Here is a 104,166-nt window from a genome sequence, read left to right as displayed (position 1 = left end):
AACATTTACTATTTGTATTAGTTATGAATAAATTGTATACATTACTAAGCATATTGATTTCTATTACAGATGACATGGCAGCCTTACACAGCGGCTAAGATGGAAGCTCTACCGCACATATGTACATCGGGCCACGAGATTTGGAGATCGCGTTGTCCTCTTATTTGCTTTGACATCGTCGAGCTACATCTCCCGGATCGTTTCATGCGTCAATTCGGTTTGAAGCAGGTAATTCCGCAAGCCTGTGACACCCAACCTCAACTACATGCGATCGATCGGAGGACTGGGGACAAGAACTACCTCGTACGACATAGATCGCATGTAGATGCGTGGAACGACCGAGCATCTACATTGGTTGGAGGAGATAACTTCACAGGTCATAGCTCTGTTATGTACATGAGTTGGTACAGGCGTATCTCCATACTACGCCTAACGAACACCGCATTTGCGCAGCCAGGATCACATTACCATCCTACATCTACGTTACTGGTACGTTTTCTTTCAACACTCATAACAAATAGTAATAGTTTTAAGTAACTCTTTTAACAATATAATGATAACAAACAGGCTGAGCGCATCCGATCGGTACTCATACAATGTAATGACACGATTCAAGGGGCCGCTACATCGCCAGTTGACGTGGGGTATCGGCTATGTTCTCAGACCTTAGGCTCCATTAACGCGTCGTTGACCGATGCATTGAGTCAGGCGGGTTATGAGTACCTCAAACCGACTCCACCCGTCATTGGCGAGGTAGATGACACATTCCACACTCCTTCTCCAAGGAGTTCAGCCCATAGAGGTAGCTCTTCCGGAGGATCCAGTTCTCGGTCCACAAGAGGCCGCCAGCGTTCATCTACTCGAGGTCGGTCTTCCAGATCGCCATCGACATCCGCTACTATGTCGCCGTTCGTTCCCCCGTCTTCCATCAACACTCCTCCGCCACATCCATCGCCTCCGCAAAGGATTATCACATATCAGCGTACTAGTCAACGACGAGCTCCTGCTCTTAATGTCATTGCGGAGGTTGACGAGTTCACACCATCATCATCCACCGGTGCGCAAAACAAAAGGGGCCGGGGGTTGTAGTTTAACAAACTTTGTATATTCTTATATGACTTGAACTTCTTGTATGAGTTTCCATAATTGTAATATATCTTTGTATTATTTTCATAACGGATATTTCATGATATACCACTGAGTTTCTTCGAAATTCACCATATACCACACAAAATTTTCTAATTCACCATATACCATTGAGTTTACGTCCGTTAGCACAGAATACCATTAATGACACTTGCCGTTAGTGTGCCGTTTGTGGTAAATTAATAATTCACCATATACCATTTACTTTTTTTTATTTTCATCAAATACCATTTTTCTAAAAAATATACCACATGGAATTATGATAAACAAAAGAAGTGTCATACAAACCGAGCCATGATTCAGCTATTCATCACTTGAAATCAATCAAACCCAGACAAATGGAAGGTGGGAATTGCATGAAAAGTAAGGATAAAAGTTCTGATTGTGATAAACAACGAGTTATTCATGAAGCCATGATGAAGATGAAAGGGATTGAATTGTTGATTTTTAGGCTTTAGTTGTGTGGATTAAGTGAAGTTTTGGGGATTTGGGTTTGGGAAATTGTATTAAATTGGAATGTTTTGATTTTGTATTTGATGAAAAGTTAATAGTAAAGGAAATTGAAGTAGGAAAAGAGATTAAAGATGGTTTAGTTGAAGGAAGTGAGAGCAAAAGAAGTGAAACAGTAGCACAAGAATCGAAGAAAATGTGCATGAAAAACCCAAAAGTCGTTGGCCAAACCGAAAAGTTAATGCATCAACCTGTAGGTTTTGGGCATTAATGGAAGTGACGCCATTGATGGAGATCGGAGGGTATGAACAGAGTTCTGGGTTTGTGTTTGTGGGCTGCTATGGAAGGGTTTAGGAAAAAGGATGGGCTGATGGTGGCTACTGTGCATGGGCTGATGTGGATAGGAGGAGGGACGGGCCGGTTAAGGGTGGTGGCTGCTTGGGAAGGGAGGGTGAGGGGGGAGGTAGTTGTCTGGGAAGGCCTGAAGGGAAAGATTGTTGTTTGAACTTTAACTACTTATTAAAAATCTAATTTGTACTAAAAGTAACTAATTAAAGACTAAAAGATTTAAATGGTATTTGATGAAAATAAAAAAAAGTAAAAGGTATATGGTGAATTATTAATTTACCACAAACGGCACACTAACGACAAGTGTCATTAATGGTATTTTGTGCTAACGGACGTAAACTCAATGGTATATGGTGAATTAGAAAATTTTGTGTGGTATATGGTGAATTTCGAAGAAACTCAGTGGTATATCATGAAATATCCGTTTTCATAATTATTTTTTCCAAAACAAGCTGGTTCGTAATTGATTATTATGGAATAGATGGTATTGAACTACTTTAATGCATGTTGCGTTCACTATTTTAAAATGAAAGAAAAAAAAAATAAAAAAATAAAATGCCATAAGCAAACCGCCACATGAATGTGGCGGTTTGCCAGGGACCAAACCGCCACATGAGATGGCGGTTTGCCTTGACCAAACCGCCACTTCATGTGGCATTTATCTGCTTAAGGCAAACTGCCATCTCAAGTGGCGGTTTTGTCTGAAAAAATTTAAAAAAAAAAAAAAAAAAAACACTTTTCCACGTGGACGGTATTGTGGGAAATACTTTCCCAAATTATGTAAAGTGGGAATTTTTTTTTTTTACGCAATATTCTGGGAATTAGATCGCATTTTCTTAATCACTCTAAAATACTTTTTAGCTTTTATTTTTTATTTTTCATTGTCTTACCTGACAAATCACTTAACTTTTCAAAACAATCATCTCCTTCTCTGAATTTCACTCTTACAATCTTCATTTTCAATCTTCAAGCTTTACATTCTCGTGCTTCAATTTCTCTTTTTCATCTTCACCATATGCGGCTCTCATCAAAGGTATGTATTTTATATTTTTTCTTTTCCAATTGCGTTTTCATTTTCGATCTTCAACATTTACAATTCCATCAAAGGTATCTATTTATGCTTTATCTTCACCATTTTCGTTTTTAAAGCTTCTATTTTATTTTTTTTGATTAAATTTGTTTGTTTTTCGATTTTACTTGTTCTTGATTTAGGGTCTAAAAAATGAAAAAAGATAAGTGATGATGTTGTCTTGGCTTTTGTATTCGCAAAGAAGATCAAAATATTCCTTCTAAGAATCAAAATGACAACCCTCAACAGTCAATGGTGGCTCCTAAAGTACTCAAATAAAGGACTTATAGTAATTGAAATTATAATATTGTGTATTTGGATTTATAATATTGTGTATTTGGATTTATAATAGTGTGTATTTGTCGTATTATTATGCATTCATATTTGGGATTATATAGGAATTATAATACTGTGTATTTGGATTTATAATTGTATTTGGGTTTATAATAGTTTGTATTTGTTGTATTGGTATGTATTCATATTTGGGGTTATGTTGGAATTATAATAATGTATATTTGGATTTATAATATTGTATATTTGGGTTTATAATAGTATGTATTTGTGTTTATAATTGTTTGTAATTTATAATATTTGAATTTATAAAGTAATATTATAATCCCAACTAAATAATGTTTTACCCCCAACTAAACAATGTTATAATCACAACTAAACTATATTATAAACCCTTCTAAACTATATGTTATAGCTCCAATTAAACTATGTTATAATTTCAACTAAACAATGTTACACTCCCAACTACATTATGTTATTACCCCAACTAAAAATAATATAATCCACACTACACAATGTTATACTCCCAACTACATTAACTTATGTCAAATGTTCACAGTTATAATACCAATTATATTAAGGTATAACCCCACACAAAATATATTATGTTATAACCCTAAATATATATTGTTCTAACCTCACATATATTATGTTATAACCCCAAATATATTAAGTTACTATGCAATGTTATACTCCTAACTACATCAACCTATGTCAAACGTTCACAGTTATAATACCAATTATATTTGGTTATATACCAATATAACCAAATACATGGATTTATAACCACAATTGCTTTAATTACCCTTCCCCAAAAATTAGCCATTGTTGTATTTTTCTACATCACTGTTTCCCGCCATTCATGAAGCTTAGTGTTTTTTAAAAAAAATCAGAACCACAAATTCGTTTTATTACATTCCCCAAACAGTAGACATTGTTATCTTCTTCAACATCATTGTTTTTCACCATTGATGAAGCTTAATTTTTTTAAAAAAAAAAGAATCACAAACGAATTCAAGCATTAAATCTTCCATTGTAGTATGAAAAACTGATTTCTTTATTTTTGAGGGATAAGTTAATGTGGGGAAGAGAAAGTTAGGAAGTTATCATTGGGATATTTCGCCTTCCATACCACGTGCGCATGAATTTAAAATTCTGAAGCAGTTTTTTTTTTTTATTTTTTTTAATTATGTTTGGTATTAAGTTGGGCTCTGAAGAGCAGTCTCTAGAAAAGACGGTCTCTCAGGAGATGAGCCGTTTTAAAATATATTTGACGATTTAATATTTATCAGAACTTGTAATTGAATTTCACTTGATTTGACTTTAAAAAGAATTTCAAATTATACAGAGCATAAGATCTTATTTTGAATCGACCTGAAACACCTAATCGTTAATCGACACGATAACTTGAATGAACACCTATAGATATGAGTTTATGACTTGGTTTTATACATTAAAATAGTACCTCATGGCTTAAAGTTCCAAATATTCATGAGAATTAAGAAATATAAAACTTTTGAAATGGTGGATATGTAGGAAAGTTAACATATTTAGGATACGTAGAAATATTCTTTAACATATTTAGGATATTCAGTAATATTCTTATTCTGTATTTATTTTCTTACCTTTCTTAGTTTCATAGCTGTGTATATATTTTGACATTGGCCATTGATCAAATTCAATACAAGAAGTATTCAAACCCTAATTCCTGTTTTACTACCTTGTTTCATGGTATCAGAGCCGAAAGGTGTTCCAGGGCTGTCGAACATTTTTTGGCCTCATCATTTACCTTTATTATTCTAAACCTTACCTTACCTATGGCTGATTCCGAAATTACAGAAAACCAAACTTTAACCATGGCACAGATGGAGCATGTGCTTCGCCTGTTTCAACAGATAAACAAAACCAACAAACTTGAACCAGAACCAGAACCAGAACACTCAATACCAGATCTAAAAATATCCGAAAAATTAACCTACCACAACTATACAAAATGGTGCAAACTAATGCACATAGCCTTAGACAGCAGAGGACGGCTCAAACACATCATTGCCGCCCCCCCCACACCTGCAGATCCAAGTTACAGACAATGGAGACAAAGAGATCCGATAGTTCTTTCATGGATTATCACAAATATTGACTCTGATCTAGTTAATCAATTTTTAGATTACAATACAGCATGGGATTTATGGAAGGGTATTGAAACTCTTCTTGGCAGTGGAAGACACGAGCTCCAAATTTTTGATCTCAGTACAAAGGCAAGTACAATAAAATAGAATAATGATACTATTGAGATTTACTTTAGTAAACTAAATACCATTTGGAAAGAAATAGATCGGAGACAACCGAATCCTATGAAAAGTGATGAGGACATTACCATTTTCAATAAATTTATTCAAACTCAGAGATTGTACCAGTTTTTGGCCGGTCTAGATGAAACTCTTGATAAGGAGAGACGAGATTTGATAAATCAAGTGCCTCTCCCAACTTTAGACATGGCTTATGCGGCGGTTCGAAGGGAGATTTCAAGGCGTGGAATTATGGTCCACACATCATCATTGGGGCATTACCCCTCAGAAATTGGTTGTGGCCTCATCGCACATCACCGGTCGGAAAAAACGTCACTCCGGCGAGAGGATAGAACAAACCTGAAGTGTACTTACTGTGGTGGTTCGAGACACACCAAGGACACTTGTTTCAAGCTCGTAGGCTATCCGGATTGGTGGGAAGATCTACAGAAGAAGAAGGCTGCCACCAAGGCACCGGTACACCGGGCCGGCGGCAAAGCCCTCCTCAGTACAGCAGAGGTTACCGGCGAAGAGGATCCCAACCATGGAGGTTTGTATAAGGAAGAAATAATGGAGGATGCTCATGAAAAAGGAACCAGAAATGAGTAAGGAGAGAGAGACGCATGGTTTAGAGAGAGAAAGGAAAAACCGGCCACAAGTGAAGGAGGGAGTGAAAATGAAAACTTGCCTTTTTTGGCTTTTTATAGCAGCACCAACACAAACCCTAAGCATCCCACAAACCCACGACCCATTTATAAAAAAAATCAAAATAATTCCTTTTCCCCTTTAAACCATAAAAACCGGCCCACTTATACCCCACAAACCCAAATACATAGCTCCATAATTAATAATTCACCTTGGATTTTTGATTGTGGAGCCACCGACACCATGACCTTCGACCCACAATATTTGACCCATCATAAACCCATCCATCGATCTCATATTAAAACTGCTAATGGAGAGTGTGTCAAAGTTCAAAGTGCCGGTTCTATTCATGTGTCTCCCTCTATGCATTTAAAAAATTGTTTATTGGTTCCGAGTTTATCACATAAGTTACTTTCTGTTAGTCAGCTTACTCGAGAACTTGATTGTACTATTCTTATGACTTCCACTGGTTGTGTTGTGCAGGATGCTCAGACCGGGACCGTCATTGGACATGGTACTGAACGAGGAGGATTATACTATGTTGATGAGACGACTCAAAAAGGTCAAGCTTTGCTTGCTCATGGTTCATCTGATCAATTGTTCTGGTTATGGCATCGACGTCTTGGTCATCCTTCCCTAGCTTATTTAAATTTTTTGTTCCCTTCAGTTAAGAATAAAATGTTGACTCTTGATTGTGAAAATTGTGTTTTGGCTAAGGGCCGTAGACATTCTTACTTATCAAGTGTTTCTCGTACTAGTACACCTTTTTCTTTGATACATTCGGATGTTTGGGGACCAGCCCCTGTTTTTGCTACTAGTACTTATTCTTATTATGTTCTGTTTGTTGATGATTGCACTCGTATGAGCTGGGTTTATTTTCTTAAACACAAATCTGAAGTTTTTTCTGTGTTTGTTACTTTTTATAATATGCTTCATACCCAATTTCAAGCCACCCCGAAAATTATACGTTCTGATAATGGAGGAGAATTTGTTAACTCTTCTATGAAACGTTTTTTTTCTGATCATGGCATGATACATCAAACCTCTTGCCCATATACTCCTCAACAAAATGGAGTGGCCGAGCGAAAAAATCGTACTCTTCTCGATATTACTCGGGCTATACTCCTTGAGTCTAATACACCTGCCTCTTTCTGGCCTGAAGCCGTTGCCACTGCCACCTATCTTACTAACCGTCTACCCTCCAAACCTCTCCACTATAAAACCCCCCTTGCAACCCTAGCCTCTTTTGTTTCTATACCTCCCTCCCATTCTCTTCAACCTCGTGTCTTTGGATGTGTGGTTTATGTACATCTTCCTCCACACACCTGAACCAAACTTGAACCCCGGGCTCTTAAGTGTGTATTTGTGGGATATGGGATACATCAGAAGGGATACAGGTGTTATGATCCAGTACATAATCGGATGTATACTACCATGGACTGTGATTTCTTTGAACAGTCTTATTATTATACCCAGCCTCGTCCTCAGGGGGAAAATACTAGTGATGACTTGAGCTGGTTATTATATCCAGTTACTATTGATCAGGAACCAAAAGAACAAGTAGGTGAAACCACTGATGTTGTCACTAAAAACATAGTATCTCCTCTTCAGATTGATTATGCTGTCCAACCCACTAAGCATCCGGAGGAGTTACAGGAGGTAAATTCTAATGTTCCTGAAATTGTTGAAAGCATTTCTGATAACAATATTGCAGATGTGGAGTTGCCACACAGGTATGAGTTACCACCTAGGAGTACGAGAGGTATACCTCCTAAGAGATATGATCCAGAGTTCGAAGCACAAAGATCGAGATATCCTCTTAAAGAAAATAATGACAATCTCTCTCTCTCAGCTGTTGCCTTTAATGCTGCTCTCTACTCCAATAACATACCTAGAAATATTGAAGAAGCCCTACAGAATCCTAGATGGAAGGAAGCAATGGAAGAAGAAATTTCTGCCCTAAACAAGAATGAAACTTGGGAAAAATGTAAACTACCAGAAGGAAAGAGAACGGTAGGTTGCAAATGGGTGTACACTATAAAATATCAAGCAGATGGTACGATTGAAAGGTTTAAAGCCAGACTTGTAGCTCAGGGGTACACACAAACTTATGGAGTTGATTACTCAGAAACCTTCTCTCCGGTTGCAAAACTTAATACTATTCGTGTCCTTCTTTCTGTTGCTGCAAATAAAGACTGGCCCTTGCATCAATTCGATGTGAAGAATGCATTTCTCCATGGGAAAATAGAGGAAGAAGTATACATGAAAGCTCCTCCAGGGTTCTCAAGTGACTATAAGCCAGGAGAAGGATGTAAGCTAAAAAGGGCTCTCTATGGGTTGAAGCAGTCTCCTAGGGCGTGGTTTGGAAGGAAAGATCACATGTCTAATCATTTATGTAGATGATATGATTATTATTGGAAATGACAAACATGAGATTGATACTTTGAAGAAGCAACTCTTCAGAGAATTCGAAATGAAAGATTTGGGGCAGCTAAAATATTTCCTTGGCATTGAGGTTCTGAGGTCAAAAGGAGGTATCTTTATAAGCCAACGGAAATATATTTTGGATTTACTTACAGAGACTGGTATGATTGATTGTAAACCAGCAGAGAATCCTATTGTGACTCATCACGGGTTACAGATGATTGAAGGGGAGAAACTTACAGATAGGGGACAATACCAGAGGTTGGTCGGGAAACTTATTTATCTTGCTCACACGAGACCAGATATTGCATATGCAGTTAGTGTTGTAAGCAGATTTATGCACCTACCCCAAACTCACCATATGGCAGCTGTTATGAGGATTCTAAGGTATCTTAAAGGTACCAGTGGCAGAGGGATATTTTATAAGAAGAATGGACACTTAGATCTTATTGCCTACACAGATGCTGATTGGGCAGGAGACAGAGATGATAGGAGGTCTACATCTGGATACTTTACTCTTATTGGAGGCAATCTAGTTACATGGAAGAGTAAGAAACAGAAAGTAGTTGCTCTTTCAAGTGCAGAAGCAGAATTCCGGGGCATTGCAAAGGGAATAGCTGAAGTTATGTGATTAAAGAAGCTCCTAAGTGAATTAGACTTTCCGAGAAGACGAACTTGCAGACTTTTTTGTGATAACAAAGCTGCTATTAGTATCTCCGAGAATCCAGTTCAGCATGATAGAACCAAACATGTGGAGATTGACAGACATTTTATTAAGGAGAAATTGGAAAATAATATTATCAGCGTTCCTTTTATCAGATCAAAGGACCAGCTTGCTGATATCCTTACAAAGGCTGTTAGTTCTGAGGTGTTCGAACAGACACTATGCAAGTTAGGTATCGGTGACCCGAAGACCTAACTTGAGGGGGAGTGTAGGAAAGTTAACATATTTAGGATACGTAGAAATATTCTTTAACATATTTAGGATATTCAGTAATATTCTTATTCTGTATTTATTTTCTTACCTTTCTTAGTTTCATAGCTGTGTATATATTTTGACATTGGCCATTGATCAAATTCAATACAAGAAGTATTCAAACCCTAATTCTTGTTTTACTACCTTGTTTCAGGATATATTATTTGATTGAATAATAAATCTGATGGAGTAAAAGTCGCAACCATAAGCATTAAAAAATATTAAATTAAAGATACTGAAAATAATTTGTGGACCACAACTATTAAAAAAAATATTTTAATGAAGTTGGTAGAAAATATATGAATTTCATAAGTAATATAAAAATATTAAATGAAGTTAATAAAAAATATGTGAGGACTATAAGTATTATTAAAATATTAAAATGGGAATGTTTTAGGTTAAGTATAATTTTTGTCTTAAAATTTTGATATAAATAGAAAAATTATTTATAAGAATAACAAATGAAATAATTAAAAATAACAAATGGGAATAACTTTAAGAAATAGAGAAAGTATATACTGATCTCAAATTTAAGGAGAGGAGAGTAAGTTAGAGGGTGTAATTAGACTTATGAATGAAATATTAGGAACGGGTGCAACATATAAACAACGTGAATTAAATTCATTTTAAACTTACACAATTATTTACTTTATGTGTCCTAACAAAAAGCCTCAGATACAAACAAGTAAAAATTAAAAAAAAAGAAAGAGTAAAAGTGGTAAAAACTATATTTTATAGCAAAATATTAGAAATGTGTGGATAAAATCAAATGATAAAAAATTTTAAAGATAATTTTTTTAAAAAAAAGGGTCATGATCAAAAATAAACTTAAAAATAAGTTAATGGAACACTGAAGAAATAAAACAAAATTCATATACCAACAAGGCAACGAGTAACTAATGGTCAAGTAATTGTGGCGAAAGAAGGGACTTGTTAGTTGTTAGGAGATTTCTTTAGGATAAGAAATAATGTAAAATCGTGGAGAGTTAAATTGACAATTAACAAAGACTAGAAATGGTGAAGTAAAAGATGACGAGTAATTGAGTAGTCTTTTTATGGTAAGTAAAGACTCATTACAAGACTAGTTTTTTTTTTTTTCTATTTCTATGTTTGTTAACATTAGATTTTTAATTATCAGAGCAAGTTTTTTCTTAGGAAATTATTTCTTTACAAAATTTTTTGAGTAGATTTTTCTGGTTAGTTAAGACTTAAGACCAAAATTACAATATAACGGACATATGAATATTTTTAATAACTAAGGGGTGTATGATGATAAAATTACTATAAATTATGAGAATCAACTTTGACTTTTAATTTATTTTTTTTGTCAATCAATCATAACCTATTTTGGATCAACAATAACATGTCAACTCATCATTTAGACATATTTTATTCTTTAGTCCAATGAAATTGAATTTGAAGTGAGTTAGGAATAAAATGTATAACTAGAGAGAGTTTTGAATGAATCTAAATAATAAAAAAATAAATAAAAGTTAATGAAAATCTAATGTGACACAGTTTAAAGATTGAAATTTAAGTTTTGGGATATTCAAGCAAAATTTATTTTGTTTTGTTTAGAGGTGAGTATGGGTCGGCTAAAAGCTGTTTTGAGTCGATTTAAGTGACCGAAACCTTAAACTAACTCATTTTCAAAGATCAAGTCAAATCGAGTTAGTTAAAGTAAGGTCTAAGCTTGTTCACTTATTCTTCACACGAGAAAGCGCAATAGGAAGGGGAGGGTTGAGAGCAACAAAAGGGGAGAGTTAGAGTGAATCAAATATAAGAAGTCCTTGGGATTTTGTGAGTAAGATTAGTGAGAAGTTCTCACTTGTATTCTCTTATATTCAAGCATCTTAATATAATTGACTTCTCTTTATTTGGGCGGGTTTTATTGTTTCTAAATAGGTTGTTCGTAGGATTTTTCTGCACTCCCAAATTGATGTGTTCTTTCGTATTTCTTTACTTCTCTTTGTTCTTCAATTTCTTGCATACTTATCAATTGTTTTTGCTTTGGGATTGTGCACTTGTTTGTTGACAACAAAATCCTAGGTTAATTAGTCTCTTAACCCTAACAAAATGGATAGAAAGTCGGCAATTCTTCACCGAGTAAGAACCGCTTACAATATTTACAATTTCCTATGTATTTAAATTTTTTGATTTTGCACAAAAATAGGTGGAAATGTGGAATGGACTTTCTCAACGGTTCTAAAACAATAAATACTCTTAAAACCGTTAACGATGTCTAATCTACTTATTCTAGTATAAAATTTGATTTATAACACAAAGAAAATGGTGACATTGTCTACGATTCTATTTTTTTTAGTGGATGAAAATAAAATTTTTCTAGTAATATAAAATTATTGTTAATAATGTAAGTGATTTTAGACCCAAATAAAATAAAGTGTGAATGTCAATAAACTTAAACATTATTTTGGGTAAAAATTCTTTAAATGAAGGGTACCTTGAGGAACAAGAACTTATGAGAAGTGACACGTGCCTAGGATGGCCTAATCATGGAGGTGGATCTTCATTGATTATGGTTGAAGAAGATGCCGTTGTGTGATTCGAATCTAATTGATTTATACTACTAATTTCTTTGACATGTACAATGTTGCTTGTCAACTTGAGTGAATTTGTGGCAATTAATGTATCCTTAAAAGTATAATATGACAATACCTCTACTCTTGCTTTAATAATTATAGTCCCTTTTATGAGAACACTCATGGATTCGAAAACTTTGATGTCTTTAGAAAAAGTATAAGCGAATTGATTTGGTGGCAAATATTTGTTTATAAAAATTATTTATTACTTTTTCTGTTTATTTCATACGAGTGAAAAAATAAAATTTTAAATATGATTTTTTATAAATATTAAATATTAAATATCATGTGATATTTTTTAGATTTGTCTTTATATATATATATATATATATATATATATATATATATATATATATATATATATATATATATATATATATATATATATATATATATATATATATATATATATATATACACACCTATACACACACACATATATATAGGATCAAGCTCCAATGAGATTCAAACTTATATGAAAACCATAAAAACCAATCTACATGATAAAAAACTGTTACTTTTTTTTTTATAGAAAATGTGTTACTTTTGGGCAAAAAAATATTACATTTTTTTTTAAAAAAGTTGCTTTTTAGCAAAAAAAGTGTTACTGTCGAAAAAATTTTCAAAAATTAAATTATACAAAGTAACACGTTTTTTCCAAAAAGTAACAGCTTTTTATATAAAAAGTAACACCTTGTTGTGAGTTTTGTTCAGAATTGTTTTATTGAAAGTTACCTTTTTGTCGAAAAGTATCATCTTTTTTTAACAAAAATAATAACACTTTTTTGCCTAAAAGTAATACCTTTGTAATAGAAAAGTAACATTTTTTTGTTAGGCAGATTGGTTCTTACGGTTCTCATATAAAGATGATTCTCACTGGAACTTCTTCATATATATAAAGTCGGAATTATCAAACGTGTATTTTGTCAATCATATCATTAACTATTTCCTTTGTTCATTAATGAAGTTTCCACAAGGAATATTTATAGGACTTAAGAAAAAATAAAATCTTATAAATAGTAGATATATTTTTTATTAAATAATAAATTTGATTGAGAAAAAGTGAAGATCATAAGCATTATAAAAGTATTAAAAGAAAGTTAGTGGAAAAAATATAAAAACCATAACTAATTAAAAAATATATTTATAAAGTTAGTGGGAAACATGTGGGGACCATAAGAAATATAAAAATGTTAAAATGAAGTTGATGAAAGATATATGGAAACCAAAAGCTTTATTAAGATACTAAAATAACGATAAACAGAGTTATTTTTGTCCAAAATTTGAGATGTAAATACAAAGATTCTTTGGGGGACAACAAATAAAACACCCAAAATGATAAATATGTACTTCTTTAAGAAACGGAGACAATAAATAACTATTCTAGTAGGGTTATCCTTTTAACCTCCTCATCTTTTTTTTCTCTAAAACTTTCATTTTACACAAATTTTTAATAGTACTCTTCTAAAAGTCTCCATTAAAAGGATTCAACTCTTATTTTAAAATAATTAATTATGTCATTTGAAAAGTACACAATTAAGTACTCACAATAACCATTCATCTTATTTTCGTTAATCAAGAATAATCTAAATGCTTTTTAATTAATCGGTTATTTAATAATAATTCGCTTTTTAGTGAATAAAATGACATAATTAAAGAAAAACAAGCATAACCATCAAAGCTATCAAGAGGTTTTCCGTATTAAATTACACTCTTTTCACTATCGTTCCCAATATTTAATAACAACCATCAAACGTGTTGTTACTACTTTATTTTTGTGATTCATCATTTAGCACTTGAACAAAGACTTGAAGGCCGAGCCTCTCGCGCCCCACATCTCTCACCCTTGACTCTCAAGCAAACCAACCTAGCCTAACTGAAAATAATTACTACTTTCTGTCTCATTAAATCTACTTCACTTTTCATTTTTATCTGTTTTATTAGTTATTATATTTGTCATACTTTTTTTCGGTCGTGACTCACACTCTTTTAATACAAATTTATAAATTAACTTATATTTTCATCTCATTCACACATTTTTCTCAATTTTTTTATTTTCCCATAAAATTTTACTTTACGTCATTTTTTAAATTTTCCCATGGATTACCGTTCTACGCAAAATTGGTGATGGAAATTGGTGGAAAATAGGGAGTAGTTTTTTGTACTATTATTTCTTGTGTGTTTCAAACGAAACACTTCCTCCACTTCACATCAATTGTTTTATTAAGTTTTTTGACATTATTTATCAATTATTTTTAATTTGTATTTTATTTTTAATCTAGATGTCAAAATAAAGTGGAATCTTATTTAATTCATCTCAATGTAAATTTTACTAATATCAAATTTTTATAATTTTTATTTATACACAATTAGATATATTTAGAATTAAATTAGTGTATAGTATGCCAAAATTAAATAGGACAATTGATGTAAATTGAAAAAAGTATCAAATAGTCAAATGAGAGTTTCTTAATAATACCTTCATTCTGAAATACTCACAACTATTTATAACATATTATATGAAAAGATATCTCTATCAGGTATAATATAATAAAATGGACAAAATAAAAGATGATTGATCGGGAATACTCAAGTCTCCTACGGCTACTTAAAAAAAAAAAAGAAAAAAACCATAAATGGCCCCACCATAAGCAGTACAAAAAAGTGAAAAACAGTGCATAATAATCAGGAGGTATTACTAGTAGAGTAAACTGTCCCTCAGTTCATTTGCAGAATTTTCTATTTAAATTTGTCTCACTTTATTGGTATTATTTTTATTTTTAGACTATGGCTTGTCATTTTCTTTTAATCTGATTTATACATTTTAACTCTCTTTTATTTTTATCCATATAATTTATTCTCTCTTTTTATTTATTACCATTATCCATTTTTTTCTTAAAAACAACAATTTTATCTTTAATACAAATTATAAGGGACAGAGAGAGTGAGGATGTTTGGTAAACGGCTGATAGCTGATTATAGTTGGCTGATTTGGCCAGTTGATTTTATTAACTGGTTTGACTAGCCGATTTTATTAACTGGTTTGACCAGCTGATTTTGAACCCGCTGTTATGAGCAGGTTGTTCAAAAACAACTTATTCATATCAATAAGCTGTTTCAACCAGATAATTCATCAAATATTAGCACTAGCTAGTTTGACCATTCAACTTTTTATTTACATTTAATATAAGCTAAAATCATTCAATAAGCATGTCCAAACATCTAAGTATTTTTTTTATAAAAATGGCCAGCTACCCTTACAGAAAAACCAGCTGTCAGTAAGAAATGGCAATGGAATATCCTAAAAGAAATTGGACATTGTAAGGAATGTGCTGTCTATTAGTCTATATGATGCAATACTTTACATTTTGACCATTTAATTATCAAGTATATCACCTATACTCTTACATGTAAGACTGTAACTACGCGATATTGTTCCGCTTTTTATTTCGTGTGTCTCTTTTATGTTCCTATAATTCATTTTATGAAAATAATTATATCTGTTTTATTTTTAATTTTAAGCCTATATTTTAACTTTTTTTTAATATTATTCAAACAATTCAAATTATTTCATAATTGTTTAATCTTTGTGCAGAATCTCATTGACGCAATTAGTTTGGGACGGAGGAAGTAATGTTTTTGTCAACTTGTTTGGTTGAATTTTTTTTTTTGGCAAATAAAAGTTTTTCATTCACTAGAAAAAATCATAATACATCAAGGCAATTGAAAACTCAACTTTTCTTATTTGCATCAGTTTGCGTAAAATTTTTTTTTTTTAATTTGTTATATACTTCCTCCGTTTCATAATACCCGCTATATTTTCTATTTTTGGCAATTTCATATTACTTGCTACATTTCCGTTTTTAGTAATAAAACAATCATTTAAAGTTCTACCTGCCCCTATTTTTATTCTACTCTATACTCTATACTTTATAATAAAATACTATACTATACTATATAAAGTAACCTAACAACCTATTTTTCCTTTTTCTTTTTCAATTAACAATAATAAAATACTATACTCTATAAAGTAAACAATCAGCTACAATGTAAGTCAATTACTTTTCTTAATTCTTGTGCCCATGCAAATGTAGCGACTAAAACGGAACGGAGGAAGTAGATTGACTATTGATTCAAAATGAAAAAAATATATTAATTTTTAATATGATTTTTAGCTTGTTGACTTATTTTATCTTAGTAAAATAGCTTATAACTTACGATTAGGTTTATTAAATATTTTCAGTAACATTTTACTAATACAATAATTAATACTACCATATGTTAAACAAGTCGATCAACTAAATCAGCCAACAAGTATATTTTTAGAGCTGATAGATATCATAAAAATAAGAAAAATTGACATTTTATGTTTACAAAAGACAAAATGGTAGAAATAGGGCCAAAATAATAGTAGGTGAAATGGATGAATATAAATTATGATGCTCAGAACATAAAAGTAATCGAAATGGAGTTAGTGTTATTATGAATGAACAAACATCAAATGATGTAGTTGAGGTATGCAGGAAGAACGATAGGATCAATTATTAGCGTTAATTATATATATGGTAAAGAGATTTGAATGTCTTAAGTACCAATGCACCAAAAGTGAAGATAGTGGAATTAATTAAAAAGAATTTTTGGAAGGATCTCAATAATATGGTGCAAAATATACCAAGGAATTAAAAGCCTTATATCGAAGGTGGTTTGAATGGGCACTTAGGTGTGTGTCGTAGTGACTATGAAACCGCTCATGGAGGTTTTGGCTATAGGACTTGGAATAAAGGAGAGTTCATTTTGAATTTTACACTCTCATACGATCTTTTGTTTGCTAACAAATGGTTAAAAAAAAGTCACCTGGTGACTTTTAGAAAAAGAGTAAATACAACCCAAATTCATTGACAAGAATGATAGATAAAGGTAGTTGTCCAAACAGTAAGTTAACCCAAGAGAGCGTGTAGTAACCCAACACAAAATCTTTATCCTAGATGTTCGTATTTAAGAAAGACTAAAGGTAAAGAAAGCCAAAGAAGAACATAGGATTGAATGGTGGAATAGCACATGGTTCATTAGTATGTGAAGTACTAAGAGAATAGGAATGTTTATGACTCATGGCCACAATACAAGTTTCACCATCTAAGGAAAAATTCAACAATTTTAAAGGAGGATGTAAATGTTGTAGGTAGCCTAAAGAGGGGTGACATAGACGATGATGTCACATCTAAAGTATCTGTTCATGAGACCCATGAAAAAGCATAGCATGACGTGGGTGAGTTACATCATGACAATTCGACATAGTATAATGCATCTATCTCAGTACCATGCCCAATGAAGTTTATGAGATAAGTTTGAGACCATAAGACCATTCTCAAGTTCAAGACTAGGAATGACTTTAATTGTCCTCCACTGTCAATTTTAACAAGCTTCCCATTACCAGTCTGAATATGACTTTTAATAGAAAAATTAGTTTTTTCTTAATCTTTATAATCAAATTTCATAGTGTCTGTAGCACAATAACTCCCAGAATGGAGAGAGAATTATTCTAATATACTAAAAAAGATATATGCCAAAAATAATTATATCAACATATTTCAATATGTTAAATAGAAAATGAACAATGGTAGATACTTTCAATGGAGTTATTGTTTTCTATGTGTTTTACAAAAGTAAGAATACTACCTTTTTATAGTACTAATTCTACCTAAATATGGTCACACAAAAATATAAGCAATATTTACATAACTTAATTAACTTGTAGAATTAAAGGAGAACATTTTAATATACTTTAAAAGATATATATATATATATATATATATATATATATATATATATATATATATATATATATATATATATATATATATATATATATATATATGCAAAAGATACTTGTATCTTAATATTCCAATTTGTTAACAAAAAAATATGAGCAATATTTACATAACTAAATTAATTGCTAGAATCAAGGGATAATTATTCTAATATACTACAAAAGATATATGCCAAAAATACTTATATCAGAATATTCCAATATGTTAAATAGAATATTAACAATGGTAGATGTTTTCAATGGAGTTATTTATTTTCTGTGTTTTTTACAAAAGCAAGAATATTACCTATTTATACTACTAATTCTACCTAAATATGGTTACAAAAAGATATAAGCAATATTACATAACTAAATTAACTCTAAGAATCGAGGGAGAATTACTTATATCAGAATATTCCAATATTCAACACGGAAGCACAAAAATGATACCTTTGCAAACATCTGCAAGGTAGGATTCAAGGATTGTCTTGACTTGTTTAATGACATCATCCAAAGTGCCATGATCCATATACTAACGAATAAGAAATTGATCTGTTGTGATAAATGAAAGCCCTTTGTGCAAATATTTAGACATCTTTTGATCATTACATGTAGTTAACCTACAGTGCATTATCTTTATCTCCTTAAAAATTAGTCGAACCCTTAATTACATAACCTAGACTTATATGCAGGCCACCATATCCAAATAAATCCGATATTTTCGGCAACCATAACTAATATTTAATAAACTTATCAGTGATCAAAAGACACAGCACGCAACCAATTAAAGAATAATGCAAAAGAAATTATGTGCCACTAATGTGTACTATATACAGAAGTACCTCAAGTTTCCCAACTAGAATTGAGTTGTACTAACAGCACAAACAAAATTCAAGCGCAAATGAAGTAAAGAACAGTTTAACAAACCAAAACAACTAGGATTTGCTCAACACACACACACATACACACAGTTAAGAATACAACTAAAACAAGACAGAATATAAGGAAAATGAATTTACAATGCATTAGAGATTGGTGTCGAAGAGTCAAAACTTGGGATCCCATTTGCAGCTTCCTGCTCCTCTTACACTCCAATCCTCAATCTTTGGCTACCCCATAAACCACTGTAATCACCACCTCCTATGAAAGAATACCCCAAAAACAAAGATTATGGTTTAAACAAAAATGAGAATACAAAGAGAACAAAATTCAGTCGGTTGATTAACACATAATCACACAAAAATCAGACAAAAAATAAATCAGACAAAAACTTTCATTTTAAAGAATGGCGATTCAAACTCTTATCACACAATTCGCAAAAGACTTGGAACATTGTTTAGAATGAGCCATTTTAACAAACAACGATTGAGAAAAATTTCCTAACAAAATCCTGATTTTCAACTAAAACCAAGAGAGGAAGAAGACGAAAACTTACCCAAAATCCAGAAATTTTTGAGATTCAACCATAGAGAACTTGGAAGATTGAAACATAAAGAAAACCTTAACTTTAGATGAAAATCAGAGGGGAGAAGTGGAGAGGGTGCGTAGTAGTAACGTAGCAGCACAAAGAACAGTGAAATGGAATTTTTAGAGCATCCTTACTCATGAAAAAATATATATATATATATATTTTACTATTTCACATTCCTCTCTTATAACTTTTTTTAAAAGCTATCATTCTCTTTTTTTACTTTTTTTCTAACCCATTATAATTTATCTCTCTTAATTTATCTAACATTTATCTTTATTTTTTTATAATAATATTTTCATGTACAAAGTTAATATAACTTTTTATTTGATTAAAATAGATTTACTTTTTATTAATTAAAAAAATTATTCTTTTAATAAAACTAATATTTTTTAATGAATATAAATGTAAAAATTAATAATAATTAAGAAAAATTCGTTAACTTCAAATAAAGATTACTCAAATTATTTGAATCCATATATTTTTTTGGGATTTTTGAAATGATTATTTTGGTTTAACAAAAAAAATGAGGAAAATAAGAAGAAAATATGTAAATTTATTATGTCAAAAAATATCAATATGGGTCTCATTTTATAGATCTCGAAAACATATAACCGTTGGTATTAAATACGAAAATAACCGTTAATTAAAAAACAGCTATTTTTGGCAGCCAATCAGAAAGCGCCAAGTGGCATGTGGGCAGGTGGTGTGTCAGGAAGCAGCAGGGTGCCATTTTTCCACAGCCAATCAAAGAGCGACACGTGGCAATTTTCTTTTTTAAAAAAAGGAGTAACTGTTTACATGAACGGGTCACATGTTGACCCATTTGGCCAACCTTTTTCCCAACCCACCTAATATTAGGTCACCATTAATTGGGTTTTTACTTAATTTGGTCATATAATCTCTCAATAAGTCACCAAAATAGATGCTCTAGTGTCGTGCGTCTGTTTTCAAAATACTCAAATAAAAGTAAGACTGGGTGGCACATTATTTGTTTCGTTTGTAAGACAAAAAATACAAATAACATTTATTTGTATCGTTTGTTTTGACAAGCGATATAAATAATACTTATTTGTTTTGTTTGTCAATGACAAACAATACAAATAATACTGTATTTGTATTTTTTGTTTGATTAAAATAAACAAATAAAATTTATTTGTATCTTTTATTAGAATGAAAGATACAATTATCTTATTTATATGTTATATTTGGATAGAAGATACAAATACAAATTGCATGAGAGACTTTTTCTACTAGCGGTTTTAATGGGAAGGGAATTTTAGGGATATGGTAGTCTTTAACGGGTTTAGGGTTAGAAGGAATGAAAGACTCGTTTGACCAAGTACCTCCTTCCCTATCATGCGGCGCTCCATCTGCTCCATTTCATTTTCCCTCTCTTTCGTCTAGTCCTCCATTAATGGTGATTTTGAGTTTTTTTCTTTAATAATGTTAAAGGTAGGCTGAGGACAGGGTTTAAGTGTCTCTCTCCCTCCCTATTCGACACTTTTTTGCTCCCGTTTTCTTGTTATTTCTGCCATTAATAGGGATTTAACTTCCTCTGATCTTTTTTACTATTCATACCTGAAATGATCATAATGACTTCACCATTGTTGTCTTCAGGTAGCTCTTTTACTATTTCACTTATTTGAGTGTTTCCCTTTTTTTTTCTTGAGTTTCGACTTTCACATTATCTTGTGAACCACTATTTTTGTTGCGTTTTCTTGCCTCTATCCATCATTCTAGATATCTAATGATTTTGAAACAACTCTATTTATAGTGCAAGTTTACTAAAATATCTTAGATATTTTTATTTTTTTAATTACTTTTCTAGGATCTTCTATTATATTATCTTAGATATTTTTAGTTTTTAATTCTTTAGTTTAGATATTTTTATAATTAATTAAAATCCTAGATTTTTCTAGATTATTTTAACACTCCCCTAATCTGAAAAATCTTGAATTCTAAGTTTTCTTCTGAACTCGATAAATTTATCAGTTGATATGGATTTTGTGAAAATGTCTGCGAGCTGCTCCCCCGTCTTGCAGAATTGTAGTTCGATCTCTTTCTTGTCTTCTAACTCACGAATGCAGTGATGTCGTATCTCGATGTGTTTTGATCTACTATGAAACACTGGATTCTTCGTCATTGCTATTGTTGACATGTTGTCGCAGAACATTGTAGTTGGTGTCTCTTGCTTATGTTGTAGATTGATTAATATCCTTCTGAGCCAAACTGCTTCACGTGCTGCACTTGTTGCTGCAATGTACTCTGCTTCTGCTGATGATAAAGCTACTGTCGCCTGTTTTTTTGATGACCATGAGACATCCTTGTTTCCAAGCTGAAATACGTACCCGCTTGTACTTTTTCTATCATCCACGCTTCAATATTCTAAGCTTTGTTGAGATAGTTCGAATCTATTTGCCATGACTGTGAAGGAGGACCGTTTCATTGGTATTCTCAATATTCTCAAGTTTAATTTTGATAATTGTTCTGGTATAAAATCATTCAATGTTAACATCCTACAACAATTATTCACAAATCTAGTTAATTTATCATACAAACAATTTCATAATACATTTATTATATTTTGTTGATGTTTTGTTTAATTTTTGCAATTTACCAATTTTTTACATTTCACAAATTTCTTAAGTTAAATCATTCACAATAAGTTGGCATGCAACATCATTTGATGGCATTCTTCAATAACTTAAGCTACAAGGACCTAAATATTAATGGAGGGAAGGTAATTTATAGTCTACAATAAATAGAAAAAAGGACAAAAATTACAATTTCAACAAGTACCATATAAATAATCTTTAAAAATTAAAATGATAAAAAGTTAGAACTTTTAAAAGAAAATTAAAATTAAAACCTTTAAAAGACATTAAAAGTTTATACCCTTAAAATCAAATTATCCTAATATAAATTACGTTACTATGATAATGAAAACTATTGAGATTTTCAACAATTCTTTACGTTAGAGAACCACTAAGGTTCTCAACGATTGCGCTTGTTTTAATAGAAAAATAACAAAATATTTTGAGAAATTTCATATGACAACTCTAAGATTTTAGCTTTTTTATTAATAATTTTTAAATTTAATTTTTAAATTTACGTGGTGATTTTGAACTTTTTAAGTTTTTCATGTGCTAGACAAAGTACTATTATATTGGATAAAAAAATAGCTCAAAGTTAACAAAAAACTTCTTTTTTATCTATCATATGAAAATTAAAAGGTCAAGATCACCACATAGATTAAAAAATATTTGTCTATCACGAGAAAAATTAGAAAGTTCTCCCATGAAATTTCCCCAAAATTTTCTAATAAGGATAATGGTTGAGGTTTTCAAGGGTTAAAATAGAATTATTAAGACAACAGTTCTAAGTTGCAATGCAAAATATATATATATATATATATATATATATATATATATATATATATATATATATATATATATATATATATATATATATATATATATATATATATATATATATATATATAAACTAAAATATCATTTTACTTGATATAAAATATCTTATTTACTTTGAATTTTTGATAAAAATATGCTCAAGTTTACTAAAAATTGAACTCTAGGGTCAACTATTTCACTATTAAGGGCACTATTATTGGTGACCTAATATTGGGTCACATGACTAAACAATAAGAAAAATGATAGCAATGGTGATCTATTTTTAGGTTGGTTATGGAAAAGATTGGGTGAAAATGTTATAGGGTGCTCGTTCTTTTGAACGGTCACCCCATTTTTTTTCAAAATTTTGCGCCACGTGTCGTGCTGTGATTGGGCAGCGAAAATTTACTACATCACCCTCTGACACGCGTGCACAGTTGCAGTCCACTTGGCCGCTTCTGATTGGCTTTGAAAAAATAGTCGTTTTTCCCTTTAACAGCTATTTTCGTATTAAAATAATTAAAAAAAAATTATACCAACGGTCATATTTTTTCGAGATCTATAAAATGAGACCCGTATTGATATTTTTTGACATAATTTTTTTTGACATAATTTTTTTGACATATTTTGTTCATATTTTCGGTATTTTTTTGGTTAAAAAATACCAAAGTAATCATTTCAAAAATCCCAAAAAAAATATGGATTCAAATAACCCAAATTATGAAAGAAATCCATGAAAAAAAAAAACCAAGGAAAAAATCTTCTTACAATCAAAGTTCTCAAATTTAGTATCAAAATCCTCCGTTCAATCCTCCATTTTCTCAAAATACTCCAAATTCTTCTTACTATATTCCTGAAAATATCCCAAATTCATCTTATTATGTTCCTCAAAATACCCAAAATTCTCAAACTATGTTTCACCACCATCATCAATCTCACAATGTCAACTCTAATATTGATATGTATTCAACTCCAATAAGGGGTGAAAGTTTAGACGAAAATGAGATGGAGTATGATGATGATGATGATGATGATGATGATGATGTTGATGAAAATCAAGGAAATGATCAAGATGATCAATATGGTGAAGATGGAGAAAATTCTGTTCATCATGTTGATGCTAGTCTTTACACCCAACCATCATTTCAAGATCTATTTTCACAATTTGGTTCACCACCGAGCTTCACTCAATTGGTTCAACCATCTCAACAGCTACCTAATAATAATGATGAAACCCCTATACGTTCAAAGAAAAGTTAGAATTTGATTGAAGATATTGCTCTCATATGTTCAGTCATGAACACAAGTACAGATCTAATTGTGAGCACCAACCAAAAGATAAGAGTGGGGTGGCAGAAAGTTAAGGAAGCTTATGAAGCAGCGAGGATGGAACGACCCCATCTGATCCCACGAAGAACCGCCGACATGCTTAAATGTCGTTGGGGTAGAGTTGCTCCAGCATATTTGAAATGGTTTGGAAGTTATGATGAGGCTTTTAGGAGGACGAAGAGTGGCACGACAGACGAAGATGTGCTTAAAGAAGCGCATTTAATCCATCAAAGAAAACACGGTAACTTTAACTTGATTGAGCAATGGAAAATTTTAAGAAAGTATAACAAGTGGAAGCAAGTGGTAAAAACTAATCAAAAAAAACAATTGGATCAACAACCAACTGGTGATGTTAGTAGTAAAAGTAGTGGGAAAAGATCAAGGACGGAAGAAGATTCTGAAACTCCAACAAGTGAACCTCAAGGAGGATCATCCACGCGCCCCGAGGGTGTGAAGAAGGCTAAGGCTCGCGTGACGGGGAAGATGGTTGCAGATCAATCAATTCAAGCTTTAAGTGCATTTGGAGAGAGTCTTCGACTTAATTCAGAAATAATGAAAGAGAAGACAGAACTTCAAAAACAAAAAGAAGCCCGAAAACAAAAACAACTTCAACTGGAAGAATATCGAATGAATTGGGAGATCTATGAATCATTAAGCAAAAAGGAGACTCTTCAGGCATGGGAAGCTGATATGATGGTTCAACTTGGACAATACCTTCAGAATTACAATAGTCAGTAGATATTTTAATTATGTAATGTCTTAATTATGTTTTAATTATGTATTGTTTTTAATGATGGTTTAATTGTGTAATGTTTAAAAATGATGTTTTAATTATGTAATGTTTAAATATGATGTTTTAATTATGTAAGGTTTTCATGCAATAGTCTTCTCATTTCTATCACCTTTTAGCATGCATTAGTCTTTTCCTTTCCATCACCTTTTGGCATGCATTAGTTTTCTCATTTCCATCACCTTTTTGGCATGCATTAGTCTTCTTATTTCCATCACCTTTTTGGCATGCATTAGTCTTTTCCTTTCCATCACCTTTTGGCATGCATAATATTATATATATGCACATCCGAATTCAATTGGATGTTTAACTTCAAAATGAGCTTTTCTAAGTCCAATTTTGCCTCATCCACTTCAAGTTCTTACGAGGAGAATGAACTAATACATAATATGATTGATTATGCCTTTCAATACGCAATTCCTCCCATTGTTTCAACACTACAACCAAGGGTGAGAACAAAAAAAAATGTCGAATTCAAAGAGACCATTCAAAAGGTCATTCCCAACTATTTTATGATTATTTTGCTGAAAATCCTACATATTCTTCTCGATTGTTTCGACGTAGGTTTAGGATGAGGAAACATGTATTTTTACGGATAATGGAAGCTGTCTCCAACAACGATCCATGGTTCACCATCAACATTGATGCAACTGGTAGAAAAGGTCTAAGTGCTTTACAAAAGTGTACTGCAGCTCTTCGTATGCTAGCATACGGGATGACTGCTGATCAAGTTGATGAGTACCTCCGAATTAGCGAAAGCACAGCACGAAAAGCACTCACTCATTTCACAAAGGGAATAATCAACCAATTTGGGCAACATTATTTGAGAAAACCAACACCACAAGATTTGACGAGATTATTAGCCTTTAGTGAAGAACGAGGATTCCCTGGCATGATTGGTAGTGTTGATTGCATGCATTGGGAGTGGAAGAATGCCCAGCAGCATGGAAAGGGCAATATCAAGGGCGAGCTGGTGTTGCAACATTAATTCTTGAAGCTGTCGCTGATCATGACCTATGGATATGACATGCCTTTTTTGGGATGCCAGGTTCATATAATGATCTCAACGTGCTATATCGATTACCTCTTTTAATTGATTTGTTTGAAGGAAGGGCACCACCTGTCAATTTCACAGTGAATGGAAATCAATACGGCATGGCTTACTATCTCACTGATGACATTTATCCTAAATGGGCTACTTTTATTCAGTCTATTACTGAACGGCAAACAGCAAAAGCAAGGTTATTTGCCTAACATCAAGAAGCAACAAGAAAGGATGTGGAGCGAGCATTTGGGGTGTTGCAAGCTCGATTTGCAATAATTAAAAAACCCTCACTTGCTTGGGATGAAGAACGACTCTCTGATATAATTACTTCTTGTATAATTATGCATAATATGATAGTGGAAGATAAAAGAGATACATATACACACTATGCTGATGGTAGAGAGTTCATGGGAGATCGCCCAAAAGGTCAATCAGAAGGTACAAGTGGATTAAATGATGACTTTGAGTATTACACAGATAGAATTGTTGATATCAATCGATACTTGGCAAATAAGGATGATGTTGAAGATCGACAAACACATTTATCCTTAAAAAATGACTTGGTTGAAAATATCTGGCAAAAGTTTGGAGAGAACCGCAATTAATGTATCATTTAAAATTTTAGTTTTTTAATTTGTGTATTTTTTTTATGTACGTGCATTGTAATATTTATTTGAAGTTAACGAATTTTTCTTAAATATTAAAAAATATTTATTAAAAATTATATTTATATTTTTATTTATTAAAAAATATTATTTTTATTAAAAGAATAATTTTTTTAATTATAAAATAGTAGATCCATTTTAATCAAATAAAAAATTATATTAGCTTTGTACATGAAAATATTATTATAAAAAAATAAAGATAAATGTTAGATAAATTAAGGGAGAGAAATTATGGTGGGATAGAAAAAAGTAAGAAAGAGAGAATGATAAGCTGAGGTCATTGTTAATAAAATTAAGTTGAAAAATGAAATTTTAGGAGAGAAAAAAATTGGGAAATAGTAACATGACTTTTTTTTAGGTCATGAGTAAGGATGGCCTAAGATTTTCCCTCGGTGGTTTCTGTTCATCTCCTTGAAACCTCAAACCTGTACCGCCATTGATACTTCATCAGCATTCAGCAAGCTCTACCACCAATTATCCATCTTCTACAATAGTATTGAAGTTATACTTATTCTCTACTGCCAAATCGTGGTTCTGGACATCAGTGAGTTCTTTTACTAAAATTTTGATTGTATTTTTCTGGATTAATTTCTCTCACATATGGTGTATTCGATTTTTCAATTGAGATTTTACTGGAAGGATAAACTTACCTGCTTTTTATTCTGTACTGTTTATCTCTAAACTTGGCATTAGTGAGGATACTCGTTGCCCAGTGGTTAACGGATACCACCATGCCCAAACTCACAAATTTCTGCTGGTATTTCTAAGCATGTTTGTGTTAGTTATAGTTGAAGGACTCAACATTTTCGGTAGTTATAATTGAAGGACTCAACATATTGTATTGGAAATTTTCACAAAATTCCCTTTGATAAGAAGCGTTTTTCAAAAATTTATCCTTTTTTTTCTTCGATTTTTTTTTATTTAATAAATCTTAAGATGACAACAATAACTTTGAAGTTTTTACAATTGACTTGCATGTCTTAGTCATAATTTTTGAAAAAATTCTTCTCCCACCATTTGTGATGCTAGAGACTTTGAGTTGATTAGGGTTCATTCCTTCAAATGTCACATGACTACCCTTTGGAAGTTTTTTTTTTGATTATTGGGTAGGCTGATGAAAGGGAGGGCTAGGTGAGATTTGATCGCAGGACCTCGTTTGGAAAGACGCTACTTGCTCCAACCAAGACCGTTAATAGTGGAGTTAATTGTCTAAAATTAATTGCAAGGTAGTATTCTCTGAAACAAATTTGTTACAAGACACATGAAAAGTTTCTTGAAATGTTATTTTCGAAAAACATTTCTTATACAAGATAATTTTTCGAATATTTTCCTATCTATTGAGCTATTGCAATTTTATACAAGTAGATCAATTGTTACTTGATTATAATGCTCCAAAATTATGTAGGAGTAGAACAGAAATGGTTTTGTTGGTGGTTGATATTATTCTGAATTTCTCATTGTTGGTGGGATTTGAGCTAGTGGTGGTTCTGGTTTTTAATTAGTGTTTGTGGTCATTGTTGAATATGTCGGGGGTTATCGATGTTGTTGATTACTCTTTAGAGCAAATTGTAGTAAACTTGGTTGTTAATTACTCGTTGTGATGGTTCTTGTTAACAAATTTTTACCATTGACATTGAAGGAGTGAAATTTTGAATATTAGTTAAGTTAGTATCATGAATTGATTCCAAAATATGAGATCCCATTAAGAGCAAGTATATTTTGCTTAAATGTTTTTGTTTTACTGTTGGAAACTTTGTTTTAAGAGATGTGAGGTGTACCAAGGCGAAAAATGTCAATTTTTTTGAGGCGCAAGGCGCTTAATGATGGTGCGAACTTTTTTTATGCGAGGTGCACATTTTGCTAAAAAGCTCCGGAATCAATTTTTAAACATATTTAATACTTAAAAGTTTTAAACAACATGAAATTTATAATATAATAATAACATATAAGTAAGCTAAACACTATTATAACATAAAAAATCATATAATAACTCGATAAGTCAATAACAGTCTTGAATTAACAAAAGAAATAAAAACTAAAACAAAGACAAAGTAAAGAAAGCAAACCGTGGTTCTTGATGCTTGAAATGTTTTACGACACACTTAAAATCTAATTTGGAATCATACGTTGACTAGTGAAGATGGTGGCACTTTAATGTTAGTTTTGTTCTTTTGTTTCTCACTTCATATTTTTGCTTTAACCTTTAGGGCAAGAAACAGGGCATATTCTATGCTTTTCATTCAATAAACAACTAAAAATTGAGAGTTATTTCAGTAATAATTAGCAAAGGCATTTTTTTATAAAAAATCATATCTGGTATACACGAGGCGTGCGAGGTGCAAAAAAGGTGTACCTTTGAAGAGCCTCATGTATGCCACAACACCTAGACTCAAGGAGGCGTCTGAGTGGTAGCCTCTTAGCGCCTCACGCTGAGGGGCGCTTTTCAAAACACTGGTTGTAGAAGTTTGTAACTGTAAAAACTATAATAGTGCTATCATTTGACCTTATGAGTTCCATTTCTGTTCATTTGCATCCCCTTGGTGTGTTCATGGCCCAAACTAATTTCCTAAAGCTACCACTTGATGGTGGTTTTTAAAAAAGTTGTATGGATGTGTCTCAATTTATGAGTGCTTATAAATAAGGAAATGGCAATTATATACTTAAGTAAAATAATCCCAAGCCAATTTCTGATGCAATCTGATCTTTGGTATTTTTGGTAGTTCATTTTTTTTGATTTCATATGGTTCCTGATTTGTAGGATTGTGAATTTGTCTTTGATTTGAGTTTGGTGAAGCAATTGCTATGGAGTGTGTTGTTCAGGGAATTATTGAGACCCAGGTGAACTTTGTGGCAACGTTTTCTTGATCTATATTTTTTTTTCTTCCTAGTTTTCTAGGTTGAATTTGCTTCTATTGTGCACTATTTTTTCTAAAGGTAGCTTAATCTAGAATATTGTACGTGATAAAAATTATAGCTTCTCAGGAGCACACAAAATATGTTCACCCTTAGACACTATATATAATAGGGAGTGGACAATGGAAAAAAACACGTTCACAGATGTGCTTGCGAAAAATAGCTAAAATGGAATAATAACGCGAATCGTGGTCATGCGGTGTGGATTTTTGAAATAAAATCACATAATGAGAGTTTTGAACTTATAACAGTATTTTTGCCGGTGGAATATTTTTATTATGCAATAATATGCCTATAGTTATTTTATTTGCACTATATGAAGTACTTTTAGTAGATAACTAATTAATTTATTAGCTAATTATATTGTTTAACAATTATTATTATTATAGGTAACTATAGTTGACTGGTATTAATGAAATTTTAACGAGATATTATAATAACTTTTTCAACATTTTAGAAAGATGTTGGAAGAAATTATTCTATAACCTCTTCGGGACAAATAACGTTTTAACGATGAAATATCGTTGTATCGTTGAAATATCGGGCGTTACACGTTATGTAACGGTCAATATGGCGTTTTGACCGTGAAAATTATGTATCGTTATATATTGAGATTTAATGTCGGGACAACTCTTAAATAGGTTACATAATGACTGTTATATAACGTAACGTGCAGTTTTCCATTCCATGGAGGGGACGCACAATTGTACTGCTATGAAGTGTTTGTTATTTTGTAACTCTTCAGGAATAATGTTTACAACCTTTTGAGAAGACTAGCATTTTGCAACTCAAGGATTCGAATATCATTCGTAGTATTCTATGAATACTCTTTGTAAGTTAGGAATGTGTAAATCTCTAAGAAATCCCATAATACTTTTTAAGTGAAGTGAAGGAAATGCTCAAAATAAAAAATTCTCTAGAGCTGTCGTGGGTAAACATGAGTGGAGAAATCTGGGATAAAGTGGCTTGTGTTAAAGGTAGTAACTTTAATGAATTTAATAATTTAAGAACAATGCTTACTTTAAGAGGCATCTTTTCATGTGGACATTTAGACAAAATCTTCTAGCTTATAGCCACATGTTATTGGTCAATTTCTGCCCTTTTTTAGAGCACTCTGTTCTCTATTTCTTCTTTCTTTCTGTGAGAAGCGCCCCAATTAATAGCAGTTCAATTTACCCTCTCTCGCCATGTGATTTCTTGTATCCAAAATTTATTCCACAATTACAATCTATGTACTCATTTTCTTCCATGATTCTTCCTAGGTACTTTTTTTTATCTCTCTTTCCCTAAGTTTGGATTCTCATCTTCTTAGTAATTATGATTCTTCCTAGCTACTTGCAGGGTTGTGGTGGTTTAGTTTATATAGGGGCTCAAAATAAGAGAAAGGATAGTAGCTGGTTCCAAGTAAGGAGCAAATTATGATGACCAGCTGCAAAATACTTCATCATCTACCCATCCCAGTATCCAAAACGTCTATGTACCGAGAATGATACGGGGTGCTTCAATTAATAATAAGTCGTACTCATCTATTCTAGTTTTTAAATTTTTTTTTGTCCCCGTGTCATTTGTTTTCATTCCCGTATGCGACTCGTTTCAATCTAGGTGGCCTATGCATGATGAACAATGAAGTTTCGGGTGAGATTTGGGTATTGCTTGAGAAAGTGTTGGGGATAATATTTTTTGTGGAATAATTATATACAAGTGTTGTCATACATTTCTACTATGGGAATATTTGGAAAATGGGGTATGATTATGCAAATCAAAGAATGTGAAAATTATTAGTAGTGGTGCATAATGCATGGTAAATGTCGAGCATTGTTCTAGGAAATTATTTTGCATCATAAAATTGTGCTAAGTCATGGAATGCTAAATTTTGAAATGGAACTTATTTTGCTTCCTGCTTTTGGAAGCTTTTTGAATTATGTTTTCATTTTTTGAGACATTGTATTTGCCACATTATATGATAGAAGGACTTTGATATCTCCATTTGTACCTTTCTCTCATCCATTGGATTGAACTCCTTTACTCTTTCAAAATTCTAAAAAAATGGTGCACTTTTTACTGGTGTGAATTGTGATTGTGATGTTAGGCATGGAACATTGTGCAAAAACAAGGCCGTATCATATCAAATCGTCCGAATTGTCAAATTTACCAAACCGGTATTACCCCTATCGTAAAGGTGTAAATAAACCCTGCTTTTTAGGCTGTTTTTAGCGATATTTCATTGTTTAGGCCATTATTTGGCGATATAATAATCGAATCACCCGCGTGACCGTATCACTGTATCTGTTATGCAACTGTGACCATTACCGTAATTTTGCACTATGGCATGTTTAAAGAGGAAATCAACGAGGTTTATTTTGGAGAGATAATGGTGTGATGTAAAGTGGTATCTTGGGTTGAAGCAGAAGTGGTTGTGACTGGTTCAAGGGAAAAAAACTGATGGTGGTGATTGAGGGAGTGCAGCATATATGGCATAGGTAGGGATAGTGAATTGGTGGTTAGCCTGGAGGCTATTGAAGGTAGTGTTAAGGGTAAGGGAGGGATAAGTCACAAGGTCAAGCTCACTATTTTAACAGAAATTTCTTGGTATTTTAGGCTAGTGGTCACCAGGACTATTCTAAGGTGATTTTATATAAGTTCAGGCTCTATAACGCAAAGGTAATCGGTAAATGATCTCAAATTCAGAGTGGATCTTTCTCTTCTTGCTTTACAACTATCTATTACCAACACTAACCACTCCCTTGCTTATCACCCTCCCTTACAGAACGTTACACTAATTGCTTCTAGAACTATTCTCCTCACAAGCTCTCCTATCTACTCTTAATTTGTTTAAATTTTTCCGTGGCTCCTTATAACATAAATAGGTGACAATGGCAGGGTTTTTTAACACCTGGCATGATTCCTTGAGTTTGGAAAATTTTAAAAATATATGAGCTTATCTAAAAATTATTGTTGATATAAGGTTATTATTTTTTCTCTAGGTAAAAGGATATTCTCTTTGGACCAAAGAAATCATAAAGATATAATTTTTCAATTGAAGGATATTGTTTTACTATGTTGATATTTAACTAACTCCTTTTGAGCAATAGTGACATAATTTGCTTGGTAAATGGTTCTGGATTATAGTGACATAATTGGCTTGGTATATGGTATAAAGAGTTTTCACATTTTGCTCTCAATGTGGATTTTATATCATTATCTTTCCTTACATTTACTAATGCTCCAGTAATCAAGTATCATTTCTTTCTACACTATTAAAATTATAGTTTAGGTTTTTTGATTGGTTAGTGGGGAATTTTTGAAAGGGAATCAAGCACATTGAAGTTTTTGGCTGTGATAGATGCAAAGTGTGCTTTGGCAAACTTAGGGGTTATATATGTAGTCTAGTGTTAAGTTTGGTGTTTTATAGTCAGGCATCATGTATCATATAATATCTATTAATAATGTTTTGTTAGATATGGGTTGGGATGACGACAAGGCAAGTATGAAGGGGGATTGTGTGGGTATAATGTGGATGTTAGGCATATATGACCATGATCTAGCTAGATCGTGGATGGCGATGATTTTGGATATGTATTCATGCGGGTACCAGGGGGGTCTTTGAGGGTGTGCTAGGTGATCGACCGCACAGAGCCCCTTTTTTCAACAGTATATGAAAAAGTTAATCAAAAAAAGAAATATGTAAAGTTTATAGATAAATATATTTACTATAAATAAGGCGTAAAATAAAAATTTTGCACTAGGCCCCCAAAATTTTCAAGACGGCTCTGGCGGGTACCCTCCATGGTGGTGGGTAGGTGATGGATATATTCACATGATATATTCACATGATATAGCTGCATAGAGGGAGAAAGGAAGGAGGGAAATAAGTCATGAAGCGGGTAAACTTCTACTTATTAGCGTCCATGTGCTGATGGGCCTGAACAATGTGCTTTATACACATGTAATACTTGCTTTATGAAGTTGAGCTTCCATTACAAGTTCAAGGGGTGTTATTGTATCCATAATGTAAAAATAAGGTTATATCGCATCGCATCAGACGTGTTGTAAAGAATTTTCGGCCACAACCTAGTAAAGGTGTAAAAAGCAACATTTTGTGCCGTATCAAGATATCTTGTGGTTTTTAGGCTTTAAGATAATCATAACACTTTCGTTAACGCATCATCGTCCGTTACCGCAATCGCAACCATAACTACATTTTTACACTATGATTGCATCCGGTAATGTATAGAAAAAGGTAGGAGAAGGATAAAGTTAGAGGCAAGGGAGGAAGGGGGGAGGGTTGACTTAGTAGCCAATGAGGAGGAAAGTAAGAAGATGGTTGAGTTCATTAACCTTATTTTTTGACACTTTTGACCAAAAATAATGACTAGATAACTTATTCAATGTCCATGTAGAACCTACATACCTTTGAATGTGCGTTGAAGCATTTGCAGACTTGCATTTCTCCTTCTCCCCTCTCAAATTTAGATTAAATTTATCTTTATATAATTGGGATTGTCATGATGATTTACACAACCTCTGCATTGCTTGAATCATTTCTCACTACAACTTTTGTGTTGCAGCATGTGGAAGCGCTTGAGATTCTTCTTCAGGGGCTTTGTGGAGTCAATAAGGAGCAATTAAGGATCCATGAATTATGCTTAAAAAGCAGCCCAAACCTTGGTAATTTGTTAACTTTTAGATTTTTGGTTATTTTTATTGTAGCATTTTCTTATTTGTTCTTGTATATTATGCCCTAATAATTCTCTTGGTACCTCTGTAACTCTGTTAGCAACTCAATTAGGTTACTTGTAGAATGAATAATATATACTCCCTCTGTCTCACTCAATTTGCATCAATTCCTATCAATTTGCATTTTGAGTTTGTCTCTCTCATTTTGCATTATTCCCTTATTTGAAAATGGAGCCCACCACCTTCTTTTAATCTCAATCACACATTTAAAATCTCTTTTAATATCATTTGCACAATTTTGTTATGTCTCTTCCTTTAACATCACATCTTCACAACCTCCCATACTTACCGTAAGAATCACTCCCTTTCTCTTTGATTCACTCTTTGAGACGAACGGAGTAGTATCTTATGAACAAGTTTTCGTGTGGTTCGCAAAACCGTTTTCTATGCTTTTATACGTTTGCTTGTAGGTGAAAGAAGCGACTGTGCCTCAATACTATTTCTCTTTGATTCAATCTCTTTGGAGGTTGAAATAATAAGATTGATAGCTTTTGTTGCAAAATCATTACGTATATAATTATGTTTGATTGAAGCTAAGCTACTCAAACAAAACAGTTGAGTTCATTGTGGTCAAAGCAGTAGGGAGACGAGGATAATTTGGGCCAAAATTCTAGGTAAGGATTTCTGTTTAATCAATTCATCAACATTGTGACTCACACCTAAAGCACCATAGATAGAGTTAACAAGTAGGCAAAAGCTAGCTACAAATTACAATGAAGAAGAGTTTCTCTTGGAAGAATCCTTGAATGTTGTTGTCCTTATGATGAACCTTTTTAATCCGATTTTTTAATCAAGGTTAACGATCCTGTTAATATTGCTGATGTCTGGAAACTCTATTATCTCTCTAATTCTCTACATGCTCCGAATTTCTTTTACCATACAAATGCCTTGATTATTCACTTGGGATAAAGATTGTGATTTTAAGCTACAGTCCCCAGGCCATTACTTATAATATTCGCTGATTGAAAGCTCATCCCAGGGAGTCAAGCTTCATTAAATATGTCAGTCTCTTTTTGTATGCCTACATGGATACATTACTGTAGTTCATGAATTCTATGAAGATGATGTAATAATGTGTTACCCAATTGGGGGTTTGCTTTCATATGGGGAAATGTTTTAGTCTGCAATTCTTAACTTGCTTTTAAATTTCCTGGCAGTGTTTGATTCTTATGATTTTAAGGATCATAATTTGTGCTAGTATGTTAGTTCAAACATAGCTTTTATATAAAATGGAGTTTCTTGTAGAATATTACCTTGAGATTTTTCTTTTACGTTTTTGTTGGGTTTCAGTCTTTTGAGATCAAGGCTCTGTTGTTCAATCTATTTATAGGAAAAGTCAAGACTCAAGAAGCATTAGGATAGCAAGTGAATGAAAGTTCTCTGAATATTCAATAGAAAAAAAAATACACTACAAAAAGTCATTTCTAAATCCAAATTTGGTATAGCTGTTTCCAAATGATCACTAACACAAAACACTATAGTAAATTATATTTTGTTTTGCTTATAATAGCATCCACTTGTTTTGTTTTGCTTATAATAAGCAAGTTCACCAAGTAAGAAATCACACCAATGAGTAAAAACATTCTATCTTCTATCGTTTACTCATCCTACTTTCTCTTCATTCTCTCTAAGTTTTAACACATTATCATCACTAGCTTTACCCTTAATACTTAAGAAGGTAAATGTTTTTTTAAACCTAATTAAGCATTTTTTTCTTTTATCGGTACCCACAAATGGACCAACAATCAAATGGTATTAACATTGTCATCCAAGGTGTTTCCAACTCATTTTTATATTTTATTATTGAGCATAATTCCATACCCTTCACTACAAACCTAGCAAGGACTGATTTAAATCAGCTCCGACATAATAATCCTAATAATACTAATGGTCCACCAGTACCACCAACTCGTAATTCACATATACAACCAACTTATTATCCACTAGTACCACCAACTAATATTCAACCAGTACCACCTACAAATAATTCGTCAACACAACCAACTAATAAAAATCCAACAACAGCAACTGAAAATAAACACACATCAAGTAATAAAAGAATTAAAAATGATGAAGGAGAACTTGATAATGAACATTGCAAGACAAATAACCAACTTTTGTTATTATTTTCTTCTATACCGCCTATATGGTTGGTTAATTATCTTTTTTACCACCTAAACGGATGATTAGTATTATTTATTTCTTTTGTTATTATTTTCTTTTAAATCGCCTATATGGCTGGCTAATTTTTTTCTTTTACCGCCTAAATGGACGTTTAGTATTATTTATTTTTCATTCTCGTATATTTTATATGTGCATATTTATTTTTTTACGTATTGCATTTATATCTTATGTGCATTTATTCGTTTACTTTTTTACTTTACATATTTTTTAAAGTATACCAAAATAATACGGTATATTTTACAGTTTGGGATAACCCTCTATAAAAGACAGATTACCCAATTTTTTTTACCACATACCTCTTATCCCTCCATCCTTACCCTTTATATCAAAAACCCTCCTTCTCCTTCCTCCATCCACCGACAATGTACTCTCATCATAAAAACAACCCTTCTCTTCCTCTTCCAATACTTTTGGATTTGAAGACAAATTTTTCGAACTCAAATTATATATCTCCTTAATCATGGCTTTGGTGATCCTTTTTGTTGCATTAGGACTTATAATAATTATGAACAAGTGATTTATTTTAAAGAAGAAGCAACAAGATGCACATGATTTTCTTTGTCATTTTTTTTGTTCATTAGTGCATTTTGTTTGTTAAATTGTACTATTATATTGTGTGTATGCTTTTTTACTTTTACTCTCTCTAGCATTTATTGTCTCTAATTGTATCTATTTTTTCTTCTTCATGTTGATTTTTTCTCTTGTTTGTAATTTATATCTACCTTATTATCTACAACTAATTCATAATAATAAACCAAAAGGGAGAATATCATAAAATTAAAATATCATCATTTTTCTTATGGTTTATTATTATGAAAAAATATGAATTATTATATTGTCATATACTTACAAAATAATTATATATTATGTAGCAAGTATGGCAAAGGTTACCAAAGGACTATTCAACATATTAGAATTCATTGGACAAAAATTCTTAGTATGGAATGAAGATGCCATCATGAATTTAGAAATTCAAGGACTTGACATACTGTATTGAAAGTAAAAGAATAGGATCAAACAAATGGAACTCAAGCTACCAAAAGGGTAGCCACAAATCAAGAAAAGGCGAAAGCCTTAGTCCTCAAGGCATCACATACATGATAGCCACAAATCGGAATATTTATTCATAAAAGATCACAAAACTTTGTGGGACTCCCTTGTTAAAAGATTTTATCACCATCAAAGGGTGTTTCTTCCACAAGCTAGCCATGAGAGGAGAAATTTAAGATTTTTAGATTAAAAAACTCTCTGCGAGTATGATTCAACATTATACAAAATTACATCAATGTTGAAATATTTTGAGCACCCAATGACTGATGCAGAAATGAATGAACTCACTTTATCTACTTTTCATCCATCAAATATTATTCTGTAACAACAATATAGGGAAAGAAATTTTAAAAGATATTCAGATCTGAGTGTAGTACTTTCACTAGCTGAACAACATAATGATCTTGTTTGAAAAAATCATAATATGAGACCTCTTGGATCTTTGGCTGTCCGTAACACACATTCTACGAAAACACATGTGCCTAAATCACATGTTGAAAATAAAGCTCGTGGAAATTATAATAACCGTGGTGAGGACGTGGAAATTTCTGAGGAAGAAGAAGAGGACGAGGACAAGGTCGTGGAAATTTTAATGGCATGGTAAAAAGTTTCAAGGATACAGTGGAGACCATTTTCCCAAAATTATCAAAATGGTTATTACAATAATAATTTTCGATGCAGAAAAAAATCGGATATCACGACAAAAATAACCATCAAGAAGGAAAAAAAAGTATTTGTTAATGTGCATGACAGGGCATTGCGCTCGTACATGTCGTACTGCCAAACATTTAGTAGAGTTGTATCTAGCTTCTCAAAAGAACAAAGGAACAGGTGTAGAAGCAAACTTTAATGAAGCAAGCACCTCAATGCCTAACGTTGATCTTTTCAGTAAAACATGCACTTCAATGCCTAATCTTGATCTCGCAGACTTCTATTTGGATAGTGATGAAAATGAAAAAGACTATGAAAAAGATATATGAATTATTCTTATTAACAATGCTCCTATACTTAGTGAATTGTATTTCCTTTTTCTTATGATGCAATATTACTTTATGTATTGATATTATCTTATGTTAATGAAATTTTCTTTTAACTCATTATCCATTTATTTAATATGAAAATATGGATCAAAATTTTGAAATGGATTCAAATATCAATCAGGATTTCTATACTTGCAGTTTATTGTGATAATTTAAATATCATTAGAACTCACAAAGAGCTTGAATAAACTGCAAAATATCTGATGAAAGAATTTGAAATGAAAGATCCTGAGAAAACAAAGTTTTGCCTTGGATTACAAATAAAGCACTTAAGGGGTGGAATCTTTGTGCACCAGTCCAACTATACAGGTTCTTAAAAGATCTTATATGGACAAAGCTCATCCACTAAGCTCTCCAATGATAGTGTAATCTTGAGAACTCCCCCTTGAATGCATTCTAACTATGAAAAAGAGTAAAATATTATTATAGTATATCTATTTAATACTGCCTCATTAAAAACCTTGTCAGGAAAAGCCCAATGGGATAAAAAACTGAACGAAGGAAAAAAGAGTGCAGTGAGTATGATTCTCCCCCTGATTTCAACATATATCTCGTAGATAACACATTCCAATTTTATATACAAGTTGCCCTAACCTCTTGATGAAAGGGACTTTGTGAACAAATTTACAAGATATTCGCTTGATTGAATTTGTTTGACATCTACTATTTTATCCTTCTAAAGGTCATGTGCGAAGAAAAGTTTAGGTGCTAGGTGTTTGGTTCTATCCTCTTTTATGAAGCCTTCACTAACTTGTTCAATACAAGCGGTATTATCTTCGTAAATTATAGTTGGAGAATTTGTTATCGTGCTTATTCTACATTCTTCTTGAATATGACCAATTACTGACCTTAACCAAATGCATTCTCTACTTGTTTCATAAAGGGCGATCAATTCTGCATGGTTTGATAATGTAGCAGCCAATGTTTGATTTGTGGATCTCCAAGATATTGCGGTACCTCCATATGTGAATACATATCCATTTAGTGATTTAGCCTTATGTGGATCTGATAAGTATCCAACATCTGCGTATCCAACAAGAGTGGTATCTTGTTTTGATTGATAAAATCCGAGATTTTTAGTTCTTCGAAGGTAACGCAACAAATTTTTTATCCCACTCCAATGTCTCTTTGTTGGTTAAATTGCTATACCTAGCTAATAAATTAACATCGAAAGCAATATCAGGTCTTGTATTATTAGCTAGATACATCAGGGCTCCAATTGCGCTTATGTATGGCACTTCAGGGCCAAGAACCTCCTCGTCTTCTTCACAAGGTTGAAATGGATAATCTTTTGCATGTAATCATCAGACTATCATTTGATAGCTTAGCAAATGAGCTTTGTCCATAAAATATTTTTTTATAGAACCTCTTTTGTATAGTTGTACTGGTGCACAAAAATTTCACCCCTTAAGTGCTCTATTTGTAATCCAAGGCAAAATTTTGTTTTCCCATAATCTTTCATTTCAATTTCTTTCATCAGATATTTTGCAGTTTGATCAAGCTCTTTGGGAGTTTCAATGATGTTTAAATCATCAACATAAACTACAATTATAGAAAATCCTGATTGATATTTAAGTCCATTTTCAAATTGATTTATATCTTCATATTAAATAAATAGATAATTAGAAAAAAAAATTCATTAACATTAGATAATATCGATACATGAAGAAAAATCGCATCATAAAAAAAAAGAAAATACAGTTAAATAAACATCAAAGCATTGTTAATAAGGATAATTCAAATATCTTTTTTGTAGTCTTTTTCATTTTCATCACCATCCAAATAGAAATTCGACAGATTAAGATTAGGCATTGATGTGCTTGTTTTATGGAAAAGATCAACATTAGCCATTGAGGTGCTTGCTTCATTAAAGTTTGCTTCTACACCTTTTTCTTTTTTTTTCCGGAAAGCTAGATACAGCTCCACCAAATGTTTGGCAGTACGACATGTACGTGTCCAATGCCCTGTCATGCCACATTTGTAACAAATACTTTCTTTTCTTTCTTGATGGTTATTTTTGTTGTGATATCCAATTTTTTTCCTTTCGAATATTATTGTAATAACTATTTTGATAATTTTGGGGAAAGTGGCCTCTACCATATCCTTGAAACTTTCAACCATGCCCATTAAAATTTCCACGACCTTGTCCTTGTCCTTGTCCTCATCCTCTTCCTCTTTCTCGGAAATTTTCATCCTCTACCACGGTTATTATAATTTCCACTAACTTTATTTTCAATAGCATGTGCTTCAGGCACATGTGTTTTTGTAGAATGTGTCTCACAGACAGCCAAAGATCCGAAAGGTCTTATATTATGATTTTTCCAGACAAGATCACTATGTTGTTCAGCCAGTGAAATTACTACACTCAGAATTGAATATCTTTTAAAATTTCTTTCCTTATATTGTTGTTGCGGAATAATATTTGATGGATGAAAAGTAGATAAAGTGAGTTCATTCATTTTTACATAGTCACTGGATGCTCACAATATTTCATCATTGATGTGATTCTGTATAATGTTGAATTATACTCATTGAGAGTTTTAAAATTAGAAAATCTTAAATTCTTCCACTCATGGCTGGCTTGTGGAAAAACACCCTTTTATGATGATCAAATCTTTAACAAGGGAGTCCCACAAAGTTTTGGGATCTTTTATGAATAAATATTCAGATTTGAGGCTATCATGTATTTGATGCCTTAAGGGGACTAAGACTTTGGCCTTTTCTTGATTTGTGGCTACCCTTATTTTGGTAGCTTGAGTTCTATCCGTTGGATCTACAATGTGTTCAAGTTATTGAGCTTTTAAATTCATGACATCGTCTTTTTATTCTAAGAGTTTTTGTCCACTTAAGTCTAATGTGTTGAATAATCTTTTGGTAATCTTTGCCATACTTGCTACATAATTATTTTGTAATTATATGACAATATAATAATTCCGATTTTCTTCATAATAATAAACCATAAGAGAAATTATAATATTTTAATTTTATGATATTCTCCCCCTTGGTTTATTATTATAAATTAATTGTAGATAATAAAGGTAGAAATAAATCAAGAATAAGAGAAAAAAAAGCATGAAGAAGAAAAAATAGATAAAATTAAAGAGAATAAATGCTTAAGAGAGTAAAAAAAAAAATAGCATACACACAATATAATAGTACAATTTATCATACAAAATGACAAAGAAAATCATGTGTATCTTGTTTCTTATTCTTCAAAATTAATTACTTGTTCTTAATTATTAATACTACAAAAAATATCACTAAAGCCATGATAAAAGAGATATATAATTTGAGTTGTTTTGATGTAAAAAGTAAAGTTGAAAGGATAAGAAGTTTTTTTATAGAGGGTTATTCCAAACTGTACAATATTTACATTATTTTGGTATACTTCAAAACTTGCATAAAGTAAATGAAAAAATGCACATAAGATATATATGCAATATGTAAAAAAAATAAAAATGCACATATAAAGTATACGAGAATGAAAAATAAATAATACTAACCGTCCATTTAGGCGGTAAAAGAAAAAAATAGCTAGCCATATTGGTGGTTTAAAAGAAAATAATGGGGGTGTTTGGTTAACAGCTGATAGCTGGTAGCTAATTTGAAGAGTTGATTTGACTAGCTGATTGTATAAAATGATTTGACCAACTAAATTTGTTAGCTGATTATCTGATAGTGTTTGATAAAATTAAGCTGATAGCTGCAAGCTAATTAGTGTGTAAAGACATATAAGGACATAGCTAATTTATTGATAGTTTATAATAGCATAATTCTATTAAGTAAATATCAAAAAATTATTAATATTATATAGCTGTAAATTATATTTTTAATCAAAATTATATAAATAGTATTTTTAAAGTATTATTCATGAAATCTAAAATAACAATAAGAAAGAAAGCAAAAAAAGATGAACTTACAGAATGTAATACAACGTCACAAAACAAAAAATGGATGGTAAGTTTGCCTTAAGTAAGTACTTAATGTTAGAATGCATTGCACATGTGACATGCAGATAATTAAAGGAGCAGCTGAAATGATATGAGGATATATGGGTATTACTATTATTAAGAGGAGGGAATCACTTGAAATGAATCAACACGTTGCTTCTTAGCGTGTAGCTTTTTAGCTGATTGATGATAATAAGCTCTTGAAACAAGGTCATTTACCAAACACTATTTTAGCTTATTTGACTCGACCAACCATCTAAATTGATACAATCAGCTAATTTTGCTTCAATAAGTTGTTTACCAAACACTCCTAATAACAAAAGAAATAAATAATACTAACTGTCCATTTAGGCGGTAAAAAGATAATTAACCAACCATATAGGCGGTATAAAAGAAAATAATCAAAAAAAACAATAGTGTCCTTGCCATCCATAAAGATGGCGTATTGTCTAATAAATTATTTTATGGGTTATTTGTCTTGCAACGTTTATTGCTTGTTTCTCCTTCATCATTTTTAGTTCTTTTATTACTTGATGTGTGTTTATCTTCAGTTGATGTTGGAGTGTTATTAGTTGGTTTTGTTGACGAATTATTTGTAGGTTATACTGTTGGAATATTATTTGGTGGTACTAGTGGATTATTAGTTGGTCGTATATGTGAATTGCGAGTTGGTCCTTTTGTGGGTACCGATGAAAGGAAAAAGATGCTTAATTAGGTTTAAAAAAATATTTACCTTCTTGGATATTAAGGGTAAAGTTAGTGTTGATAACGTGTTAAAACTTAGAATGTGGAGAAAGTAGAATGACTAAAAGTTAGAAAATAGAAAGTTTTTACTCATTGGTGTGATTTCTTACTTGGTAATCTTGCATATTTATAAGCAAGTTCTACTTACAATATAATGAATGCATTTCATATTAGGGTAAATCTATTAATTATCTTTGACATTATATTTTAACAACTAAAAAATTATCAATGAAAACCTTATTTGGGTTTGCTATAAGCATTGTATGTTGGTAGTTTTATGGACATTATTTCCTTTGTAATTTTCTGAATAACTAGCTGCTGCTGTGAGTGATGATTCACCTTCAAGATCGCGTTGAGGGTTTTTTTGAGGGGATAGGTCTCAATAGCATCCACTTGTTTTATTTTTACTTCAGGAACATGAAACTGCTTTTTAAATTCAAGGATGACTTTGAGTAAAGAGGAACATCTTGATAATTCGTGTTGATGCTGACATAAGGAAGAGTGCCAATATGCAACAATGACCTCTTTATGGGTGTCGGCCTGTTAGGTACTACAAAACATGTTTTTTCTGATATACCCATTGTTAGGTCTATGGATTTTTCTAATAAACCCATGCTAAAACACTGAAGATGAACAGGGGAAGACCATGAGAGTTGAAAAAGATATGTTTTGTAAGCCATACTGGAAGATCTGCAATTGTAGTTGAAGAAGTGCTAGGTTCTTGCATTTAAGTAAATCATAGAAAGAGAGATGCACATGAGCAAACATGTGTAGTTTTAAGAGCTGAGATATAGTATCCCAATATAAAATTATCCTTCAAAATAAGAAACTCATAAATCTTAAAAATTTCAATTTAGTATCAAACAAATACAATGTAAAAATGGTAGGAGAACCTAGAGAGCGAAGTAGTAACAAAATCAAACAATAGTCAATGAACAAAACCTAGAAATTTAGGAATCAAAACTTCAATATTTAGAGATCAAAATACAAGTTTGAGAAGAGAGAAACCTTTATAAAAGTTTCATCAAGGAAATGTTAAGATGAAGTTATGATCCAACAAGTTAGCCTTTTTTTTATTTTGCGGCTTAATATTGTTGGCTTCTTGGCTTCACTCAATTTTTTTTCTCTCTCCAAAATGAAATAGAAATTTGGGAGAAGTATTTTTGTATCAATGTTTTATGTCTTTTTTGTGCTTATGGAAAATTGAGAAGAAAAGGGGAGAAGGAAGGGTATATGGTGTGGACAAGTATATGAGTTTGGTTTGTAAAGAGGATAACCTACTCTACAACTTGGAATTGTTTTGAACAAGGAAAAAAATTATGGGCCTCCTCATTAGCGGGGATCTGAGCCATGATCGGTGTTTCCTAGGTTGCTCAAGGTCGCAACTAATTAAACAAAATTTATACTCCTAATCAGTTTCCTATAACAAGCATAGATGACAAGAAAGGAACTCTATCGGAGGGACGAAAGTGAGCTATGAGCTTTTAGCTAGGTTTTGGTCGGTGACAATAAGTTAGGTTGAGGTAAAATATGATGACAAGAATTGATATAAAGACAATGGTGATAGACAACTAACTAGGTGGATATGGGTGAGCATGCATTTCAAGGGGTAAGCAATATAACCTATCAATAGTTGTTGCTCTTTAGGGAGTTAATCTAAGGAACTCTCATGGTCCCAACCGTTGTTAGGCTTAGGGAGTGTGTAACGGGTTAGAGCTATCAAGGCCTTTACCTCCTCCTAAACCAATAACTTCCAATTAATACAACTTGCAAACTACCAAGTCAAGTGCTAGATCATCTAACTCAAACATACACTCCAAATCCATCTATACACCTTCTAGGGTATCAAGAAGTATTTAATGGTGTTGGCTTCTAGGCTACTCCACCACTAGAGTAAGAGGTTAATCAACCAATGTTCTAAATATAGAATGGGATTACTCATGGATTATGAACAAGGCTAGATTGAGACTTTGTCTTCTAGGACACAAGCTCATCCTAGAATGGGATTACTCATGCATACCCGCCTATGTTCCTTGTTCAAAATCCTTCATTGCTGACCAAATCATAACTAAGAGCCTTGTTCTTTTAGTTGTAACCAAGAGCCACATTTGTAACTCTACTTTGGTCTAAAGCCATTTGTTTCCAATGGGTTCCATTTCCTTATGTTGAAAGGTTTTGCCCTTTACTTTCTAACAAAAGTTAAATAAAAATCAAAGCTACTTTTGAAGGAAAAAATTCCCAAGTACGGAGAATAAATCAAAGAGAATAATCTCTATTATGGCAAGTGTATCTTCTACCCTTTTGCATGTTGCTGCCATATTGGTTTCCGGTTATTTTTTTCCCAGAAGTTTGACAATGAAAGCATATCACAGATTTATCTCATTTCGCTTGGAAAACACGGATTTCTCCTCTCTAAGGCCTTAAGGAGCTGTTAGTAGCTCATATTTTACTCAGGTTCATCTCCAGGTTTCTCTTTGTGTTTTGTCAACATCTTCATTGCCTCTGGTAGCTTTTTGTTCGCAATCCATTTTTTCAACTGCACCCCTTATGTGCATTGAAAGTTAGGAATCTGAGTATCATCAAGATTAAATTTTAACTTAGCTCAGTTTTTTGTAGTAGGATTTTTCCTTGACTCTTCTTGATTGGTCGAGTCCATACTCAACCAACTCCAGATCTTTGTTTCTTTCATGGTCCATTTATTAGCTTAAGACCATTGTGTCCTGTACTCCTGTCTAGCTCAGTTTAACATAATTCGCCAGTTAATTTGCTTTTTTAATTCGCAATGCTCTAAATGACCCTAAAATAGCCCAAAATCAACCATAGATCGCTTTTATTGATTTGCGATTTGTAAGGAGATTAGTGAATCATGTGATAGTTGTCCAACTACTATTGTCTAATTTTTCATATGACATGGATATTCTAGTGAAGTTTTTGATTTGATTTTATTCCATTTTTTTCGACGAATTCAAATAGTGTTTCAATTATTGCAACTTGCTTGCAGGATTTGTTTCTTCTGAGGTTCGACTTATCTGTGATCTGGAGCAGCAGCCTGAGCCTGCATGGTATGCTATTTTTTTCTATTAAGTTATTTACTTTTTGATATACTTTGAAGAACAAAAGGATTTGTGCATGCAGGACTGTTCGTCATATTGGTGGTGCAATGAGAGGTTCTGGCGCTGAACAGATCTCTGTTCTTGTCCGGACAATGGTAGAAAGCAAAGCTGGCAAGAACGTCATCCGCTTGTTTTATTCACTAGGCTATAAATTGGATCATGAGCTTTTACGGGTGGGTTTTTCCTTTAGCTTCCATAGGGGCGCTCCGATCACTGTTACTGTCTCATCTGTCAATAAGTTGCCAAAATTGCATGCAATTGATGAAGCTGAGCCAGTCACATTGGGCATACAACTTGTCGAAATCACAGCTCCTGCTACAGCCGATAACTATGCTGAAGTTGTGACAGCTGTCTCGTCCTTCTGCGAATACCTTGCTCCGTAAGCCTGGCATTCTTTATGAAATTTATTTGTACATTTATCCTGCTCGGTAAAGACAATAATGCGAGTTCTATTACAAGGCTGAATATTCTTTTTTGGTGGAGCAATTGCAGGCTGTTGCATTTGTCAAAACCTGGTGTATCAACAGGGGTAGTCCCAACTGCTGCTGCCGCTGCTGCGTCTCTGATGTCTGATGGTGGTGGCACTACTCTTTAGCTTCTCATGAGCTGACAGGTTATGCATGTTTTTTTTGTACTTCATCTCTTCAGTTTTCCATGTCATATCTAGTACACGTGTTCAAAAGAAATAACACTAATACAGACGTGGAAGCGTGGCTACAAGACCAGCCGTAGCTGCGAGTAATATATCGTCACCCCTGTGAAGTTCTCGATGAATGCTCTTGGCTTCACTGCAGCTTCTTGTAATGTAAAATTTTGCATCAACTTGTTATGGACCGACATATCCGAAGGATTAATATGAATCTAAGCAAAACAGAAATGTATTAAGAATATATCAATTTGTATGAAAGTGTGGGTGAGTGATTGTATGAATTGAAATGTAATATGTAACTGTATAACGTTGATTGAACGTAACGGAAAGAATGATTACAGGCTCATTCTCTCCAAAAGAGTATCTCCAAAAGAGTATAAACTCCTCTAAAATCTATTACACAATTCTATGAATACTTTCCTTCCCCTTTTTCTCTATTTATACTATTTATCCCTGCATTTTATTTCCTTAACTAACTAATTACTAAGATATTATTTACTATATCACCCCTAGTTCCCTACTAAACCCTTCAAGACACTAATCTATCATGGCAGTGCGTACTGCCAAGATAAACATAACTATGCCTTTCAATAAGAGAAGTTGTAATTTAATGCACATACTTGTAGTAGCAGTTTACATGCAGGCCATACAGACATGGTATTTATACCAACCAGGACTGGAATGTATATATATGTGGTATTGCTAGCTCTTGATGAAACTTGAATACTACATATACTCAGCAGGGTCGTTTTCGAATTCTCAAAGGCTCTTTGGTGAAAATTAAATGAGCTTTTTGATAGAAATAATAACACTATTTAGTTACTTAGATTGAATAAATATCAATGAATAATTAGATGACATATATATATATATATAGAGGAAGGAGTTTCAGTGAGAATCTTTCTTATATGAGAACCGTGAGAACCTATATGTTTAACAAAAAAATATTACGTTTTGACTAAAAAAGTAACACTTTTTTATGAAAAAAAAGATGATACTTTTAGACAAATAAGTGTTTAAAAAAAAATTTGAAAAAAACTCACGAAAACGGTGTTATTTTTCGGAAAAAACATGTTATTTTGTATTTATATTTTTTTTTGAAAGTAACACTTTTTACATAAAAATTTGTGTTACTTTCTCTGAAATTGTCAATATGATGCTTGGTGTTGTCATTCTAAGGTTTAGATTAGGCTATTAAACTTAAGTATTGGAGTAATTTGAGATTTAAAAATGACATTTTAAGGCTTAAAATTGGTAATTTATGGCTTAAAGTTAACTTTTTAAGATTTGGAGAAGATATTAAACTTAAATATTGGAGTAAGCATTTTAAGCTTTAAAATTGACATTTAAATCTTAGAATTGACAATTTAAAGTCGGTAATCTATGGCATCAAGTTAACATTGTATGGTTTATAGAGATGATATCAAACTTAAGTATTGGAGTAGGATGTTAAACTTAAATTTTGAAGAAAGAAGGTTAAGATTGGGAATGTGCATTTTAATCTCTGAAAAATGACATTTTTAATACTTGAAATAGACATTTAAAACTTTAAAGTAGGATATTAATATTTTATTGTTCTTAAATAAAGTAATCATTTTATCAAACACTCATAGTGCAAACATTTTTGAGTATAATACCTCAATGTATTTAACTAACAAACTATGCTTGAAAAAACTAAATAAGGATTTTGAATAAAAATATATACATATTCATAATACATATAAACACACACCATTTTATTAATTCATTGAATTTGAAGCACTATTTCAGTAAAACTCAATCAATAAAAAGAACTCATTTTTAATTGGTTGGATACAATTAGCTAACTTAAAGTGCTTTAAATTATTGATTATAAAGTTTAAATACGATTAACACTAAACTTAAGAATAAGACAATAATTTTCTAGACCGTTTGGCAAGCTACAATACATCAGATTAAAACTTCATTGGAGATGACGATGATAGTTGCAATGGAGAATACGACGATGGTGGTGCTAGAGTTGGAGGCGCAAGTAGGTGTGGAGAAGAGGATGTCTGGTGGTCGTGAATTTAGCTAATAGTGGCGACAAAGGGGTACACGATTGGGATTGTGGTGGTGCATAGAGAAGGAGTGTTCACATAGAAAGCCATTAATATGGATGAAGAAAGCTTAAATATTATGAGAGAGGAATAATTTAATGTTTTGTAATAATGGACTAATAAACCCATACAAATGTGATCGCATGAAAACAACCGCCGCATACAAGATTTTCTGCTAGCTAAATAACTAACAAAAATAACACATGCTACTAATTAAAGACCCATTCATTATAGTTATGCATTTTCAGTTTTCAATTTTTTTGAAAACTAAATCAAATATAGAAAATTTGAAAAATATTTTCTTGTTAATTTTTCAAAATAATTATGATCTCAATAATTTGACTAAATTTATTCTTTATATGACATAAATTATATGTTGTTAATTTTTCAAAATAATTATGTTCTCAATAAATCGACTAAATTTATTCTTTATATGACATAAATTATATGACTTATAAATCAAAAAACAAAAAAAATCAAAACTAAAGTAATGCCAAACAAGCCATAATCAAATAAGTAAACTTAACATCCAACAAACAATATTTAATTGTTAAACAACCACATAGCCATATCAATATTTCACGTGACAACAAAACGGTTGAAATTTGGCTTAGTGGTCCACCCAATATAGAACGTGTTTGCCATACAATTCCAAACACGATGATTTGGTTTGAAAACAAAATTGATGATGATTTTGGGCAGAAAAAAATTATTCCATACACTTAAAAGTTAGAATCTTTAATAGATAAATTAAACTTAGAATCTTTAGAAGTAGATGAGAGAAAGTTCGTACTTTTAGAATCAAAATTTCCTTTTTTACGTACATAAAAGCTACCAAGTAGCCAATACATTATATCACATAAATCACCAATACAACAAACGCCCATGCTAAACATCAATTATTCAACTAGCTTTCTTTTATTTCTTTTAGGAGTGAATTTTCTTTACAATCATTGTAGAAAAAAGTATTCATTTGCCCCATTACTATAGCTCATAGGCCTTCCACCCTTTTCAAATGGGCCAGACCGGCATTTCATATCATCAATTAACCCATAAACGGAGCCCGAAAGGTTCTCTCTCACTCCTCCATCTGCTTATTGGGGCAGAGGGTGCTATATCTTGTCTTCAGGATGAAAAAAAGTCGATCATCTCCTAGGAAAGTCTGCTTCATATGACCACATCATAAAGACAACATCATCTTCTAGGAAAGTCTGTTATAAAGGTAAAAGGTATAATTACATACATGACCTTCAATTGGATTAGTAACAAGACAAATATTATCCAGACATTTCTGAGCGTGTTGGTATCACAGGAATCAGAAAGTTGCCGAATGGAGAATGGAAAATCCGGAAATTTGCAGTGCAGCCCTCTTGTTGAGCTTGCGCCACAGCATGATTTCTTGACTGTTGAATGCTGGGAGGGTTTTTGGCAGCCTACACAAACAAATTCAGAATAAATGTAAAGGTTGGAGCAAATAAAAGGGTTAAGTTAATTAATTACCATCCAAGGAAATTGCTAGATAATTTTAGTATCTGATTTAACTCAAACATGATACATATTTAGTGATAGACGTTTGGTGTCTTTAAAGCATGTAAAGCAAATGGTCCACATACCATTGAACTATCATTGACTTTGGAATATGCTTCTTTCGCTGTACTTAATGAAGGAACAACCCTGCAGCCAAATATCAAGCAAAATTAAATTTTGAAGGGAAATGAATATCAAGCAAAAGCCAACAGCAGGTAGTGAAGTATTCTAAATGAGAGGATCTTGATTCCATGATCATACAGCAAAAGGGAATAAGACATGAATTCCTATCAAAAGAAAGCCATATTAAAACTCATGTCGCTAACAAAGACAGATGTCCATGCCTAATCGTTGCGCCAGCTTTAGATACACAGAGCATCCAGCAGGCAGTCTAGAGGTTATACAAGGTGAATCAATTTGGATATTTTCTATCCCTTTAGATGTGCAGGAATCAATTCTTATCCCCCTCCCCCTCCCAAATATAGATTCAACTTTCAAGCTTCACAAATTAATGTCAGAATAGGCTCAAGTCCAGGTCTTGATTAAAAATTGATCAATACTTCAGTCTTCAAGCAATGCGTTCATTAGCTTACAAAGTAGATTATGCATATCTTTTCATTAGATCTTGAAGTTCAAATTGTATAAAAGACTGCAGCGCTAGTTCTATCAGGATTCTAGAAGAAGGAATTCACAGCTAAAATTTTTGCTAGTTCATTATGGATCTCACGTGTGAAATTTCTGAGAGCTAATGCTCAATGTTGAGCAGAATTATTACTGTTCTTTTATTCATTCTTCCTTGTCCCAACAAATTTTAAAATTGACATTTACATATAATTTGTGAGAACGACTGAAGCTTGATAAGGAAAAGTTAAAATAAATAGTTGAACTATTTGTGCCAATTAACAATGTGATTTCTTCACTTCTTGTCCAGAAAAACTATTTTGTCAAAACAGTTTTCAGAGATCCAGTTCGCGTTATTTACCACCCCTTCAGTAACCAACCAGAATTCTCAGCAATCCTCAAATATTTAGTTCAGGAAATGAAAAATATAATAAAAAGTTAAGAGATAGCAGCATGTACAGGATAAGAGAACAAGCTCTCCTCAATCCTCAGAAGAAATGGCCACGATTCAACCACACATGAACCGGGACATTTTGACCGGCCTGTTGGTTTCGGACCAATTCAAGCTTATATTAATGAAAAAAACTATATGAAACATCAAACCCTACCCTTCCCCATTTCATTCTCAAAAGTGAGCAGCCACCATCCTCCAAATTGATGAGCTAAAATGGGATTGCAACCTTGCATGTCAATGCTGCTCCCTTGACAAAGTTTTAGTTCTAAAGCTGGTCTTGCGAATGAATGTGATGGAGTTTTAGAGGCAAAACACTATATATGTTGGATTAAGGGGGGTTTGATATAGTAGTAGTAATGGTAATGAAATGGTAACGAATGAGACGGGCTAAGGGTAATAGTAAATGTTATTTTTATTAGTTGTTTAGTGTATAAATGAAAGAGTAATAGTAAATGTTACTTTAGTAACAAGGAGTATTAATACTGTAAAAAGAAGGGGCACATTCAAATAATGTGCAAAGAGATGAAAGAAGACCTCAAGAGGATGAGAAAAAAGAGGGTGATAAATGGGAAAATGCCGCTCTAGGCTTTGTGGGTGATGAAGATGACTATGATAGGGTTCTTCTTGTTGATGGGGGAATGATTCATATTAAGGAATGAGTTATTCACTCCGATTGCTCATTTCACATTTGTTGTGAAAAAGAGCATGATCCTTCCTTGCTCGAGCAAACAGTTCCGAAGGCAAAATGTCGTTTTCAAGTTTTTGGTTTTTCCTTTAGCTGCAAGGTGCCTACATGCTAGGGTTGTTTTAATAGGTTGTAAGCATTATACAAGGGCTTTGAACTTCATTAGAAAGCAAGTGAAGGGGCTAATACATTGAGATGAGGCTAGGGTTAATACCAAAAGAGTTTTTCATCTTCATTGTATTATTGTTGAGGGTGATCTCCAATAAAGGTGGGATCTATAAATTTGAGAGCATGTTTTCAAGTGTAAGAGGTTTATTCATTGATGTATTCTTAAATCCATTAATGAGAGTAAACATAGTTTGAGGGGAAGGTATGTAAAATACCTCATTATATTGTTGTGTATTTGATCCATTAATGTTGTTCAATTTTTCTTGTGTTTTTCTTCTTTTTCTTCACGTGTTAGAGTCCTAATCACTTTCATTTCACACTTTGTTTATGAAAGTTACATGAGAGGTGGCTATGGTTCTCTGGAGAGGGATAGAAGACGTTCGACCATTAGTGTACGACCGTATAGCTTTAAATTAAGGACCCTCGAGGTAAAACTTTCAAAATACATAGGATCTAAAAAATTGGTAATTCATTTTGCATCACTCATTAAATACTAAACTTATCACAATAATAGCATTGTTAAAGCAAGAGCCAACTCTCATGGTGTTGATAATGGGTTTGATCACCTCATTGCTCATGCACTATCTTGCACACTTGAGAACGAAGATGTGAGTGACATGAGTTATGAAGGATTGAAAGTTTAGATACTTGATGTGTTTATGAATTTGAGAGCTTTTGGGAAGACATGGCATGACTTGAATAAGGCAAGAGAGCATTCAAAGAGGGCCTTGAGGTGTGCCTTAAACGATGCAAGACATGGCAGCAACGCGCAAAGATCAGTAGCTGCTGCCAACCTGCCGCTCGTTCGGGCAGTTCATCAACTCGTTCGAGCAGGCAGCAGGTCATCCAAAATGGGGTGCGGGATTTTGGCTTGTAGAGCAAGGAATTTCTAATATGTTATAGGCTACATAAGAGAGTCTTAGAATATCACTAGAAAGCATTGAGAGAGTCTAATACACTAGAAGCAACTAGGGTTCATTCCAATAGAGTTCTTGTATTAGTCGTTTGTGAGAGACCACCATTAAAAGTGAGGTCCTCTTTGCAAGAGTGTTCTCAAAGGTTGTGTGAGGTTTATCATTAATGTATTATTGGGTAAACTAATAAAACTAAACTTGTTTTGAGGGGAGGTATCCATAGATACCTCATAATCATCTTTGTGTGTTGTTCTTCTCTTGTGTTGCTCTGTTTTTGTGTCTTCTTTAACCCATTTGTTCTTCATCAAAACCCACAAACCCTTGCATTTCGAGCATGAAATACCAGATTTCTTTTAGTGTATGATGAATTCATGTCCATGCTCATTACTATAAGAACTCAGGTGCTAGAGTTAGTGTTCGACGTTGGACCCAATTTCTAAGTCACAATTTATGATGCAATAAACAGGTTTATCATAATAATGGTACAGGAATGTGTGACAAGAAACCCTAAATGACAACGAATGAATTGAAAACAGTAAGAGATAGACAAATTACCTTCGAGGTGGTGGGTTGATCTTCCTTTTCTTCAAATCAGACTCCAATACGTTTCTTCTATCTCTTGCTGTAGAAGACATTTTTCACCGGGCAAAGTTCGGTAGCTTTCAATTTGGGTCGATTTACGCACGACTTTTCTTTAACACACGAAGACACGATTTATAGAGAGGACAACCATGACATACACCACACGATACTATGCGGAGGTCTATCTTATGCACCATAAAATAATTACTTTGGATCGGATTCGTGTTTAGGTTTAATACTTCTAAAATGTACGGAATAAAAAGTTCAAAGAACACTAAAATATATAAGATTGAGATTGAGAGATTAGATAATGTAATCTGGCACTTAAAGAGATTGAAAGAATGAGAACTTAAAGACTAAGAGGGTAATAAAAAATCGAAAAATGAAAATGATATATATCCAATTGAAACTCAAATAGTATATGCTTTTTTAGGTGTTTCATTTCTCGTCTTCTAAATTTTTCAATATGGGAAGCAACTCAAATTTTTTAAGCTCGATTTCAGAATTTAAGCTTTTGGCTTACATACATTGTACATTACTAAAGCAAATAAGTAAATATTAAATAACTTAAATTCAGGCTACATGTTTATCGGAATTGAAAATAAGTAACTTATTTAATTAATAGAGTTATAAAATGTTTTTTCAAATTTAAATATTGTAGCTTAACATAATGTTTAAAATAAAAAATTGCATTGTCGTCTAAAATAAATTGTAGTAAAATTAAAAGACACACCAAACTAAATAAATAAATAGACTCCCTCCGTTTTCAATTGATTTATCCGATCCGAACCCCGACCGCAAACACCCAAATTTTTTTGAAAATTTGAAACAAATAATTATGTTTAACAAAAGAAATTAAAAATAAGCTTCGGGTAAACTTAATTTCAAAAATAAGCGTCTCTATGTCCGAGGCTAAGGTCAGATATGTTCACAGTTATCAACAGCGAACAAAAAGTTGGTCAAAAAAAGTCAAAAATGTTTGTTCGCAGTTATTAACTGCGAACAAAAGAGAGACAATGTCATAAAGTTAGATGAGACAAAATAGGGAAGCAACGTTTGTTGTCAATTACTAACTGCGAACAAACATGATTTTCATTTTTTTGTCCCATCTAACGTTCTGACATTGCCTCTCTTTTCTTCACAGTTAATAACTGCGAATAAACAATTTTGACTAATTTTTTTGTTCGCTATTAGTAACTGCGAACATACTGACCTTAGGCTCGGACATAAAGACGCTTATTTTTGGAATTAAGTTTACCCAAAATATTTTTTTATTTCTTTTGTTAAAAATACTTATTTGTTTTATATTTTCAATTTTTCTAATATTGTTTGTATAGATGAGTCTATATAATTGGTCAACTTGTGAAATTAATGGGAGACGATTGCAAAACACAGAATTTATGCAATAATTGGATTATTCTTTAAAAAAAAAATATTAATTGGTTTATTCAATCAATATAAGAACATACGCCGGTGAGACCACGCGAATTTATGTTTTCCCGTTGTACCTTGATTTCATTCGTTCTTCTCTTGCCCTGGTTAGAACCAGAGACCACTAGCAGTCCAGCCCCCGAAGTTTTCTTGGCCATCCACCGTCATCATCCTCCTCCTTCGCGGCACCGCCGCTACCATCATCTTCATTTCCATTTTCAACCTTCTTTACCACCATTCTCCACTTTCGCTACTGTCTCAATGAAAAAACTTGATCCTTAATTTTACTGTTAATGTACTTTTGCTTCATGTGCTATTGTTTCATGAACCTCTAATTTCTTTCACTGGATTTTCTCGAAGTCGATTTCTGTTATTAATGATGTTGCGATCAGTGGTTCGGCATGTGGTAAGAGTATAACAATCCCTAATTACTAATTAGTAATCAATTTATCTTTTTGGAGAGTTTGATATTTATAATTGTAAATTTGCGCGGTTTTCTAGTTACGTCGTAGCTCGGAGATCAGCGTGGTTAGATGCCAATCCCCGAAACTATATTTCTGTACAATGCCCCAAGCTGAGGTACATTGCAATATCTCTCATTTTTCAAAGGACACTTTTTTTTCTTTTTCTTTTTTTTTATAATTTTTTTATTTTTGGCATAAACGCTGAGCAATTTCTTTGTTTTCTGTAAAATTATTGCCTTGCTTTTTTAGGGTCGAAACAAGGTGACATCTAATGAACATGGGAGGGGAAATGGCAATGAACAAAAATTTCTTATAGGACAACATATTACAAGGAAAGAGAAGACCAAATTTCTTATCAAGACGGTAAGTTTGCTACGTTACTGCATTTTATTGGCAATATGTGTGAATTGCTAGTAAAGTGAATTGTAGGAATCATAAAGTTCAATGGTAAATGTAGTAAAGTTTTCTTATTTCCTCATAATATTCTTATACTTTTCCAATAACTTAAACATTCTTTGTGATAGAGGCATAGAGTTACTAGACCTGAAGTTCCTTTTGGGAAATATGTTGCCAAAATCTAAAATGGTGAAAAATGTTAACATTTCTGGAGTGCTGTCAGATACCTTTTTTCGCGTCCATTTTTTCTGACTTTCTGTATTATAAGGGTATTAAATACCTGTATTGATGATACTAAGATGAAGAAACACGGAGTATTATAACAAGTGCTCATTATACTAGGATTCTAGATTATTATACCTTGGGATGTTATTGTAGAAGAGTGACTGCCTATTGAAGTGACCGGCAGAACACCAGGTTTGAAACTCTAGATTGTGAAAAAAAGAAATAAATAATGCAATTGTTACCTAGTTCGTGGTTCAGCTTAATATGGGGAACAAATATGGGAAATCATTTTCTGCCTTGTGTGGTTAATTATCCTTAAAGTGTGTCCTTCTACCAATTTGCATTTCACACATTTCCAATTGTAGTCGAGCATATGGAGAGTGACACCCCTTAAATTTCATCCTACTCAACTATATGACGCCACTGGTTTTTCTTTAATGTTAAAATGAGGGTATTGGAGATTGTTTCTAATAAATACTTAATCGATTATTAGACACTTAATCGGTTAAGTGTCAAAATCGGTCAAGTCTCCAAAGAATAATATGTTAAAATGTTGTTAATTTTCTCTAATAAACACTTAATCGGTTATTAGACTAGATCATGCTTGCCGTCATTTGACATGAGTTGTTAGGAGCCTCACAACTCTACAGGTGGAGAATTTGGCAAAATTTGACACTCATTTAAGTTGAGCTAAAATTATCAATTATGATAAATTAGTGCATCGTTGAAGATAAGCTTTTCATGATTCAACCAATTAGTTTGTCAAAAACAGAGAAGTTTAAGGCTTTAGACAATTGAAAAATGATTAGTACTGCAAATTTAAGCTTGGGATTGCAAGTGATTGCAACTGATTGCTCATATTCCCTAGGCAATCATTTATTGAGGAATTTGTTTAGTTGATGTGCCTTGAGATTTGACCTTTTTTGGAATGTGGATTACATAGATTGCTATGAGAAAAATGATTTGGAAGCCACTGCCTATAAACATGGGTATTCTCTACCTGAAACAATACCTTGAATGCTACAAATGACACATTGGTCTAAAGATTGTGAAGGCCAATCAAATTTAGACTTGGGTGAGGTTGTTTTATAAGTTAATTTTCTTGTTAGTTTATCAGTTGTTTTTGATGATAAATGAGTTTTGGGAGGTTGAAACTCAATCATTTGAAGTTGTAGGCTTGCAACAATATTTCTCTTCATATTGAGGTTCACCTTTCTCAATTTTTTTTATCTTTTAGTATTAGCTTCCATGTATTCCTTCCTTAGTTTATTCGATTCAATTTGCTCAACATAGATGCAAATTTTATCACTTGGTGTAATAGATAAAGGCAGTAGGATGTTGTTACAACTAATGGAAACATAGGAACTTCTCCCCCCTTGTTTGTCCACTAATGAGGGATTGCAATATTTTCTAGCTTGGAATTTCTTTAAGGGTCTTTAACATGGTCATTGTTCTTATCGTGGGGTCTTGAGTGCCCATATTGTCATAGTAATGACTTTTAAGCATTGGTTACTTTATTGTTGAACTAACTGTGTAAAATGGACGAAGGCTATTTCTGGTGATGCAATATGAGATTGATCTAGCTTACTATGTAAAGTGTTTGGTCAGAGCTAATTTTGAGTTTGTCACTTCAAGTACTTATGTTTGATAGTTTATATTTAGACATTGTTCTTTATTTGTTTGACTAGCAATAGAGCTTTTTGTAATTAAATTAGAAAAGGTGCTAAAAGATTCATTCAACAATATTCCAACATTCTATTAACCCAAAGGCCTTTAAGTGGCTCCCACCTAAGTGGGGTTTAAGGGGGTCAAATATACGCAACCTTGCTCGTGTTATAATCTTGTTAGTGACAACAAAGAGGTGGTTTTTGATTGACTCTTGATAACAAACATTATATGCAACTTCTGAGCACATAAATAAGAATTGCACATAATTTGATGAGTCGTTTTACTATATTCTATTATGATTCGAGACCACGAACTATAGATCTTTGAAAAAACTCGAAATTAAGGGACAAAAGATCAATCGTATACCATATACAGCGGAGGGCTAGGGTCGAAAGAGCTCAAAATTTTGATTCACTCAAAACCTTAATCAGGAGAAGCTACTAGGACGTTTTTTTGGAGTATCAACACTTCATATTGGACCAACAATATGGAAAATTTTCAAAAAGTTGATAGTCAAAAATTTGAATCATACATGCTTGCCCCTAGTGGTTGATATTAAGTAGTGGTAAGGAGATGAAGAAAATTAATAAATTGATTGAGCTCCTCATAATCTTTGGTTCAACTATGGTGCCGATTGCCAAAGGATTCACATATTATTCCTTTCCAATTTTCATTCTCTATTTTTCCCTTTTTGATGGAAACTTAAACTCAATTATTCTTAACTAAAAATCATGAAAATAGTAAAATAACAATAAACTAGTGTTGGCCTTTGCTTAATTTGAAGGTAGAAGCTAAGCTTGCTAGAAGGATCATGTTATATCATTTAGTGCTAGCTATAGGTGAGCCTTTGAAGTATTTGGGTTGATTTTTAGAGGATGGACATATAAATTTAGAGAGGTTGGGTGGCTCAAATGAATGTGGTGGGCAGGTTTTGTGGATGTATCATACCTCTATAGTTGAAGGCAAATTTTTTAGACATCTATCAAAAACTAACACTTTTATGTTGGTCCAAATGGAGAGCCTTTGATAAGGATCGTAGCCATGCATATGTTAGATATGGATTTATGGGAAATACTCCAAGGGATAGATTCATTGTGTAAACATTGGGGGGGGTAGGGGGGCACAAAATTTACGTATCAAGGTGGCGTAGTTGATTTGGCTTTGCAAAGTGTACTGTTGACCACCAAATGCATCGGCAAGGAAAGTGGAGAGTTGGGAACACAAATTTTGAGGAGGTTGTATATGACTAAAATGATGTTAGAAAAGTGGGCTTACAAGACCTGTTGGCTATGGATAAAACTAATTATGTATAATGTTAGTGGATGACGGCATGTAGTAGAATTTGGATGCATGCAGCTGATCCGTTCCCAATGGCATCAAAATTTGGCATGGTTCTTTTTTGTAGCAGTAGTTGGAGGATTATACCGCTTATAGATTTTTTTTTTTCTCATAATGGAAGACAAATACCTATGTAAATTTGGGCATTGCACTAGAATGTGTACTAGATTGAGAACTTAAGATCAGTAATCTGTAGTTTTGTTTGTTTTTGGTGGGGCAGAATTACATGTAAGGTGTAGCTGTTCATACCGTGCATCTTGGGTGTGACGGGATTGCAAAAACTTGGAATATGTTGTTATTTTTTTGTGCTGTTTTTTCACCTTATTTGTTGTTCTAATAATAATTTCAGTCATTAAAAATTATTTATTAAATACAATAGAGTTATGAAAGTTATAACCAAGGTTGTTAGAATCAGAATTCTACGTAGGATCGAAATCAACTGGTGGGGATCAGGATTGTAGGATCGGACGATCTTACAAATTTGCAAAAATAACAAGTTGTATTATGTCTATGTTTATTGTTTGATCGTTTTCAAAATAATAAAGCGTTAAGAACCCATACTTTTTCTTAAGATATATATAAGATATACTGTAACATCCGTCTTTTTTTAAAAATAATAATAATAATAATAATAAATAAATAAATAAATAAATTTTAGAAATTTTAAAAATAAAAAAAAATAAAATAAAATAACTCCCCATTAACAAATAACTTCCCACTTCTCCCTCTAAATCTTATAACTAACTTCAATTACCGACTATAAATTAAACCATTCACCCTTAATTCATTCACATTATTACTCACACTTTCTTTATCTCCTACAAACTACTTCCTTCATCCTCTAATTGCTTAAAATTTAGTCAAGAAAACGCAAAATTTCGATATTAAAGACAGCGAATTCGTAGACAGAGATTATTAGGAGCGTACGTTGTCTAGGATCGCGTGACAAGGTAATTCTCAATGTCCATCTAATTAGGACTATCCCGTTAGTATTATGTGCTAAGTGATAATTAATGTGTTTAAATAGAATGCATGATTTAATATGACATTATTTTGTATGATATTATGTTTTATATATTCTCAAAATATATCTACTATTATTTTTGTCAAACTTGAATTTATAATTACTATTTTGATAAAATTTATATTATTATTTTGATAACGAAATTAGATACGGTTTAATTTGAAAGAGAAATACTTATAATATTATTATTTTGATGAAAGTTATATTATTATTTTAATAATGATTTTAAATGCGATTGAATTTGGGAGAAAAATATTATGATATTAATATTGCAATTGAATATTCTTGAGATATATTTTTCTTGGGAAAACCTATGATCATAAAATAAAATGTATAATGTATGTTTGATTATATGTTTGTGTGTACGCGACTAATTATTAAAATATATTAAATCACGTAAAGTGTAACACGAGGGAAATGAAGCTCTTATATTTGTTGTGATCCAAGTATAAGGGTGATGAACCGGTTGTCCTGTTTGGTTAGTATAGCTGCCGACAGGAATTATTATTATTTCTGATACTTGATACGATGTTTGGTCTTCCTTCTATTTGTTGTGATCCAAGTAGAAGGGGTGTGCACACTAGGGTTCCCTGAGACTACTTTGCTGGCCTTGAATTATTTGGGGTGACGACCTCTTGATGAAGTAGGTATAGGGGTAAAGCCTCGGCCTACTGGCGTTCCCGTTCCCTCAAATTAAAAATTGATTATGTGTTTGCCATTATTAAATATCAAATTAATAAATTGGTTTATGTGATATTATATATATTGTTTTCTCAAATTGTTTTTTTTAAACTCAGCTATATGTTATTTTGTAAAATTATTTTCAATTTGATTATATTTTATTTTCTTAAATCATTTTCAAACTTAATCGTTTTACGAGATGGAGTTGGAATTACTCAATTTCCTGATTTTGAGAGTTTTTCCCTTGTTTTTTTTCTTGCATTCTTATGTTGCAGATTATTGATTGCGTGGGAATCGTGGACTGAGGATCACCTAGAAACATAGCTTTTATTAGAGTCGTATTTCAGTTTAAATTTTACCTGAAGTTGTTTAAATTTTATATGGACATAGATAGCGTTCCGTCTTTTCTTATGTTGTAAGACCCTCTGTTGGATTTAAAGTTATGAAGTTATTTCTTAGTCGTTAAGCCTTACATTTATTTTATTAGAAATAGATGTGGCGGTAACACTCCCATGAGTAGGTTTTGGCTCATGTTTTCCATTAAAGGTGTTTTCAAAAGTTCAACCTATTCTGAGGGTGTTACATATACACTACACATAATATATTTAGAGCATATACATACAAGGATATAATAATAAACCATAGTAAGCAAAAAAGAACAAAGATACTAGCAAAAAATTCAAATTAGTAGTTTTGAACTAACGATCCTAGTCGATCCTAACAACGATTCTAGCCTATCCTACCGATTCTAACAATTGCGCCAATGATCCCATTTGATTGTAGTCGATCCTAGCTGATTCAACGATCCCACTTCGAAGGTTTTTTGGAGAGTAGAATTGTTGGGATCATCATAGAATCGCGATTCCGGCCGATCATAGCCGATTCTAACGATCCCACCAATGATCCCACTTGATTCTGATTCCACTAACGATCCTAGTCGTTAGGTCTGATCTGGGTTGTAGAATCGTACGATTCTATGATCCAAATCGCGATTTTAACAACAATAAAACTAATTGTTACTAACTAAAACTTGTACTCACTGATCAAAAGTATTTTTTAAGGCTTAAAACAAATTTTACTGAAAATTAATTTTGGTAAATTGAGCAGAACAGGAGCTTAGTTGTTACATCTGTCTAGGACATTGTTGGTCAGTGTTTGTGAAGTAGGGTTTGATGTTTATTTCGTTGTTTGTTTTCCTTGTCTTATGTCTTCCTATGCCAAAAGTGCTGGTTTCCCCGACCAACGGCCGTCACTTCTAAATTTCAAAGAGGTCTTTAGACTGTATTTTTATGTTGTTGATGGTGTTAATCATATCTTGACAAGACAAATGTCGTGGCAATATTTTCTTTTGAGAATGTTATATGTTTGTCAAAGTAAATTTGATTAATCAATTATCGTTTATTTAGGGTTTTTACTTTTTACCTAAGGAAGACAAGGATGGAGATAGTAATTTAAATATTTCTTGATTGTTTCCAGTACTGGGACAAGTTTTAGCAATTAGATTTTACTTTCTATCATTCTTGATTGTTTCTTGATTCAAATGGAGATAGTAATTTGATTGGCTTAAAACCATTGTTTGCTATAACTTATCCACTTTATCGTGTTACGGTTGAAGTTCACCCACTTTGTAGTGAGGACCTTGTGATTGATTGTACCCGATGCTTCATTTAACGTTCTGATTACCCACACTATTTCATGATATCTCAATGTCGTGTACTGCATATGTGTTTTTACTTCCTGTGGAATACATTACGTTTCAATGAGTAGATATATGATTGATCACTCTTATTTCTATACTCTTTGAATTTGGCTGTTCTTGCAGCTTTTTGATCTGGAAGATAGTAAAGAAGCTATCTATGGCACACTTGACGCTTGGGTGGCTTGGGAGCAGGATTTTCCAATCGCTGCACTCAAGAATGTAATGCTGGTTCTTGAAAAAAACCAACAGTGGCACAGAGTTATACAGGTACTAGCTAATATTTTCATTTCCTTGTGTGTGTGTGTGTGCTTATATTAAGTGAGGAAGAGGAGTGAAATGGAAGGATATGCTTATGTGTGTCATTGTGTGAAACCATAAAATCAGAATTATTCTATTGTTTACAATCACACTATTATGAAATAATGTAGTGATGTTCAGAATTTTCCGCATGCATTTTCTTATCAACTGGTGATTTTCACATGAAAATCAAGTGTTATGGAACTTTTGTGGATGCAATACCACATGGTAGACACTTGACCATTGTGAACATGGAATTAGGTGGTTCTTTTACTAGGTTTGGGAATAGTCTGTTTTTGTACTCATATTATGAACCGAGGTCATTGCGCTTTGCTTTTTTATGTCCTATATCACTTGATGTAACATTGGCGATGACAGTCTCTTTTGTTTTCATTGCAAGAAACTGTTTGCTTATAAATAACATCATTAGCTAGCAAAATTTTTTGTTTCATGAGACTCAGATAGTTTCTGAGGCAAGTGTTTGATGTCAGTGCTATCATGGGTTAAAAATATCGCAATTGTATTTGGTATCTTTTTTATTTTGAAGTTTTCTGTGTTGTGGCCTTTTAAGGTAATAAAATGGATGCTAAGCAAAGGTCAAGGCAACACAATAGGAACATACAAGCAGCTGATACGAGCTTTAGATATGGACCACCGAGCCGAGGAAGCTCATAATTTTTGGATGAGAAAGATTGGTAATGATCTTCATTCAGTGCCATGGCAAGCATGCCATCTCATGATTTCAATCTATCATCGAAACAATATGTTGGATCGTCTAGTCAAGGTACATCCTTTTTATCTCTCTCTTTCATCCTTCCTCTTTCAGTGTGATTTAATATGTGATCAATTGTTATGGTCCATTGCATGGTAATGGGGGTTAAGGTATGAGACTTAAATCCTTAGACGGATGAAGGGTTAATGCGTGAACCCCACATCGGTAGTTTGGGACATTTACGTGGAATTTACATTGGGCAAGGGGCTCTCCTGTCCTTAAGATATCTTTTGGGGAAGTGCACTCCAATTGTCCTATGTCAATGGTATCAACAGCCTCGCCTCTCTTCTGTGCCACATGCGACCGATAGAGGTGACGCTACTGCTCTTCCAGGGTCATGAACCTTATTTCTCTTCTTTCCTGTAATGGAGTTTAAGGTATGGACCTTAAGAATGTCATAAGTCTTATGGTATGGAATGGAACCATGCAGTGGACTGCAACTATATGTTTGTCATTTATCACTGTACGATTGGTGTTTTAAATTACTCCATTGGAAATTGCAAATAGTAAAGTTGCCAAGTTAGCCATTTGGATTTTGTTTACAATCCAGTATTTATCAGCTGGAAATTTTGTTTGATATTGAGATATTTGATGCTATTACTTGCATTTGTTAACCGTTGATTGTTTCATTTTTATAATTGCTGTGATATACTTGGAATGGAAGAAAAACTAATGTTATAATGGACATTTTACAAGCTTGTTTTGTAGACAAAAATTAGAAAGTGATGAGGGCGAAACATAACCTGTGTCATACCGTTATCTTTCGATTTTGTAGCTCTTGTTATCTTTTGTAAACTTTGGTGGTATATGTTTTGTTATGAGGCCTTGTGTCCTCCCTTGTACATTTGTATTTCCGCTGCGTAGTTTATATGTAACACCCTTGAATTTCCGACCCCTTTTACGAAACCGAAAATCGTGAAGGACGGGAGTTAATTCTGGTGTTACATAAAAGAAAAGAAAAAGAATTTAAATAAACGTTACATATTAATTTAAAAAAGGTGAGTGAAAATTTCGGCAGCATCTCTACTAAAACTTGAACATGTGATAGAGCAATTAGCACAATAAAAACATTAAACTAATCTAAGGCATCATTGCCTTTAAAATCTCACACCACGGCGGGATGATTCATCGCCGGTTTCTCAAATCAACATGCCAAGCATGGATCGTGGTTCCAATGTCGACGCTTGCGTTTTAAAATGACTTAACTCCTTAAAACCATACAAAGTTATAATGTAACATCCGAATTTCCTCCCGTCCTTCACGATTAGTGTCAAATGATCTAAAGGTTTTTCGTCCAAAAAATTGAAAGCAATTGATTATGGGCTTTCAATGGTTCTTAAGTCCTTGGGGCAAGATCCATCTTCACCATACCTTTGACAATTTATCGATGTATGTGGTAATCATAATGGGAATATGAGAGATTCCCTGAAGTCACATAAGAAAAATGGTCAACGAGGGTTCATTCACACTATGTTTGGATAAGAACTTTGGAAGGAAAGGAAAAGAAGGGAACGGGAAGGGAGGGAAAGGAAAGGGAAGGAAATGGAGGGAATGATAAAAAAATTTTCCCTTGTCTTTTTAAAAGGGAAAGGAAAGGAGAGGAAGGACAAATCCATTTTCCTTCCGAATCATTCCACTTATGGAGAGATTTTTTTATCAACAAAATTAAGGAAACTAATCCCTTCCTTTTAAATCCCTCTCCAAATTTTGTATCCAAACAAAGGAATTTGTACCCTTCCAAATCCCTCCCTACCTTTCCTCTCCCATCCAAACAAACCTTAAGCTTTTTGAGTTGCCTATGCACTGCTAAAACCATGCTCTTTAGGATATAGATGTACACAGATATGTCATGTCACTCAGAAGTCATGATTATAGATTGTGGAATCACGGTAATGGTATCTTAAAAGGATTTGTAAGGTACAAACTGGAATTCCATTTAATTGAAATATGGAACTATTTGCTATGTCCTACAGGTAAAACTTCAAAATATAATCTTCTTTGCCCTATCTCGTCGTTTTAAGGCATAAAAAGTTCTGAACTTTTCTATTAACTTAACTTAAGTACAAGTCTTAAGTTATGTTATACTATGCTTCAAAAGTATAAATACAGAGAGGTACAACAGATTGTAAAGGCTAATGTGTGCATCATAATTGTTATATAACATCCTGTATGACTACATTCATTCGAAGCAAGATCATTTATTAGCTAATTGTAACCTTTCCAGGAGCATTTATTGTCTAAACAGAAATAAAAGGTATAAAGCATTGGTTTGGTGTCTTAACTTATCTAAACATAGGCAAATGTATTAGTCCTTATCTGGACTTTATTGATTATTCTGAACTTAACCCTTATATGAACTTATTTGCTTTGAAATGAGTAGAGTGTGTGAGAAAGATTCACCTTATTGATCATGATTAGTGATTAACCTTCATGTCAGCTTATCTGAACCTATAGGCCTTTTATATTTACTACAATGGACTTATATGATCTTACCGAAAGTTATTTTCCTGGAATAAGCTACATAGTACAGGGCGCCTAAGTCGACAAGCCTGTGCTGTCCTTGGTAATTTTCTGCATTTTTTTAGGGTGATGTTCTCGACTTGTGGAATTACTTTCAATCTGTTGCGAGTTTCAGTCGGATAACATATCTAAAAATTCTATTACTTCCACAGATATTTACACTTGCTTTTGAATTTGGATATTTTAGTGCATTATTAATGTTGTTATCATATTATACCCACTGTATCTAAAACTATTTACAAAGTATGGGAAATTATTTCACTACATTTGGCTTCTCTTTGTTCTCTTGAATGCCTTTTGTTTAGGGTGAATTTGCTGTTTATCCAGAATACAGCTGTCTAAATCTTTATATCCCTAGAGGCACACACCAGTCCTTAGTAGGACCTTCATGTACACCTTGTTTGGAGGGATAGAAAGGGGAGGGATCTAAAAGGATGTAATTTCTTTGTTTGGATACAAATTTTGAAGGGAGGGAGTTGGAAGGAAGGGATTTGAAAGGATTTAGTTCCTTTATTTTGTTAATGATCAAATCTCCCTAAAAGCATAAAGATTTGAAAGAAAAATGATATTTTTATCTTCCTCTAATCCTCTCCCTTCCTTTCCGTTCCTTTCCTTTCTCTGAAACAAACAATATAACTTCCTATACTATTCCCTATCCTTTCTTTCCTTCCCTCTCTTTTCCTTTCGTTCCTTTCTTTCCCTCTTAAATTCTTGTCCAAACATAGTCTTAAACATAGTCTTGTTCTTGTTGTATCTTGCTGGCCTAATTTATAACTTTTTGCCATGAAGCTTTTCAAAAGCCTGGAGGCTTTTGATCGTAAACCTCCAGAGAAGTCAATAGTGCAGAAAGTGGCAGATGCATATGAATTGTTGGGCATGGTGGATGACAAAGAGAAATTATTGGACAAGTATGCTGATCTTCTGAGTAGAACTTGTGAAGAATCCAGAAGGAAATCAAATACGGTTCCATTCAAAAAGAAAGTCGGGGCGAAAGGGAAAATCGGGTCCAAACAGAAGGAAACTTCATCAGGTGATCTCTCTCACGTCTTAGCCCTCTTTACTCTATGGATGATTAATTGTCAATAATAAGGAGGCTACTCCAATGCATTAGGCGAAGGAAAAAGAAGGCAAATGAAAGATCATTGAAAAAGATGCCCAAACGTTTTTGAGAACTCACAATATTGGTTTTAAACAATACAATGATGCTTAATATGTCGATGAAATTTCAGAAACAAAAAATTTTACGTTTTTGCTACCTTAGTATTATATATTTCTCAAATTGATTATGGAGAATAACAAATCTATGAATTCGGTCTTAACGAGGAAGCTTTCTTGTCATGTAGTAATAAATGTAGTTAGGTTAAAGAGTTTACATAGCTGCTAGCCTACTATGAGGTAGAGGATAAGTAGTCCTCTGGAGAAAGTTAGGTTAAATGACAGGACAGTGGACTTAAAGATGTATGCTTTGATTATGGTGGCTGAGATTATGCAGCTATTAGGATGTGAGCATGTTGCATCTTAATAATCTTAATATCAAGCAATATGTACTACCATGTTACTTGATGAGTTATGATTAGAATTGAAAGTATGAAATGTCTGAAGTCGAACGAAGGAAAGAACGATAACTCTTCAATTGTCTATGTTATGTTTGCAGAGAGGAAAAGAAATCTCAGTGATGGTGTGAAAGAATGAATGATATAGGTTACTGTTGTTAGTGCTGTTCAAGTTTTTAGCGTTGCAGGGTGCGAGCTTTATGTTAATCAATCCAAGATGGTTAGTTTTGCTGATTATTTACCTGTAATCCCAATGGTTTTTCGAGGTATTAAGAAGGAAAAGCTAACTCCTCTGTTCTTTTGTTTGTGGAATATGCCCTGCATACCATCCGACAATGATGTTGCCATTTTGGAACAACCACCCCAGCACCAACAACGCCAGCCGAGGATATATTTTTATTTTTTTTTCCGGAAGTTATCAAATAAATTAATGTGTCAATTGTTATTAATGTTTGTGAATACATTTAAGTTTCATTTTAATTTAATTTGGTACCTTATTTTTTCACTTTGTATAAGACGGTTTCATTGAGAGATGCATCTCATATATGGGTTAAATTGTTCATCTAATAATATTGCTTGTTGAAGGTGTCTCATCGAGAGATGTTTTCTCACAAGAGTAACTCTTTTTTTTTTCTTAGAAAATTACGACAAAGTAGGATTGAAATTATGAACCTGAAAAAATGTTTAGAAAAACTGTCAGATAATAGTATAGTTGAGCAAAACAAACAATTAACCTAAGATTTTCGTATTTAAGTCACATTCTCTTTCAAGTTGTTTGTGATCTTCATTTATATTACAGTTTACTAATTACATGATACTGACTAAGATATAGCCTAGAGCTGTTTGGAGTTTATGTACTTGTGTGTTTACACCAATTTTCTATTTTCGTATACACTAACCTTAGATTAAGGAAACTTTTCGAAGTTACCAGAGCCAAGGTGAGTTGTGTGTATACACTAATGAAGTAAAATCTCAAGCAAGCTCAAAGCTACGCAATATTCTAATATATGCAATAGGAGATTACATTATTTATACTTCTACTTTTTCAAGTATTAATGGATTCCAAAATTAAATATTACCAAAATTAAATATTACCTATTAACAGGGTCCGCGAGTAATTAGGGTGTTGCAAAAACGATCAAATAATTTATTTACAGTAGAAGAAAATCATCATACATATTACAGAAAAGGATAGATTAAAATAAAAAGTCATTGGAAGAAAAGTTATACTTTGTCTCCATTCTTTTTTGGAAAATTTGCTCAAAATAATCTCAACTATCACTCGTTAGTCAGAAATAATTCTAACTATTAATTATTTTTAAATAATCTCAACTTTCACCTGAATTTGTTTATAGTATACCTTACGACTTAGTAACCTGGGATAGCAGGTTACCTTCATTTAAAAAAAAATAAAAAAACTAAATAAGGGGAAAAGAAAAGAAAAAACACTTCACACCCTAAGCCCCTCCTCCTCCACCAGCCAGCAATGACCGCCAACAACACTGGTCACTTTGTTCGAATATCAATCGATCACCGTCATTGACCCTCCTCTCCCACCAATCGAACATCATCAGCTCACCACCTATGCAACGAGTCTTACCCCCTCCCCTTTCGACCTCCATCCATGTAACACCCCAAGATTTTTATAACGTTATTAATTAATATTTTAAATAAATTTTCGAGATTTTATAATTATACATTAAATCATTTGAATTAATTTTAATAAATTTCTTTCATACACGAATATAAATATTAACACATTTATTTTAAAAATAGAATTGCATGTACTAAAATAAAGAGGTTCGAATATATGATTATAATCGTATTAAAAGTGTATGAACAAAACAAATGTGATTTTTTCTTAGTGGGCTTTTGTGAGAAAGTTAATTAGAAAATAAATATATAAAATAACAAAATGAGTTAGGGTTTTTAAGTGAGACACTCCTCCCTGCCCTGCGTGTCACCGCCACCACATCAAACACTCCTTGTCTCTTCTCGATTTTTTATAGTCCACCCTTGTAAGCCATCTTCCTCCCTTATTTGATTTTCTTTTTTGTTTTGGTTTTTTTTTATTTTTTATTTTTTTATTTTTTTATTTTTTATTTTTTTATTTTTTTATTTTTTTATTTTTTTTTATCATTGTTCTAATTAGAATCTTATTTTAGTTGATGAGTTTTGTAGTGATTTTTGTCATTCTTTATTAAATCTTGTTATGGGTAAGAATTGGATTGATGATTTGAATGTACTTATGAATTAGGTTTTTGAAATATGAATGAAAAGTGTTAAATTTTGTATTATTTTCTTTGAATTTTGTTATGGGTAAGAATTGGATTGATGATTTGAATGTACTTATGAATTAGGTTTTTGAAATATGAATGAAATTAATAGTTGGGTGCTATTTTTGATGGTGTTGTATTACTAGAACAACTCTATTTGTATTGAATGTGAGAGTTTTATTAGGCATTGTAATTGTAATTGACCTTGTTGAAGCAAAAACAATTGTTAGTGTTAATTACAAGTACCCTTGTTAGGTTATTAAAGTTATAAATAAATAGTTTTAGTAAATCTATGAGCATAATGTCAATTTATTGCTAAAAGTTGCGAAAAAGTTACTTGTTATGGTGTTTGATTATAGTTATTTCTAACTTCGGAGAATGTAATAAATGATGTTGCGACTCGATAACCTTAAGAATTGTCATTATTGTCACATTAGTGCTATATTAACACCGTAAGATTTAAGTGTGACGCGTTATTTTATTTAATGGTAACGTATATTGTTGTGACTCAAATTTAGTTGATGTAATGGAACGATTCACATAATTCTTTTTATTTTATTTTATTTTTTTTATCACATTAGTGAATGAGATGTGTGTATGTTGAAGTAATTAGAAACTTATCTTATATGGATGATAGTGGTTACTTTGACATTTAGTTGGTATGACAAAGTAGATAAGTGGACTTATTACTTCTACTCATAACTTATATAGGTGCCCATTTCATAAGAGCAAAGTAGAACCTTAGTTGGGTGATTTTGTGACTTTTGATCATGCAGTGACGCTTACAGGTACGTACACTTAGTAACTAACTATCATATTCATTGTTTCAAAGTATTATCAATATTTCGTGGTTATATGCATCGTATTAGAATTATCGAGCACTGAAAAGTAAACTATGGTATCGGATAGTCATAATAATGGTATAGGCAAGTAGAATGAAAGCATTAGGAGACTATGAGAACAAATTCTTAAATAGTAGAGAACGCTCTATGGTTGTATATGGTATCGAAGTGATTCCTTATTATTGAGCCTTGAATTTGATTAGTCGGCATGACTCAACTGGATTTATGTCCAGTTGATTTAGTAGTCCCCTAGGTGAGATCCGACGGGATCACCGTAAGGGGGGTATGAGCATACTTTTGTTATTGGGCGCTGGGTGGCCGATACCGCCCCTTGATCGAGGTGTTACCATGCGGGCCTTGCAAACCCCAATATGGTGGCCTCTTCACTGGATTGGTATCCCAGTGTGTTAGTTTTTCCTAAAGGTAGGTCCCAAGAGGGTCAGCTGGAGGGGGTATGAGCTCATACTTTGCCATGGGTGTCGTGTGGCCGATAATGCCCTTGGCCGTGTCACTATGCCATAAATAGAGAAAAGATCCATTACTTCTGAATATACTTCGAGGGATTAGTAGTTTGAAAGAGAAATTTGAGTAAATAGAAGTGTTTAGACAAATGAGTAGATTCGTTATTGCTGTGCTATGTCGTTGTTTATCCCCTTGTTCTATGATTCTAATTATTATAAGTTCATTGATTACTGATGTGTATGTGTTTGTTGTTGTTTGTTTATGACTTTCTATGATGTTCCTGCTATCTGGAATACACGGACACGTCTCTGGATTGGCGTGTCCCGTGTCGGACACGTGTCGGACACGGACACGCGACGGACACGCGAAAATCCGTGTCCGACACGTCAAATGAAGTTTCCAATATTTTAATATTTTTTCGGACACGCGGACACGGCAAGGACACGGAAGGGACACAGCAAGGGACACGGCAAGCAGTCAAGGACACGTTTTTTTTTAAAAAAAAATAAAAATAAAAAAATTGAAATCATAATTGTAGCGGAGGATGATGATGGATGTCATATGGATGATGTGTGATGATCAAACTTAAATTTACCTATTTATTTGGTTTTCTTTGATTTGGTTTGTATGATTATTTTTAAACACTCATGTTATTTATTTGGTACTTATTTGCATTTTATGTGAGTTTTATGTTTTTAAAGTGTTTATTTATATATATCAAATGAAAGATTGTAAAATTATCTTTAATTTGATATATTTATTATATTACCATTTTCGTATCCCTGTGTCCGCCATTTTTAAGTTGGCGTTTTCCCGTACCCGTGTCGTGACCGTGTCCGTTTTAGTGCAACCTAGCCTGCTATGAGACATTTGGTTATGGTCATTATGCTGAGCACCAGGAGGATCATAATTTGACATAACATGTATAACGCTTCTTTTGCATTGCATTGGGGGAAAGAGTGGAGTACGATCGTAGCAATTGTTATACAAGTTGCCTAATGCTTTGTAGCTTTTACATTTTACTTGTAAATTTTCCTTTTGGGGTTGTATAATTCTTTTGTATGGAGCCATGTGACTCCCTGTATGATCCATAGTTCCGCTGCATAGTTTTTGGATGTATGGCAGTAAATTTCAATCTATTTTGGGGTTGAGGTGGTGTTTGAGGTGATTTATCAATTAAGACTATGGTAGTGCAGACGGAGGTGGGTGCTGGATTTTGGTGGTGATAAAATTTGAAGGATGGCCGACGTAGATGGTGGTCGAATGGGATGCTGTTGTGTTTGCAGGCCGCGCGAAGATGGTGGTCGCTTGGGTGATGATTGCTTTTTCTTTTTTCCTTTACTGGTAGGAGATTGGGGGGAGAGGAGGGTCAATGATGGGGATCGATTGAGGTTCGAGTAAGGTGGTCGATGTTGTTGGCAATTGTTGCTGACATGGCTGGGGGAGGCTGGCTGATGGTTGGTGGTGGAGAGGGTTGGGGTGTTAAGTGTTTTATCTTTTTTTTCCTTTATTAATTTAAAAGTTTTTTTAAATGAAGGTAACCTCCTACCCCAGGTTATCTAGTTGTAGGGTATGACATAAACAAATTCAGGTCAAAGTTGGAATTATTTAAAAATAATCAATAGTTGGAATTATTTCCGGCTAACGGGTGATAGTTGGAATTATTTTGAGCAAATTTTCCTAATTTCTTTTGTCCAATTTATTGTTTTCATTGTTTTTAAAGTAAATATTAATTTGAATATTTCTAAATATGCATTATAAAAAATTATAAAAAGTGCGTGATAAAAAAAATTTTACAACTAGACAAATCTAACAAGATCTGAAATGAGTATATTTTATATTTAATACATGCCTTAAAAATCTTACTTACAAGTCTCCCTTTTAAAGTGGAAAAATTCTAAAGTTGACAAATAAAAGAAAAAGTAAAGAGTATATTAACAACCTAACATTTTACTTCATTAAAATAAATTTGTTTTGTTTTACTTTAAAATAAATAAATTTGATACTCAAAGTTAAAGCTAGTTTCTAATTATTTTTAAAAATTAAAAACTGAAAATCAAATTTTAATTTATTTGGAGCGAATACCATTTTTCCAAAATCAACTCTTATTTGTTCACTTTACTTTTTACACTGCTTTAAAAGTAAATTTTAAATCTCAATATGTCTAAATATGTATTACAAAAAAATATGAAAAGTGTGTAAAAAATTATATATCAAAACGAATCTAATAAGATTTCACACAAGTATATTTTATCTTTGATACATGTCGTAAAAATCTTATTTACAATTCTCTCTTCTAAAGTAGAAAAGTTCTAAAGTTGACAAAAAAAAAAAAAAAGAATATAACAATCAACGTTTTACTTTATTAAAATAAATTTGTTTTGTTTTAGTTTAAAATAAATAACTTTGATACTCAAAGCTAAAGCTTGTTTTTGATTATTCTTAAAAATTTAATACTAGGAATCAAATCTTATTTCAATTGAAATAAATACAATTTCTTTCAAATAAAATTTTAAGTTTGATTTCATATAATTCTTTCTTTTTTTAAAAAAAATTTACTCATTAAAAAGACTAAAAATAAAATATAACCTACCTTTTGAGAATCAAGTAATGACTCTACCATACCCCATCACTTAAAATCAAATAAAATATTAGTCATTTTATCAATTAAGGAATTAGTAATTAATCATTAATTAAATATTAATTGTAAATATGTAGAAGTCATGTTTGGCTGGCAGAAACCAAACAATGTACTCCTTGTCAGCTGGTGCACATTCGGGAATTTAGTTTTATGGCATCTTTTAAAAAAGTTTCTTTCTACTTTGTGATTGATTTTTGACACTATTTTTGGTAAATCCCTGTCAGCTGTGATTGGGCACATTACCATACTTGACATTACACCAATCAGCCAGCTAACAATAGAGACTTAGAGAGATGCCCTTAATTACTCCCTAACATCGCCTATCAAATTCCACTCATTCAACTCCATAAATAACTACATTTGGACATAGTGTTTAAAAAATATTTAAAATTTAAGCACCTGAGTCCTTCGATTTTAAATTAATGGTTGGACGATAAACTACTGAAAAAAAAAACTATTTGCTGGTAAAAGCTCACTTATACTCTTATGTGTTCGAGTACGATGTTTCATTTATGTAAGAATCACATATTATTTTTTTAATAAAATTTTACAATTTTTTTTATATGAACATTTATGACGTCTTTTTCTTTAAATAACCCATGTTTTAGAAGCATATATTATTCTTGTTCCACATCTTAATTATAGATTCATAATCCTATATTGTATGCACTAATGTAATAGTTGAATTAAAATTAATATCTTCTCTAACATAGGAGGTATGGTATGGTCCCAATGATTATGATAATTAACCTTTTTTTGATATGTTATGATAATTAACTTAGGTTAAGCAAAAGTAACTTTTTCTAATATTAATTTTTTATTAATAAAGGAAAATATAAAAATAATAATTTTTTCCTCTTTATTTAAAAAAATATTATAGATTAGCTCAAATTTCTAAATATATTCTATCTAATGTTAATTAAATTCTTTTGGTTATTGCAAAGGTCAAGCTCATCGATTCATGACTTTCAAGTGCTTCATGCAAACACAAACTGCCCATCGGGACGTATCAAAAGTGTTCAATACCAAAAAAAATTAGAATTAAATTAGTTTAATAATTGAAGGCTTTTTCGTTTACGCTTATAATAGAGGTTTAGTTCGGAAGATTTACAAAATCAGCTAATCTCTTGAGAGACCGTCTCTTTGAGAGACGTTTCTTAACCCCGGTTCATTAAAGATTAATGCCTACTTACTGTATTCTTAATGCCTACTTACATTATCCTTAATGCTTACTTATCGTATTCTTAATGCTTATTTCCAATATCTAAAAAATATATAATGGGCCGGCCTAATTAGCTAGAGATGATCTCTCAAAGAAACTGTCTCTCACAAAAATTTGTGTTACAAAATAGCTTAATTCTCTCTCCCCATGTGTGTAGAAATTATCTACCCTTACTCCCGAATAGAGGAGTTCAAAACAAACCCCATAACTTCATATTTGTCAGACTTTATAACTAAACTGACTTGACCCGATTTTAAAATGAATTTAAAATTATATGAAAATCAATATCGATACATGAGTTGATTTTAAATCGATCCAAAACATCAAACCTAAAATTAACCCCATAAACCGAATAAGCACCTTTATCCCAAAGCACAATAAAATTTGACTGTACCATCCTACTCTGAAACATTCCATTTCATTGACCATTTCCTTCCAACTTTTCTTAAATAATAATAATAATAGTAATAATATATAAAGTTAATGACAATAATAAATAATTTAATTTGATGCGAATGTACAAAAAATTATTACTTCTCCATTGTATGGTTTCATCGTACGAATGTGAACAAATTTTATATAACAAAAGGGTGTCCTTTGATTATTATCAAAAGCCCAACAATAAAAGATATAATTAATAATATAGGAGTAAAGGAATTTAAAGAAAATTCAAACACCAATATAATTAAATAATTAAATATGATAATTGGTGCGTACATATTAGCTAGCTAATCCTATGTTTGATGTCATTCAAAAAGGTTTACGAGTGTCGTCTAAGCAGTAAATCAGGGAAAAAGAGTATTAAAAGTACTAATTTAATTAGTTGGTTTATGATAACATCACATATAATGTAATAATCAACTACGCAAGTTGAAATATAGTTTTATGTTGGTACATGCGCAATCAACCAAAGATTTGGCATAAAGTAAAATGTTGAAGGTGCAAGATTTAGACAACATAGAAATTATATAAAAAAAGTGTAATTATATTAGATATTTGATTCTCACACTTTTGATTTTGATTTAAATAAATTTGTTGGTACACCACCATCATGTGCAAGTAATATATATATATATATATATATATATATATATATATATATATATATATATATATATATATATATATATATATATATATATATATATATATATATATAAACCTAGGGTTAGTAAGGTAAATTTACGAACAAGATAAAATATTACATATTTTAATCTACTATCACATCCCCACAATCAAATTGGAAGGTTTACATACGCTTAGACTAGCTCGAAAATCCTCCAATTAAATCTTAGGAAGTCCCTTAGTAAAAGTATCTGCAATATGATACCGGGAAGGAATATGAAGAATACGAACTTCACCCTTTTCACCTTTTCTCGAAAAAATGAGTATTCATATATGTTTGGTGCGTTGGTGTGAACAGGGTTGCCATAAAGATAAACAACACTCACATTATCAAAGATAAACCAAGGTGGCCTTTGTAATAGGGTAACACAACTCAAGAAATAAATTACGAAGCCAACATGTCTCAAAAACAACATTATCAACACCGCGATACTCTACTTTATCACTAAACTTAGACTAGGTGCAGTGGGTCTCCGTTTGGAGGACCAAGAGATTAGATCATTCTCAAGAAAAACACAATAATCACTGGTAGTGGAGCGATGAGTTTTAGGACAATTACCACCCTAATTAGCAGCTGTATAAGATAGTAAGGAAGAATGGGAGACCTATACAACTAAAGACCATGATCAAGAGTATCTTTGAGGTACCGAAGAATGCCTTTAAGAGCAACCATATGTTCAACTCTCGGAGCATGGTGAATATGCGATACTGAAGAGCACCGGTCAAGCATATATACAATGTGAGGTTCTTATAAGGAGCACCAGAATTAGCACTAAGGTTGCTAGTGGTAGCCACAAGAGTAGGGGTAGACTTGCAACTAGACATGTCGTCACGTTCAAGAATTTCAGTAGCATACTTAGTTTGAGAAAGGAAGAGACCTTTTGTGTTCATGGTAACTACAATCCTCAAAAAGTAACCTAGAGACCCCAGATCCTTCTTGGAAAATTCAGAGCTTAACTTTTCTATAATAGACATGCACAAAGTGTTAGAGGATGCAGTGAGAACAGTATCTTACACGAAAAGTAGTAAGTAGGCAATGTCAAATCCATAATAATAGATATAAATATGTAAATGTTTTATCTTGTTTGTAAATTTACCTTACTAACCCAAGTTTAGATTAAACATTGTATATATGTATATTTTCATTTATGAGAATTAACTTAGAAGCCAAATATTCTATTATGATATCATGAGCTTAGGTTTTAATTCCTAACCCTAAATTTTTTCCTCTCTCGGCGGCTATTGAAAAACGTCATCTTCCTTGCAACCCATTTGTTGCCGCCGCCCTTCACGAGTTGTTCGACTCCAGCACATCTTTGACATGTCCTCGTCCTCATGAGTTGTTCTTTGTTGCAGACCTTGGACCACACACATTTTTCTCTTATCGCTCTCTCTATCTTCCGTTGGAAAAACGGAAGCTTCGGCGAGCCGTATGTAGAAAATTACATTAATTATTTACATGATGGCTGAGATGAAACAACCCTCAATTATTAATCCATTAACTAATCCTTATGCTAAGTGGGCTCCCTCTTATTGGGCTTCCTAAATTTGAGCCCTTATCTCAACAGACCCTTTGGTCTCAATGGGCTTAAATTTGCTTTCTAGTCATTTTTGGGCAGCCCGGTCTCTACTTCCTTCATTGATTTTATCATTGTATGCCATCTATTTCGAAAATTTGAAAAAAATAAGATTTTTTAATAACTTTAATCAAAAATAAGCTTCGGCCAAACTTTATTCCCAAAATAAGCGTCTTTGACCCCAAAGCTAGGCTCGGTATGTAATCGCTACTATTAACAGCGAGTATAAAGAAATGGTCAAAATTTTAGTCAAGCTATACGTCGCTGTTACTAACAGCGAAATAAGGCTTTGACTGGTCAATGGTTAAGTCGCTGTTAGTAACAGCGACAGTTCCCGTTTATTCTCAGTGTGCACTGTAGTACCTTCGTTCTTCTCTGCAAAATTGCCATCTGTCACAACTTCTTCCAAACCAACCTTTTTTTCAGGTTCATGTAAAGTAACTTCAGGATTCACGGGTTTATTCTCAGTGTGCAATGCAGCTTCTTGGTTCTCCTTGGCACTACTACTATCTACCACAACCCCAGATATGAAATTTTGCTCTGGTACCTCTGCAGTTTGTTTAGATTCCTCAACCCCAGATATGTAAAGTAACAGATGCCTAAAATCGCTATTACTAATAGTGACTTGACTAATGACCGGTCAAAGCCTAATTTCGCTGTTAGTAACAACAACATATAGCTTGACTAAAATTTTGACCATTTCTTTATATTCGCTGTTAGTAACAGCGATTACATACCGATCCTAGCTTTAGGGCCAAAGACGCTTATTTTGGGAATAAAGTTTGGCCGAAACTTATTTTTTGATTAAAGTTATTAAATAATCTTTTTTTTTTTTTCAAATGTTCATCTATTTCTACATATCTGGATGCTCAATACTACATGGACACTCGAGCTACATCCCACATGACCCACTCCTAAGGTACTTCAAATACTTATTTTCTTTAAAATATCCTTATAATAATTCTGTTGTTGTTGGTAATGGTTACATGATTCCAGTTCATGGTTACAGGCACGCTCAACTACACCCTCCCTCTCCTTTGCTAATGTACTCCACGCCCCCAAACTCATCAAAAATTTAATTTTTATGCGCAAATTTATTACTGATAATATGTTTCTTTTGAGTTTGACCCTTTTGATTTTTTGGGTACTAGAAAATAAAATCTATCGGTACAATAGTACATGTGATCTCTATCCATTTACCTTAAGCTCTGAAACACCACGTACCACCTCTTCTAATAATATAATTTTTTTCTATGATTTCTACCAATGTTTGATACTCCTATTTAGGTAATCCGAGAAATGAAATATTGCAGTCCCTACGTACTTCTCAGTCTATTAACTGTTTCGAACCTTTCTTTTCTACATGTCAACAAATTAAAATGCCTTTCTTTCTTCTGATTCTCACTGCACTATGCCTTTTGATATTATTCACTGTGATTTGTGTTCATCTCCCGTTCCTAGTCCTTCTGGTAATAAGTATTATGTTCTCTTTCTTGACAGTTATACAAATTTCTTGTATATTTCCTCTCATTAGGAAATCTCAAGTCTATGACATTTTGTTAATTATCAAACATTAATTCTAACAAAATTTGGCCTTCACATAAAACTTTTCAATGTGATCCCGGAGGTAAATTTGATAATGGGCCTTTCCAAAACTTTTATGTTCAACATGGTATTAGCATGCATTTCTCTTGTCTATACACTTCCTCAAGCAAAATATTTTGCCATGCCTTGCCTCTCTGTCATTCACAAAATATGCTTCATCAATAATGTCATTCGCACTCTTCTGCGCCACGCCGCTCTTCCTTCTCTTTGGGCTTACGCCTTGAAAACTACAACCTACCTTCTTAATATTTTGCCCTCTAAACTATTGGCCAATCTCACCCCAACTCATATCCTCTATCAAAAATCCTCCACTTATACCCACTTATTCACATTTGGTTGTTTGTATTCCCCTAATCTCCTCGTCTAAAATTCATAAATTACAACCTCAATCCTCACTATGTGTATTTTTGAGTTATCCTTCTTCTCATTGGGGCTACAAACGTTATGATCCTCCTCCTGAAAAATCATTTTGTCTTGCAATGCGATGTTTGATGAGTCAGTTTTTCCATTTACAAAACTTTCCTCATCTTAAACCAATAGTTATGAATTTCTTGATGAAAACATGCATTATACACCCATTCAAGCTCTCCATCACACTTTATTTCCTTCTGGGCCATCATCTCCACGTCCGCCCATTCCCCTTTCTCTCAAGCTTGCTCCTCACGAGATAGGACCTGCAGCCTTTATCACTATCCTGAGTCACCTTCTCCACCTAATGTCTTAGCTGGGTAGCCTCACTCCCCCAACCCACTTCTCTCCCCTTCCACATCATCTAGGCTAACCAATCTTCCCCGACTCAACCATAGTCCACATACTTATCGACCTCTTCCTCTTCACCACACCACCACCCTAACCCCAACCCCAACTCCCTTGCCTCTCGGCATGACTACTTGTTGTCAAAATGAGATTTACAAGCCCAATCCCAAATACTTTTCTCAGGCTTTTCTTGTCATTTCTTCTTTCCCTTCTCCAGATTCCAAAGACACTATTGGTGTCTTACGTGATCCAGACTAGAAATGTGCTATGCAAGAAGAATTTGGTGCTTTAATTGATAATGATACTTGGGAGCTTGTTCCTTGTCTAATGCTAATATTATTCGGTATCCATGGATATTTTGGCATAAGACACATTCTGATGTGTCTTTTGAGCACTATAAGGCTCATTTGGTTGGTCGTGGTAACTCTTAGCGTGATGGTATTGATTGTGAGGAGACTTTTAGTCCTATTGTTAAGCCTGCTTCTATCAGGCTTGTTCTTCGATTGCTCTTGCTAAAACTTGGTCCATACATCAGTTAGATGTCAAAAATGCTTTTCTGCATGGTAACTTGAATGAAACATTTTATATGCATCAGCTGTTTGGATTTTGCAGCAGCACTCATGTTGATTATGTACGTGGTTTATGCAAATCTCTTTATGGTCTGAAACAGGTTCCTCAGACCTGGTATCAGCGGTTTGCAGATTTTGTGACCACTGTCATGTATGAGGAGGGTTTGTATTGCATACTTGCATTTACACTTCTAGCCCAAAAGGCTTTCGTGTTGCCTCCACACTTTGTGTTATCTACTTAAATTTTGGGTTAAATTGATTCTTTGACAATCATAACTTAATTAATTAAAATAATAAAGTCCTAATGACAATTATTTTATGAATTAAAGTTATCCTAATCCCAACAAATGGAAATCATGTCGATACTAACAAAATTAAGGTATCAAAGTTGCTGCTCGAGGTAACTTTCTCGTTGACAAACCAAACTTAAGTTGTGCTGTGATGGTGGAGGCATATTTCCATCATTAAAATCAACCACTTTACTATTTCCGATTCTCCTAATCTCCCTACTTTAAAAAATTCAACTTTGACCTAAATTTAACATTATTGAGCCGTTGAAAATTATGATTTTCATCTTATAAGTTAAATTATACTATAGGTTAAATTAATGGGGTAGTTTTGGGATTAGTATATTAATGAGATAGAGTATGTGGATAGAGTTTTACTTAATATATTAATTATTATACAATAAAATTTTATTGATTATATTTTTTTTCGTTTTTTTTTATCTCTTTTACAATAAGATAATTTGCTTTTAATGAGATATATTTAGCAACATTTAATTTAAATGTAACTATCCAAATTTCTAATAGTATATTTATGGTAGATTTAGTGACATTTGTTAGACCTTTAGCAGCATAATAAAGAATCATACTAATGCTTTTCGCGACATAGGGTCTAGTGATATTTCTCATAAATGCCACTATAGACTATAGTAACAAACTAACAATTACATAAGCCACCCCAATAAAGTGTTACTAAATCATTATATAGTGGAACTTAGAATAAAACCAACAATTATTACATTAAAAATATAAACCAGTGACATTTTTTTAATGTCACTAAATCCAATGTCGCAAAAGGTTAATTTTGTTGTAGTGTTTCAAAAGCAACCGTCTAACTCCCAAATATATATTTTCTCTTACATTATTAATTTTTTCACCCTTTTTATTAAACATCAATTATCACCAATTTGAATTATAAAAATAATCAATATTTTATTTCTTAAAATTTTACACTTTTATATTATTAGTCGTCAACCCATTATGTTTTTTCTCTTCCTTCTCAACATTAGAGATGAAAATTTAATTTTTAACAAATTAGTTTATTTTGTTTTTATAATATCAATTTTTTGACGTTGTAATAAAAATTAGATTCTGACCAACTGTGTCAAGAGAAAGCTTGTTGATGCACTCGTGAGGATGATGGAATGTCTCATGGTAGAGGGTTAGAGAAGTCGGGGTAAACCTAAGAGAACATGGGCGGAGCAATTAAAAATCGACTTGGGTGAACTGCACCTATCTGAGAACTTGACGAGCGATAGAAGTAGTTGGACACGTCAAATTCGCGTGTTAGACTTTTAGTCCCCTTTCATTAACCTCTTTTGCCTTATGCAAGTTTCCTTTTTTATTTTTTTTCATTTCTCCTAATGACTCAATACTAGTCCAGCTTATATTGTGTTTTACCACTACAACATAACTTGCTTTTAGTGAGATATATTTAGGGACATTTAATTTAAATGTCACTACTTCAAATTTGTAATAGTATATATAGAGGATTTTAGTACATTTATTAGACCCTTTAGTAGCATAATAAAAAATCATATTAAAGCTTTTCGTGACATATAATCTAGTGACATTGCTCATAAATGCCACTATAGACTATAGTAACAATTACATATGCCATTAAAGACCAAACAAAATAGACTATAGTAACAATTACATATGCCACTAAAGACCAAATGATGTGTCGCTAAATCACTTTTTAGTGGAGCTTAAAATAAAAACCAATAATTATTACACTGAAAATATTAATCAGTATTATTTTTTTTAATGCCAATAAATCCAATATCGCGAAAAATTAAATTTTTTATAGTGTGCAGGTAACTTCTCCTACGTTATCATGGTGTTTTCATCTCAGGTTGCATGACTCTATCTATCTGGGGGTTTTATTTGATTGCGTGCATTTCTCCTGCCCTCTCCCTCGAGAGATCCAGTGTATGATCTGTCCATTATCTTTCTCCTCGGGACGTTGGATTGATGACCATAACCATGACCATATTTGTAGATAATTTTCTTAATTCTAAAGTATTAAAAATTGTTGAACAGTTAAAATAGAAAAACAGGATAAGATTCAGAAGTATAAAAATACATTTTGCAAAGTCTAGATTCTTTGTTCATTCACATGAAATTTGTTTGCAAATTTGAAGGAAATACAATAAATCTAAGTTATAGATGGATAAAAGCTGCTAGGATTTAGAATAAAAACAGGATAATTGACAATGACTGGTAATTAGCCTTTCTTTTTCTATTTTAAATTCCTCAAAAAATCCGACTATATTAGTGTTAGTAGGAAATTTAGTTAGAAAAAATTCAATTATTAGTTGTTACTAATAAATGCAATCAATATTAAATATCTAACTAACATGATTTTAGTTGAAATTTCGACTAACAAAAAGTAGTAGAAAATTCAGTCGAAGATTTTTGACTGTTTAATAATAATCGGAAAATTCAATCGATGTAGCAACTTTTATTTGTAGTGTACCCGCTTCACATTCACTGCAAACATATCCTAATTATATGCTCCGTAAAATTATTGTCCTTAACAAATCTAATTGTAAGTTTAATTTACCATAAACTATACAATGATGTAAAATAAAATAATTATCATTAATTTTATTTCAATAGTTTTTAATAAAAATCTAAAAAATTGATATAAATGAAAACATGGGAGTATTTTTTATAAAAAAACTTTGTCTTGATTTCGTATATACTGATATTTACGACTCTCAACTATAGTTATGTTAAAGAACTAATTTAGTGTCAATTAAATTAGACTTTTGAATATCCAAATACATTTCCGAAATGATTTTTTCTAACTTTAAACTAAGCTAAATTAAAGAAAGTGAAGTGAGCTTAAATAATTATGTATAAAAAAATTGTAATTTTTTTTAACAAATTGTAATTTCGCATATCCGATTTTTTGAATCAGAATCGGATCATGATTTTCACTCTCAAAAATCAAATATTCGGATTTCCGGAACCAGATCAATTCGATATCCGGTTTTGAACACCCCTAACAAGTGAATATGGGGAGAGTAAGAGCTCATACCACCGCTATCCACTACGCCACTATCCATGATGAATACAACTTTTCATACTCATATTTACCCACTACATATCAAATTCATACGCATAATCATCATCCCAACTAAGACGGATATGATGCAAACCCGTATAAATTTTATTTGTCTATCATCCTTGACACATTTCTTAAAAAATATCATTAAATAAGTGTAACAAATAATATTATAAAACATGCAATAGCCTCTATGAAAACAATTTAGACTAATTGACATGATACTTTTTACTTGAAAACTAAACATGTATTCTATTCATATTATAAGAACATGTTAACTCGAAGCTACTTACATTAGAAAAAAGTTTTTTTTATATAATAACAGTATCTTTTTTTCTTAGGCAAGATACTAACGTATAAGGGTCATTAAATATATGTACTAAAAATAGACTTAAATAGAGAAACACTTGAGAAATGAAAATGATAATGATAAAGATAGTTGATATTTTTTGTTGGGAAACATTTGAGACGTGGAAATGGCAACACTTGAGAGCAGAGATGAAGATCAGGGAAACACAATGAAAAACACTAGGAAGAGAATGATCAAATGAGCCGGTAGTTGAAAAAAGTAATAAATAAAAGGTATATATTGGTTTAATTTCGTTTTTGACTTCTTGTAAAGAATCGAATTGGCTATTGATGGTACAAAATAGAAAACCGACAATGAATTGTCGGTTTTGTTTTGTTTTCAATTAAGTATTTTACAAATCAAATATATTCAGATTGTGATGGTTATGATCATGATCATCAATCATGGTCATCAATTCAGTGTCATGCACAAAGTGTGCGTGTAACATAATTTATTTAAATACTACTTGTATCACACAATCAACACGTTCAACAATGCCTCTAACTAATGATGGAGAAAATTACATTTTTTGAAGAGATCCTTGCTTTAATACATCAATTAACAACATATAATATATGATAAAGTTATAATAGTGGATTCAATATTTTGCCCACAAAATTTGTGCTCAACCATCTAAGTGGATCTTCTCAACCACAAAGAAGATTATATGGGTTTTAATCTCCAATATTAATGAAGGTTTTAAAGACTATTTGTCAATTGTAAGTAAGAGATTGACCCCCCAAATCCTCTAAAAATCTATCACTAATGATCCCACAAACTTTGTTAGTGGCTTAATCTCATCCTTCTTTGAAAAAATATTGCATGATTGATCCTTTTTTTGAATATTCAACCACAGGATATTCTCTTTGCTTTAGTTTTGGGGCTACATACAACAGTATTACAATCAGTTGACTTACTTACCCTACTTTTACACAAGGTTCACCATTTTAATTAATTGCACGCATTATAATTTTACCGGTTAATTGCAATGAGGGCAACTTGGTTTGTTGTATGATATAGAATGTTAGTCAGCAAAGAAAGATATTAAATATAAGATGAAAGTTAATGTGAATATTGAGGTGGATGTGTGGTCACACAATAATAGATATAATCAGAAATTGAGAGTTTAAAGGTGAATGTGAAAATAGATTGAGATGGTTTGAGCATGTTCTTACTCTTTGCCTATTTGCATGTTCTCCCATTTACTCATTTATTTATTTATTTATCTAGTTATTTATTTTATTTATGTTAATGGTCTAACTTGTATTGTAAGATGTAGGCTTGCGAATTTAGCATCATTCATTCTCTCTCGTTGGAGAAATCTCTCTATTTAGGGGTATTATAGTCCGTAAGCCTCTTTATGTCTATTAGTAGGGTGTATAGGTATTGCATGTCTGTTATCCTCTTCGGTCGAATGCTGGCATTAAGCAAGACACTGAGTTGATGACTATGACTCTGGCATTCTATTCTTATTAGATTTGTATGTATACAAGAAAAAAAGATGTATACTCGTGCAAGGCAAAAAAAATTGATATACTCTATATGTTTTCATTTGTTTCGTTTACTTTTCACATAATCTAATGCAAATATAAATTGTCAAATAATTTTAATTGTGAGCTTTTAAAAATTCTAAAAAGTTGATATTTAGAAAGTATATATCGAGATAAATCTATCAAAATCTCATATGATTATGTTTTTTATATATATTGATGAGAAATCATAATTAAAATTTTAACACTAAAACTCATAAATTTTATTTAAGAAGAAGATATAAAAACAGAAAGAATAAGTTTACCAAGTGACCAAGTGTACAATACAATGTTTTTATCTCCACTAACAATCAATACTATACTTTATAAATAGCTAAGTCTATATAATGATCGAATTTTGAATGATTTTTGAAAGGATTTAATTTAATGAAGATAATATCTCACTATATCCCTTCAAAAGTCCTCAATCCCTTTATGAATTTGTTACTCCTTATCTTTAAATTTACATGTTACTTTCTTCCTTCTATTGAATTTATAATATTTTTTATTTTGTTCGTCTCACTTAATTTGCATCAATTTTATTTTTAAACAATGGCCTATTATTTTTTTAATCTTATTCATACATTTTAATTCTCTTTTAATTTTATTCATATGATTTATTTTTTATGTTTATTTATTATCGTTTTCTTAAAATTTATTCACTTTCTCCCTAATACAAATAATAGAGAACAAATAGAGTATGTCTCAAATATTTATCAAATATTTATTGAGTTATATAATGCAAAATTCAAGAGTTTGATGTCAAATAAATGATGGGACATCGTACCGTTACACCAATATGAATATGTGATTTTATCATTTGGGTGTCACACCAAATTCACTGTCATTGACACACATAATCATTTATGTATGTAGGAACTCTCCCGGCCTTAGTTTGACTAATAAATTGTTATATTAGTTTTGGTTTAACAATAATATAATTTTATGAACTAAACATTATAACAAAATATTATCAATAATGTAACCTTTTAATTATTATCCTGTAACAATACTAACTACTATTTAGTAGATGTTAATAATTTTAATTTTACTTTCTATCAGTTAAACATGTTATTTAGCTAAAAGATCTGAAATTAAATTTGAAAAAAATCCACAAAAAGTGAAGATTGATTCAGGAAATGGGATTAAAAACCAGAACAGCATTAAGGGCAACATTAGTGTTCTTTCCTAGGTTCATTATCTAGGCAAAAGAATCAAAGAATAGTTTTTTCATATGGTATTAGTTGCCTAGGTCTTTGATACTTTTGCTTCCGCCTCCCTCTCCTCACTAGCCAACCACCATTTTCGGTTGCAGCCGCTACTTTTCTTTCATCCTCTCTTGTCTATTTTTCTTATTTTTCCTATGGCATCCTCCACAAAAATCCACCCCGCTACTTTAGTCACTAACATTAATACGTGTGTGCCCATTCAACTTGATGAAGAAGGAACGACTTTCAATACTTGGGTGACTCTCTTTAAGCTTCATTGTTGTGCTAATTTTGTAGATGTTCATATTCTTCCTGATGACTCCACTAAAGCATCGGTTTCTAAGGACTCCGAATGGCAACGTCTTGATGATATAGTTCACACATGGATTTATGGTACTATTAGTCCTTCTCTTCTTAAATCGATTGTCCGTCCCGATGATAGTGCTTTTGATGCTTGGACTCGCATTGAGAATAACTTTCAAAAAAACAAAACTTCCCGAATTCTTCACCTTGAGTCTCAATTCAATGATATTTCTCTTGCTAATTTTCCGAGTGTGAAGGCTTATTATAATGAACTTGAGAACATTGTTATTTCTCTTAACAATCTTGGTACTTCTATCTCCGACAATCGTTTGGCTCTTCAAGTTCTCCATGGTTAGACTACCGACTCCCGTGCTTTTCGATCCTTGGTCCAATACATGTCTCCAGTTCCATCTTTTGACACTCTTCGGTCTATGTTAAAATTGGAAGAGCATTCTCATAACAAGGATAATTCTTTATCCCATGATTCGACACTCATTACTACTCCCAAACCTTCCTCATCTGAAAATTTTGAAAATTTTGAAACCCGTGATACCCACAACAACCATGGTGGCCACCGCAACCACCTTTGTGGTGGCTGGTCAAGCCGCAGCAACTACCACAACACAAATCAGCACTCTGGGCAGCAGTACCGTAATTCCAGAGCACACCTGTAACACTCCTAAATTTTCGACCCCTTGTAAGGAAATTCGGGGGTGTTACAACACTAGTCCAGCCGGCCCTTATAATACACATATTTGGCACGACTCCTTGAAAAAACACAAATCTTCTAAGTACAAGAAGTAAAGGATTTGACTCATATGATCATATGATTCATCTAAACTCAAACATCATCACTACAATTCATATGCATAATTAAACCAAAACCACAATTCAAACTAAAATATGAATAACAAACTAAATAACATTTACAAGTTATGTGACATGCAAGTAACTCACAACAACATAAGGTTTATAAACTAAAAAAGTTGGGAATTATCTAACGTAATAATCCACATGTAACAAATAAAGATTGTTTCCCTGCAATTCTTTTTTCCATTAAAATGAATGCGTTAGCTCCTGAATCATTTTTGAAATCTCCATCCACATCTTCTTCTATGTCCTCATATGGATCTTCCTCCTCCAGATAAAAATCTTCAAATTCTTCACGTTCTTGATCATCGGGATCATAAACATCGATAAACATATAATCAGGTCCGACTGCATCTATCACCTCTTATGCTTTTTTAAGTTCACTATTTGAGTGTAGTAGTATTTCTATATACACCCTTGTGTTCTTAATCAACTTTGTATGCCAAATCCCGTATATGTATACAATTGTAAACACATTTCCTCATATCATTAGTAATTTTAAGAAAACATGATTCGTATGCATGCAACATTTATCATGTGGTGTTTGGTAAATGGCTATTGGATTGATTTTTAGTTGGCAAAAAAAGCTAAAAACAATGTCTAGTAAATGACTATAATATTCTCATGTTGCTTTTAAGATAAAATGAAAAAAGCTGACTTAATTGGTTTTTTTATTGGTTTTGACTTTTTAACTCATTTTTTCTCTAATGTACAATGAACAATCAATGCATAGTTTTACTAAGCATCTCCTTAAACAACTGTCTTATCTAGTTAACCTAAAAACAACAAAAAAAACTTATACTCCCAGCTAGTCAAATTAACCAACTAAAATAACTAATGACCAACAACCTTTTGCCATACACCCTCCATAAATTAGAAGGACGAGCAATGTCATAAGATATACATCTTACTTCGTCCTAAAGAATTTATTCCATTTCTCTTTTACTCCATCCATTGAATCGCTATATCCGACACTTTTTGTGTAATTCTCATCAACATATTTAGCTTAGACTTTCATCTCATATACAAATTTTTTACACTTTTCCATAAAACATAGCCACGCATTTCAATTTTAAGCTATATCTTTGGGTCAAAGGGAGTGAAATAGTTTATACTTCATCCGTTCCGAAATATTGTTATATTACGTTTATTGCTATTTGCTAATATTCATTCTACAAACTTATTTTATACTCCCTCCAATTCATAGAAAATGGGACATTTACTTTTCACATTATCCAATGCACTTATTTATAACAAAATATTATATAAAGTGGATATTAATAATCTTTGCATTGAGACGAGTCAAACAAGATCTCACTTGACTATGTTTTAATTTATAGGTTAAGAATAAAAAATAAAATTAAGAGCAATAAGTGAATAATTTCAAAAGGTAAATGTCCCATTTTCTATGAATTGGAGGAAGTATATTACAGTTTATGTGTAAGTAAAAAAATTGTTAAATAGATTATTGTTTGAACTGTTTAATCGCATATTTTCAAAATATTAATTAAGTATATATAATTTTTAATTATGTATAATTCAAGATATTAATGATCAAAATAATTTATTGGATCGTCTAAAAGGAATGAACACAAATTCTTGTGAGAGACGGTCTTTTTGAGAGACCATCTATAATTGGGCCGACCCATTACATATATTTTAAAATATTGTAAATAGGCATTAAGAATGATGTAAGTAGACATTTAAGATATTTAAAGTAGGCATTAAAGATACGGTAAGTAAGCATTAAGAATAATGTAAATATTAAGAATAATATAAGTAGACATTAATCTTTAATGGGTTGGACTTGAAATATATCTCTCAAAGAGACGATCTCTGAAAAGACTAGAACAATGAAAGAGAACACCTAACGAAGGAAGTACATGCACAAGACGTAAGTGCAAAATTAAATTCCACATGGACATGTGTGGTCTGACCTAGCATGCCACATGGAGACATTTGATTGGTTATTTGGGTAGGCAAGATGGAATCCCATTGGTAGACAGCAATGTCATGTAGGCCCATACTAATTTAGTTAAATTTTTAAAAGTAACGTATTAAAATTGTCCACAAAATTAATGCTGTGATTAGACAAGATTGTTAATTTGTTATGTATTAATGTATAGAAGTGGAATTTACGTGTAAGTAAGATAAAGCCATGCTGACTCAAACTTTTTGGATTAAACAAATTTAGTAATATTCCTATCAAATATGCATGAGATTGAAATAATGCTTTAATTAGTGGAGAATAATACTAAATTTTTTATAATATACAAATGAGATTATAATATAAGAAATTTAGTTTGTAGATGAAAATAGAAAAAAAAAAATATGAGATGAAATTTTAAAAATGTATTGATCAAATTAATATTTATTCTAAACTTATTAGAAAGATGAAAAGAATATTTGCTAATTTGCCAATTGGATGAGCAAAACAAATTTAAAATCCCTCTTAAAAATGTCTCATAAAGCATGTGCACCTAAAGCTCTAATGCTACTGCTCCCCACGTGAATATGGCATTCGTTTGGGTCACTATTGGAGATGTTCATTCGGGTGATCGAGTCGGTAATTCGGATGGGTGTCATTCGGTTTCGTTATATTTCGGATCGATTTTTTGGATGCGTGTTATGGCGGGTCACACTCGGGTCAGGACGGTTAGTCACGGTTCGATTGAAGATTAGTTATTTGAGCTATGGGGTTAGCATCGGTTCGGTGTCGGTTGAAGTTCGTGTCGAGTAGTTAATCGGTCTCGGACTGTCATCGGTTAATAATTGGTTCGGTTTTACCGGATACAGATCGGGTTCAGGTATTATTTTCCAGTAGATTTCAGCTACGAATTAATAATTACTATAGACATTTTTTAATTGATGATAAGATTTCCCTTAGTTAAGGCAAAATAGTTAAAATGCAAATCAGTTAGTGATTATTACTTTGTTACTTTTACTTGTTTGACTGTAAGTTAAAACTAAAGTTTTATCATTTTTCATCTAAATTGATTAAAAATAGTTAAATAAACATTAACCATTGATTATTAACTCTAAATATATAAAACCATGTATTTATAAAATTTAATTTATTAAAATCTCTATTACTTTATTAGATTAACTAATAAGATGATTGAATATGAGTCGATCATACCTCTATGTTAAAAATTGGTTCAGGTTTATAGCATTTTGATTAAAAATTCGTTCGGATTAAGTCGATTTTAGCCGGATCAAGTTCGGTTTTGAGCATGATTCGGGTCGATCACTATTAGGTTCGGGTAATCTCGATTATAAAAATCGATCGCAGTTCGGGTTTGATTTTACGCTTTTTGGTCGTAAATCGATTCGGGAGTAACTTCGGTTTGGATAATGTCGATAAACCTAAAAAGAAACAGATTTTCGAGTCGGTTAACTTTTAATTTCGGTTCGAATTTTTGAGTCGGATCACATTTAAACAGCTCTAGTCACTACCTCACTTCTTGCTTGTGTTCTCTTTGTTAATTACTCTGCTCTATTTGAGTTTAAACCATATGATTTTAAAGCTCTTATTAGTTTAAATATATGATCCAAATTTAAAAGGACAGATAAAATATACTTAATTATATCTTTTAGCGTCATTTCATAAGTCTTGAATTCAATTTAATTTAAGTCTCTTCTGATGAATTTATTAATTATTTTTAAACAAAACATATTAAATTGATAAAAGTAAAAGTGATGCAAATTCAAAGTAGTCATAAAAATTTTGGATGAATAAACCATAAATAAAGTAGTTGGATAAACTTAAGCACGTACGAGAATGATAGAATTAAACTTAAACCATGATGTTTAGGAACACAAGTACATCAATAAAATAATATATAGAAAACATCTTAAACAATATACCTTGTTTACGTTTTATGGTAATAATGTTTAAAGAATGTTAGAAAATCTCTTAATTGGAAGCATAAGCTATACCTTCCAAATGCAATATTTTGTATTTTGTGCAATTCTCCGCCCATTAAATCTCCAACGATGGTAAATGAAGACAAAATGTAATTTCTATGATAAAATCATATCACACCTTTTTAACACATAAATGATATCATTCTGATCTCTTACACATTTTCTTTATAACATATCAGGCTTTGTTAAGTAATCAACTCAATTAAAAGTTTAAGTTGATGGTTGAGAACCTATAATATGTTGTATACTCTAACACGCGCACAAATATTCCACTTAAATGAGAGGTGGTTGAGATTCGAACCCGTAACCTCTTGTCACGTTGGCTTCTGATACCATATCAAAGAAGTAACTCAATTAAAAGCTTAAGCTGATGGTTACGGCCATATGATATATATGTTATATACTCTAATAGGCTTCGAATAAAAATATTCGAAGCAATGTAACCATAAACAAATTATTTTGGCATAATACATACCAAAGTAATTAGACAAGGAGAATGAAAAAAGGGACGAGAGTATTGAATGAGCAGACTCCACTATGTGTTGCTATCCTTCGTTTTTTTAAGTTATTATATTTTTCTTAAAAAGATGTTCGATAAAAAAAATATCATCATCATATTCAGTGTATTTTATTTATAGAAAATTATAAAATTAGAGTCTGGAGAGAAAAAAAAAGACGACAACTCATATTCATAAAGAAAAACGCGGTCAAAAAATGCCCCAGCTTGAGAAAAATCAAGAGAAATTCGTTTAACATTGAAAAATAGAACTAGATAGTGGGTGTTGTGTATACAAAGAATTTAAAGGGGATGACATTAATTAATTGGTATTCTTTAAAATTGATCATCACACAAGCTTATAGGAGTAGTATGAACCAAATTTACAACTCCATCACATTTAAATTTAAAGAACACTTATAATTTTGATCAAAGCATAATAAATAAACCGAAACCTGTAGTTGTCCTAGGTAAGAGTTTTAATGTTGATTTTCAAATTTACCTTTGCTTGTTTTTCTAGTGGTTAGAGTAAAATGAAATGCAATAGAAGACGGATTTTGAGGGTTTACGAGGTGATCGACCGTATAGAGGTCTCTCTTTCTTACATATATGAAAAAGTTAATAAAACAAGAAATATGTTAGGTTTCTTAATAAAATAAATATATTTACTATAAATAAGACGCAAAAAAAACTTTACACAAGGTCCCTAAATTTTTCAAGACGGCTCTGAAATAGAATATTCTACATCTTTTTTAAGAAAAAATTCACATTTAAATTATAGACTCAAACTTCATAAAGTTGGATTACAAATATCATATTATTTATGTTATATTTAATCGATCTCAGACACATATATATGTCGCAATTTAATTAAATTTACAAGTAATTATTTTCCTTCAAACATCATGAAATTCTTTTCATTATAAGTTTGGAGATTAAATAAGAACTAGGAAAAACGCATTTCCAACTGTTCTATATCGTCAGAGATTGTAATAATGCCCTTATAGGGATCGTCAGAGATTGTAATAAATAAAAAAACAGTTTTATCAGCACTTAAATGAATTACTCATATTGAATAATTTCGCATGAAAAGTCAATTTGCATTCTGGAGTACATTAAATGAACTATTTGACCATAGTAAATAAATATTCCCAATGTTTTAATTTGTTTTTATCATTAACTTTTTATATAAATCTCAATATAAATTTAAAAGTCAAATAATTTTAATAATGAGTTTCTTAAAATTCTAAAAAAATTGATATTTACAAAATATATTTTAAGACAAATCTATCAAGATCCTATATGAATATGTTTATTCATATAGATCGATGAAAATTTATAGTCAAAGTTTGAGGCTAAATTTTGTAAATTCTATTTGATAAGAATATATGAAAATAGAAGCAATATATTACTTAGGCCTGACTAAAGCTAATTCGACTTGAATCCAATTCGAAATAAGTGGGTTTGAATAGAGACTTTTGATCTAATTAATTAAATGTGTTAGGTTCAGGTCATTATTTTAAACCTAAAACAAACATGTATAACCCATTTAATAAAACGTCTTAATTTCGAGTTTAATCAATAAATATAATGTAAAGTTAACTCAATATTTTCCTATTTTTCATAATAAATACAAAATAAACAACTCATAATTGAAGATTTTAAAATTGTAGTATAATATACTAGGTGTAGTCAATGTTTAAACCCTAAAATGAAAACATAAAACTTTAAATGGGTTAAGGGGTCGAAATCAGATCGACCTGATTTGTTGTAGGCCAGGTGATGGTTTTGATTTTTGACTTAATTAACTAAACGGGTTAGGTTTGGATTAGAGGCTTCTGATCTGTTTATATATGATTCGAACCCGATCACCTAACCCAACGGTACGGATGAAGAAGTATAATTAATAGTGGAGTATCCAACTCAAACTCTTTAACTCAACTAAAAATTTAATCTGATAATGATATCTATATAGATTATTTTTTATTAGTCTTTTCAATATGTTTTTTTTTTATCTTATACCTATTCTTTATTGTAATTTTTAATTAATTACCATTTCATTATTCCCACAATAAAAGTTACAATAAAATTTACAAAAATGTCAAGAACATGTAACAAAGAGAATATTGGATTATTCAATTGCAAAAACCCTAATTTAAGATTGTTATAGAAAGCTGAACTCTAATCAGAGCAAGTTGCATTAAGCAGAATCAAATGTTAATCTCTGACTTGGAAAGAGGAGACTGCTTGTCCAAAAATGGTAAGCCATTACCATATATTTTGTTTCCTTTTTTGTATTCTTATGCTTTAGTCTTTAAACAATGTGAAGATCAACATCTTCCAAGTTCAAAGTAATCTGATTTTGTTAAAAGAATGCAAATGAAAAGTAGGCAAAGATTCTTTTTACCGGGTGTTTACACGTGTCCCAATAGCAATATTTCTGTCCTAATCATTTTGCATCAATTCGAATTATGATATGATAATTTTTTCAATAAAATGACGCAAAATAAGTAGACTGAAATAAATAAAAATTTAGAGAAAAATTGTCAATAATAAATCTACCTTTGTTTGATCCACTAAAATAAATCCACTTATTTTTTTTAAATAAATCCACTTATTTTTTTTTAAATAAACCCATAAATTAGGTATATTTGCTAAAAATAAAAAACAATTAAGTATATTTTCAGCAATTATACCCAATATGTAGATTTATTTAAAAATAAATAATAATTGAGTTTATTTCACAGCAGAGCGAGAAATCTTGATTCATTTTCAACAATATTAAAAAAAAAAAATATTATTTTAGTAAAAAAATAATATGTAAGTTGTCAATATTATTTTAATTGACAATTATAGTAATATCTTGGTTGGAGAAGACTTGGAGATACTAAAATTGTCCATCTTAATGGATGTTACATGCAGGAAATCTTGGAGTAGCATTAAACAAAATTACACTAACTTGTTCTCATATGCTTTGAGACAACTTTGACAGGAGAATAGATTAATGTATACAAATCTAAAATAATGAATTATTAATATTATCATTTCAAAAATAATGAAAGGTTTTTAATGGGTCCCACATAGAGAGTTGGGAATATTAATGGAAGTATTTGAGGTGCTAAGTACTTTCGAATATAGAATTGTCTAATAGCATTTTACACATATATATTTGCATTATTATGGGAGACAAAGGAAAGGTTTGTGTATCAATTAGTCAACACCTAGCATGTCATATGTTATACTATAATTCTCTAAACTTAGGTAACTTGTATTTTGGCCCCTCAAAAAGGGCAACTTGCATTATATATATGCTTTCAACTCATTAAACTTTATGCCCTTTTCTTCTAGGCTTATCATCCACCCCCTCCCCACTTTGTCTACTTTCACAAGGCAATTGATAGCAATCAATTTGTATATGTTGTATTGTTAATTTGGTTTAGGTTTGAGTTAAGGGGGAGAGCGAGAGCGCTTTCATGGAGCGGATTTAGAAAAAAAAAAGTGATGTTAATAATTTAATAAAAAATTATAGTTATTATTGAATAAGTTAAGGCAAATACCTACGCCGCGTTTTCATATATTTGAAGCGATATATAAAATTATGGTAAATTTAAAATAAAAAAAGTTATAATCACCATTGAACTTGTGAAGCTTGATGTTGAGTGTGCATGTGTTAAATTTCACCAAATGGACTTGGTGAATTTTAGGATGTTGAAATAGAAGGAAAATATGATTCGAAAACATACAATGGGTTTGGAATTTTGGGATGAGGGTTTAATTAGTGTATTATTTGGGTCAAAAAGAAAAATTAAATGAAAATTATGTACCACGCGCTTTATGGGTTTTAAACTTTGGTCTCTTATATGGAAGACAATACACTAACTAACTTATTTAAGGTATATTTACATATAGTATTTGATTGTATTTTTAATTTAAGTGATGTCAACTGACTAGCCTTAATAACTACATAGTACATCTGCCTATGAAACGGTATTAACATATTTTAGATTTGTAGCTTTTATATCATTTATTTTAATTTTAAATATTTGATAGTTTCTTTATTTTAACAAAATAGACTTATCAGAAATATGTTTTGAAATTTTAATTTTCCACTTACAAATTGATGAATTTTACTTTCTTGTAAGTTTCAAATAAAAAGATTTAAGGGTATAATTTTTTCTCGAATTACACCTCTTCCACGTAGTTTTCACTGCTCATTTGCTTCACCTTTTCATGAGATGGATTCCATGTCGTGGTGGTAAGATTTTCTCCTCATCAAATTGTAACTTCTATACCTACTTTCTTCCTTTAAAAATATTTATTTTATAATTAATTAAAAAAAAAATCCTAGGAATGATATCAATATTAACAATTTGTATGATAAAAAACACTAATACTTTACTCCATTTATATTTCTATGTTATGGTTTATAAAGTAAGAACTTTTTAACCACGTCATAACAAATTCAAAATGATGCAAGAATAACTCAAGAAAACACTTTATATTTAAAGATTTTATTCCATAATTTTTTTATATGTATTAATTTTTTTACCCGAATTAAATTTCTCACATTTTAAGTGCTGCTTTCTAACACTTAATGTAAGTTGACTTTGCTACTTGAAGTTACAAATCTTAGAAACTTGCTAAATAGGAATAACATTAGATATTACTAAAAATGACAAAAATCTTATAGATAAAATAGAAACATAGATTGATTCCTTAATATGAACATTAAAAATATGTCGAATTAGTTGATTTAAATTGGAACTCACATAATTCTTTACTTAAAATAACAATTTATTTCAACTAAAACGCCTAACTAACAATCTTACGTATAATTACTGGGGAATATTTATTGTTTTGAGAGTGATATTTATTTAATCATTTTATTACCTTCAACTAATGAATTTCCCTAACAATAAGGGATGGCTTTATACATTCATCCACAAAGCTGGTTTCCCAACTAATTGTATTCATGTGGGTAGAAGGCTTTGCTCATGCATACTGAGAGCAAAGCAAGTACTGCTGCCCATCACCAATTAAAGTACTAAAATTTTGAATTCTTCTACCTTCATAGGACAATTAGTGGGATCCCACTTCTCTAACGAAGTAATATCCCAATTTAAAAAGGTGAGACATTTCCATTTCATCTTTTGTAAAGGTGCTTCTTGACTCTTGTAACATTAACACCTGTGATCCTTCTCCTACTCTACAAAATGTTAATTTTTTATTGGTTGTAAATCAAGAATAAAAATACATCAAAACCAACAAGACAATAAAAAAAATTATTGAATTGGTTGCTTTAAAATTTTTTTGAGTTGTATAATATATATATATATATATATATATATATATATATATATATATATATATATATATATATATATATATATATATATAGAGGATCAAATAAGAAGGATTTTAAAATAAGAAGGTTGAGAAGAATTTTTATTTGATTTTTGTTTTGTTACTATGTATACACAAAAGGATAATATCTTATATAGTAAGAATATTTTAAAAATTTATGTCATATTTACTTTTCTGTATAACATAGTTACTTTTTATAATTATGTGTTTTTGGATCAATCGTAACCAAAATTTTTTTTATTTTAGTGAAATTAAAGGTGTAGAGTTCTTCTTACCTTTCTCATTTTCAATACGCTTCTCTCTCTTGTAATAATAATAATAATGTATATATAATAATAATAATAATAATAATAATAATAATAATAATAATAATAATAATAATAATAAAAATAAAAATAATAATAATAATAGTAATAATAATAATAATAATAATAATAATGTATTTATAGCGTTATTAGTGCAAGTCAATTTTATAAAACATGCCCTGTAGTGTTAATTTATAGGTTGAGTGTTACATAGATCCAAATTTCAGCATACATTACTTAATTAATGTATAAGAAATAAAAGCTAATAAACTTATTAATCCCATACAATGAATACTTGTATCATTAACATAATTTACAAATTTTCTAAACAATGCCACTTAATTATTGGTTGTTTGTGTTTTGCTTCTTTTCAATACTTTTTTAATAAGTAAATGAATATATTAACAATAGAATCACAAATTTATTTATTTCATCATAATCATCATCATACCAATGTATTCCTTTCATAAGAAATTATGGTTAGGGTCTAGGAAGCAAGGGAAGAAAGACGACAACTCATACCCATAAAGGAGAATGCGACCAAATAGTCTATCGGCTAGATAATGAACCTTAGAAAAATACTCAGAAAAGGGGTTCCTGCAACCAAATAGACTGAGTGAAGTTCAATTCGCAAGCTTGCATCTAACCATAGAACCGGACTTTAAACAAAAAATTAAAGAAATAAAAAATATATAAATAAATAAAAATAACTAGGTAGGCAAAAAAATGAGTAAAAGAATGAACAGTAAAAGGCAAAGAACAAGAACACCCACGGACACTCGAGAGAGTATCAGTAGTCTAGGATATGAATAAGAGGCCTCCAACTACCCCTATTCCTCGTCAGGTCCTTAGAGAGGTGTAACTCATAAAAATCAATTTTATTTGTTTTTCCCAAGTTTTCCTAGTTAGGTCTTCCTCGACTTCTCTTACCCTCTACTATGATGGTTTTGATCCTCCTCACGGGGTGATAAGTGCAATTATTTGTACTTATTTATATCATTTTATGCTCCTTAATGATTGTCGTCGTTAGTAATTTCGTGCTTATTTTTATTATTTATGCTACATTACTCATTTTGGTTATTCATGTTGATTTTGAGTGGTTTTGATTGTTTTAAGCATAATTCCTATGATTTTAATGATGATGAAATTTACTAGGGGGATTTTAGCTCGGTTGAAGATGTTCTACAAAAAAAATGAGCAAAAAGATAGAAGAGTGTTTATAATGCAAAAGTATTTAAGGTGAAATTTGATACATGTCTAATCTTTTGGTCATAACTTTTAATAGAAAGATCATAACTTCTAAATTAGACTTCAAGAGCTTTCTAACGGTATATTATATGTCTAATTCTGACAAATGATCAAGAAATGGCGACCGTTTGAAATTTGCTGAAATTGTCAGCACAAAACGCCGACTCGGCTTTTTGATCTGGATGTGAATGCCGACTAGGCTTTTTCTTTTGGATTCCAGGCAGCCTTTTTTTCATCACTTTAATTTTGTAATATTTTATTTTATCTTTAATTTTAATTAAGTTCTTAGGATTTATTTAGTGGGGATTTAGGGGAGGCCTCCTTTGTGGAGCATAAGGAGGGAGATTGAAAACCTCTTCTTCTTCCTCTTTTCTCCCTGATCTTCCTCTTTATTGAACACCATCTTTAAGTCTTGTATGCTTTTAATTTCTTGTCATTTTAATTTCTTATCTTTGATTTACTTTCTCATTATACTAGTTTAATCTTTCTTTATCAAATTTGTATTAGTTTAGTATATTCTTGTCAAACTTTAATTGTTTTTCCTAGAAATTGTCATTTAATAAAAGTAGTATTGTTCATCCTATATTTGTCTCTAGGATCTTTAATTGTTTGTCTTATAGTTTAATTATTATTTTTTCCTTGCAAATTTCATTATTCTCATCTTTTATCATGCTTAGTTTCATTTTAGGGTTTGTGTTTATTGTTTCCACCATGAATAGTGAGTAGATTCATTTTCTAGGGTTAGAGTTTGAACCTATAATTCAAGTATGATTTGATGATTGAAATGTCTATGAAATTAGGATTAAAGTGATTAAATTGTGCTAACAACCCTAAATTAAATATGCTTCGTTGAACTAGTCAATAGAACTAGCATGTGAGATTAGGATCAACTTTGCTTTAAGGTAAATTTTAGTTAAATTCTTATTAATTTGTTCAATAAACCTAGCGTGTGAGAATTGAATTATTAGGATCTAAATCTAATAGTTAATCAGTAGAGCGAGAGTTTGAGATTAACAAGATCACATTTAATCACACAATTAATCCGACATTTCATAGACACTAATAAGAGTTTGATCATACGAGAAATTAGGGGATTCCCGACATCCTAGATCTTTTAACATATAGTTTCAATCTTTCATTGCATTTTTAGTTTATCACTTAAACAACCAATCAACTTTTTTTCTCCTTAAGCAGTATAATTAATAGATATTAGCAAGTATTTTGTCCTAATAACTTCCTTGTATTCGACCCGCAGCTACACGTACACCCTGTGCTTGCGGTTAAATATAATTTGCACATCACGGGGAGTCCAAAATGTCTTTCTTTACACATGCCCAAATCATCTCAATCTATTTTCATGCATCTTTGTGAAATAAGGATACCCTTGGTTTCCCTCTAAACTCCTGGTTCCTAATTCTATTCATCATTGTGCACGGCACATCCACCTCAGCATACGCATTTTTGTAACTTCTATCTTATATTCGAAAGTCTTCTTTACGGTCCAATATTCTGTCCCATACAGCAAAGCATGCTTGATTCACTAGTGGAAAAAACCTTGTTTGCTGCGGTTTTTTTGCCATTATTTGCTGCGGTTTTGGCCCCCAGCAATAGTGATAGCAGCAAATGTCCTAATTTAAATGCTGCGGTTAAAAACCGCAGCAATAAGTGGTGTTATTTGCTGCGGTTATGGGCAAAAACCGCAGCAAAAAGTGAAGCATTATTTGCTGCGGTCAGGGGGTAAAACCGCAGCAATAAGGGAAGGATTATTTGCTGCGGTCAGGTCTAGAACCGCAGCAATAAGTTTCTTTTTTTTTTTTTTTTTCTTTTTCCGTTTAATCCTTATAATAATGCAATAATATTACAATGTAATAACAGTGATTAATCCAATGATAATCACAGATAATCAACATTAATCTCTTTGTAATAATAAACTCTCGCTCGTATATATATATAATATAATATGTACGTACATATATATATATATATATATATATATACATTAAATAAACTATAAAAAATAATCAATATATATACTAATTACAATTTATCAAGGACAAATATTAGCAAGATACACGGCAATCTTGTCTTTTAATTCGCGCATCTCTTCACTTCTCAAAGCACGTGTTTCCCTCGGAATGTCGTTTAAAACCTATATTATAATATTAAAATAAAAGCTATTAATATAGAAACATTTAGATTTTACCAATAATATATTTAATTAAGAAAGTAACAAATACTTACGGCATCTATATTTTCGACTCCAAATTCCTTCACGGAATTTATAATATCGTCCATAAACTTCAGCGCGTAGTAGCCGCAGTCAACGGAAGAAGGAGGTTGTTGAAAGCACTAAGAGAAAATAGAAGTTAGTGTCAAAAACGGTTAAAAACGCATAAAATCGCAACTTAACTTCTAATTTCTAGCATATGACTATTATTATCAATTCTAACCATTTCAACACAATAATATATGCCAAATAGTGTTGTGTGCCAATTTTCGTGCATAACAAACCATGTTTGACCTACTTTACGCGCGAAATGGACAAAAACGCTTAAAAACGCATAAAATCGCAACTTAACTTCTAATTTCTAGCATATGACTATTATTATCAAGTCTAACCATTTCAACACAATAATATATGCCAAATAGTGTTGTGTGCCAAGTTTCGTGCATAACAAACCATGTTTGACCTACTTTACGCGCGAAATTGACAAATAAAAACGCGAAATTGACAGCATCAAACTAGTGACCAGACCACCTTGCACGACACGTGGAGACCAAACCTATGCATCCAGAACCTAGGCTAAAGTGGAAATGGAATCTTGGTACTTGGATCTAGCTATCAAGGTCCTAAAACCATTCTAACAATCCCCGTGGACTCCTAGAAGCTGAGCCGAAGGAGGGCTGGTCGACAGTTTGCTAGATCAGAATTATGTTTAAGTGTTTGTGGTTGTTTCGTGTTCTTTTCATGATCATTTGTAGTTTTTGACTGTGTCATTAATCAAAGCTTACGCACAACATTAATCCTTGCATAACCAAGGCCTTAATCAGCCCCGTTTTCGCATCAAAACCATGTTTGAGTACTTTACGCGCGAAATTCACAAAAACGCTTAAAAACGCATAAAATCGCAACTTAACTTCTAATTTCTAGCATATGACTATTATTATCAAGTATAACCATTTCAACACAATAATATATGCCAAATAGTTTTGTGTGCCAATTTTCGTGCATAACAAACCATGTTTGACCTACTTTACGCGCGAAATGGACAAAAACGCTTAAAAACGCATAAAATCGCAACTTAACTTCTAATTTCTAGCATATGACTATTATTATCAAGTCTAACCATTTCAACACAATAATATATGCCAAATAGTGTTGTGTGCCAAGTTTCGTGCATAACAAACCATGTTTGACCTACTTTACGCGCGAAATTGACAAATAAAAACGCGAAATTGACAGCATCAAACTAGTGACCAGACCACCTTGCACGACACGTGGAGACCAAACCTATGCATCCAGGACCTAGGCTAAAGTGGAAATGGAATCTTGGTACTTGGATCTAGCTATCAAGGTCCTAAAACCATTCTAACAATCCCCGTGGACTCTTAGAAGCTGAGCCGAAGGAGGGCTGGTCGACAGTTTGCTAGATCAGAATTATGTTTAAGTGTTTGTGGTTGTTTCGTGTTCTTTTCATGATCATTTGTAGTTTTTGACTGTGTCATTAATCAAAGCTTACGCACAACATTAATCCTTGCATAACCAAGGCCTTAATCAGCCCCGTTTTCGCATCAAAACCATGTTTGAGTACTTTACGCGCGAAATTCACAAAAACGCTTAAAAACGCATAAAATCGCAACTTAACTTCTAATTTCTAGCATATGACTACTATTATCAATTCTAA

General features: G+C 32.0%; 4 protein-coding genes across 13 annotated transcripts; all 4 read left to right on the top strand.

Moving 5' to 3' along the window:
- Nucleotides 1-23,836: 23,836 nt before the first annotated feature.
- On the top strand, nucleotides 23,837-24,991 carry LOC130823358 (uncharacterized). The gene is made up of 3 exons (XM_057687979.1): nucleotides 23,837-24,167; nucleotides 24,219-24,739; nucleotides 24,929-24,991. Exons 1-3 carry the CDS (start codon nucleotides 23,837-23,839, stop codon nucleotides 24,989-24,991), a joined length of 915 nt encoding a protein of 304 aa, XP_057543962.1.
- Nucleotides 24,992-25,641: 650 nt separating this feature from the next.
- On the top strand, nucleotides 25,642-26,297 carry LOC130823357 (uncharacterized). Its single transcript, XM_057687978.1, has 2 exons — nucleotides 25,642-25,996; nucleotides 26,092-26,297. The coding sequence occupies exons 1-2, from the start codon at nucleotides 25,642-25,644 to the stop codon at nucleotides 26,295-26,297; spliced, it is 561 nt and encodes a 186-aa protein (XP_057543961.1).
- A 787-nt stretch (nucleotides 26,298-27,084) lies between these two features.
- Nucleotides 27,085-47,548, top strand: LOC130824633 (mediator of RNA polymerase II transcription subunit 18). 7 transcript variants are annotated; one of them, XM_057689715.1, is made up of 8 exons: nucleotides 27,101-27,297; nucleotides 27,864-27,979; nucleotides 29,512-29,591; nucleotides 34,235-34,334; nucleotides 46,373-46,433; nucleotides 46,507-46,863; nucleotides 46,977-47,097; nucleotides 47,185-47,548. In XM_057689715.1, the coding sequence occupies exons 3-7, from the start codon at nucleotides 29,556-29,558 to the stop codon at nucleotides 47,077-47,079; spliced, it is 657 nt and encodes a 218-aa protein (XP_057545698.1). In that variant the 5' UTR covers nucleotides 27,101-27,297; nucleotides 27,864-27,979; nucleotides 29,512-29,555; the 3' UTR covers nucleotides 47,080-47,097; nucleotides 47,185-47,548. The 7 variants fall into 7 exon arrangements, with proteins under 7 accessions (XP_057545700.1, XP_057545699.1, XP_057545696.1 ...); XM_057689717.1 differs by lacking the exon at nucleotides 27,864-27,979 and having other exon boundaries at nucleotides 27,085-27,297; XM_057689713.1 differs by having other exon boundaries at nucleotides 27,098-27,297; nucleotides 46,492-46,863; nucleotides 46,977-47,548.
- Nucleotides 47,549-55,568: 8,020 nt separating this feature from the next.
- LOC130824632 (pentatricopeptide repeat-containing protein At4g18975, chloroplastic) lies at nucleotides 55,569-68,916 on the top strand. Of its 4 annotated transcripts, none has more exons than XR_009046750.1 (8): nucleotides 55,569-55,999; nucleotides 56,095-56,172; nucleotides 56,307-56,420; nucleotides 63,212-63,355; nucleotides 63,957-64,169; nucleotides 67,467-67,707; nucleotides 68,332-68,450; nucleotides 68,598-68,915. XR_009046750.1 is itself a non-coding variant. In XM_057689709.1 (7 exons), the coding sequence occupies exons 1-7, from the start codon at nucleotides 55,970-55,972 to the stop codon at nucleotides 68,367-68,369; spliced, it is 858 nt and encodes a 285-aa protein (XP_057545692.1). In that variant the 5' UTR covers nucleotides 55,569-55,969; the 3' UTR covers nucleotides 68,370-68,914. The 4 variants fall into 4 exon arrangements, 2 of the variants coding, with proteins under 2 accessions (XP_057545692.1, XP_057545691.1); XR_009046749.1 differs by having other exon boundaries at nucleotides 55,615-56,005; nucleotides 68,598-68,916; XM_057689709.1 differs by having other exon boundaries at nucleotides 68,332-68,914.
- The last annotated feature ends 35,250 nt before the right edge of the window (nucleotides 68,917-104,166 follow it).

The sequence above is a fragment of the Amaranthus tricolor genome, chromosome 9 (assembly GCF_026212465.1).
Source record: "Amaranthus tricolor cultivar Red isolate AtriRed21 chromosome 9, ASM2621246v1, whole genome shotgun sequence".
Lineage (NCBI taxonomy): Eukaryota > Viridiplantae > Streptophyta > Magnoliopsida > Caryophyllales > Amaranthaceae > Amaranthus > Amaranthus tricolor.
The sequence above is the reverse complement of the archived record's forward strand: the minus strand, read 5'-3'. Positions and strand labels throughout refer to the sequence as shown.

Coding starts and splice junctions, on each gene's coding strand:
- LOC130823357 (XM_057687978.1), top strand. CDS start 25,642: ATGGAAGCTGTCTCCAACAACGATCCATGGTTCACCATCAACATTGAT. Junction 25,997..26,091: donor TGCCCAGCAGCATGGAAAGG/GCAATATCAAGG, acceptor TTGGGATGCCAG/GTTCATATAATGATCTCAAC.
- LOC130824633 (XM_057689713.1), top strand. CDS start 29,556: ATGGAGTGTGTTGTTCAGGGAATTATTGAGACCCAG. Junction 34,335..46,372: donor AAAAAGCAGCCCAAACCTTG/GTAATTTGTTAA, acceptor ACTTGCTTGCAG/GATTTGTTTCTTCTGAGGTT. Junction 46,434..46,491: donor CAGCAGCCTGAGCCTGCATG/GTATGCTATTTT, acceptor GAAGAACAAAAG/GATTTGTGCATGCAGGACTG.
- LOC130824632 (XM_057689708.1), top strand. CDS start 55,970: ATGATGTTGCGATCAGTGGTTCGGCATGTGGTAAGA. Junction 56,421..63,211: donor CCAAATTTCTTATCAAGACG/GTAAGTTTGCTA, acceptor CTGTTCTTGCAG/CTTTTTGATCTGGAAGATAG. Junction 63,356..63,956: donor AGTGGCACAGAGTTATACAG/GTACTAGCTAAT, acceptor TGGCCTTTTAAG/GTAATAAAATGGATGCTAAG.
- LOC130823358 (XM_057687979.1), top strand. CDS start 23,837: ATGTTTCACCACCATCATCAATCTCACAATGTCAACTCTAATATTGAT. Junction 24,168..24,218: donor TAATGATGAAACCCCTATAC/GTTCAAAGAAAA, acceptor TCATATGTTCAG/TCATGAACACAAGTACAGAT. Junction 24,740..24,928: donor CTCGCGTGACGGGGAAGATG/GTTGCAGATCAA, acceptor GAGACTCTTCAG/GCATGGGAAGCTGATATGAT.